At 55.5% G+C, this 130,085-nt stretch overlaps 4 protein-coding genes across 10 annotated transcripts; 1 reads left to right on the forward strand and 3 right to left on the reverse strand.

The window, feature by feature from the left end:
- Nucleotides 1–13,583: 13,583 nt before the first annotated feature.
- On the reverse strand, nucleotides 13,584–46,600 carry ARHGAP27 (Rho GTPase activating protein 27). 4 transcript variants are annotated; one of them, XM_045836246.1, is made up of 18 exons: nucleotides 46,407–46,600; nucleotides 45,378–45,508; nucleotides 43,195–43,872; nucleotides 23,160–23,567; nucleotides 22,789–22,971; nucleotides 22,488–22,568; nucleotides 22,332–22,415; nucleotides 21,934–22,001; nucleotides 21,567–21,657; nucleotides 21,016–21,120; nucleotides 17,593–17,691; nucleotides 16,535–16,640; nucleotides 16,287–16,409; nucleotides 16,107–16,205; nucleotides 15,834–15,911; nucleotides 15,613–15,747; nucleotides 15,353–15,458; nucleotides 13,584–15,212 (listed from the first exon to the last, which is right to left on the reverse strand). In XM_045836246.1, exons 3-18 carry the CDS (start codon nucleotides 43,852–43,854, stop codon nucleotides 15,035–15,037), a joined length of 2,604 nt encoding a protein of 867 aa, XP_045692202.1. In that variant the 5' UTR covers nucleotides 43,855–43,872; nucleotides 45,378–45,508; nucleotides 46,407–46,600; the 3' UTR covers nucleotides 13,584–15,034. The 4 variants fall into 4 exon arrangements, with proteins under 4 accessions (XP_045692202.1, XP_045692203.1, XP_045692205.1 ...); XM_045836247.1 differs by lacking the exon at nucleotides 46,407–46,600 and having other exon boundaries at nucleotides 45,378–45,519; XM_045836249.1 differs by lacking the exons at nucleotides 43,195–43,872; nucleotides 45,378–45,508; nucleotides 46,407–46,600 and adding an exon at nucleotides 38,376–38,514.
- LOC123816971 lies at nucleotides 40,689–42,898 on the forward strand. Its single transcript, XM_045836250.1, has 3 exons — nucleotides 40,689–41,349; nucleotides 41,577–41,905; nucleotides 42,569–42,898. The coding sequence occupies exons 1-3, from the start codon at nucleotides 41,145–41,147 to the stop codon at nucleotides 42,821–42,823; spliced, it is 789 nt and encodes a 262-aa protein (XP_045692206.1). The 5' UTR covers nucleotides 40,689–41,144; the 3' UTR covers nucleotides 42,824–42,898.
- A 1,563-nt stretch (nucleotides 46,601–48,163) lies between the features above and the next one.
- Nucleotides 48,164–92,368, reverse strand: PLEKHM1 (pleckstrin homology and RUN domain containing M1). Of its 4 annotated transcripts, none has more exons than XM_045836549.1 (13): nucleotides 92,248–92,366; nucleotides 89,427–89,645; nucleotides 85,740–85,828; nucleotides 84,096–84,343; nucleotides 81,618–82,244; nucleotides 74,431–74,842; nucleotides 65,524–65,800; nucleotides 62,466–63,386; nucleotides 59,635–59,780; nucleotides 55,723–55,916; nucleotides 51,812–51,875; nucleotides 51,154–51,311; nucleotides 48,164–50,366 (listed from the first exon to the last, which is right to left on the reverse strand). In XM_045836549.1, exons 3-13 carry the CDS (start codon nucleotides 85,785–85,787, stop codon nucleotides 50,258–50,260), a joined length of 3,204 nt encoding a protein of 1,067 aa, XP_045692505.1. In that variant the 5' UTR covers nucleotides 85,788–85,828; nucleotides 89,427–89,645; nucleotides 92,248–92,366; the 3' UTR covers nucleotides 48,164–50,257. The 4 variants fall into 4 exon arrangements, with proteins under 4 accessions (XP_045692505.1, XP_045692507.1, XP_045692508.1 ...); XM_045836551.1 differs by having other exon boundaries at nucleotides 85,740–85,831; XM_045836552.1 differs by lacking the exon at nucleotides 89,427–89,645 and having other exon boundaries at nucleotides 85,740–85,831; nucleotides 92,248–92,368.
- Nucleotides 92,369–94,835: 2,467 nt separating this feature from the next.
- LOC123817201 (leucine-rich repeat-containing protein 37A-like) lies at nucleotides 94,836–109,571 on the reverse strand. Its single transcript, XM_045836751.1, has 8 exons — nucleotides 109,529–109,571; nucleotides 103,798–103,929; nucleotides 103,190–103,332; nucleotides 102,444–102,548; nucleotides 97,585–97,634; nucleotides 95,360–95,417; nucleotides 95,152–95,288; nucleotides 94,836–95,036 (listed from the first exon to the last, which is right to left on the reverse strand). The coding sequence occupies exons 1-8, from the start codon at nucleotides 109,569–109,571 to the stop codon at nucleotides 94,982–94,984; spliced, it is 723 nt and encodes a 240-aa protein (XP_045692707.1). The 3' UTR covers nucleotides 94,836–94,981.
- Nucleotides 109,572–130,085: the final 20,514 nt, after the last annotated feature.

Below are 130,085 nucleotides of genomic sequence, written 5' to 3' on the forward strand. Positions count from 1 at the left end.
GGTGGCAGTGTCACATGGGTCCCACCTGCACGCACAGAACAGGCAGCTGCAGCTCTCTGGGGGGCACCTGCTTTTCCGCAGCAAGCATGGTAGGGAGACTGTGGGGGGGCCTGCTGGCTAGGCCAGCGCCCCCCCCGACATCTGCCCCCAACCCTCCTCGTGGTTGAAGAGTCTTTCTGTGGCATTAGGTAGCCCCTTTCTGGTGCCCACTGAGATTATCTGCAGGGCGAGGAGACGGGCCTGCCCTCCCTGGACCCCTCACGTACTTGCAAGCAAGTCTGCTGGGGCTCCGGGCCCCAGGCGGGGAGGGGCCCCTCCCTCCAGAGTGGGCTGGGTCGGGGGGCGGTTAGTGCTGCTGCCTGGAGAGACAGCCAGGTTAGAAGCCCCAGCGCTGGCAGTTTGGGGGGTGGGGTGGGGGGAGTCTGAGGCAGTTCTAGAAACTCTAGCTAACCTGTGCTAAAAGCTAGTTAATGTCTCACTGTCTCTGGGACCCTCCCCTCCCGCCACAGCGCCCTCTAAGGCCCATGGTCTCCGCCTCCTTCTCTTCCCTGCTCGTCCCACTCGTCCCTGCGGCCCGTCTGCCCCCTGCGGCTGGTTGGGAGGTCTGCCAAGTGTGGCCTCAGCTCGGCTCACCTCCCTTCCAGGCGTCTCCCTCCGCTCCTCTGCAGCCCTTCTGGAGCTCCGGGGCCCTCCGGGCTTGCCCCGCCCCCTGGCCTTGGTGGACAGTTCCCAGCAACCCTTGCAAGAAGAGGCGTCTCAGGGCCAGGAGGTGGAAGGGGCTGTCCTCCCTGTTCCCGATGCATTTTCCAGACCATTCCTTCTCCTTCAAACGCAGCACGTTTGAAACGCTCAAGGACCAGCTCTGCCACCCAAGATTGGCAGCCGCCACCTCCCAGCCGCTCCCTTCCCCATGCCGGGCGGGGCTTCGTCGCCCTCGCTCCCTGTGACTCCAGCATCTGCGGGGATGCTCCGGCAGCAGCCTGGCCTCCTTGCATCCAGACATTACTGTCTCCACTCCACCCAGCTGCCCACTCTCAGGGTCACACCCTAGCTAGACCTCGTCCTCATTGCTGACGGTCCCATCCTGAGTTTCCACCCTGACCAGCTCACTCCCTCCCAGGAAGGCTCCTTCGGAAACTCCCCCCAGTGGCTCGCCCACTTTCTCCCCCACCATCACTGCTCCCCCCATTTCCATTTCCTTTCTCTCCTTCCCACCTTGGAGTCCACTTTTGTTTATTCTCTTGCAACAGCCCTGAGACTCTTGTGCCCTGCTCCCATCGTCACCCTGTCCTGGCCGACCACAGACAGAACGGATCGGGCGAGGGGGGGAAGGGAGAGAGACCTGCGCAGGACTTAAGACATTTCTGGCCAGGGTGGTCGGGAGTGGGGGGTGAGGGGGCGCAGTGTTCTGGGATGGAGAGAAGGAGGTTTGGAGCAGAAACCGAGGCTTCCGGCAGTTGGGTCTGACAGTGTGACCCGCCCCCACGTTGGAAGTCAAGGCAGACACCGCGCCTTGGCCCCGTGGCCGTGGTAGAACACTGTTCAGAGCCCATCGGCTCACCGCCTTGAAACCTTCCCGAGCACCTCGCTGTAGAACTCCTCCGAATGCCTACTGGCTTTCCCAGTCTGGCTGCTGGCTTCCTCTTCTGCCCCGCCCCTTCCACCCCGCACTTCACCCCTGGAACCGGTCAGTTCCCCAGCTACAAGGAGCACCCCCTCTGGCCCTCCAGCGCCCCGGGCGCTGCTCCACCGCAGCGCCTTTGCGCTTGCTGCGCACCAGCCTGCCGTGCTCTTTCCACGGCTGGTGGGATGTCATCTTCTCGGGTGTCAGGTTCTCAGAGACCTTTCCCTGCCGTGCGTTCAGTGTGGCCCGTAGCTCCCCGCAGGTCGCTCCCCGTCACGTCACCCTGTTTGTCACATTGTTCACGTGACATATCATCTAAGATTACCTTGTTGGTTTGTCTGTGAGCTTCTTCTTCCCCACCCCCCAGAGAAGGGGGCCTCGTTTGTCCCGCCTGCTTTACGTCCCTGGCAGCTGGCGCACACGAAGCACGCGACACACACTTGTTCTGTGTGTGACTAAGGGAGCGGGTGGTTGGGTGGGCGGGTTCCTTTCTCTGGGGTTGCTGCGAGGATGAGCTGCCATACCGGGTGGGGAATCACTCTGCAGGCTGGCCCATGCTGCACTTGGGAGGTGTTTGGCTTCACTGCCACGCTTGGCACATAGTAGGTACTCAGTCAGTGCTGATGAAGGAACTGAGACGACAGGAGGCAGGACTCAGGGGGCGAAGGAAGTGTAGACAAAGTGCCAGGGGCGGTGGGCCTCCTTACAGGAAGGGGACGGGTCCGCTGTCCTGTCCTGCCTGCCCCACCCCTGCCAGTCCCCGCCTGTCCCGTCCCGGCTGCGTCTCCTTCTCCTCGCGTGTCCCGTCGTCTCCTACCTCCAGCCCTTTGTTCACGCAGTACCTCCCTCTCAGGAGGCCTTCTGAAGGCATCCCTCACAACTCATCCCTCACAACTTAGCTGAGCTCTGACCCCATTCCTCCACGGATGGTAACTGCACCCCTTCTCTGGGCCTGCCACTGCCCCGGATGTCTTGGTGCTGGGGAAGCAGCTGGGGACAAGGAGCAAGATTCCTGCCCTCAAGGACCTTCCATTCTGTGGGTGGGACAGAGAACACAGCATCAGCCATCAAAATGTTAACCTCCTCCAGGAAGCCTTCCCTGACCTCCCCCCTCCAAACCTGGTGCCTCTTCTCCGACTGCCTTCGGGGCCCTGTGCTCCTCCCCAGGTACACGCACTGCCCTGGACTGTGAACTCCTGTCTGCATCTGTCTCCGTGTAGGAGCTAGGAAGGCTGGGACTCCCGCCTATTCTGCCCCACCCCGACCAGCACGAGGCTGGCACTTAGTAACTGCACCTTTGGCTGAAAAGCCGAGGCACCCTATTTGGGGCTGAGGAGCTGGCAAGGGCAGAGCCCTGGCGCTGTGTAGGCCCCTGCATAATCGGGGAGACATGGGGTACAGGAGGGTGGGGTGCAGTGGCATGCTGGTTGGCACCAGATTTTGGTGCACAGGGTTCATAGGGGGCTCTACAGCACTTGCCTTGCCAAGGGAATGTGTCCCGATGTACCGAACCACCGAGGGCGCCATGGACCCAGCCACATGTGCAGTCACATCTGAACAAGTTGCCCCGCTCTCCCCACTGCCATCCCGATGACATAAAGGTTTAAGACAAAGTGTCCTTGTCACACACAGCCAATGCCTGGCTTAGGGAACCTGTTAAACTACCAAGAGGCTGAGGAGACATGGGAGGCGCTCGCATGGGTGACCTATCCATATAGGGCCCTAAAGGGAACTGGGACGACTTGGGGGCATCCCTAACCTTTGAGGCTGACGTCATGGCGCTAACCGCTGAGCCACAGCACGTCCCGTGGTGCCAGTTCTCCAGAGAGGCGAGCGAGGTCCCTCCTGCAGGGCTGCCTGTCTGAGAGTCTTACGAGCGTGGAAAAGGAACCAGCCCCCCTTCCCCAGAAACTGCTGGGAAAGTGGAACCATTTGAAGAGCTGTTCATGCCTTCCTTTGGCAGGTACATATCGAGAGCCTTCTCCTGTAAGCAAATGCCAACCCCTAAAGGAACAGCAAACCGTAGAAACCGCAACTCTTCATGGGTAAATGGCCCAGAGGAGGTGGGGTGTACCTCATGAGGGGCGGGGCACCTAATGGGAGGAGGTGCCTAAGCTGGGCATTGAAGGATGGGCAGTGTGATGGTCAAGTGGAAGGGCATTCTGGGGTGGGGGGACAACCTGCACAGACACTTGGGGTGCAAAAACGTGTGAACAGGCAGGGCTTGTCCAGGGCACAGCAGGCAGCTGAGTGTGGTGGCTTTGTTCGCCAAGTCCACCCTCTGTGCCCAGTGCCGGGCCACTTCCTTCCACGGATCAAGCCCGTGGCAAAGCTCAGGATAGAACTCAGGTTTGCACTCAGGTTCACAGGAATCCCGAATCTGGGCTCCTAACCGTCACGCTGAACTGCCCTGCAACACGGTGCCAGACCCGAGGAGCCAGGGACGGCCGTCTGGACTTGACTGTGGAGGGCAGAGTGCCCCGGACCCCTGCCGTGTGCACTCGGCCTTCAAGAGACCTGTCATGGCCCTGGCTGGTGTGGCTCAGCTGGTTGGAGCGTCACCCCACAAACCAAAAGGTCGCAGGTTTGATTCCCAGTCAGGCCACAGGCCTGGGTTGTGGGTTTGCACTGATGTTTCTCTCCTTCTCTCCCTCCCTTCCCTTCTCTCTAAAATCTATAAGTGTGACCCGGGGTGAGGATAAAAAAAGAGAGAGAGAGAGAGAGAGAGAGAGATCCACATGTTCTCAGACTCCCATTTTCTTAACACTTGTCTTTAAATGTTTTACTTTTTAAAAATTTAAATTCAAGTACTTTTTCTTGATGTGTAACATACATACGAAGAAGTACACAAATCAATTCATTTTCACTCATGCAACAAATGGTCACTTTTCAGCCAGGTCAGAAACACAATCATTAGGAGCCCCCCAGCAGCTGGCCCGGTGCCTCCTCCAGGTACAGTCCCACTTGCACCCCGTCTCTGAGTCGTGACAGCATAGGTCGGTTTTATTTGCCTCTGAACTTCATGCAAATGGAACCAGAAAAACTGTTCTTTCTTGTGTCTGGCTCGACACTTGCATGGTTTAATGTGTCCATTCCCACTTTGACACAGTGTTCCCGTCTGTGAATACACCGGGGTGTGTTTGTGCATTCTACTGCTGACGTGGGGATTGCTCTTGATGTTTGGCTCTCGGGAAGAAAGCTCCTATGGCTACGCATGTACGTAACTCCTGGTGAGCGCACGCACTCGTTTCTGCTGGAACCACACTCGGCCGTTGAACTCCTGGGTCTGGGGTGGGGCAGGTATGCTCAGCGTCGGTAGACAGGGCTGGCTTCTCAAAGCATTTCTTACAAATGACACCCTCACTACCAGTGGATCCGAGTTTCAGTTACTCCACATCCTTGTGAACCTCTGACACTGGAAGTTTTTATTCTTGATCCTGGTGGGTGTACAAGAATATCAAATGGTGGTTTCAATTCACATTTCTCTGGTAACTAATGTAATTGAGCACCTTTTATCTGTTTCCTGCCGCTTATATGTGTCCTCTTTTTGTGAACTGCTGACGTTTTTTGCTCATTTTTCTACTTGATTTTAACATTTCTTTTGATTTTTCCTAGTGATACATAAGACTTCTCTTCTATATTCTGGATGTGAGTCCTTTGACGGACATATGATTTGCAGTATCTTTTGCCAAATAAATGTACTTTATGGACCATCATTACTATAACCAAAACACCAACATCACACACCATAGATAGTGGGTGACTGGAAAATAAATAAAATAAGATGATGTTACTACGTTCTAGCTAATTCCCTTGGGGCTGACAGCAGGCCAGAGTCCTGATTCCAGCGAAGAGATGAGCCAGTGGAAAAGAAGTGTTAACATGCAACTGCAAGGGGCGTGGCTGCCATGAAGGTTTCACTCGGGGCTGACACAATGAGACTGATGCTTTAGAAAGCTCATTCAGTCGGCCGTGCGGATAAACGCAAAAGTAGAGGCGAGGAAGTCCCGTTAAGGGCAGTTGTGCAGGCCCAGGTGCTGCCTGGGGTCTAAGTCAGGGGGATGTGCCAGGGACCGGGGTGGGTGTGGGAACTGGGAGGACGGGAGGCAGAATCTGGCCAGTGTGGTGTCTGGGTGGTAATGTGAAGAGAGTAAAAGCTGATGTCTGAGTGGATGGTGGGGTTTCTGAACTGGAGGACCGAGAGGAGAGAGGCAGCCAAGCCCAGAGAAGCGAATTGTGGGGAGGGAGGAAATGACGATATGACTCGGGGATGTGTGGGATTTGAACTGTTCCCTGGACCTCAGAGGGAGAGTCTCCCGTTCGTTCATCTCATAAATATTGATGGAGGGTGGCCGGGTGCCAGGGGCGCAGCAGCCGATCGTACAGATAAAATTCCTGCTCCGATGGAGCGTGACTGGGGGAAGGTGACTAGTTGGAGAGACACATAAGGACAGGGAGGGCGTGCATGGCACTTGGGGCTTGGGGCTGTGAGGTGGCCTGGGGCCCTTTAGGGCAAGGGCAGCAGGGACAGCTGTCAGTGGGGGTGAGCCTGCCTGGGGAGAGAGCCTGGCGGGGGGGGGGGCATGGAATGCCACAGAAAACCAGCCAGGAGTAATCACGGGGCGGCGGGGGGGTGGGCGGTGGAGGGCACAAGCAGGCGCAGGAAGAGGGCTGCAAAGATCCCACAGCTGACACGTTCATTCACTTGCTCAAACTTGGGGGTAAAGCCCTAGGGAATGAGAGATGAATGAGAAGTCTCTGGCCAGGCAGATGTGCCAGCTACAAATTCCTAGGCAAGGCTGCATGAAAAAGATTCCATCGTGGAAGTTCAGACAACATATTGTGGGGGCACTGAGGACGGGAACTCCCACCTTTGAACCTATTCTGTGCTTGGCACTGGGGAAGGCCTCTGGGAGGAGTGGATATGCGGGTAGTGAATAGGCGAATAGGCTCAAGGGCCCTGGACAGAGGGGGACTGGCTTGAGCAAGGACACGGAGCTGGGAAGTCGCTGGGTGCGGTCTGGCAGAGGGGCAGCTGAGCATCCCCAAGCTCCTGGGGACCAGAAGCCCGGGAGGGGTTGAGATCAAGCCAAGAGAGTGGGTTGAATTTGGAAGGAGAGGAGGCCAGCGTGGGTTTGGAGGAGAGTGCCTGCCACGCGGCATTGTTCCCCCCAGTGGGCCCTGGGAATGCTGCAGTGGGGCGTCTCTCGCCACCCCTAAGGTTAGCAGCCGCCCGCGCCCAGCAGAGCCCACTCCGCTGGCTTCACAAACGCCAGCCCCACACAGCCCAGCGCCAGCTGGGTAAGCCCTGAATCAGTGGGCGGCCGCGTGCAGGAACGTGCGGCGGCTCAGGAGGCACGTGAGAGGGGGATACGCAGCGTGGAGACGGAGAGGTGGTTAGCACATGCTCAGAGAGGCCTTGGGAGCATTCTCTTGGGAGAAGTGGGCAAGGAACTCAAGGCTGTTCGTTATCAGAGGTGAGGAAGTTTGGAGGGGGCAGAGGTGCCAAGGCCCAGCCTGGCGGCCTGGGCTCAGAGAGACTCTCGCTGAGCGGGAGCACGGGTGTGGGGGAGGGCTGGCTGGCGGGCTCTCCCCTGCACCATGCCTGCCCACCTCCTCCCGGTCCAGGCCTCAGCTTGCCTCCTCCCCACTACCCGTCGTCAGCCTCAGCCCTCAGCCGTGGAGCTCAGGGCTGCCCTGCGACCTCTGGGGCTGGGCCCCGGAGGAGGGACAAGACTCCAGAATTCTCTTGGTTCACCCGCACCGCGGGCCCAAAACTCCCTGGAACCCTCCCAGTAGTTTGAGAATACTCCCTGGGACAAAAGACCTCTGGCGCCCTCTACTGGCAGTTCTGCGTCAACAATCCAATCGCTCCGTCCCGTGGCCAACCCGTAGTAGGGCTTGAACATCTCTGGGGTCACTCTACAGGGGTAGGGAGGTAGTGCAGAGGCCAGCCAGGACCGAGGCCTGGCTTGGGATATTTACTTGGATTCCTAATGGGTCTCCCTCCCGCCCTCCCTCCTCCACTCACATCTGGGAGAATCTCTTTAAAAGCAAGTAAGGAACTATGATACCCACATCGGCTTGAATGGAACTTAAGGGCCTTCTGCTGAGTGCAGAAAGCCAATCTCAAAAGGTACATATTTTATGATTCCATTTTTAGGACATTCTTCAAATGTCACGATTAGAGAGATGGAGCTAAGGCAAGGTTGTCAGGCATGAGGAAAGGGGAAAGAGAATGTGACTAGAAAGAGGCAGTGTAAGGGGTTTCTTTTAAGGAGGTGGAACAATTCTCTCTCTCTCTCTTTTAGATTTTATTTATTTATTTTTAGAGAAGGAAGGGAGGGAGAAAGAGAGAGAGAGGGAAACATCAATGTGCAGTTGCTGGGGGCTGTGGCCTGCAACCCCAGGTATGTGCCCTGACTGGGAATCGAACCTGCGACGCTTTGGTTCACAGCCCGAGCTCAATCCACTGAGCTACGCCAGCCAGGGCAATTCTCTCTTTTTCAAAAAAATATTTTATGTATTTATTTTTAGAGAGAGGGGAAAAAAAGAAGAGAGGGAAACATCAATATGTGGTTGCCTCTTGCACGCCCCCTACTGGGGACCTGGCCTGCAAGCCAGGCATGTGCCCTGACTGGGAATCAAATTTGTGACCCTTTGGTTCATAGGCTGGCACTCAACCCACTGAGCCACACCAGCCAGCGTCCATTCTCTATTGTAACTGTGGTGGTAGGTATATAAATCTATGCGTGCGACAAAATGCCATGGACTCAAAGGCAAAGACAGGCAAAGAATGAGTGCATGCCAAAAATGGCGAAACCAGGAAGGTCTGAAGTCTAGTTCAATGTATGGCGCCATTACTTCCCTGGTTTTCATAATGCACTACAGTTTTGTAAACTGCCACCACCAGGGAGGCTCGGTGATGGGCACACGGGCCTCTCGGTACTATTTATGCAACTTCTTTTTTAAAAGTTTTTATTAATTTTGGGGTGAAACTGGTTAATAAAATTATATAGGTCTCAGGTGTACAATTCTATAATGCATCATCTGTATAGTGTATTGTGTGTTCACCACCCCAGATCAAGTCTCCTCCCATCACCAGTGATTTCCCTTTATTCATTCCCCCAGCCTCCTTCCCCTCTGGTAACCACCACGTGGTCGTCTGTGTCTATGAGGGTTTTTTTTCTTAATCCCTTCACCTTAATCCCTTTCTTAATCCCTTTCACCTAACCACCCCCCACCCCCCCGACAGCTGTCAATCTGTTCTCTGCGTCTGTGAGTCTGTTTCTATTTTGTTTGCTAATTTATTTTGTTCATTAGATTCCACATATAGGCGAAGTCATAGGGTCTGATGGGCTTACTTCACTTAGCATAATATTCTCCAGGTCCTCCATGCTGTAGCAAAGGGTACGATTTTCTTCATTTTACAGCTGAGTAGTATTCCATGGTGTAAATGTGCCACAGGTGTTTTATCCACTCATCTACTGATGGGCACCTGGGATGCTTCCAAATCTCGGCTATTGTAAATAGCGCTGCTATGAACATAGGGGTGTACATCGTCTTTGGAATCAGTGTTTTGGGTTTCTTTGGATATGTACCCAGAAGTGGAATTGCTGGGTTATAAAGCAGTTCCATTTTTAATTTTTTGAGGAAACTCCATACCGTTTTCCACAGCGGCTGCACCAGTCTGCATTCCCACTGACAGTGCACCTGGGTTCCCTTTTCCACATCCTCACCCGCACTTGTTTGCTGATTTATTGATGATGGCCATTCTGACAGGTGCGAGGTGATATCTCATTGTGGTTTTAATTTGCATCTCTCTGATGATTAGTGATGTTGGGCATTTTTTCATATGTCTATTGCCCATGTGTATGTCCTCTTTGGAGAAGTGTCTATTCACGTCCTTTGCTCAATTTTTAATTGGATTGTTTGTTGTTTTGGTATTGAGTTGTATAAGTTCTTTATGAATTGTGGATATTAACCTTTTATCAGATGTGTCATTAGTGAAAATGTTCTCCTGTTCAGTGGGTTGTCTTTTCATTTTGTTGGTGATTTCCTTTGCTGTGCAAACATTTTGTTTAATGTAGTCCTATTTGTTTAATTTTTCTTTTATTTCCCTTGCCCCAGGAGCTATATCAGAATATTCTATGAGAAATGTCTGAGATTTTACTCCCTATGTTTTCTTCTAGGATTTTTATAATTTAGAGTTTTACATTCAAGTCTTTCACCCATTTTGAGTTTATTCTTTTTTTAATAATAATTGATTGACTTCTGTCTGAGTTTTTTTATTTTAAATAATTTTATTTATTTATTTTCAGAGAGGGAAGGGAGGGAGAAAGAGAGAGAGAGAGAAACATCAATGTGCGGTTGCTGGGGGTCATGGCCTGCAACCCAGGCATGTGCCCTGACTGGGAATCGAACCTGTGATGCTTTGGTTCAGCAGCCCGAGCTCAATCCACTGAGCTACGCCAGCCAGGGTCATTTTGAGTTTATTCTTGTGTGTGGTATAAGAAGGTGGTCTGGCTTCTTTTTCTTTTCTTTTCTGTTTTTTTTTGCATATATCTGTTCAATTTTCCCAACACCATTTATTGAATAGACTCTCTTTACCCCATTTAATGCTCTTGCCTCTTTGTCAAGAATTAATTGATCATAAAGGCGTGGGGTTAGTTCTGGGCTCTCTGTTCTGCTCCTTTGACCTGTATGTCTGTTTTTAGGCCAGAATCATGCTGTTTTGATTACTATGACCTTGTAGCATAGTTTGATACCAGGTAATATGATTCATCCAACTTTGTTTTTCTTTCTAAAGATTTCTGGGGTTATTCAGGGTCTTTTGTGGTTCCATATGCATTTTTGGAATATTTGTTTTAGTTCTGTGAAATACACCAATAATATATTGATAGTAATTGCATTGAATCTATAGATTGCTTTGGGTAGTATGAACATTTTAATGATGTTAATTCTTCCTGTGCATGAACATGGCATATACTTCCACTTATTTGCTTTTCCTTTATTTTCTTCAGTGTCTTATAATTATTTGAGTACAGACCTTTTACATTCTTGGTTAAATTTATTCCTAGGTATTTCATTTTAGATGCAATTGTAAATGGGATTGTTTTCTTATTCCCCCCCCCCGCCCTTTTTTAAGACTATTTATTTTGATCTGGCTGGCATAGCTCAGTGGATTGAGCGCAGGCTGCGAACCAAAGTGTCACAGGTTCAATTCCCAGTCAGGGCACATGCCTGGGTTGCAGGCCATGGCCCCCAGCAACCGCACATTGATGTCTCTCTCTCTCTCTCTCTTTCTCCCTCCTTTCCCTCTCTAAAAATGAATAAATAAAATCTTAAAAAAAAAGACTATTTATTTCATAGAAAGGGGAAGGGAGGAGAAAGAGAGGAAGAGAAATATTGATGTGCGAGAGAAACATCGATCGGCTGCCTCTCTGACATCCTCAGCTGGGGCCCTGGCCCGAAACACAGGCACGTGCCCTGACCGGGAATACATCTGGTGACCTTTTGCTTTGCTGGATGACACCCAGCCCACTGAGCCACACCGGTCAGGCCTCTTAGTTTCCCTTTCTGATAGTTCATTATTGGTGTCCAAAAATGCAACTGACTGCTGGATATTTATTTGGTATCCTGCTGCTTTACTGAATTCATTGATCAGTTCTAGTAGTTTTTTGGTGGAATCTTTAGGGTTCTGCAGATATAGTATCATGTCACCTGCTATGTGACTTCTTATGAGTCAATAACTCTTTCACAATAAAAAGTTGATGGAAAGGCCGTGGCTGGTGTGACTCAGTGGATTGAGTGCCGGCCTGCAAACTGAGAGTCTCTGGCTTGATTCCCAGTCAGGGCACATGCCTGGCCTGTGGCCAGGTCCCCAGTTGGGGGCCTGTGAGAGGCAACCCAATCAATGTTTCTCTCCTTCTCTTTCCCCCTTCCTTCCCCCACCCCTCTTAAAAAATATTGTGAAAATTAAGCCCTGGCTGGTGTAGCTCAGTGGATTGAGCGCGGGCTGGGAACCAAAGTGTCCCAGGTTCGATTCCCAGCCAGGGTACATTCCTGGGTTGCAGGCCATAACCCCCAGCAACTGCACATTGATGTTTCTCTCCCTCTCTCTTTCTCTCTCTCTCTCTCTCTCTCTCTCCCTCTCTCTCTCCCCCTCCCTCCTTTCCCTCCCTAAAAATAAATAAATAAAATCTTTAAAAATTTTGTGAAAATTAAAAAAAAAATAACACACCTGGCCATATCATCCACCTGCTCACCTGTACTCAGTCGCATCCCGGGGGCTGCAGAGGGTCAAGTCCGTGAACAGAAACCTGCCAGCTTCTCTCATAACCCAAACCCTCTTCTGCGGCTCCCCACAGGAGACTCCCCTGGGGGCGGGCTGGGACAGGGGCCTGGATATCACAGCCCCAATTCCTCCTGGCAGGGCCTCCTCCCTCGGTGGTCCCAGTGGGTATTGTCCTGCACTGGCCTGAGGGGGGCACTCATCCATCTCTGATGTGCTGGTGCCAAAACGGACTAAGAGCCCCACCTTTAGCATTACCCAGGCTCAGGTGAAAGTCTTGAAGACAGGCTGGTCTGGACCTCTGGGAAACAGTCCCAGGCCAGTGTGCTGCTCTGCCCACCAGGTATTCTGGCTGCACCCTGGGGGGTCCTCCAGGACACGTTGGCATCTGGCTCCCACCTGTTTCACCACAGGGGCTGTCTCACCCCAGGACCCAGGACCCAGCACTCTCCGGGCCTGAGGAACGAAGACTGGAGAGACTTTACGAACATCCCTGCCCCAGGCTCTGGGCCACGTATACTGCACACGTCTCCTTTTATCACTGTAAGAGGTCTCGGAGGTAAGTGCGCATGTCCTAACACTGAGCGGACACTTCCCAAGACATCCCTGCCCAGGGATCATCCTGCCTGCTGTCCTGACGACCCGTGGGTGCCACAGCACCCCATTTATTGTGGCACACGAGGCCCTGCACACGCTGCCCCCGTCTGGCCTTCCCTGCATCACCTCACACCCACGAGCACTGGATTTCTGGGTCCTAATCACAAGGGTCTTAGAGTTTGCTCTCCCCACAGATCTTCCTGCCTCTGAGCCTTTGCGCATTCTGTTCCCTCTGACTATACACTCTTCCCCTAATTCCTTCATTCTTCAGTGCTCGGCTCAATGTAGCTTCTGCAGAGGCATCTCAGATCCCTGGGGGACAGTCATAGCCCAGGGACACAGCTTCAGCAGTGCTTTTTCCTAGCTCTGCTCTGAATGTAATCAAGTAGTTTAGTGTTTAGTATATGTCCAGTTCTCAGCCTTAGGCCTGGATTGAGGGGGTCCCTGCCCTGTCATGGGTCCCCCTACTGGACTTCTCTGTGCCTCTCCCCACAGGAGGAGGAAACGGCAGGGGCTCTCTTAGAGTCCAGGCCCTTTCCTTTAGACCATACTCCTGATACGTGGTGTCCCAGAATCCCCTGCCCAAACGGCCCCAGGCCCATCCCCTGGAGGGGGGACCGCGTGGAGTGGCCCAGGGGAAGGAGGTTGCAGGGAGTGTGGCAGTTTGTACTCGTGGGCAGCAGTGTCCACATAGGTGCAGGACGGGTCTGCGGGGGGGAAGACACAGGGGGCAGGCTGAGAGCAGGGCCAGCTCTTCTCATGCCGCCGCGTTCAGGCTCGGAACTTGGAAGACTTGAAGTTTACATTAGAACCTGGCCTTCCAGGTCAGTATAAAAGAATAGTTGTCGCCCTGGCTGGTGTGGCTCAGTGGATTGAGTGCCAGCCTGCGAACCAAAGGGTCACTGATTCAATTCCCAGTCAGGGCACATGCCTGGGATGCTGGCCAGGCGCCCAGTAGGGGGCGCTCGAGAAGCAACCATCCATTTCCATTTCTCTCCCTCTCTCCTTCCCTTCCCCTTTCTCTAAAAATAATCTTTTTTTTTTTTAAAGAAAGTATATTCGTCAAAGTAGGAGAATGGAACATATTTTATTGAACAGTTGTTATCTTGATTTATAACTTTACAGTATTTTTCGACATACGTGGCCTCCACTTGTAACTTTGCCCAAGCCCCACTGGCATTCGGGGTGGACTTGGGCCAGCCTCACCCGCCGGGCCCTGCACCCCACCGGGGAGGCACCGTGCAGTCCCCGGGCCCCAGAGCACGGTGCCTGGCGCAGAAGAGCAGGTAATAAATATTGGCCGTGAGAGACAAACGGGATCATCCAAGTAAGACGCTTGGCGTGGCGCAAGTGTCAATAAATAGGAAGTATTATTGCTGGTTGAAGAAGTGAACAGGGTGGGCGGGCAGGGGGGCTGAGGCCCGTAAACGGAGGAGGTTTGTGTATGAGGGAAGGCGGGCTGCTGACCCCGGGGTCCACGCTTCCTTTACGGAGGTTGTGCTCCTTCCCCCCACCCTGCAGGCCCCTCCCAGCTCACATCACAAGGTAAGCACCAGGTGGGCCTACTTGACAGCAGGTACTGAGAGGGACCGGGGCTTCAGCTGGTGCAATCCCCCCCCACCAAGGAAAAACAGCTGGGTAGGTTTCCTCTTCGCCTTCGGGTACCTCCCCAGGCTCAGGGAGAACCCACCCAGCTCCGTTTCTTTTGCTTTACCCATAGGCCCATGCTGTGGTTGGGGGGAGGGGGAGCCGATAGGATCGGTTTTACCCTAACACCAGACTGTGCTCTGCTGTCAGAGGCGCTTGAGATGGGAGTCAGATCGCCTGCCGGACCCTGAACAAGTTCGTCACTCTGCCTCCGCAAGCCTCAGTTTCCTCATCTGCAAAACGGGCTTTTGTGTGGAAATGGTGCGTGTCAGGTGGTCGGTGCCGGGCCCACATTTAGTGAATGGGAAGAGCCCTTGCACGGAACGCAAGTGGGTCAAGGAGGGCGGCTTCCCAGAGCCCCAAACAGGAAAGCAAATGAAAAGGGTCCACAGGCGGCCAGGGGGAGGGCTGGGCAGGAGCTCATGCGTGGGGCCCGCGGGAAGCAGGTTCGGCGCCCGCGCGGGAGGTCTGCTGGGCACAGTGCCAGCCCACAGGGTCCCTGTTAAGGCCTCAAGCCCGAAGAAGCCAGGAAGCCCCTCACCCAAATGCCTCTTCCCAGCGTGGGGCTTGGGCCATCCCAGAGACCAGCCATCACCCCCGCATTCCCGCACACGCACAGTAGGTGGCGCTGTAATAAAGACCAGAACCCAACTAACCCCAACACAGGAGCGGTAAGGGGGGCGGTGTGGGGGGGGGGGATCACATTTTGTGAACTTCCCACCCAAGGGTCGCCCTACCCTCAGAGCCGAGGGGTGCAGAATCCCCAGCGGCCTGTGGACCGACGGGAGGTTGAAGGTCTCAGAAATGTCCAGCCGCGTGGCAGGGCTGACGTGGCTACGCCCAGTCCCAGGCCCGCAGGGCCCGCCGCGGGGTCAGTGCGGTGGGAAGATCTCTGAGCACTGCTGCAGGATGAGTTCCACCACCTGGTTCTGGAACACCATGGTCATGGGCATGCTGGTTTCCTCCGTCTCCGGCCGCAGCAACGTGGGCCCGAAGACTATGGCCACGCTCTGCACCGACATGCGGTTCTGTTCTCCGTGCTCGATCACCCTGCAGCGGGGGTGGGGGGGGTGGGGGGTGGAGCGGAGTCAGGGCTCAGAGCTGCGGGAGCCTGATAGTGGGGGGGTGGGGGGGGAGGGGTTCCCGCCAGTGCCTGCCTCCCCATTCCCGCCGCGCGCCTGCGCGCTCACCGGCACAGATGCTGGAAGAGGAGTCGCAGCGTGTCGTGGTTGGGGGCGGGCAGCGAGCGCACCAGGTCACGCACACAGCGGCTGCGCTTGGCCTGGTCCTGCAGCTCTGGGTGGGGAAGGGGAGAGTGGGCTCGGCGAGGGGCACGGATGGGGCCGACTCCCAGGGTGCGTGTGGGCCCTGCCCGAGGCAGGCCGCCGCACTCCTGCCCGCCCACCCACTCAGCCACCCAGCCACCCAGCCTGCCTTCCCCGGCACTCACTGATGGCCGCGATGAACTGGGGGAAGTGCGAGAAGGGGAAGAGGGGCTCGGGCAGCTCTCGAAAGAAGAGCTTCAGGGCGCCGGTGATAACGTGGACGTCCTCCCAGCGTCCGTCGTCCAGGTCCAGACGCTCGTCTGCGGCAAGGGGGGAGGGAGGAAGAGGAAGTCAACACCCCTTCACGCCTTCAGGGCCTGGAGCAGGGGCTGGGGACGGTCCTCACCGTGGTCCACCCTGTAACGCAGCTTCTGGATAGTCGCCAGGTTCCCGCTGATGCGGTACAGCCCGTCGATGTCCAGCCCTGAGGAAAGGGAGGCGCTGAGCCCGGCTTTGGTGGGATGGGGCCAAAGTCCGTGCTACGATTCCCACCCGGGAGCCCCCGGTCTTTTCCTCTCCCCCCTGCCCCCCACCCCGGGGTCTCCATCATGGGGCCCTGGAAGGAGGCCGTCAGGCGCCCCGAGTGCCCGCCCAGCACGCCGCCTACGTGCCTACGTACCGCGGGCCTCGACCGTGCGGATGCACTGCTGCACGAAGCGCGGCACCGGGCTCCGCTCGCGCTCACACAGCGTGGCCAGCGCGCAGCCGAACACCTGGTCTGGGGGAGAGGCTCGTCAGCCCCCGCCGCCCTCCCCAGGCCCGCCGGCGCCGCCCCGCTCTCTCCCGGCCCCTCCGGTACCTTTGATGTAGCCCTTGTCCCGCAGCGACTGCAGGGTAGGCCGCCTGAGCAGGAACTTGCGGAGCTTGTACCGGACCTTGCTCAGGTCGCTGTCTTGGCCCCCAGGGCTCAGGGCGGGCCCAGCTGCCACAGGGAATGCAGGGGTGAGTCAGTTGGGGGCTCCCCGGTGGCCCAGTAGGTCCCCTCCATGTCGTCACCCCCCCCCCAAGGTGCCCTCTGCCCTCCCACCCCTCCATCCCCGCGCACACCTGCTCCCGACCGCGCCTCATCCTCCCGCCAGCTTCCCAGGCGCTCCCTGGACCCGAAGTCCAAGCCGCTGTTCTCGCTTTCCTCCTCCGGGGGCAGGTCTGCGGACTAGAATCGCATGGCTTTAGAGGCAGAGCCTGGGGGGCCAGCCCAGGTCTTTCTGAGGTGGGGTGAGGGGCCCAAGTGCCCTCGCAGTGGGCCTGGTGACCCCCCCACCCCGCAGGGTTCACTCTTCCCTTGACGAGGGTTAACTCCCCTCGCCTCCACCAGGGAACCGCAGAGCATTCACGTTCCTTGGCTGTGCGGAGCTCTTCAGGTGCTGAGGCACAGTCTGACTCTGTTCTGCCCTTCCCATCTCCCAGGCCCTGCCCCCGTTTCCCGCATTTTCCAAGCAAACTCTGCACGCACGCACTCCACTGGGCGAGCAATGCTCAGTCCGTGGCTCCCAGTCCTGAGCTTGCAGTTCCAGCGGGGGCCTGAGCCAACGACTCCCCCATCTGGACTCCTGCCCCTACTACTGCTGCTACTACTACTACTAGGGCCACAGGTTGCGCCCAGTGTGGGTCCCAGGGCAGGCGGGGCTGGGAAGCCCCCGGGGTGGTTTCCAGGTGCACAGCTGCCAGCGTGGCCTGTCCCATCTCTCCTTATGCAATGGGAAGTGGTAGACTCGCCCACTCAACCCTTTAACATGTCATCTTCCGGTTTCAGCCTGTCATTCCCGCCTGAAGCTATTTCTCAGGTGTTTCCTTTTCCTCCCGCCTCCCTTGAAATGGGGTATTCCTCCAGGACGTGCCGCCAGCCCCACCTGGAGAGTAGGCCAACCCCGGGGGCTGGTTCACATACTTAAGAAAGGCTGTTTCCTCAGCAGCCCTCCTGCCATCCGGCCATAAGGGGCGGGGGGGTGGGGGGCGCTGCATCTGCAGGGAGGGGCATTACCCACTGGTGCCATGGAGCTCCCAGAGCCTGCGTAGAGGACCCCACCCGCTGTGGGCACAGCTGCCCTGCGTGATGGCCAGCCACCCCCTCCCCACCAGCCCTGGAGGCCCCAGGCTCCGCTCACCAGTTCCTGGATGCCCTGGGCAATGGCCTTGTGCCAGGTGCTGATGATGGCCTCCGAGTTGTGCTGGATCAGGTACTCTGAGCCGTCCCGGCTCCGCAGCTGGAGAGACACAAGTCACTCAGTCACCTCGGGTTCCCCGGGTCTGTTCCTGTCCCCAGGAACTCAGAGCTAACGCAGTAAGGGCCTCACCCCAGGCCAAGGTATTCCAGCTCATTAAAGGCAGTAGGTGACAGCGTCCCACTCTCCACCCTGGGTGACACATCCTTTTACAGCCGCTTCATCGAGAAGAGTAATTGCCAGGGGAGGGAGGGGGAGGTGGAGGGGGTATGGGGGGATACACGGTGGTGGAAGGAGGCTGGACTTGGGGTGATGAACACACAACACAGTGTACAGATGATGTGTCGTGGAATCGTGTACCTGAAACTTGTATAATTTTGTTAACCAGTGTGTCACGCCAATAAATTCAATAAAAAGAAAAAAATAAAAATAAAAAGAAGCCTGGCTGGTGTGGCTCAGTGGATTGAGTGCGGGCCTGCAAACCAAAGGGTCGCTGGTTCGATTCCCAGTCAGGGCACACGCCTGGGTTGCAGGCCAGGTCCCTGGTGGGGGGCGCACATGAGGCAACCACACATGGATGTTTCTCTCCCTCTCTTTCTTCCTTCCTTCCCCCTTCTCTAAAAATAAAATAAAATCTTAAAAAAAAAAAACAAAATAACAACAACAACAACAACAACAACATGCTTGAGGGGAAAATGTTCTGACTACTCAAAGCTCTTTCTGACCAGCAGGCTCGGGGGTGGCAACCCACTTACTCCTGCTCACTCCCAGCAAAGGCGCCCGTGGTTGGGAGGGGCCCGGGAGCTGGGGGGAGCGCGGCCCTCCCCGCGGGTCTGCTGGCTGCTCCACCCCGAGCACAGGCCACAGTCCCCCTCACGGAGCCCGAAGTCTAGATTCCCAAAGCCGCTGTCTTGTCCTGCGGAGCAGTGAGCAGGGATCGACAGCCAGGCGGTCCGCCGTTGAGTGGCCTTGTCCCCTAACAAATCTCCGAAGAACAGGGTGAGGCGGCCAGCAGCCGGACTAGGTCTCTCATCAGCCTGCGGCTCTGAGGACCCAGCGTGCGAGGCTAACGTGAAGGTTTGGTTTCGGCAGCTCACGGCAACGCTGCCCTTGGGGTCCACCGAGAGCCAGCGTCAGCAGACACCGCCTCAGACCACAGGGCGCGGCTTCCCACATCACAGAGGGCTGTGTTCTGGCTGCCCACCTTGAAAACGTAGACTTTGTGCTATTTAAATAATTTTTAAAATTAAAAAATACCCTGGCTGGCATAGCTCAGTGGATTGAGCTCGGGCTGTGAACCAAAGTGTCGCAGGTTCGATTCCCAGTCAGGGCACATGCCTGGGTTGCAGGCCACGGCCCCCAGCAACTATACATTGATGTTTCTCTCTCTCTCTCTCTCTCTCTCTCTCCCTCCCTTCCATCTCTAAAAATAAGTAAATAAAATCTTTTAAAAATCTTAAAAAATAAATTAAAAAATAATAAAGGAAAGAAGACCTGCACGCTCCGCCCCATCCCCACGCCCACACGGACTAGAGAACCCTCAGCGGGTGGCTAGCAGAGCCCCACTGTCCACGCGGACGGAACCCGGCCTGTCGCCCCGGAGAATGGTCTCACAACACTTCTAACGCAGCCAGTGTTTGGGGCAGCTGTCTCAAAACAATCAGCTCACGTTGGAGAGTTTCATACAGGAGACAGAGCTATGTAGTGACATAGCAACGCATTCCACAGAACCTTCGTCCTGTTGAATGGACAGGCAAGCTGAGCTGCCTTTGGAAGGCTGTTATTTGAGTTTTCTGTGGCCCTGGGGTGACGGAGCGGAGCTGCCCTGGAGACCTGGCCGTACTAGGGAAGGGCGGGGGGCTGTCTGTTGAGAAACGTCCCAGAGCTGCCTGCAGGCTGCCCCTGAGCAGAGGAAGGACAGCCACCCGCCCGCCAGGAAGCAGGGGGGCTCCCCGACTTCCACTCAAGACGGCCAGCCTTCCCCTCAGCTTGAGCAGCTTCCGAGAGTGCCATCTGCTTCCCGTCCTTGCCAGAGAGGACGACTCAGAAGCGTGTACTCTGGAAATGGCATCAAAACCCCTGCCGGAGAGGTGACATCTACAGAGCCCTGCTGGGAGGGTGTCTCCCTGGGTCAGAGAAGGAATGGGCCTGGCACAAGGGACGTCCTTCCTTCAGCCGGCGCCTGCGGCGGACACTGCTGGTTCACCGCAGCGCTCTGCCCTGCTGAGCCCGCGGAAGCCCCCGGACCTGCTGATCGGAGCAGCCGGGGGGAGGAAACCAGTTCTCCAGCCCTGCCCCGTGGACACCCCACACCCAACAGAGCTCTGTGAGTCATCGAAAGCTACGCCCTCGAGCTCCTTGCAGAGTTACCTTCTCGGCCGAGAAGGAAGGCCGTGATCTCGGCTTTCATCGTGCTACCTGAAGCGGACCCAAGAGTCCCGCACTAAACTAGAATGGAGCTGCACACTAAAATTTTTTTTTCAAGAGCTAAGGGTTAGAAAACAAGCTTCGATTTCCCTCAAAAGCTGGGCGGGTTCCCTCCACCCCCACCCCCAATGAGTAATAAGAGTCGCGTAACTAACCGCCATTCTCTTTTTGCTTTGGCTACCAGGAAACCTGGAGCTAAGTTTTTTCAACAGCAACAACCTTAGCACCTGTGCTTCATCTGCCCCCTAATCCCTCTCCACGTTGACCCCTTCCTCCAATGGTTCTGCCTGGCCCTGCCTTTTCAGCGGGTTTCACCAGCTCACCATATGTTCTTGTTGTGAGCTGTCTCAAAACTTTTGGGGATGGAAGTGAAAGTGAAGGGAGTATAAAAACAAGACAAGGATAAGGACACAAGGACACAAGAACAATGAAGTGTGTGACACTGTGAGGGTCCTTGCCTGGACCCCACCTGGACCCTCTCTGCTTGCTGGCAGAGACACAGAAATGTGTCCACCGCCCTGGCTTACTCAGGGAACACGGTCCAGCAAGGAGCTGAGCTCTAACCAGCCAGCGCATGCTCCCCAGCCGGTCAGAGTGAGCAGCCGGGGCACTGGAGCCCACCCCCCCGCCCCCGTCCATCCCAGGCCAGGCCAGCTGAGCTGAGGGCTCCCTACTGGCCACGACGGAGTTTCGTCCCCCAGGCACCCCTGTTTCTCATCACCTTCCGAAGCCAAGGGTGAGCTCAGCTCCTGGAGAGGAAACTGCAGAGCCCTCGGTGCCAGAGCTGCTGTGACAGATCCCTAAGGTGGGGGCGCCTTTGGCTTTGAGCCTGAGGATTCCAGCCCCGCTCTCCCCAGGTGCCCCTGCTTGGGGCTTGCCTCGTTTGAGTCCTAAGCCCTCAGCAAGCCCCCTCCCTGTCTCCCCACCCCCACGACTCACCTCCAGCACATTCTTCTTGCTGGATTTGTCTTTGGGGGCCCAGGAGAGAGAGGCCCCCTTCAGGTCCACCGTGTACTCGGGGGTAGAGACCTTAGAAGGCTGCCTCTGCGGGAGGGAAAGGAAGGGCGAGGGGGTCCTCAGCTCAGACAGAGCCGCCTCAGCACCCTGGCTCCAGCCCACCAGGCTCCCTTGGCTCCACCGACGGAATGGGGACACAGCTCTAGGGGACGTGGACCCAGGGATTCCCGTGACCCGGAGATCCTGGGACTTCCTAACCACAGAGCCTGCGGGGTGGCTGGTCCTTCGCTGCCTGCCCCCCGGGGAGAGGAAAGGACAAAGGTACGCAGCCCCCATTCCTGCGAGCAGGGCACCCAGTCCCCAGCTGCCTGCCCGCCAGGCTGGAGCCGTCCACCCTCCAGGTGGGCGGTGAATCTGCTGTTGTCCCCCCCTGCCAAAGGCCCAGCTTCCTGGACAGTCAGGCTCCGCTGTCTCAGACTTGGGGGAGTCAGGAGCAGATGGGGTGATCCCTGCCTTGGGGGCCCGGGCCTCACCAGGCCGACTGCGGTTGAGGACTTGGAGTCCTTGAAGAATGTCAGGACGCCGCCTTCCAGCACGGTCCAGGAGGTGCTCCAGTGCTTCTTCCTGGGTGGGGGCGGGGGGGGCAGGGCTTGGATTGGGCCCTGGGCCGCTGAGGCCCCCTTCCTGTCCCCAGGCGCAGGATGCAGAGCTGAAGAACACAGCTTGGGACACCCAACTCTCAGAGGCGGATTCCTTTGGTCTCTCCAGCCTCAGTGCCCACACAGGGCCCCTTGTACCGTTGCTATGAGGATTAATGGCGCCTGGCACAGGCGCAGTACTCAGCGAAGGTCTTCACCAAGGCCCACCCTGCCCTGCTGTGGGGTATGGACGGACTCTCACCGGACCCGCTTTCCCTTGTCCACCGTCTTGGTGCGGTGCAGCACGCCCGCCTTGTCCAGGGTCTTGATCTTAGAGAGAGGAGCGGAAAGAGGAGGCGGCTGAGGGGGTGAGCCCTGGGGGGCAGATGCTGGTCCCCCCCTCAGCCAGCTGTGCACCACGGGCTGGGCCCGGGTCTCCCCTGAGCCCTCTTCCCTGCCCGTGGCGGAGGGATTTCCTCCCAGCTCCCAGCCTGGCCCGACTCTGGGCCTGGGACGGCCCGGGTCCGGGTTCATTCAGCCCAGGCTGGCGCTGGGGCCCATGGGGGAGACACGCCTGGCCCAGTTCCAGACCGCGGCGCCTCCAGAACCCCCCTATTTCTTCGGTGGGGTCCTACCGGGCCTCCATGCCCCTTCCCTTACTTTCTCCTCAGGAGGGCTGGCCTGGGCTGGGGTCTCACTGTCCTGGCTAGATTTGAGGATGCTTCGAGGGGCGGGCACTGGGACCTGGGGAGAAAGACACTGTCAGATAGAACCCTCTCCTCTCCCCCTAGGACTCCCCCTTCTCCAGGCGGTTACCTGGGGCAGGTCCCACTGAACGGAGGCGTCGGTCGGGTTGTAGAAGTAGGGTTTCCCATGTTGGTCCTCCAGCTTCACCCACTTTGGGGAGAGGGAGGGTCAGGGCTGCCAGCTGGCCCCGTGGAAGGGGAGGAAAAGGTTCCCCCTAACCAGAGCCCAGCATAGACCCAAGGAGTCTGGAAGGACCGATGTAGGTGACTCAGGAGCTGCCATGTGGTGTTAAGGGGAGCTACGAGTGAGGAAGCAAGGGCTGGAGGTATGTCCCGGAGGCTCTGTGAGCCCACTCGTCTGTTGCCCCTACCTGCTCTTGGGTGAAGTGGTTGGTGTAGACCGTCTTCCCTTCCGAGTTCACGTGGCAAGACCAGCCAGGGGGCGTGGGCAAGGGAGAGGCGGGCCCGGGCTCACTTAAGGAGCCGGGAGGAGAATAGTCCTCCTCGGGGTAACTGGTCAGTAACTCAGGGTAGTCCGTCTCCGGGGTGGGAGGCTGGAGGGAGGAGAAGACCCTCAGAGAGGCAGGCCCTCAGCTCCAGCCCCACCCACCACTGGCCAGGCCCCGCCCCTCCAGACGTGGCCCCGCCCCTCCACCCCACGTTCCCCGGGCTGTGGGGAGGAGGCGGGGTCAGAGGCCTTAAGGACGAGCCCCGCCCACCCAGGTCAGGTCCCGCCCCTCACCCTCTGGTCCTTGGGGCTGCCGGGGCTCAGGCCTGGCTGCATCTTCAGCTCGTCCTGGTCCTCGTCTTCGGGCTCGTCCTCCCACACCGTGTCGCCCGTCAGCGGGTTGTAGAAGAACACCCTGCGGCTCTCCTCATCCCAGTACTGGCCCCACTCGGCCTCGAGGCTCTCGCGGCTGCCCAGCGAGGATGGGGAGGTGGCCGGGCTGGCGGCGCCTTCGGCGGCCTCGAACGGCGATTCCCAGGTCGTCACGCCCGTGTCCGGGTTGTAGTAGTAGGGCCGCCCGGTGTCCGCGTCCGTGTGCGTCTCCCACACCGGGCCGGGGCGGGGGGCCGCGGGGGCGCCGGGTGGGGTGGGCGGACGCTGCCTCTCTACGTTCGCGTACACGGGCTCTGGGGCTTCATCCACCTGTGCGGGACGGAAGGAGACGCCGGGTCAGCTCCAGGGTCACGCAGTCCGGACCAGGCCCCTTGCCCCCGGGGCGACCTTCAGCAAATCACACATTTTCCTGCCTCAGGTCCCCTGCTGCAAGATATCTGCCTGCCCTTGCGGAAATCGTAGTGGAGAGAGAATGAGGAACTGGTCTTGAAAAGTGCTTTGTAACGTGTGAAATGCCCCAGATGCGTGGGACAATGCCATGGATTATGTATCAGTAAAGTATCGATGAAGGAATTCTCCCAGCTGCGCACACGCAGGGGCGGGTCCTGGGATCCCGGGCCGGGCGGGGGGCAGAGAGGCGCCGCCTTCGAGCACAGCTTCCTGCACCGGTTTGAGTTCCAGGGCACAACTCTTTCTTTCCTGCTTCTCCACCTCAAGTTTTAATTTTATTGATTCACGAAACAATTTAAAAACTACCCGCATTCTTTGATCCAATCATTCGACTATTTATATTAGTTTAAACCTTTTTTTATATATTTTTATCCACAGGTTCATGGGTTTCACACCCCCTTTATCTGTAGTGTCCCATATTTTCGTACATTTTTATGTTCTGCTTTCTTCGCTGTTGTTTTTTACACATTTCCCAATGCGGCTGCAGTCACCTTAACTTTTTTTCCCCGTCCCCTTTCACGTGGGCCCAGCGCCCACTGCGGAGCTCTGCAACCCCTCCCCTTTCTTCCTGGCTGGGAAATCTCTGGGACCGGACTCAGTGCGGCCTCTGGATTTGGGGCTAGAACTCACCGGATGTGACGTTTTCAGGCCTCTGAATGAGTTCCAGGCAAGGGAAAGAGAGCAGAGCCAGACAGAAGGGAGGAAGGAGGGGCAAAGAGAGGTGAACCCTTCTTTTTCCAACTCCCCACCACCCTCCCTGCCTCCAGCTGCCCCCAGAAAGGACAGTGAGGTGGATTGGAGGATTCAATCACACGGAATACAAGCCTGGTTATGCTTAACACCCTCCGGGGCCCCTGCAGATGGCAGGGCAAAGTCTAAGGAGCCTTTTACAGGGCACCAGAAGCCACCCATCACCTGCCTATCTTGCACTTTATTTCCTGCCACTCCTTGCCCCTGCACTTGAACTTTAAGCTCCAGTAGCCCCGCCCCCAGGCTCTCTGCTTTGTTTCCTACAGGCCTCAGCTCTATCACAGCCTGCCCAGGCCCGTCTCCACCCCTTCCTCACCTGGCTGACTTTCCTAGTCCTTCCTTCCTTAAGACTCAGCTCAAGGGTCAGGTTTGAGACCTTTCCGGAGATTTCTCCCGTGTGCCAACCACAGCCTTGCGCCCTCGGTCCCCCAGAGGGACAGAGAGCTACACTATCAAAACTTAGGCAGCAGAATAGCGCATGATTAATACTGTTTTTTTTTAATTTATAAAATGCTACAAGGGAATAGAAGATTTCAAGATGGTAAACTCAGCCTAATTCCAATATTGTGTTTTTAGAAACCCTCCAAAATGCTGACTAATCCAGGTCGTTTATGGGCAGGGTAATGATAGGCATTGCGCTTTTTTTGTTTTGTTTTGTTTTGTTTTAAGTTTTTCTGCAGCCTCAACGTTTTGTACAATAAACTTTTTTTTTTAAGCCACAGAAGTTTCTCTGTTGCCGTGACACCTTCACTTAGCTGTGCACGCCTCAAGAGGGGAGGCCTGTCCTGCTCAAGGGGGGCTCTCCCTGAGCCTCAGACAGGCGCCTGCAAACACACGCATTTGTCCAGCAGAGATTCGCCTGCTCTGCCCCAGGCACTGGCTTGGGAATGCAGCAGCGAAGAGATGGACACGAGGCCCCGGCTGGCTAGCTTAGTCTGTTAGAGCGTCATCTCGATATGCCAAGGTTACAGGTTCGATCCCCAGTCAGGGCCCATACATGAAACGACCAATGAATGCGTGGAAAGGGGGAACAACAAAGTGACATTTCTTTCTCTAAAAATTAAATAAATATTTTTTAGAGAGGTGACGAGAGAGAGAGAGAGAGAGAGAGAGAGAAACATTGATGTGTGGTTGCCTCTCAAGTGCCCCCTTTTAGGGACCTGGCCTGCAATCCAGGCATGTGCCCTGACTGGGAATAGAACCACACTAAATAAATAAATCAATAAATAAACAGACAAATAAAGAAATAGAAATGGACATGAATCCCTGCCCTAGCGACCTGCACGTATATGCAAATGGTGGGGGGCTGGGAGGAAGCAGGGTGATAAGTAAACTGCACAGTATGTCCATGAGGATTGCTGCTAACAAAAAGCCCCAAACACCCCTGAACAGGAAGGCGTGGCAGCCTCACACGGGGATGTACGGCAGGTCCCAGGCATGTGGCGGGCAGGAAGAGCTGGGCACACCAGTCCAGCGGCTCCTCGCTCCTCTCCCTGACCGCACGAGCTCTCATGTGGCCGAGACAACCCTCCGTCCCACTTCTCCTTTCTCTCCGCCCACCACCGCAGTCCTGTGGCATCCTGTATTCCAACCACACCAGCTCCCACGCAAAGGCACTTTCCTTTTGCTCCGGCCATGCCCTCCGCCTGGAACTGCCCGCTCTCATCCCCTGCCTACCCGAACGCCGCTCCTCCCCTGGAGCTCGGCTCACGGGCCTCACCAGGCGAGGCCTGCTCCCTCCAGAGAAAAGTCTGACCCAAAAGGACAAAGCCAGCCCCACTTGCGACAGTGGCACCGTTTGCTGGGCAGGCCTATGGCTTTGTTAAACACGACTGCCATTTTACTCTTCTGAGCTTCTGTCCCCAGGACTGGACAGTACTGGAAGCAAGAACAGCACTCACAGCCACAGATGGAAGATAACGTTGGACCAAACTGCAGCCTCGTGTTCCCGCTCCCCAACAGCCTGCGGGTCCCACAACAGCAGCCCCCCCTCCGCCCCAACCTTTTTTAATCTAATTATAATCCAATAAAAGCTCAAAGACCCTACCCCTCAAGGCTGGTGTATCTTTCCACGCCATGCCCCTCTCCTTTCTTGGAGAGTGAATAAAACCTTATTCTTGACATTTTCTTCTCCTTGTGAGTGTTTTGTAAAAATTTTTATCTATTTATTTTTAGTTCGCAGGCCAGGGCTCAATCCACTATGCCACACCAGCCAGGGCCAATTCATTTATTTTTAGACAGAGGGGAAAGGAGGGAGAGAGAAAGAGAAACATCAGTGTGTGGCTGCCTCTGGCACACTCCCCACTGGGGACCTGGTCCACAACCCAGGCACGTGCCCTGACTGGGAATCAAACCAGCGACCCGTTGGTTTGCAGGCCAGTGCTCAATCCACTGAGCCACGCCAGCCAGAGCTCCTTGTGAGTTCTTTCACAGCCCGCATTACCGGCAACCTTAACATGACCTGCTGTGACTCTGGCCCGCTAGGGCCTGATGGCATTCTGCCTTGGTGGTCAGTTCACTGGTTCACTGTCCACCCACCTGCCTCCCTTCTCTGCCCCTAAAAGGCAGGAGGTTCTTGAGAGCAAGACTCAGAATGACCGAACTGACCCCAGTCACCCACAGTGGGCGGCCTGGTGCGGCTCCACCGAGAGCACTTGCTGCCTGAGTACACGAATCATCTCCATGCCCGACTCCAGGGACCAACAGACACCCCCGACATGACGGGAGAGACTGGGGTTAGCTCTGAGCAGGGTCTTCCTGGAAATGAGGGTTCGGGCACAGGGGCAGGAGACTCCCGGGGACGACAGGATGGAGGCAGTAGAGGAAGGTGGATGGCCAGACCCGCCTGCACTGCTCCCCGCTGGACCCACTGAGGCAGTCAGTGGTCTTGCCCATCCCTGAGAGAGGAGCTGGAAGGGTGCATGGGCCGTGGACTGGCTAAGGGAGGAGCCAGGCTCTTTGGAACGGGCATTTGCTCCTGGCCAGGCTGCTGGCCCTGGCCCTGAGGCCACGAGGAGCCCCAGGCTGGTCGGGCTGATGGGAGTCTCGCACAAGGAACACTCCCAGCGGGCACGGAGGAGGTTTGGAAAGCAGGAGTTCAGGCCTCCAGGGCCGCAGGCCCGTTGTGAGGAAGGGAAGAGGCAGAAGCACATTGCGGGGCACCCCAGTGCAGATCAGAGGTTAAATGGGGGCAGGACAGTGCTCCCCTCGGAGGAGGAACTTTCTCTGGGTTGCGGCTGCCCCAGGAGGTAACGAGGGGCCTTCACTGGAGGTGAGTAAGCAGAATCCCACCCCCTGTGAGGGAACTGGACTGCAGCAATGCTGATGCCCCTGCAAATTCTAGAACTCCCCCCAGAGCCCCTCATGGCTAAGACAGAGGTTCCTCTCTTTCCTGGCAGAGCCTCGGCCTGGGTGGGACTGGCTCCTGGAAGCCAGGCGGGGCCCACGCCTCACACCCTCTGCCTTCAAGGGGGAGCCTGCCCGAGACAGGGCGGGGCCTGACGCCCCTCACCCCTGACTCCGGGAGCCCCAAGGAGACCCAGGTGCAGCCCATCCAGAGGGGCTTGACTAGGGCACCAAGGGCTCCCGGGCCCAGACACAGGCGTGGTACAGACACGGGGGGTACCCAGGGGGAAAGAGGAACTGTCCTCCCGCCTCGGGCAAGAAGACAGAGCTGAGAGCGGCCGGCTCTCACCACACTCGGCTTCCCAGCCCCCAGCACTCCTCTGGTTTCCCATTCCCACCCACGAGCAGGTGGCAGGTGCCTCCCCCCGACCTCCCCACCCCGGCTGCTCGCTGCCTCTTGGCCGCCTTGTGCGGCCCCGCTCAGGCAGGCCAGGCCTCAGAGCAGGAAAGAGGGACGGAGGAGGGTTCCCAAATACTCCGGGAGACTCCCTGCTCCAAACCCCAGCTCCCCAGCTCCCGACAGGCCAGGGGACGGAGGTCCACTGCTGGCCCCTGGACCCCACAGGCCGCTCTGCTGTCCCTACCAGAGGCCAAGTTCAGCCCCGAATGCCAGCGTGCCCTACCTGCCCCCGCGGGGCTCGGCTCTGCCTCCGGGTCAGCTTGGCAATGATATCCACCATCCTGTTCCCTCTGAGCGGCGGGGATGCTGTCCTGGGAAGGCCTTGGGGGTGGAGCCACGGGGCACAAGCCCCGGCGGGCACAGGGCAACAGGGAAACAAGAAGTTGCTTCGAGATGGTGGGAGGCCGAGCCTCCAGCTCATTTCCTGTCAGGGCTGCGGAAGTGCTGCTGCCGGGGGCCGAGGCGGCCTGTGATGGGGTGCTGGGGGGTGCAGGGGTTTTGCCCAGGTCACAGGGGTTGTTATGTGCCCCGGGGGCACCACTGGCCGCCCCGCTCGGCGCTCCGATTTCCCGTGCGCTCTAAATCCCAGACCCCCAGACACGGCCCCTGAGCAGGCTCCACAGGCGGGTGGCGCTGGAGCCCTGGGCCTGGGAAGGGGGCGGCTGCACAGACGGGAACAAGCACGGGGACAGCCGGGTGCCGGGGCCTGAGCTGGCAGACAGGACAGTCAGTGGCCGTCACCTCCCCCGAGGCCCAGGGAGGGTGTGATGGGAAAGAGGAAGTTTGGGCGTCTCAAAGAGGAAGGGGTTTTGGGCAGACATGGTATCAGAAGAAACCGGTCTCTGGACCCCTCCAGCCACGTGAAGGAAGGGAAGGAGTCTGACCACATCACCATCCACCCGCCTGACCGCCCGGGCCCGCCGCCTTCAGCCTCCACTGCCCCGCCACACACACCCCACCCCCAGGGTGCCCGTGCCCCTCCCCCACCCTCCAAGGACCCAGAGAAGGGGGGACAGGACCCAGCGCCCAAACCCTACTCTGAGAGCTTCCTCCTGGCCTCTCCTCCCTTGACCCTCCCCTGCAGGTGGGCACACAGGCCCTGCTCGTGCACAGCACAGTGGACGCCGCGTGTCGTCCGTGAGAAGCTGCAGCCGTTCCTCTAACCCCCCTGGGGGCCACCTTGTCTTCACCGGTCCCCTCAGGGGTGCTCCCGCCCTAGCCCCAAGGGCCAGGCAGCACCTGCGCACCCACCTGCCAGCCCGAGGGCTCCCCCACCCTCCCACCCAGGACCCCAGACTTCTCATCTCTCACTCTCCCACTCCAGTAACCTTCCCCCCCGCCCGTGTCCCCCAGGCCTTTCCTCGCCTGCACCCACTACTACGGGCTCGGGGCAGGGACACCCAAGTAAACTAGCCATGGATTTGGGATGAGGGACACTTGGGGGACCACAACCAGAGCAAGTCTGGGGTCTATGCTCTGCTCTGCCTTCCAAAGCTCCCCTACAGTCACAGGTTCGATTCCCAGTCAGGGCACATGTGTGGGTAGTGGGGCCAGGTGCCCAGTGGGGGCGTGTGAGAAGCCATCGATCAATATTTCTCTCACACACGTTGATGCTTCTCACCCTCTGGTTCTCCCTCCCTTCACCTCTCTCTAAAAATAAATAAATAAAATCTTCAAAAAAAGGGGAAAAACCTCCCTTACAATCTCCTGTGCCCCGACTCTGAACCCCAGAAGCAGACTAATCTCTTCCACTGAGGTTTTCACACACAGAACACACCACACTGCCCCACCCCGAGGGTCAGGGAACACACACACACACACACACACACACACACACACACACACATCACCAAGGCTGAGGGAGCCAAGCCCAGGACCGGGCACAGCTGTGAATTCCGGAGCAGCCAGAAACTCTGAGCCACCAGGGAGGGACTGGGCTCGGGGAGGGGAGAGAGCAGGGCAGGAGGCGTGGGGACCCGGGGCCTTCAGCTCCGCCCTGCGAGTGGAATTGGGAAGCGGGGACCAGGAGTGACAGCGTGGGGAGGGGGGGCTGGGACCACACGAAAAGGCAGCCAGGACCCCACTGCCGCTCTTCCCCAGGAAGAGGTCTGGCGCATGTGCCCTGCGGCCTCCCGGCGAGCGCGCTCTGGGCCCCACACTGCAGGGACAGGGCCCAAACCACACAGCTCTGCTTGCTCTTGGTCACTGAGGTCGGTTCCTCGGGTCTCCTGCGCCGGCTTCCCCTACCCAGCGAGAGGAGGTAGTGACCACAGTGGCTCCCCAGTGGGGTCCTCTTCCCTCAACTGCACCCCCCCAGTCTTGAGACATACACGGTGGGGGAGGGGACAGAACAAGCCAGCTGCATGTCACCCGTCTCTCAAGCCCTCTGCCCTCACCCCTCCCTCAGAACCCTCGCAGGGGCTTTCAGGTGCAGCCAAACAATCCTCCCAGCTCCCGGGGCCCAGAGGCAGAAGAAATACCCACGGGCCCTGGCCCGCAGCCTGGGGTCTAGCTCAGGGACCCGGGGAGGAGACAGGACCTCCTTGGCTGACCCTGAGCCTGCTGGGCACCCTCCGGGCTGGGCCAGGATGAGGGAGAGGGAGAACGGACGGCGACCTTTGCCTCCAGGAGCTCGGCGAGCACACGGGACTGATGGGGCACCCGCCCCTCCCCTGAGCAGAGTCCAGGCCTCACTGCGAATCCGCCCCAGCTCTAGTGACTGACGTGTCCACCTACACGGTGTGGTGGGGGGGCTGGGGGCCACCCGCAGGCCCTGGATCCTCAAGCCTCGGAACACTAGGGGAGCCGCACAAGCCCGAGAGCCTGATGTCCCCGGTCCCGGCCGGGGCCTGGGCAACGCATGTTGTGTCTGGCAAGGCCACCGTGGCTCAGGGTGATCTTATCACGGGCGAAGCGTGAGATTCCAAACACAACGGCCTGTGGCGAGCCTTTTCTCTCGGGTTAGGGCAGACGCTTTATGCAATTAGAAGGAAAAAAGGACGGAGCAGGAGTCCAGAGACCTGCAGTCCAGAGACCTGGCTTCTTGCGTGCACTGCCTCCGCTTCCCTCTGGACACCCCCTTGCAGCTCCTGGCCTCGGTGTCTTTGTCCGCGCAATGGGCTGTCACGCTCTCCTCCCTCACAGGGCCCGTCTCTGTGAAAGAGCCGAGCTGGCAGGCACCTGCGTTCCCACACCCGCCGGGAGGACTTGGGGAGGAGGGCCGGCCGGCTGCACTTCTGCTTTCCTGGCTCTGGGTTTGGGTGCCCTTGACCGTGCTGCAGCCTTTCGGTGACTTCATGGGGCTGCCTGTTCGGCCTGCTCCTCCGGGGTGGGCGGACCCTGGGGTGGAGCCCCTTCAAGGCCCCCGGCGCTCTGAGTAAGGCGAGCAGACACGGGGAGCCTCCCGCTGCTGGGCCGGGAGGAGTCAGAAACGCCCGTCAAGGAAACCGCCTTCCAGCAGAGGCTGTGGTTCTGAGCCAGCCTCGGGGGGTGGGAGGGTGTGATGGTGGCGGTCGCCTAATGCCCACTCCCTCAAACATATCTGCACCCACGCCCCCCGCCCCCCGCCCAGCCGTGTCCCCTCCCTCCCTTCACGGAGGGCCCGGGGTGCTCCTGTCCCAGCCCACCTCCTGGGCCTGGGGCACCTCATTGCCTCTCGCTTGCCCAAAAGCTTGCCTCACCTCTGATCTGTCCCTCTGGCATTGCAACCAATGCAAGGTCTCTCCATCTCGAGAAGGGAAAGTGTACCCCGGGACCCAGCTTTCCCTTCCTCCTTCTCAAACCCGCCTTCTTGAAGGAGCGTGTGTGTGCTCCGCTGTCGCGCTGGCCACTCGCTCAACGCCCCCCCCACCCCCAGCCGGCTGCTCTGGTCTGCCACAACTTCCTCGAGGCCAAATTTGGTCCTGGTGCGGCCTGGCTGGCTCCTCTCCGGTCCTTGTGCTCATTACAACCCTCTCCCTGCCACACAGCCTCAGACGCGGCCCCGTGCTCGGTCCGCTTTCTCTTCCCCTGTCCGCTGCTTCTCCGCTCTTCTCTTCGGGCCTGGGGTCCTCGCTCCTCGGCACCCCCCCCCCGCCCCACCTCCCCGTGCGCTGGTGTCGCTCATCTTTGCTTCTCACCCCACCGCCCCGGGGAAGCTGCTCAACCAACCTCATTAGGTCGACGACTCTCAACCTCACCTCCAGGTTCCGAAATCCAACGGCCCGCCCGACGTCAGCGCGGCACTGAAAAGCCGTCTCAGACTGAGTCTGTTCCCGGGCCCCGCTTTCCCCCATCCCGGCATCCCCTCTGGGGTGCGAACAGAGACCCGGAGTCGTCCTTGACTCCTGCGTGCCCCTGAGCCCTGGTGACCTGACCTGCCCCAGCCTCTCTGACACACCTGTCCCCAGGTGACGAGGGCTGGAGGAACGTGGGCACACTGCCAGGAGGAAGCAAACATTCCAATCCAAAACAGACGTTTCTGCAGCGGGCTGGCCCGGGGCTCTTTCACAGGCCGCTGTCAGGGCAGCAGGACAGGGAGGAGCCGTCGAGCGAGATTTGAGAGACAAAGAAATGCGCTGCCCGGCCCTTCACCGGCCCCCCCCCCCGCCCCCCGCCAGAAGAACCAGCCGCAAGGGGCTTGTTTTAGGGCAAGCGAGGAAATCTGACTACAGCCTGAATCTTAGAAAGGAGTTAATGTTAATGTTAGTTAGATGTAACAATGGTATTGTGGCTGTGGAGAAAAGTGTCATTTTTAAGAAATGCATGCCGCCCTGGCTGGTGTGGCTCAGTGGATTGAGCGTGGGCTGCAAACCAAAGGGTCGCCGGTTCGATTCCCAGCCAGGGCACATGCCTGGGTTGCAGGCCACGGCCCCCAGCAACCGCACATTGATGTTTCTCTCTCTCTCTCTCTTTCTCCCTCCCTTCCCTCTCTAAAAATAAATAAATAAAATCTTTAAAAAATAAGAGAAAAAAAACTCTTAAACTTTTTTTTATTTTGCAATGATTCCCTATCCTCAGCATTACTGCTCTACGAGTAGTAACATTATTCACTAATGATTTCTTTTCTGGAACAGACTGGCCCTCCCAGTCCGGCCCTACCCCCCACCTGCCACAGACAGAGTGCTTTCTCTCCTCTCACCAATGGGGCCCGGAGTTCCAGGAATACGGCCGCTTGAGCAGGTCCTGTTTCCCCTCCCCTCCCCTCCCCCTCCCTCCCCCTCCCCTCCCCTCCCTCCCCTCCCCTCCCTCCCTCCCCTCCCTCCCCTCCCCTCACCTCCCCCCCCCTCCCAACTGCTATGCTCCACTGCCCGAGTCCAGCACGGTGGGCAGGCCTGGCCGGGAGAGGTCCGAGTGCCCGAGACTTGGAAGGCCCCAGGGCAGACCGGTCCGCCGTGGGACGTTAGGGGGAAGGCAGGGTACCCCTCGTGCCCGACCCCCTTCCCCTGGGAGCGGACGGGGAGCCAGGCAGCGGGCTAAACACTCTCTACCCTTCGGGCTGGGGCCACCAAGGAGGTGGACACGGGCAGAATCCCTGCTGGCGTCTCAGACTGCGGGGGTGGCAGAGCACGACAGACCCATCAGTGGGGGCCATCGCCCCTTCTCTGCCCCAGGGCCCCTCTCCAGGCGAGAGCTCCAGCAACTCAACCCCAGTCCCCGTGAGCAGACACACGCAAAGTCCACGCCTCGCGCAGCCCAGGGGCCGAGGGAGGCGAACAGAACCACCTGACCAGCCACGGCTGTCAGGCCCCGATAAGGCTGGGGCCCGGGACGGGCTAGAGATGCCATCACTGGTCACGGCCGAAAGAGGAACTTGTCCATAAGGGCTGACGGGACAACTGGGGGGCCGTCCGGAAACAAATCATTAAAAGTGGGTGTCCGTCTCACTCTGCCCGCTCAGCTCTACTGCACCCCCACCAAAGGACCGACGAGTCAGGTTCGGAGAGTGAAGCCATAAAAATACTCAAAGAAGGAAACATGAAGAAAATTCTATATATATCTATATTTTTAAAAGGCCTTTATGACTATGGCTCAAAATCTAAAAGCCATGAAATAAGTGGTTCACACAGTCCATTATATAAATCATTTCAGGAGAACGAGTGTGGCTGAAACACACTGTTAGCAAAGTCAGATGACAAACTTGGCAGGGGGGTGACAACTCCTGTCATAGACAAAGGTGCATTTCGCCAGCACAGACACACTTCCTGAGAAAACCGGTAAGGGAAAGACGGATAACTCCATAGAAAAATAGGCAAAGGATATGAACGGATCATTTGCAGAGAAAGTCCTTAAATACACGAAAATACATATCCAAGCTCCCTTAAGATAATATATTTTCAGCATTACTCGTAAGAGCCAAAGACTGGATACAGACCGAGGGTCCAGGAGCGGCAGCCCTGTTGAATGAAGTGTGATACATTTCAACAATGGAAAACCTCCTGGCCATCAGGAAGGAGACAGATACACTGTATCCACAATCTCCAAGCTACATTGTTAATCCCAAAAAGCAAAAAACAAACAAACAAACAAACAAACAAAATGTAGGACCATGCCTACTGCCTACTACCCTTGTGTAAGACAAACAGAAAATCAAGAAAACACACACTCACACTAGTTTGTATCTGTATAGAGAAAACCAGGGAGAATAGAGACAGAATTAGCAAAAGCGGTGACTCCGGAGCTGACGGAGAACCGGGCATGGAGGCAGGGGAGTGTGTGAGAATGTTTACCACGTATTTGAAGAGATTGCTTTGGTTTTTAAAAACCATGTTAAGTATACAGTTTGACAAAATGTGAGACTATTAGCAGGAGAGAGAGGCTACAAAATACAATTACAACTTGAACAAATAAGAACTCGTAAGAAGATTCAAGTGAAGTACCGAAGGGGGGGAAGGACTACAGTATTTTGCCGTGTATACTCTGCACTTTTTTGCCCAAATTTCTGAGGGAAGAGTAAGGGTGCGTATTATACATGGGTAGGACTAATTCCATATCTACGCGTTTTCAATTCTTCTATTATTGCTTATGCATTAAAAGCATAACTCTAAAAAGCAATATCTGTATGTAATATAACACCCTGGAATATGATACTCCGTTTTGTTTCTAAGTGTAAATAAATAAAAATTGAATTAAAAAATTAAAATGAAAGATTTTCTTCCTGAAAGTCTGAGCCAAAAATTTGGGTGCTTATTATATATGGGAGTGTATACGTGGCAAAATACAGCACTTTAGAACTTAAAATATATCACATCCTACTAATGGAAGGGAAAGCTGGGCACTCCTGAGGTTCAAATCTGTGCCCTGGAAGATCAAGCAGAAGAAATATCTTAGGCCTCTGGGCAAAAGTACATAGAGAAAAAAATAAAGAGGGAAAAGATAAGAAATTGGGAGGATCCAGTCAAGAGAATGAACATGCAAATAATTTTAAAAAACGGAAAGAAAAAATAATCAGCCCTGGCTGGTGTGGCTCAGTGGATGGAACGCCGGCCTGCGAACCAACAGGTCGCTGGTTCGATTCCCAGTCAGGGCACGTGCCTGGCTCACAGGCCAGGTCCCCCATTGGGGGCGTGCAAGAAGCAGCCAATCCACACCGATATTTCTCTCCCTCTCCTTCTCTTCATCTAAAATTAATTAATTAATTAACAGAAACAATAATCATGCAGCAAAGAGATTTCTCTGAACTGAAAAGAAGAAGTCTATAGGCTGACTGGTTTTGTGACTTTCAGACAGGAGTGCCAAGAAAAAGAATCCCCATCCCCGCACGTCCTTGCTTCCTGAGGATCCCCAGGGAAACGCAGAAGCGGAGAATGGAGTGGGAAGGGTAGCAGGACAACAGACCAACAGGGGGAGAAACAGAGAGGCGACAGCAGCCGCACTGAGGGAAAAAGGAAAACTACAGGTCACGTACAGCGCGTGTCAGTTGCTGAACTAAATGTGAACAAATTGAACTAGACCCTGCATATAAAAAATACACTTTACCTGGCTGGCGTAGCTCAGTGGATTGAGCACGGGCTTTGAACCAAAGCATCGCAGGTTCGATTCCCAGTCAGGGCACATGCCTGGGTTGCAGGCCACGGACCCCAGCGACCGCTCATTGATGTTTCTCTCTCTCTCTCTTTCTCCCTCCCTTCCCTCTCTAAAAATGAATAAATAAAATATTTGAAAAAAAGAATGCAGGCTTAAAACACACACACACACACACACACACACACACACACACACAACATCGATTCCCGTCGATGAGAAAAAAATGTCTGCCACTGAAAAAGCACCAGGTCCAGAGGGTTCCACAGTGGGGGCTGCACTCACCTCTGACCTCACGGCCCTGGCCAGGGGGCGATCTCAGGTTTCCCTTTGGCTAGTGAGATCCTGGGGGGGGGGTGCTCCTCCCAAGCACCCCCACCCCCACGCACACGCAGTACTTTGTAGATGCAGAAGCCAGCCCAGATCGTAACTGTTAGTTTGCTTGCCAGTACCTCCTCCTGGACAGAGAGCTACCCGAGGGCAGGGGCCGTGCCTTATTCTTTATGGCCTCCCGGTGCCCAGGGCGGCGCCTGCCATTTACCAAATCAGTGAGAACGGTGACTGAAAAATTACGGCGTAATTATCGGCACGCCACCGCGTCCCTGTATCTGTAAAACTCCCTACACATGGGAAAGCAGAACAGAAAAAAAACCCCAAACCCAAAATGCTGACAGTCATTAGACTATAATTTCCCCCCATTAGCCAAATATTTGTCATGGGATTAAACTCTTTTTGCAGAGGGAACAGCTATTTACAAATTCAGACCAGGCCAGGGGCCCTCCACGGGTGCAGAGGGGGAGGGGTGACGGCTGGGGGCATCTCCTGGGCCGAAGCCCCGCCCCCGACAGACACGGAGCGCAGGACAGGGACCCCCGCCCCGCTCCCCGGCGGGCCTCCTGGCGGACCAGCGCCCCCAGGACCCCAGAGCCGGGCCTGCACAGAAGCGGCCCGCGGGCCTCACCAGGCCTCTGCAGCCGCTCTGGAAATCCCCTCAACCCCACGGTCCTTTCTCAATTTGGAAACAGCCTCCAAAGTTTAGCAGGATGTCCCTGGGACCCAGCCTTGGCGGCCCCATTTCTCTGTACACCAACCAACATCAACTGTCCCCTTGTTCTCCACACCCCAGTGTGGGGCCCTGACCACACCTGACCACCAGCCACCACAGTCGTGATGACGGTCTCCTCTGCCCCGGCCCCGGGCTCTGGGCCCGGGCCACGACCAGCCATTGGGGCTGCCCGGCCCCTCCCAGTGCTGGTCTCAGCTCCAGGAAGGGCAGGGAGAGCGAGCTTAGGCTGGGGCAGCTGCCGAGGCTCAGGAAGCGGGGAGGCAGGTGGACTTGGACTGGGTGCAGCCTCAGGAGGCCCGGACCCGAAGGGAACCAGAGGCTGAGAAGGTGCAGCTGCGGCCCAGGCGTGGGGGAGACCACCCGGAGGACACGGGGGCTGCCCTCGGCCCGCAGGGTGAGAGGTGCTTCTTTCTCGCCTTGCGAGCTGTGGGTGGGGAGGGCTCTTCCTGGTCCTGGCCAGGAATGTGGGGTGAGGATGGGAGGGGACTCCCCGACAACCTGCTCTTTCAGGAGCCAGGACCCAGGCTGGGCAGTGGAGATCCCTGGTCAGCCTGGGGCGGCACATGAGTCACGGGGCAAATGGTCAGGCCAGCTGTGAACAAACCAGTTGGGCAGCCGCCCTGGAGGTGGGCTGCCCTGGGTGGAGAGAGCCGTTGCGAGGAGCGGGGCACACAAGGGGACTCACTGGACCCTCCTCCTGGGCTCAGCCCCCTGCTCTCACCAGCCCCCCTCCCTTAAATGAAGGCTGCCCGGCTGCCCCCAAAGGAGGATCCAGGAGGACCTGTCCAAGGCCAGTTCTTCTGTGTCAAGAGCTGCCCGGGGAGTTTGCTCCGGGGAGGGAGGGGGGATGCTAGGCAGGCCTGGGACCCGGAGGGGAGGGGAGGGCTGGGCGGCTCCCAGGAAGTCCCTGGGTGGGTTTTAGCCTGGGGCAGGGAAAGCCCAGTGCGGTGCGAGCCAGGGAGGGTGGCGGGGCAGGGGGAGAGAGTGGGGAAACTGTCCTCTCCCCCGGGGTCCCAGCTCCACTTGAAGGTGAGGGGTCACTCACAGTTCCCGGCAGAGGAGACAGAAGCCAGGGCCCTGGGGCTCCTTCCAGTCCAGGCCGCCTCCTCAGGTGAGGTGCCTCCTGGGCGGTTTGCATAAGAAGCCTCGGAGGCCAGGGCCGTAACTCTTTCCTCCCTGCGGCCAATGCCCAGGCGGCGGGGGCGGGCTGCAGTCCAGATGGCAGGCCTGGGCGGGGACGGTGACCTCACCCTGAAATGCCCCAGTCAGGAGGGCCCCTTGGCCAGGGCTGGGCCCCGAGCCACAGAGGAGGAGTCTCGGGCCCCCTCCTCCCCAGGTTTCCCTGGGCTCCTGGAGCACCTCCTTGCAGGGGGGCGGGGGTGGGGGAGGGGGCAGCTTGCTGGGGCTTACCTCCCCGGTCTTCCACCTCTCCCTCCTCAGAAGCAGGGGCTTCTGCCCTCCCCTGGGACCTCTCACTGCCCCCCAGCCCCCTCGGGTGCAGAAAGCGAGGTGAGGATTTAGAATGCATGCCCCTTTCCCTGCAGCCCATGCCAGGGCTGGGCACGCACACGCACAGAACATTCAGAAAACGGAACGCCTCTCTGCCCACGGCTTGTACTGTCCTTGCTGAGGGGAACAGGGTGGCCAGTCCTGAAGGCCACCCGCTGAGACAGAGCCTGGTGGCCAGAGTGGGGTTTGGGGCCAGGAGGGCTGAAACTGACCTGAGTGCTGCCACCTCCTGGCTGTGTGGCTTCCAGCCAGTCACTGAACCTCTCTGAACTTCCATTTGTACGGGGGCAAAAGGGGTGGCACCTGTGCCTGCCTTCCGAAGTGCTGGGCAGAGGAGCCTTGGAGCGAGGGCCCACAGGACCACGTGGCGTCTCACTCTGCTTTGTGTCCCCAGTGTCCAGCACAGTGCCCAGCACACGCCAGGGGTTCGTCATGCGCTAGCTGAGACTGTCAAATGCTGTTTGCTGCCGTGGCTCCGTTCTTCTGGGGGTGGGGGGCATGGCGGGGGGATCCCTGCCTCTGACAACTGTCCCGCCCTCCACACCTCCCTCATTCTTTGCTCAGTGGTCCACCGACTGGACGCTGACTCCCACCCTCTGCAACAACCCTGTGTCACCTCCTCTTAACACGCTTGTCCTCCCCACCCTCTCCGCTCGGTGGCCCCTGCCTCTCTCCTTTCTCCCGGGACCCACATCATCCACTACCTCCCCACCCCCCTCAGCCACCCCCTCCCAGCTCCTGCCCATTGTCTTAGGTTCGGGGGAGTCTCCACCCCTGACCTCCACCGGCCTCTGGCTGCGCGGTGTCTGTGCTCTCCCTGCCAAGCTTCTGAGAGCCGTCCGCACTCTCAGTCCACATCCTCGCCTTCGTTCCTCAGCCTCCTCGCCTTCAGCAACTCCCTGGACTAGCTCCTGATAAGGAGGCCACCAACTTCTGGTGGCCTCTTCCGATAAACGTTTAATGGCTTTTATCTAACTTCCCCTTTCTTCGGCCTCAGCGTCTGGGCCGGCTCCCTCCTGGTTTTCCTCCTCGTTCCCTGCCGGTTTCTTCCTCTCAGGCTCCTCCCGCCTCCCTTTGTCACCCAGAGTGGTGGCTGCCCCAGGCACCCCTGCTCCCCTGCCCACACCGCCTCCACACCCTTGGCTTCACCGTCACACACCGAACACCTTCCCTCGGCCAGCCGGCTGCCTCCTGACCCAGCCCAGCGGGGCCAGAGTGGTTGCTTCAGCCTCACTACCCACTCCTCTCCTCCCCATCGTCCCCCTGCGCCCCCCACAGTATGTCAGCCGGGAGACTGGAGCTCATCTTGATGTCCCTCACACCCTCCCCAGCCTGGGGGCTACCCGGTCCTGCGGAGTCTGCCTCCTAAATCTCCTGTCATCTCCGAGCATCCAGGACACCACAGAGGTCCTCCTCCATTCTCAAAGCCCCTGCGACACGGGTCTTTTCCCAGCCCCTCTCCCTTTTCTGCTGAGAGCCTCCCAAGGCCTTCAGGATAAAGCCCACACTCCTGGCCAGGCACTCCCCATGCCCATCTGAGCCTCCATTCCTGACCCCAGCTGCACAGGGTGGGGGGGCTTGCAAGGCCCCCCCCCCCCAAAGTGCCACCTCTCACACCTCCACCTCTGCCCATGCACTTGAGCGTAGCTGGATCCCAGATGGCCTGTGCCATGCCGGACTGAGGCATCTGTCCCCTCCTGACATCCTCCTGTCCCAGATGGTGGGCCCCCCTGGCCCCGGGCCGGGGCTATGCCTCAGTCACCTTTAGATCTAAAGGCTCACCTGGTGTTTGGTAGGTGTTCAGTCAATTCACGATGAGTGAACAAGCGAATGAAGGAAAAGGAGAAAACCTGCTTCTCCTGTCTCCTCCAAGAAGAAAAGGGGCAGCCCTGCCCTGACCAGTGTGGCTCAGCTGGGTGGGCCTTGTCCCGCAAAGCGAAAGGTCACGGTTTGATTCCTGGTCAGGGCACGTGCCCGGGTTGCAGGTGTGGTCCCCAGTCGGGGAGCAGACAGGAAGCAACTGAACGAGAGGCGACCTACCGACACTTCTCTCCCTCTCTTTCTCCCTCTCTTCCCCTCTCTCTAAAAGTAAGTAAGTAAATATCTTAGAAAGAAAGAAAACAGGCAAGCTCACCTTTCAGCAAATCCCTTCTTTAAATGCTGCCTGGAACAACTACAGGCAGAGTGGAACTTCCTTCCCAGGGGGAAAACAAACTCCCCGCCCCTGGACTTTGCTGGGGATGGGGTGTGCGGTCACAGGGGGTGTGATTTACACCCATCACACAAGGAGGAAACGGAACCAGAGATGCTAAACCGCTTGCTGAGGTCACACAGTGAACTAGGGCCAGAAGTGGGACCAGACAGAGCCTCTTCGCCAGTACCTGGGTCTCTGGCAGGTGCTCACCCCTGCCCTCCCTCAACATACCCCTGCGGCTGCGCGGAGCCTGCGGAAGGAGGGGCAGAGACACCGCCGCACAGTGACTGTGGCTGCTGGGGCGATTTCTCAGGAGGTACCCGGATTTGGGGTCTTCTCCCCCTCCTTCTGCCACCCTGGTCCTGGGCGCTGGGATGAGCAGAGTCCCGGCTCGCGGGGAAGGGAGCTCGGCAGCTCCTCTGCCCTAGTCAACAACACACTCCCGCACACGCTCTGGGCGGGACGCGGGGGTGCAGAGGGGCAGGGAGTCCTCCACCTCGAAGGGGGCGCAACTCAGAGAAACGGATGCCCCGCCATCAGCAGGGCAGAGAACGTGGAGGCTCAGGAGGGCGCCGCCAGGAGTCTGCCCAGAAAACGGAGGGGCGCCGGGAGAAAAAGCGCTGGCATTCAGCTATCTAGCCCAGAGAAGCTGTCTGGAGGGCGTCAAGGGCGCAGGCAACAGGACCCTCCTTCCCCCACCCCCACTCGCATCCCGCAGCCCGGTCGCCACCCGCCAGGTGCTGTTCCGCAAGCTGGCCACAAGGGGGCGGGCTGCCCCCTGCAGAAAGCGGGGCGAAGGCGGCGCAGACCCAGAGGAAAGGATGCTAAGCGGGACCCCAGCCGCTCTTGGCGGACCGCCCACTACGTGCCAGGTGCGTCCACGCCTCGCGACATAGAAGGCTGTCAACAGCTTTAATCCTTAGGTATTCTCTTATGTTTACACACAATGACACTGGGGCTGAGGGGTGATGACTCGCCGGCCGGTGACTCAGCAGAGTCAAATTAGCATTCCTGCAGCCTCAACTCCTGAGCTCTGTGCGCTGCAGCCGGATGGGTGGAAGGCAGGCCCAGGGGCGTGCGGACGGTGCCTCCTTCCTCTGGGCGTCCCAGACTCAGTCCTGGCACTCGGAGGACCCGATGTTTATTGAAATGACACCAAATACCAAGGAAGAAACCATAGCCTCACAAGCATTAAGGGTCACTCAGCCATCTCCCCCGCCCCTCTCTGGGCTAAAGGAAAAACTGAGACCCCGAGAGAGGAAGCGAATGGACCATCGTCCACACAGCTGGTGGCAGATGTCTGTGTATTCCCCTCCGCTCCCCTCCCTGCAAAAGTCCCCAAGTTCAAGATGCCAGCGCCGCCCGCACAATCGTGAGGGATGTCACAGTTTTTAAAACGTGCTGTTTTCGAGTTCCCAAATGAACCTAACTGGATTCTGACGCGGAGGGGGGGAAAAGAAAACCCCAGTATGACTGGACTTCTTTCCGAAACAAGCCCGTCAGCCTCAAGCTTTCTGTTTGTTTGTTTTTTAAAGAGGGAACTGAAATGTGAGAGGCAGCCAAAAAAGGGAAGCAGAATCCTGACTTCCATATCCATGATCTCGTCCGACACCCCCTCGCCTGCAAGCTCCTGCGAGGAAGGCGATGCACGGAGCTCCGGCTACAAGTCCGCAACCCGCTGTTTCATGCCCGCTGCGTTTCGGAATGGTGCGGATCTTAGAATGGCAACACGGCGCACGCAAGGTGGCGCGACGCTCCCGGCAAGGCCTGCCTGGGTCAGCGCCCTATAATCAAGCTCATTTGTAGCAAACCCTGAACACTCCCACTAAATGGAATAAATAAAGACCCCCAATGGCCTCCCATGAGTTCAAGTCAAATTTTGCCATCAATTTTGTCATGGAGATACCTTTGGGCTTCGGGAAACTTTGGGGGGATTTTGGAATTTCTGATAAGAGATTGTGAGCCTTGTACCCCTCGTTTCGTGGTTGAGGAAAGCGAGGCTCGGTGTGAGGGAGTTCGGCCAAAGCCCGCGCGGACCCTGCTGAGGCTGGGTCTGTCCGGACGCTAAGCCACGTGGGTCTCCTCGCGCACCCGCTCAGAGCTGGCGCAGCCCCCTCCCGCGCTCCCCCCACCACCCCGCCTCCGGCTCCCCGCGACCAACCTGCTCCGGGCGCTCCTCCCGCGGCGGTGCGCGCACGTCGTCGATGGCCTCGTACAAGTTCTCAGAGTCGCTGCGCGCCAGGGGTCGCGGGCACACCCAGGAGCCCGCCACGCTGCAGGCCTTGAAGCGGCCGGCGCTCCCGAGGAGGCCGGCAGGGGGCGCGGCGCCGGCACGCGCCAGGTCGTCCAGGGACTGCGCGGGCCGCACGCGCGCCGCGGGCCGTGTGTACAGGCAGGTGGGCTGGCCGGGCGCCAGGCTCTTGCGCTGGGTCCCGGCGCCGCGCTGCGCAGGGCCGCACAGGGAGCCCGCACGGCCCCGGGGCTCGGCGGGCACGCCGTCGCGGGCTCCGGGCACCGGCGCGCTCACGAAGCGGTAGTCATAAACCAGCGGTTCCGGGGCTGCCGGGCCTGGGTGGGCCGCGGGCGGCGCCGGGGCGGTGGCAGGGTCGCCGATCGCCGGCAGCTCGCGCACGTACTGCGCGGGCAGGTAGAAGGGGCGTCCGTCGGGCTCGCGCCGCACGTGCCACCAGTGCTCCGTGCTGCGGCGCAGCAGCTTGTAGCGCTCGTTGGGTTGGATGGCGACGCGGCCCCCGTCCTTGCCGGTGTACTCGAAGGGGTGCTCCACCAGCACGTACACATCCCCCTCGACGTCCGCCGCCATCGCCGCCGCAGCCTTTCCCTGTGGACAGCAAGGAGGAGGGGCACGGAGGTCAAGGCCACGAAGCCAGGAAGTGCACACACTTCGGGGGACGGAAGACCTGGGTTCGAGCGTCCTTGCTGCGCTCGTCGTGCGCGTTCTGGCCTCAGTTTTCCTATCTCGGAAACGGGAGACTCCGATAAACTCTCTTAGGCTCTCGTTCTCACTCCCAGTGATAGAATTAGGGCAAGCCTTTCCTTCTGCAGTGCTGATTTTAAGATTTGAGCCTGGATTCAACTCCTTGATGGGGAGACGGAGAGGCTAATACTGGGACTTGGTTCAGAGATAGAGTAATGATGTTCAACCTTTTTCATCTCATGGCACACATAAACTAATCACTAAAATTCTACAGCACAACAAAAATATATTTTTTGGCCGGTCTGCAAACAATTTGCTCTAGTTTTGATTTATTCACATCGGATGGCTATTGTTGTGTTGGCTGTTGTCATTTTTTTTTTAATCTGACAGACTAAGGGAAAAGAGGTCAGTGCCCCTGACTATAAACAGTCAGGTATTGCATATTTTAAAAATTCGTGCAGCACACCAGGGGGCCTCTTGGGCCGCACTAGTTGAAAATCGCTGAGATAAAGTGATTGCCCGAGGTCAAGCCGACGCCACAGTTTGCCGGAGAGTTTTTGGACCGGGCCTCAGTTTCTCCGTCTGTGAAGGGGGAAGAACAGCTCATTCCCTACACCCCGCCCGGTCCTGCCGCCTCCAGAGCTCAGGGAATGCGCGTCCGCAGCGCCACTCTGGCCGCTCAACCCCTGGGAGTGTCCCTGCTCCGCTTAGTCCCAGAGCCTTGCCCGGGACGGCCTAGACTGCCAAGGCCGCGGAACCGGTTCTCTCGGTTTCTCTTTCCTTCTCCAGCGGCTGTGCCGCGGACGTGAACCCGGCGTCTGGCCCGCCCAGACCGGCCCGCACCGCCCCTGCCCTCCGGCTCCCAGCTCCCACCTCCACCTCCGGAGAAAGGCGTGGCCCTCGCCGCCAGTCGGCCCTGCCTGCGCTGAGATCTGTACGTCTCCCCCACGAGAGCGGCCCCTAGAATATGCACTTTGTGGCGGTGACTACTCGCGCGTGGTCTCCAGGGGTCCCCACAGCTCTCCTGGAGGGATCACCACAGTCCCCACCCACCCTGAGCTGGTTCAGCCTGGCCTCCGAGCCTGCCTGTGTCCTTTCATCAGTGCGATGAGTCGGGGACCTGCTCGGGAGGCGGCTGGTCCCTCCAAGCCTTCCACACTGACCACACCTCCGGCCCCACCAAGGTGGCCCCCCCGGGACCAGCAGCCGGGAGCCTGGCTGCTTGCTGAGGGTGAGGGAACCCCACAGAGGGGGGCCGCAGGGCCCTCCTTTACTTTGTCAAGGGTTCCTCGAAGGGGCCAGCGGCGTACAGTGAGTCACAGGCACTCTGGGCCTCGGAGGCGGGGTCAGAGAGCTGCCCAGGACACCCCTTCTGGCCACCTTCCCCTGACCTTCCGCGGCTCACTCACGTTGGCAGGCGGGACTTCGGGAGCCCATGGGCTGGATGGGCCGAGCCGGCAGATGGGTGCAGGTTAGGCTCCTGCCATCTCGTCGGGCCGGTGTTCAAGGGCCAGGCCGCGGAGGGTGCGGGTGGCAGGAGCTGGCGGAGGGGACAAAGAGGCAGAGGTGTGCTTTGCAGGGCCGTCCCCAAGCCCCGAAGCAGCGGCGTCTCGGAGAGAACCGAGGGGGAGCGTGAGTCTGTCGGTGCCGGCGGGGACGCTGGAAGCCGGGCCCGGCGCTAGGGAAAGCGCGAGGGAGGAACGGGGGCGCGGAGGGCAGCGACCGAAGGGGCGCTGGCGGGTCCCGAGCAGAAAAGGTGGAGTCCCGCCCCCGCCCCGCCCCGCCCCCACCCTCTCAGGCCCGGGTCAGTCGTCCACGAGCCTCTGCGCGTCCCACGGACAGCAGGTCCCGGGCGCGTCCTCCGGCCGGGGCGTTCCCAGGCGTAGCGAGGCCACTTGCGCTCTGAATCACCAACTACGAGCCCTTTCCAGCCCGATTGCCGGCACTACCCGCGCCGGGCCCAGCCCCCGCCCTCCCCAGACGCTTTTTCGGCGCAGCTCGGCGGGGCCGGGAACGACTCGCAGCGAAGTTACCCCCAGGGACGCCCACCAGGACGCAGGGGCCTGGGCTGCGTGGGGAGGGGCCCGGGCCTGGGCTCCTTTCCCGACTGCCAGGGGGGAATGCGGGCAGCCGGGAGGACCTCTGGAGCGCGGGGACGGACCTGTCGCCAGGAGGTGCCCCGCTGCCACTGCCCCGGCGACGCGAGCCGCAGCGGCGCCAACGCCTGCTTCGGCGCTGGGCCCCTCCATTCCCCGGGCACAGGGCCACCCTTTTTTCCCCGGTCCTCCGTGGGGAGGAGACCGTCCCGCGCGGCATCCTCCCGGGCCCGCGCAGCTCCGGTACGGAGAGGAGCGGGAGCGCGATGGTCCCGGGGGAAGGACCCGCCGCCTGCGGCGCCCCACTCCTACCCCCCACCAGGTCCGGCCCGGCTTTGGCACCTCGGGGTGTCCACTCGCTAGCCTGGCCTCCACTTGTCCCGGCAGGGCGCGCGTGGGCTCGGCGTCCGGCGCTCCCTCCTCCACCGCCCGGCTACCGCGCTGCCGGGTTTCCTGTTCAACAATACAGCGAGGGAGGCACCAGCCGAGAGCACCAGGCTGAACTTCCTCCCGGGCTGGGGCTGGGGCTGGGCTGCGGCCGCCGGAGACAATCCCCGGAGTCCTGGCTTCCTGTCCCCTCTGGGCTGGGCCAGCGCCGCAGGAGCCCGGACGCCGCCCCCTCCCCCTGCACGTCCCCGGGAGGTCGGGCCGCACCTGGCTGTCTCCTGGGAGCTGGAGGTGGCAGGACCAGGGTGGCGGGATGAAGGGCAAGGGAGCCTCCTCACCAGCTTCGGCCCAGATTTCCCTCCCACTGCTTGACACCCCCCCCCCCCCGCCCGCCAGGACCCCCTCCCCCCAACACACACACTTCCTCCTTGATCCTGGTCACAGAGGAGGGCCACCCTCCAACCTGTCTGCAGGGCAAGATCCGAGCTAGCTCCTGGGGCTAGGCTCCAGATCCTCATCTTATCTCGGCATCTGTTTTCTTTCCTGTAAACTGGGGACGGTAACACCTACTTCACAGGATTGTCGGGAAGATTAAATGAGATGCACTAAGAATCATGTGTGACTGTTATCACATTGTCATGATCAGAACACACAATGTATTGAGTTACGATGATCACTACTTTTGAAATGAGATGGGCCATCCTCCTCCTTGGGGTTGGATGGAGGTCTCCGAACCCCCCTCCCCCAAACCGCCCTCCTTTCGGCTGGGCGGGGAGGGGAGAAACAAGCGACCCTTGGCTGAGGGGGAAGATGCTGTGTCCAGAGGTAAGGCCGGGCCTCTTGCCCCTGGTCCCCTGGTGGGCCTGCCTCCCCCCAGCCCTCCACCCAGGTTTCTCGGGTGTCTCCCGAGCCGGCCCTGGAGGGAGGTGAGGCCCCTGAAGGCAGCTGGGCTCCTTGGGATGGGGAGCCGGTGCCTCCACGCGAGCTGGAAGGACAGAAAACTGCAGTCCTAAATGTTGTCTCCCCAGCCCCTTTCTCCTGCAGCCCCATGTTCCTGCAAATGAGTGTTTCCTTCGTCTGTCCTCACAGTGGGGGCAGTGGTGGGCTTCACCCTGCGGGGGGCGGGGGGGGGCACCCTCAGGCTTCTCCTGGACCTTCGGAGGAAGGTCTGCACCCAAGCGAAAGCCACCGTGAGCCCTCACGCCACGAGCCCCGGCCCCGAATGGTGGGGGGGGGCAAGGGGCTGCTCAAACAGCCTGTCCTTCCTGAGCCCCTTCTCTCTCAGTCCAGTGGGAAGCACGGGCCTGAGGCTCCAGGTGTTCCAGCGTCTGGGGCCTGGGCTCTGACATTTACGGCGCAGGAAAGAGGCGATGGTGGTAGAATTTCAGGCATCCGTGGTGGTGGAATTTCAGGCATCAGCCGCAGTTGTTACCTGTGCCTGTACGTGGAGTAAACCTCCCGAAGGCCCTGAACTCTGACCCCACGGGGGCTCTGCCTCCTCAGAGCGAGGGCGGGGTCTGTACCGAGCCTGGTACTGCCCCTCTCCTCCTCGCCCCCTGCCCCCTGCCAGCACACACGCCCCCTGCTTACCAATGTTTGCCCCTCCCCCCAGAGACGTACAGGAGAGTGGAGGCCCTGTCTGAGTGGCCGTGGATGGCCCAGGGTCTCCCCCCATCAGCAGCAGCATTAGGATTCAGAAGCCAAACCAGAGATTAGAAATATCAGGTCTTTACTGCAAAATCATTCAAAAAAATCACACAGCAGCAGTTCCTTCAGTACATTGCAAAGCACTTCTCAGGGCTGGGGCCCCGCGCTGCAGAGAGTTTATTGCATAAAATGACATGTTAAAAAGAGTGAGGTTCACGTCAGCTTTCCATTGGAAGTGAGGGGGGAAAGGTCAGCTCGTTGGAAAGCATCGGCGGCTTTGGGCGATGGCAGGGGGTCCGTGCTAATGCTACTGATCTCTGGGAGGGTGCGGGTGGCGTGGGGCTGAAGTGAGTGGCTCCCAGGCCTCACGGCTGCCGCCTCCCAGGGCACGCTCTGGAGCACGGAATATCCTCGCGGGCCCCAGGAGACAGGGCCAGGCACAGGCGGCGCCGCCCACCCGGGGCCTGAGGCGATCCGGGCTCCGGCCAGGCTGGGTCCGCAGGGGAGCATTAATGCCACTGTGAGTGGGTGGGACGAGGAGAGGGGACCCGCCTTCCGGTTCTGGAGGCTTTGGTGCCCTGGGTACAGGTGTGCGCCTGCTTCCGAGAGGGGACAGAGGCTCTGCGGCGGCAGCCCCGCCCCCAGCTGCCGAGCACTTCCTCTGCCCTATTGCACAATTCATCCCGCTCCTCAGAGCTGGGCAGGTGACTCAGCAGCTGCACCACCCCAAGCGAGAGGTGGGAGTAGGTTCATCCCTTGGCGGTGGCAGGCGGGTCTCCACCTGAGGCCTCCAGTCTCAGGCTGTGCGTGCCAGGTGGCCAGAGGACCCCAGGCCTGAGGGGAGCCTACTGGGCTCCGGAGAGGTGGGGCAGAGGGAGGCAGCAGAGAAATCACACCCAGATTCCCCCGAGCCCCGAGGGTTTAAGTATCACTTGGAAACAATTCCAGACTCCCACCTGCCCCGACCTCTTCAGTGGTGACCGCGCTACAGCCCAACGCTCCAGTCTCCAGCAGCACAGCCCCAGCCCCGCCTGGGCCAGTCCAGCGAGGCTGGGGGAACTCATGGCTTTGTAAACCGAGGTGCGGCGCCCTTCTTCCTCGGACCTTCTCCCGCAGGTCCCTGCGCGTCCCGGGCGCAGGGCTGGCACTCTTCGGGGGAGGACGGGTCGCTGCTCCACCGCGTGCGTGAGGCTCGTCCTCAGCCTGAGCTCACGGCCTTCTCTGTGGGTGCAGCCTGCCTCCGTCCCGGCAGGGGCCAGCAGGTGGGGGTGGGTCCCTGGGGTGTCTGCAGCAGCACCCTGAGGTGCGTGTGCAGGGTAGGAGTGAGGAGGGCAGGCACGGGGCTGAGGGGCAGGTGAGATGACGACCCTTCCCCACACCGAGGAAGGGAGGCGCAAAGTGCTGACAGTGCTGGTCCTGAGTCCCCCCTCCCCCTGCAGGGACCCAAGTCCAGGGCACAGAGGAAGACGCTGGGCTCCTCGGGTGGGCAGGGTGGGGGTGGGGAGTAGAGAGGGAGAGCACGAGGGGGGTCATCAGGTCTGACCCCGCCCGCCTGGCCCGTTTGGCACGTTGCATTGCAGCTCTGGCGGCCAGCGGCTGGGGAGGGTGAAGGAAAGGCACCCGGTCCGGCTGGCCCAGGTGTGGCTGGCTGGCCAGGCCACACACCTGTCCGCAGACCAGGCCTGAGCGGCACCTGCGCGTTTGCTTAAGGTGAGGATGCCTGGATTTCCTGGGTGACTGGTGAAGGTTAAGAATAAAAAAATATTTTCTGTTGAAATATGAAGGGGGGGAAAAAACCCACCTTAAAAAACTAGACCTTTTTAATCAGGAATGTGAATTTGAAGATGTGTCCCAAGTCTCGTCCCCCTCGTGTGAATGGCCCTGACGGATGCGCCACCTCAGTGCGGTCAGCCGGAGCCTGGTTAGTGCAAAGCCCCCGGCCCAGCACCCCAGACACGGGGGTTCTGCTGGCGCCCCCACCTCCCAGAGCAGGAGAGCAAGCGTCATCCAGGGCTCCCTCCAGCAGGCTCGTGCTCTGGTCGCACCTGAGTCTCCCTGACAAGGGAGGCAGCTGTGACACCTGGAGGGAGCGCCCAGGCCTGGGACGGCTGAGCTGAGGCCTCCCCGAGGCCTCTGGGGGTGGCGGGCAGGAGACTGGGTTAGGCGAGAGTGTCCTGCTCCTGGTACTTGCGCCGGCGGGCACAGCGCGGGCAGCCCTTCACCACGGCCTGGCACGTCTGGTGGAAGACGGTCTTGCACTCGCCGCACCTGGGAGAAAGGGGCAAGTGTGGCCTGTCACGGTGGGTGGGCGGTAGGCTGGCCAGTGCCCCCGGACAGGGTCCCACCCCCCGGCCCTCGGGCGCTGCCTCTCCGCCCAGTGACAGAGGATCCTGCAGTCAAGCTTCCCCAAGGTCACGGATGGAAGCCCGCTGGCGCCCTCCGTTTCATTTCTAAATACATGCAGCGGAGACTCACTGAGTGACTCCTCGCCTGCGTCTGAGCCACCGCAGTGAGGAGGACTCAGCCCCACTCTGTTCGGGGCTGAGTCTGGGCCGGGGGACACCTACTGGAAAGGAATTAACGTGCCCGCCAGTTCAGCTTTCCACCCCCGCGTGGGCCGGAATGGAGGTTTTGCTGGATGGATGTGTCCATCTGGAGGCTTCTGATAACGAGTGGTGACCGGGGACAAGAATGACCACGATGGGAGCAGAGGCAGCACCAGGGGTCGCCCACGGGGCCTGCTCCATGCCAGGCCGTGTCCACCACGGCAGGGCAGTAACTCCTTTGGTGCCTCAACCCATTCACAGATGACAAAACTGAGGCCCAGGAAGGCACCCTTGCCCCTGGCAAGCCAACAGTGTCCTGTGAGGGCTGGACTTGTGCCCAAGCTGGATGGGGGCTGGCTGTGCCTGCCCCGGGCATCAGCCGCTCTGGACGAGCCACCACCGTGCGGCGCTGGCCCGGAGAGGGTGTTAAGTGTGTTCGAGCACAGTGGAATGCTGGGGTGAGCGGCGGGTAGGAAGGGGGTGGGGAGGCCGCCGAGTGTCCTCCATACCTGACCGTGGTGTCGAACTCGAAGGGGAAGATGATGTCATGGTGGCGGCAGATCTGGCAGATGAAGCCGCGCTGGGTGCAGAGGTCGCAGTGGTAGACGTGCTGGGAGGCGAACTCGATCAGGGCCTTGAGGAACCCTTCGTACGTCCCTTCCGAGACCTGTCAGGGCACATGCGGGCCGCCGGGCCTTTCAGGGAGCTGCACGGAGGCCAAGGTCACCTGCAGAGCGTGGCTGCTGCGGCTCCTGGCGCCCCGCCCACAACACTCCTACCCCGACAGCGGCGTCACTCCGCGTGGGCACGATGCCCTCCCCAGATGGAGGTGAGCAACCCGGGCATCCAGCGCTGGTGCCCACGGGGGCAGCAGGACTGACAGACAAAACCCCAATCCGCTCCTCCCCTCCTCGAGGACGGGGGTGACTCAAACTCTCGCCCCTGTGACTTTGGCCTTCGCCGCAGTGCCTGCTTGTTGCAGGGGGCTGGGGGCCCGCTCGCTGCCCCGGGACACAGGGATGGCAGGCCGCCCGCCCCGAGGCTCTGAGAAGCCGAGGGCGGCTGCCTGGGTGCAGGGAACGCAGGCCACGCCGCCCCCTCTCCGTTTTGGATTTCTCCAGGTTCGGGGTCCCACTAGAGAGGTCTGGTGGGGGACAACTCTCTCACCTGCTGTAGGTCAGCGACACTGTACTTGTGGGGAGACTCCAGGAGGTAATTCCTGTGGCTGAGCCTGCAAAGAAAACACAGGGGTCCTTGAGAGGGGTTCCCGAGCCCGGCCGACCTGCGTTTGTTTTCGTCCCCGGCATTGACGACCAGACCAGCCGGGCACCCACACCTGCCGCCTGGGCGGGGCGGTGGCCACGAGCACAGCCCGCCAGCCAGGGCTGGACCAACTCGCCGCTGAGACCTCAGGCTGGTTCCTCACCTGCCCCTGAGCCTCAGGTTTCCTCACCTGAGAAATGGAGCTGTTCTGAGGATTAAATAATTTATTTCGAGTGCCTGGCACAGTGCCTAGCCCACAGTAAACAAAGAGTAATCACCTACTACAGTTGGTAAACTTCTGCCGCGTAATTGAGATTTGCCAAGAGAACTTAAATGTTCTCACCAAAAAAGTATTTATGAATAGCTCTGGCTAGTGTGGCTCAGTGGAGTGAGCGCCGACCTGCAAACCAAAAGGTCGCTGGTTCACTTCCCAGTCGGGGCACATGCCTGGGTTGCGGGCCGGGTCCCCAGTGGGGGGTGTGCGAGAGGCAACCGATCCATGTTTCTCTCCCTCCCTGCACCCCTCTGAAAATAAATAAATAAAATCTTTTAAAAACATTTTTAAAACATTTATGCATAAATAAATAAGTAAATAAGGTGATGAAAGTGCTCATTAACCAGACCGGAGGATCCCTTCGCGATGCGTCCATACAGCTAATCATCGCGCTGCACGCTTCAAATACCCGACCCTTTTATTTGTCAGTTATATCCCGGCAAGGCTACAATTATGTTTTAAAATGGAACGGCACAGAACAAATAAAGCAAACATCTATGAAAATGATGGTACGGAAGAGGCCGAGGGACGCTGGCGGCTGGTCCCGGGACCCAGGCTGAGGCTCGCGCGTGTTCACACGCATGCGCACTCGCTCGGTCCTCGCAGTGGCTCCTGGGGCCAGCGCTGCGAGAACCAGCGCCCCCTATGGGACGGCGAGGACGCGGGGAGCACAGAGATCAGATGCCGGCCGGGGAGGGGTGGGGCGGGCATCCGAACGCAGGAGTTTGCCCGCAGAGCCCGCGTCCACCCGGGGAGTGCCTGTCCATCTGTGGTCATTGCTGCCACCACCGCTCGTCAGGGGCGGAAATGCACCAGCCGTGGCTCCTGCCCTCCTCCTGCAGCCCCTGGCCTCGCCGAGGGACAGGCATTCAAGCATCTGGTTTCAGTGCTAGTGAGAGGCACCGAGGCCTGCCCCAAGCACCGCAGCAGATCCCATTTCGGAGGCGGGGCGGGGAGACAGAGGGTGAGGTTCAGCCACCAGCTGGGCTCTGGTTTCTGCCCGGAGAGCGCATGGCAGAGATCCCGAGAGTTACATCCTGCAGGACGGGGAGGAAACACCTGCAGGCGGCACCCCCCACCCCACCCCTGTACAAAGCTGGCCCGGCCCCCTGTGTGTGTGCTGCTGGGGCTCTGGGGACAAGGCTCCAAGTCTGAGGAAGCTTGGAAACCTGCCCCAGGGGGCTCTGAACACCCAGGGTCAGGATGGGGCCAGGCCCTGGGGTGTCTGCAGTGGGAGCTCGGCCTCAGTGACGGTCCAGGGGGAGCCCACTCCAGGCCGGAGACGGCAGGTCCCGCCAGGCGGCCAGGCAGGCTACGTGGTGTTCTGGGGGGCGAGGTCGCTGCCGGCCGGACGCTCGGCTCGCTATGCTGGTCTCCCCAGGAAAACCCCGGCTTTCTGGGAACAGGAAGCCCCCATTTATCACCAGGAAGGCCAGGGGGGCGGGGACCGCACAGCCTGTCCCTGAGCTGGCAGGAAAGGTGGGGCTGATTTGGCTGGAGAGTCACGTCTGTCATCCGCCCTCTGCTCACGGTCGTGGAGGCCCGGGGGCCAGGTCCGGGCCGCGCCTGTGAGCTGCTGCATCCGGGCCCGTCACACTCAGAGGCCTGACAACTGAGGCAGGAGGAGCTCCCTTTGCCGGTGGGAGCCCCGGGCTGGGCCCTCGGAGAGAACAGGGGTCCCACGTCCAAGACCCGCCTGTTCTCCCTCTGCCTTGCATGACTCCGTCCAGGCCACCTCGCCTCTCGGGCTGGTGGCTGCTGCTGCTGCAAACTGTCTTTTCTAAACGCCTGACGGGAATGCGACAGTCCCTTGCTCAAAACCCTCCGGCAGCTCCCCAGTGTGGGTGGGATAAACCCCAAACGCCTCTGGTCGGCACACAGGGCCGTCCAGGCCTGGCCGCGCACCCGCAGTCCGGCGGCACGAAGCCCCTTGCGGGCCCCGGTGAGCCACACTCCCATCCCCCGCCACGCCGCAGGCCACCTTAGCTACAAAAGCTGGGCCTCCCGTCCCCCTCTTCTCCCGAGCCCCAGTTCACGATACACGGGATGCCCCGCGTGCTGCGGCATCGCTGGTCCCCTGCGTGTGAGGCCAGAGTGAGGGCTGGAAGCGTGCCCACCGGCACCAGAGGCGCTGAGACGGGGAGGGGAGAGTGTCCCAACCTCCTGCCCAATGCTCTTTCCTACCGCTTGAATGCTGTCTTTGCAAAGGAGAAGAGCATTCTTTTGTTCCTTCGTGAAAAGAAGTAACTCCACAAACCCTCAGCTCGGATGCCATTTCCTGCGGGAGCTGCTCCTGCCCTCAGGGCCCTGCCCAGGTCAGGGGCCCTCTCTCACGACACAGGCCACGCGGACCCAGGGCCCTCGGTCCCCATCTGTGTCCCCTCCCAGACTCCAAGCCCCCTTGCGGCCTGCACCACAACTCGGGACCACAACTCAGGAAGGCCACAGGAATGCAGGGATGGCTCGCCCAATTTATAGACAAGTGAGCTGAGGCTCGGAGAAGGGAAGCACCTTTCCAGAGTCGCACGGCGGGTCTGAGCCCAGGCAGAGGCCCCCCTCGCTCTTCCTCCTGCCGCGCTGCTTCTGCAGCGGGACTCCCACCATCGTGGTGGGGAGGAGTGGCCACAGGGGAAACGTGGAGGAGTTGGTGAGCCGCCCCAGGTCCCCAGAGCAGAGCAGTGAAGCCCAGCTGGGCAGCAGGTACCACTTCCTCCGCCTGAGGCCTGTCTGTCCTCCTCAGGCTCTGAGAACAGTCCAGTCCCACCGAGGGCCACAGCCTGGGCTGCGACCTGGGGGCTGGGAGGTGACCGTGACAGGCACGGAAAGAGCCTCTAAGTCCAAGCCCAGCATCACCTTCCACCCCTGGGCCGGCCCCCCTGAAGCTTCTTAAAGGGCAGCCTGAGGGTCCCGCCCCAATCTCGGCCTCTCCCGAGGACTGTGGGAGGGCGGCCGCCCTGGGCAGCAGAGCAGCCAAGGGCTGGCGGGCTGGCCGGCGAAGGGAGAGGCCGGGGCCACCAGCCCTCTGTGGCCTGGCCCTCACCTGTCTTCCTGTTACCGCACACCCCATGTCCCCCCCTTGCTCCCTCCGAAAATCTCCCTGCGCTCCCCACAAATGGGGCCTCACGTCCGCCATCGCTTCCCTCTCACTCTTTCCTGCTCTTCTTCTCCTTTGTAACTTATTCTTCAGGTCACACCTTAGATGTCAGGTCCCCCGGGAAGTCTTCTCGCTCCCTGTCCTCCTCCTCCAGGTAGAGGTGGGTGCCTTCCCCCTCTCCCACGCGGCCTCAGCCCCAGCAGCGGCCTTCCCTGCGAGAGGGTGGGGCCAGGCCTGCCTCCTTCTGCATTGTATCCCGTACACCTAGCCCAGTGCCGGGCACTTAGTAGGTTCCCAATGAATATTTGTTGGATGAATGATTGAATGAATGACCGTGTGAGCCCATGAGAGCCGCTCCTCAAGCACGTGGCAATCCCACCGGGCCCCGGCGTTTCTCCCGAGAGGGTGCCCCGTGTGCCTGCGGGCGCCCGCGTCCAGGCCGCTCACCTTTTGCTCAGCTCCTTCAGGGCCCCGCTGCGGCACAGGCCCAGGTAGTCGCCCAGCAGCTTCAGCTGCTCCCGGCTCTGCCCGATGAGACGCATCCGCTCCTCATGCTCGTACAGCGAGGGGTTCACCAGCTGCAGGTTGATGAGCGGGTGGGCCCGGATCTGCGTCAGGAACTTCAGGGCCTGCCGGCAGACCTGCGGGCGGCCACCACCAAGCGGGCAGTGGGGGCGGGAGAGAAAGGCCGCTCAGTGAACAGCTCCGGCCCGGGCACTGAGTCACCCTCGCGCTCCCTCACTCACCCCCCACCTGGGCCTTCTTCATTCTACGGATGAAGAGACTGAGGTTCAGAGAGAGAGGCAGGGACCTGGGCGGAGTCCACAGCTCATCGCCGCCAAGATCTGAACCCGGTTGATCCGAGAAGGTGCAACCCTCACACCTTCTTGCCCGCCCGCCCTCCGTGGCACCAGCTGCTGCCCCGCCCCCAGACCTACTGCGCTGGTGGGGATGCAGGAAGGACCCCTCTCCCTGGGGGGCCTCCCGGACTTTTTTCCCCACTACTTCCTCTCCGCCCAGCCCCCATTTTCCTACCCAAAGGAAACAGGCACTGTCCCCTGAGCCGACGCAGGAGCAGGTGACTTGATCTGGGTCAGGGTCCAACCACAGGAAGCCACAGACCAGACACAGCTCAGGGAGAGGCTTCCCCACTTCCCTCCGCTCTTGCCGGCAGCACCACCCGGGCTCCCCGAGCCTCCCCGGACTTCGGCGACCAGTCTCTGACTCTCCCACCTGACAGGGCGGAGAGGCTCCACCCTCAGGCCCCACCCCCACGCCAAAGCCAATTATTGAGCTCCTACTGTTTGCCAGACACTGGGCTGAAGGCCTTGACCACATCTTTTCTCCATCCTCGTAACAACCCGAAGGGGAAGGCGCCATCGTCCCTACTTTACTGAGGAGGAAACTGAGGCTCGGAGAAGCTACAGACGCTCGCCTGGCCCACCGGCAGGAGGCGGAGCCCGGGCCTCAACTGACGCCAGGACCCCCTCCACGCACCAGGCTGCCGCGCTGGCTGGCAGGGCCCTTTCTCCCCCGAGGTGCCCCCTCGCCGTGACAAGAACAGGAGAGAGGAGGCACTCTCCACTGTTAGCTACTGGGCGGTGGTTAGGACCCTGGCTTTCAAGTCAGACTGGGTCTTGAACCCCAGCTTTACTGCTTCCCAGCTGTGTGACCTTGTGAACCTGCCTTAATCTCTCTGTGACTCAGTGTCCTCCTGTGCATAATGGAATAAATAAAGCACTTGTCTCCTGGGATTATTGTGAGTTTAGAGTAAAGAGTGATCCGGTGAGCTCCTGGCGCAGTGGCAGCAGAGTATCCTCGTAAAGGGGACTGCCACCAGACTCTGAGCGTGCGCTGTGGGCCGGCTGCCCCCGGGGGGTTGGGGACGTCACAGGGAGCTCAGGAGACTAGCTGCCCACACTTGGGAGATGGGCCGGGGGCTGGGGAGGCTTGTGGCCTCCGGTCCACCAGCTCCACGGGCATCTCTCGCCTCCCCCAGGATGGGCAACTCCTTCTGTCCCGTTTCCCAGAGGCACCGGCCCCCAGGCCAGTGGGCAGCCCCGTGGCAAAGCCCCGGTGACCTGGATCAAGCTGCTGTGCCCCAGCCCCAGCCCGGCCCCGCCCACGACCCAGCCTCAGGCCTGGGGTGAGGCTCAGATGGAATAACACGAGGAATGTGCGTCGGAAACTGCCAAGCGCCGCAGACAGGCAGGGCTTTGTGCTCCCCGGGGACCGTCTCTGCCCCGTGGGCACAGAGCAGACAAAGAGAGCAGCCCCGCCCCGGCCGCACGTCCTGCCAGGTGCCCGGCAGGCCTCAGCCGAGTGGGTCAGCCGGAGTGGTCACGGCGAGCAATACGGCCCCTAACCTGAGCCGGTCACTGTCTGGTTTGCATTTCCCAACCGCAGATATGCCGAGAAGCGCGCTGCAATTTTCTGGCTGGGAGAAGGAAGTGGCACAAGAATTACAGCAATGAGCCCTGGCTGGTGTGGCTCAGTGGATTGAGCGCGGGCTGCGAACCAAAGGGTCGCCAGTTCGATTCCCAGTCAGGGCACATGCCTGGGTTGTGGGCCAGGTCCCCAGTGGGGGCCACGTGAGAGGCAACCACACATTGATGTTTCTCTCTCTCTTTCTCCCTCCCTTCTCCTCTCTCTAAAAAGAAATAAAATCTTTAAAAACAAAACAAACAAACAAACAAAAAAGAATTACAGCAACGAGTGAGGAGGCGGCTCAGTGGAAGTGTCCGCGTGCTGTGAATGCCGGGCGCTTTGCGGCCAAAGGGTCCTTTGCATTTGTGGTGATTCTGAGGTTTGATTTTCTCCACATTGTTAGTCAGATACTTAACGCTGAGGGTAGGGGTGGGGACAACATGACCAACAGAAAAAGGCCACAGGGAACAGTGAGGCTGACGTCTTCGGGGTTCCCGTCCCCAGGGGCGCAGAGGCCGGGGTGGCTCGGACTCTGAGGGTCACCTTCCCTGCACTTGGGTGAGAGGATGAGGGGCAGGGGGTGGGACCTGCCCCAGGAGAGGGGACAGGCACGGATGTCAGGTGCCGTCAAAGAGCCTGGGGGGTACTGTCCCCCCTTCAGTCCCCACACAAGCCTGAAACAGGCAGTTGTTAACCCCCCTCTCCAGATGAGAAAGCGGAAATTAAATCATTCGCTCCCGGTAACACGGCCAGAAAAGTGGGTAAGGTCAGCTGGAGAAGAGGAAACGCACATGATCTTAGGATGCGTCTCAGCCAGAAGCGTGTGGTGGACGCAAGTACCAAAGACGTAACACTAAGCAAACACAGCGTGTTATAAAGCAGCACGAGTCTGGCGTACCCCAAGTTCATGGAAGCAGACGTGCACGCAACTGCAAACGTGCACAGTGGGGACAAAAAGGGGCGCTGACTCTGACGGGAAGCAACCTCACGAGGCGACCTGATCCTAAGTGACTGTCCAGGCAGGTCACGCGGGGAGTCACGCCCCAGGCCTGTAACTTCTTTAGCGAAAGGCTTACCCTTGCCCTAAGCGAGCCCTGCCCCCTGGGCCTGTGCATCCGGGTTAACCTACTTTGGGAAGGCCTCTCTTCACCAGCCCCCTCCTCCCACGCAGGGTCCACCCTCCAGAGCGCGCCGTCTCGTCAGCTGTCCTGTTGTCCGAGGCCTGCCTTGCTTTCTCCCACCTTCGCGTCATCTTCATTCCGGTCCCTCTTTGGTTCTGGTGCACAAGAGAAAGCGCAACCCTGCCCTCCTCCAGAGCATCTGAGGTCTTGCTTCCCGGTCACTGCCATTCGTTTGTTGCGTCAGCGGAAAAGGCCGACCGCTCCCAGGGCAAGTGCAACCGGCTGGTCGGCCCATCCGCCCACCTACCCATACATCTGTCCATCCGTGTCTGCCCACCCACCCACCCATCCATTCATACTTTCATACACCCATCCACCCATCCATATCCACCTACCCATCTGCCCATCTATTAATCAATATCTATCCACCCACCCACCCACCCATATCCACTCATCCATCTGTATTCACCCACCCCCATCCATACCCACCCACCCACCCCTCCATCCACCCATCCAGTTGCTGGTGCCGGAAACACTTTTGTCTGTGGCCATGGGAAGAGCACCCTCAGACTTCCACCGGAGGACCAGGGCGGGCCCTGACAGAGCTCCGCGCAGGGGCCGCAGAAAAGCTCCGAGCTTTCTCTTGGTCAGCTGCCCCACCTCCGGGGCCCGGACCAGCGACCCTGCTGCCCGGGAGTCGAACTCCTCCTCCCAGCAGATGCACAGCAGCGGCAAAGAGGAGGGGCCATTTCTCCGCCACTCAACAGCCCCACATTCAGTGCGGCCGCCGCGGGCTGGGGTCGAGACCTACCGGGCGCTTGGTGAGGTCCCAGTTGTGGATGATCCTGGCTGGAATCACTGAGGCATCGTCTTGGTGGCAGATGTCACAGTAGTAGAGGCCAGAGAAGGCACAGAGCTTGGGTCGGACGAACGAGAAGCCGATCTGCCGGGAGCAGCCTGGGGAGAAGGATGGTGGGAGGGTGAGCGGCGGCTCCCGAGGAACGCGGAGGAAGCTGCTAGGGTGGAGGGGCCTGCTATTTAAGGAAAGTATAAAGGTTAAAAAAAAAATAAGTGTACGAGAGTGAGATCCGCTGCCACGCAGAATCAACCCCATTAATCAATCTTCACGAGAGTTCAAAGTCGGGTTTTGTTGGTTCTGGAGCCCGCGCTCCGCGTCCCCGCCGCTTGCTGACCATCGCCGACCCCCTCCTGGCCTGTCCCTCCGCTGGGGCCCGGAAGAGGAAGCAACCGAGGCAGGACCTTGGGCAGCAGGGCGGGAGCTGGGGACATGGGGCAGTCCGGACGCTGCCGGGTGCCAGCCGGAAGCCAGCCCTGCTGGAGACCTCAGGGCAGCGGCAGCCCCTCGGCGGGGGGCGCCCCCCAGCGGGGAGCAGCGGGAGCGGGAGCCGGTGTGCCCCGGGCAAAGCAAAGGCCCGGCTCCAGTCCAGAGCAGTGCGCAGCCCCTCCCCCACGGGGCCAGGGGAAAGCGTCCCCTCCGGCCTCAGGACCAGAAAGGCCGGCTCCTCTGCTTACCAGTTACCTCACCCTGACCTTCACCGAACTTTTGCCGGGTTTCATTCCGGTGTCTGCACAATTCGGCTACTACTGGCTATTCTGCGGGGTTATGACAAAGTTTAAAGGAGACCGGTTTTGAAAGTGCCCCACAAACTATGAAACGCAAGCCGAACGGCAGTGACTGGTGCCTGCCTGGCCCCTGGGCTGTGCCCACGGGCGGAGAGGAAGCCCCGGCTCCCCAGCTCCAGTCTCGCCCGCAGGTGGGCGGCGGGGACAGTGCGAGCCGCCCCTCCTACCCCGGCGGGCATTCACTCACACCCACGAGTGCAAACTACCTCGAAGGGTGTGAGGGTTGGTAGGGGAGCTGAGGCTTGAAGAAGTGTTCTGCCGGAAGCTCTGCCCTGTCTAGCTTCTCCCACCCTCCAGGGGTACTGACCACAGACCACTTCCTCCCAGACACCTGAAGCAGGCCTTCCCTGCCAGTCCCCCGGGGCTCCGCCCCATGGGACAGCTCCTACATCTCTCGCAGCCCAGGCCTGTTGCACGGACACTCTGCAGCACGCAAGCTTCGCACAGCTCGCCAGGAGGGCCGGGGGCGGTGGGAGTGGCTGGTTCCACTGAGGGGGAGGAGCTAAGGATGGAACTTGAGCAGCGGAATCGCAGGCAGCCTTGAAGACAGGGGAGAGCAGGGCCGCCAGGGACCTGTGAAGAGCGCAGGCTCTGGGACCAACGCGGTCCTCACCTGGCTCCACCACTTACTACCTGTGTGGACTGGGGACAGGTCCTTACCGGCCCTGTGACTCAGTTTCCTCAGCTACGCACAGAGATAATGGTAGCTGCTCTCCCTACAGGGTGGTTGTGAGGATCAGATGAAACGATCCAAACAGACTTGAGAAGCACCTGGCCCAGCCCCCCGCACAAAAGTGGACTGGATGATGGCAATGAACTAGCAGATGCACTGACTCGGAATAATGTCCACGATGTATTTTTAACTAGAAAAAATCCAAGTTGCAGAACAATATATATACTGCTATGCCGTCCAACATGGTGGTCACGAGACACGTGACCTTTTAAATTTATTTATTTATAATTTTTAAAAAATTTATTTTTAGAAAGAGGAGAAGGGAAGGAGAAAGAGAGGAAGAGAAACAATGTGTGGTTGCCTCTCACATGGCTCCTACTAGGGACCTGGCCTGCAACCTAGGAATGTGCCCTGACTGGGAATCAAACCAGTGACCCTTTGGTTTGCAGCCCACACTCAATCCACTGAGCTATACCAGCCAGGGTAGCCTTTTAAATTTAAATCAACATCAGCTCTGGCTGGTGTGGCTCAGTGGGTTGAGTGCTGGCCTGCAAACCGAAAGGTCTCCAGTTCTATTCCCTGTCAGGGCACATGGCTGATTTGCGGGCCAGGTCCTCAGTAGGGGGTGTGTGAGAGGCAATCACACATTGATGTTTCTCTCCCTCTCTTTTCTCCCTCCCTTCCCCTTTCTAAAAATAAATAAATAAATATTTTAATCAGCTTCAATTAAATACAAAATTCAGCTTGTTAGTCACATCTTAGGGACCTGTGGCCACATGTGGCTTGTAGCCAGTGAACTGGACAGCAGAAATCTATGACCTTTCCGTCCACATAGAAAGTTGTATTGGACAGTGCTGAGTAGTATGAGACTGTTTTTGTAATTAAAAAAAAAATTGTGTGCACTTGCAAGAGCATGCAAAAACTCGTGAGAGGGTACCACGTCCCTACTCCCAAATAATACGATCACGCGGTACTACGGTGATGAAGGGGGTGGAGCGCTCTGAGCCCCATAATTCCCTAAGCAGAGAGGGTCAGGCACACAGTAGGGCCGCCACCCGCGGGTTGCACTGCAGAGCGGCACGGAGGGAGGCTCCCGCAAGCAGGGGCACCGGCCCTCCTGGGTGCTGGGAGGAGCAGATGCTCTTCGCTGCAACCGCTGCAAACAGCTGCAAACAGCCTCATTTGCTGCAACACCCCAGGAGTGGGATGGGGCCACTCTCGGAGGGACAGGAAGGGGTGCAGAGCCTCAAACAGGAACCCCACCGGAGACGGAGGGAGGCTGGGGAGCTGGAGGAGCTGGGGGTGGCGGGAGGGCGCGGCGGCACCTGCACAGAAGCAGCCCTGGGAGTCGAGGCCCTTCTCCGTGGGGATGGCCACCAGGTACTGCAGCAGGAAGCCGTTCTCCCCGGTGGCGAACTTCAGCACCTCCTGACAGTTCTGGTCCAGGCTCCCGCCCAGCGTCACCGCCTCCTCGGCCGTCTCCAAGTAGGATGCCAGCACCTTGCGCACCAGGTCCCTCCAGGAGGCGGCCTCCTCCGCAGAGCTGGCCTGCAGCTTCAGGACGGCCTTGGCCGTGATGATTTTGAAGAAGGACGGCCCCCCGAGGCTCGTGTCTGGCAGGATGTCTCGTATGGTCTCAACGCCATGGCTGTCGCTCAGCACCTTCTCGTCGTTTCTCACGCGGAAGCATTTCAAGGACTCCAAGGACAGGGAAAAAACGTAGGGCGTCCAGGTCCTGTCCGCGTACAAGTACAGGAGGGATTCTTTGATCGCGTCTGGCTCGGGCACTTGGGCAGAGGACCAATCGAGCTGCGTGCCCTGGAGGGCTTCGGGCTCCGTGAGCGAGTCCGAGTGGGAGGGGGGGCCGCCCTGGGGGCCGTCGGGGAGGTCGTCGGGCAGCTCTGGGTACTGGATGTTCACCCACTCGTCCTCCTGCTGGGGCCGGCACTTCTGCAGGGCCTCCCGCACCCGGTCCAGCCAGTCCTCGGCCTCGTCCTGGGAGGAGGCCCGCAGGGTCAGCTTCTTGCCGGAGAAGACCAGCTCGAAGCGGCCGTCGCTGTGGGCCGGCCCCACGGACTCACAGCGCAGCAGCGAGCAGTTCTCCACGCAGGTGCGCTCCTCGCCGTTCAGGTAGAGGCGGAACTCCAGCGGGGACAGCTCGCAGAAGAGCTCCTTCCAGATGCCCATCGCTCCCCGCCGCTCCACGGTGCCCAGCTTCATGAGACCCCGGAACGGGTTGGACAGTCCTGGGGGCGGAGAGAGGCACTTTAGACAATGGGCCTGTCCTTTCACCACCTAAGGAAAAAACCCCCGGAGCCCGCTGTCCTGTGGGTACAGACAGAGTGTCACCAGGACACAAGCCAGCCACTGCAGGGTTTCAGGCAGAGGGACGTGATCTGACATATTCTACACGAGGGAGTCACCCTGGGTCAAGGTTGAAGGACGACAGGGGGACAAAGACCAGTTAGGAGACTATCGTCATAACCCAGGCCAGGGCCCTGCCTGGGGTGGCTCAAGTGGATTGAGTACCAGCCTGTGAACCAATGGGTTGCTGGTTCGATTCCCAGGCAGGGCACATGCTTGGGTTGTGGGCCAAGTTCACACAACCCAAGTGCTTGACAGGCAACCATACACTGCTGTTTCTCTTCCTCTCTTTCTCTCCCCCTTCCCCTCACTAAAAATAAATAACATCTAAAATTAAAAAAACAACAACAACAACAATAAAAAACCAGGCCAGGGATGTCAGTGAACCCTGAGGCGGTGGCCGTGGTGACTAGTGGAAGGTTCTGCATGTGCAACAAGATCTGCTGGTGGATTTGAGGTGCGGAGCGACACAAGGAAAATCAAGGATGACTCCAAGGCCAGCATCTGGGAGGAGCAGGCTGGCCATTTCATGACACGAGCCGAGAAGCAGGTTTGGAGTGGGAGGATTGGGACGTCCTTTTTGGACACGTCACCTTCGAGAAGCCCACTGGGCGTGCGTGGAGCAGATGGAGATCTGAATGCGAAGTTCACGGTCAAGGTTCACAGATCAAAACTGGGGGGTTGTTGGCATAAAGCCCTTGCGAGTGGGTGAGACCGGCTGGGAAGTGGGTGTCAGTAGAGAAGGGGACCAGCACTGAGTGCTGAAATGCAACAATTGAACCGCAGAGCTCACCTCATGCTTCCTCCCTCCCTCCCTGTGTCCTCAAATGTCGCCCGAAGTGCCAGGCTCGCTCGGCCATCCTACATGAAACACCGCACTCTGACCCAGCGCTCCCCGACCTGCTGTTCTCCACAGCAGTTATGATCGCCCACCCACACCGTAGGTCTGCTGGCTGATTTTCTAACTTCCTGTCTCTCGCACCAGAACGTAAGCCCCACGAAGCCAGGGACCTTGCCTTCTCCCCTGCTGTGTCCCTAGTACCCAGGTCAGTGCCTGACACATCCCGGGTGCTCAGTTAATATTTGCTGAATGAATGAGTATGTGCCCATGTGCCACACACTGCGCAGTGCCCCCTGCTCCAGGGGGTCTGCCACCAGAGGGCACACGATTCCCCCTCCCAGCCTGGACCACTGCAGAGGGTCCGCCCACTCCTCGGGGAACCTGATGCCCCAGGCACAGAGCACGCCTTCTCCAGCACGGGTACCACCACGTCAGCTGGCCGGCAGAAAACCCTAAGAGCAGCCAGCACAGAGACCAGGGCTGTACCCACACTCCCCAGGCCAGGGCCCCAGGAACCTGGCCAGAGTTCTCGGCTGGGCCACGGCAGACAGAAGATGAGAGAAAGAGCCTGGCTCTAGGGCGCACTTGTCTGCTTGACTGAAAGAGGAAGTTCATTTGTGAGGGTTACGGAAAATCAGGTTATGGTTGCTGGGTGCATTCTGGACTTCACGGGGCAGGGCGGGAGCGGGGAGGCCAAGCTGGCCTCAGCACAAGCAGCGCACGGAGGCCACTGAACCGATCTGATGAAGCCCCCAGAACTGTTAAATAAGCCATCCGAGTCAGAGGCCATGGGAGGGAGCAGCTGAAACTCGGGGGCCTTTGAGAGGCCGGGTTTGCTCCGGGCTCCAGACAGAATCCAGGGTTCTGTATAATGAGATCTACGGGGTGGTTTCAGGGAGGGTATTTTCCACTTAGATATAAGAAACAGCATTTTTGCACTCTGTAGGCAATGTGGGACACCACTTTTCAAGGTCGTGTAACAAAACATAGCACCTTCCCTGCGATGCTTTCTTGAATGGCTCAGGAAGGGGTGGCTCCTTTTTACATTTTGGGATGAGGGTTTTCCGTCGAGAAGACAGCCCCCTGAGTGGTAAGGGAGGAGAGGACTTCAGAGTTCAGAGCTGCTTTCCGAGAGGCGGACCCCGTGGGGAGGCTGCCAGGGACCCCCGACCACCTACCCATCTGCCTGCGGTGCACAACCCGGAAGTTCTTGTGCTCCTGCGCCGCGGCCGCCTTGCAGCCCCTGCTTCCCACGGAAGGCACACACGCTTCGTCCAAGGCCCCCATGGAGGAGCTCTTCCGTGGCCCTTGAGAAAAATGCCTGAGGAACCCGGGCCTGGACTCCGGAGTCCCCCCGGAGGAAGCCACGGAGCGATCGGAAGGACTGGGAGGGCTCTCTGGGGGTTGCTCCCGGGGCCGGTAGAAGTCATCTTCTGAGATCCAGCTCTTGCCTTTCTATTAGGAGAGAAGCAAAGACATGGGCTGTTTTTAAAGTCGTGGGGTTTTTTTTTTGTTTTTTTTTTTTTAACATCTTCATTGAGATAGTCACAGAGTTGGGCAACCGTTACCACCAAGCGGGGAACATCCTCATTACTTGCAAAGCAACTGCATTCCCGTTACCCGTCACTGCTCGTTTCCCCTCAGCCACTGCCGTTCTGGGCAGCCAATCGTACACTTTCTGTTTCCACCGATTTCCCCATTTTGGGCATTTTTGTGTAGATAAAATGTCACAACATGCGGTCACTGTTAACTGGCTTCTTTCCCCTTAGCATCATGTTCTCGAGGTTCATCCACGTTGTAGCACGCGTGTGCTCCGTCCCTTTTCATCGCCAAGTAACATTCCAACGCACGAACGGACCGCGTTTCGTCTACCCACTCGCCAGCTGACGGCCATTTGGGCTTTTCCTGCTCTTTGGCAACTACCAATAACGCTGCCGTGAATGTTCACGCGCCAATTTTTGTGTGGAGATGTGTTTTCCACTCTCTTGGGAGTGAAAGGGATGGGAGCCGGGTCTAACTTTCTGAGGCGCTTCCAAACCGTTTTCCTAAGTGGCTGCGCCATCTTACACCCCCACCGGCCACGTACGAGGGTTCCAGTTGCTCCAAGTCCTCTCTATCACTTGTTATTATCATCTGTTTGTTCGTCTCTCTGACTACAGTCCTCCTGAGGGGCATGAAGCGCAATCCTGAGGTTTTGATTCGCACGTCTCTCATGCCTAACGACCCTGAGCATCTTTTCGTGGGTTTCCCGGTCCCCTGAACGTCTGTCTTCTTTGGAGAAGAGGGTGGAGCAGATTCTTCCCTGAACCGCAGAAGTAATCGACCCTGCCAACTCCTGGGTTTTGGACTTCTAGCGGAGAATGCACTCCTGTCGTTCTAGGCCAACCTGTTTACAGTACTCTGCTACAGACGCCCTAGAAGACAAATACAATTTGCAAATAATTTCTCCAATTCTATGGGCTGTCTTCTCACTTGCCTGATCGCACCCCTTGAGGCACAAAATTTTTAAGTTTTGATGATGTCCAATTCATCTGTTTTTCTTTTTCCTCTGTGCTTTTGGTATTATAGCTAAGAAACTATTAGAAACTATCTAACCCAAGGCCACATCAAGATTAATTCACTCCTGTGTTTTCTGCTAAGAGCTTTGTAGTTTTAGCTCTCAGAACTAGGTCTATAATCTATTTTGAGTTAATTCTGTGTGTGGTGTGAGGAAGGGGTCAACCTTTCCTCTTTTCTATGTGGATATCCAGTTCCCCGCATCGTTTGTCTACGGGATGCAGAGGTTTTTGGTCCTGCTTATCGGGTTTGAGACAAGGTGAGCAGGACCCAGAGTCCTGGCTGGCCACCCCGCCTCTGCTCCCCGCTGCAGAGCAGGCGCCCGAGGCCCCGGCAGCCAGGCCCTTCCCCTCTGCTGCTCTCTCTCTGAGTCTGAAAGCGCTCACTGGCTACGGGATGCAGAGCAGGTCTGGAGCCAGGGGCTCGTGGGAAGGGATTCTACCTTCTTCCCCCCTGCTAGTTCAAGCACTCCTGGTCTATCTGTGCCCAAGTGTGTAAGAGCAGAGGCCAGGAAGCTGGCCAGGGGCCACCGGACACGGCTGTCTACACAGAGGAAATGAGTCACACGAGGGGCGGGACCAGCCCTCGTGTGATTCAACCTGATGCTATTTCCAACCCTTAAATCAGGACTGCCCCCCCCCGTCCCCCCTCCCCCTGCCACAGAGAGGGAAGGGGAGCGGGACTGGGGCTTCCCCAGAAGACTCGGTTTAGACGCTTTAATTCATTCAGACGCTGTAAGACTCCTCCGGCCAACAGGGAGAACTCGGAGTCAGGCACCTGGCAGAGGGGCTGGTGGAGCGCGGCCTCCAGGACTTCCTCTGGGAACCCGCAGCCCCGGCAGCTGCTTCCTTCTGCCGGTGACAGGGCGACGTCAGCGAGGGTGGCCGCAGGGAGCAACCGACACCACGGGACTCTGGACAAAGCCCGACGAGGTCGTCTGGACGCGGGGCGGTGGGGGGGGACTCCCCGAGGAAGACGGGCAGCAGCAACCTCCTGGCGGTCTGGGCTGCCTCACGCAGCCTGGCGCACACACCTGGGGGTCTGGGGCCTCCCAGCCCCTGCTAATGGCCCTAATGGGACCACTGTGCACTGAGACTCAGCTCAGGGGTCATCTACGTACAGTGGCTGCCAACATTTTTGTCACCAGGGACCGGTTTCATGGGAGACAGTTCTTCCATGGAGGCAGGAGGGGTGTGGAAGAGGGGAAACGGAAGGTGGAGCTCAGGCCGTGATGCGAGCAGAGCTTTGCAGGCCCCCCACCACTCACCTGTGGCTCCGCAGCCCCATCCCTAACAGGGCACGGCCTGGTACCAGTCCGCCGCCTGGGGACTGGGGACCCCTGATCTACTACCTCCTCCTGGAGACTTTCCTTCTCCGCCCCCAGCCCGCCCTCCTCCCACTGCCCAGCTGGGCTCCCGGGGCAGCCTAGCCTGACTCCCATCCCAGGACCTGCGACGCTGTTTGGCGCAGAGTCAGAGCAGATGAAAGCATGGGTCTTGGCTTTCCAAACATCTTTCACGTGAAATGACAAGGGCGGGGCGAGGGAGCCGGAAGGAAGGAAGGAGGCGCATGTGCATTCTGAGATGGTGCCCAGTCCCCGGGGAGGGAGCCTCTGTCCATGGCGGCGGGGGAGGCTACTGGGGAATGGGCAGACGCGCTCCAAGGACCACAGGTCAGCCACCAGGGAACGGCACTCTAAGGAAAACCTTCTGTTCCCTTAAGCAGGGGAGAAACATGGTGGGGACACTGGGTCCTTAGAGCTTCTGCACACGGGCCTGGACGGAGCCCTGTGGCTGTGCCCCACGCCTGGGCCCCTGGTTACGAAGCAGAGAGGGAGGCGGGGAAAGAGGAGTGAAGAGCACCATGACCTCCCTTCTCCCGCCCCTTTCACACCGCCTTCCTGCTACCTCCTGCTTTCCCGGGGGCCCACATCTGGCCGGTTCCCTGCCCCTTTAACAGTTGGGGGGGAATCACCATTGGCCAAGGATCTCAGCCAGAGCAGCACCTGATGCCGGGGACCCAAGACAGAGGAATGACACCTGGAGTTACTAAAGGCACTGGGACGCTTTACACAACGGCTAACCCGAGAGGAGTCTGGCCCAGGAGCGAGACACCAGGTCTCTGACCGACAAGGGAAAAGCGTGTTTTGCCCTGCCTGGAGGAGGGAAGCGTGTGCTGTAGGAGGGTGGCCCGTGGGGGCAGTGGCCGCGGCCAGCTCTCAAGCTTCAGGCTGCCTCCTGCAAATGAGGCTGAGCAGCCGGCCCCCACCCGCCCACCCCGGTCCCACAGGCACAGTCCCACTGGGGAGCTCCCCACGCCCCGCACCCGTCCCTCCCAGCACCTCCCACGGTGCAGTTACAGTATCTAATCTGGGGTCTGCGCCCAAAGAGCAGGGCCCTTGTCTGTCTGTCCCATCCCTGTACCGAGCATGGTGCTTCGAACTGAATGAATTTTTTAAAAAGAATTTTAAAGGAAGACTGAATGGCGTTTGGAATCAGAAAACACGGCAGTGAACTCCCCTCCCAATGTGGTAAACAGGCAGCAGTGACTCAGCGACAGGAGCACAGGAAGCTGAGGACCATGGAGGCAGCGCCCAGGGCGCAGCCCCAACCTGCACGAAGGCACGGAGCCCACCCAGTGGCGCCCGCTCGGAGACCACCCAGCGGAGCAATGAACGGCCCGCAACTCCCCTGGGGATGTGGGCTCCGGAAGGGGCCAGCGTCCGAGGAGCTCACGCTGGACTCAGCGGCGGGGACTGCGAGTCCACGTTACAGGAGGCGGAGTCTGCCCTGGCCAGGCCGACCCGCCCACCCCTGCACTCGGCCGTGCGCTTCTCAGTGTACACTTACGAGCTGGCATTTCAAGAGTCTCCGGAGAGTTCGGGAACTATTCATGGATACCCACTGCCTCCCAGGCACAGTGCTCGGAGCTCACAGTACAGGAGTGAACGGACACGGCCTTTCACGTCACGGAGCCAATATTCCAGTCAGGAAGACAGAACAGAAGCAAGCAGACGAGTAAAGACACACTATAATTTCACGCAGGGACGAGAGTCACCAAGTGAAGCAGGTGAATGGGAAAGAGTTGTTCCTGCCGTGAGGTCGGGTGGCGGGGGGACTGGGGCGACAGTGCGGAGGCGGGGACAGAGACGCATGAGTCAGAAGGGGGCCCAGGCACAGGGCACGGACAGTGGAAATGCCTGCGGCTGGAAGGAACTTGCTCTGTCTCGAGTGGCATGAAGGCCAGGGGGTCGAAAGCTGGTGAGCAAGAGGAGGAGCTCCGCTGACGTGGGAAGCTGCCTTGCCCAGATGCCGCCGGTGAGGGGAGAACGGGCAACGCTGACGTATCACTGATGTGAGGACAGCTTAGCACGAGCACCGTCAGAAAACCTTTTGGCGGTGCGTGCGAAAGCTAAAACATATGCCTACCCAATGACCTAGCAATTCCGCCGCTAAATATATACCCACAGAAATGGGACACAGGGCCCTGGCCGGGTAGCCCAGTTGGTTAGAGCATCGTCCCGATATGCCAAGGTTGCAGGTTCGATCCCCAGTCAGGGGAGGTACAAGGATCAACCAGTCAATGCATCCATAAGTGGAACAGAAAGTCAATGTTTCTCTCTCTAAAAATCAATAGATAAAAGTCACGGTTAAAAAAAACGAGTTAACAGGTTCACGGAAAGGCTAGTCCCAAAAATGTGCACAGCAGCTTTCTCCATGAGAGCCCCAAAGCTGGACACAACCCAAATGTCTGTGAGTGGGAGCGTGGAGAAACACACTCCGATACGTTCTCACTGTAATAAAATACTGTAGAGCAATGGGAAGGACCAGGCTACAGCCCCATGCTGTGTGTACAGTTCGTGAATCTCAGATACAATTGTCAGTGAAAGAAGCAAATGAGTAGATATTCTATGACTGCACTTATATCAAGTTAAATGACAGGAAAAACGGATCTCTGGTTTCCTTTGATGGGCTGGAGACACTCGACATCGCGATGCGGATGGCGGTCACAGAGTGCACATCACACATGATTACTCACGGAGGCACACCCTCGGGGCTCGGTACTTTAAATACATCACATCTCAGAACTTTTTAGAAGGGGGAAGTCAGAGTCTTTTCGACAAATTGTGCTGCTACAACTGGATATGCAAATGAATGCAGTGGGACGTCACCCTTATACCATATATAAAAATTCACTCAAAATGGGTCCCAGATCTAAATGTATGAACTAAGAACAACAATAAAAAAAAACACAAAAAAGAACTAAAACTATAAAAATGTTAGAGTAACACATAGGAGTAAATCTTCATGACGTGACTAGGAAATGGGTACTTAGAAGCAACATCAAAGCACAAACAACAAAGAAAAAAATAGATAAACTAGACTACATCAAAATTTAAAACTTTTATGCTGCAAATGATACGATCAAGAAAGTGAGAAGAGCCCTGGCTGGTGTAGCTCAGTGGATTGAGCGCGGGCTGAGAACCAAAGTGTCGCAGGTTCGATTCCCAGGCAGGGTACATGCCTGGGTTGCAGGCCATGACCCCCAGCAACCGCACACTGATGTTTCTCTCTCTCTCTCCCCTTCCCTTCTCTCTTTAAAAATAAATAAATAAAATCTTTAAAAAAAAAGTGAGAAGAGCCCTGGCCGGGTGGCTCAGTTGGCTGGAGCACTGTCCCATACTCCAAAAGGTTGCCGGTTCGATCCCTGGTTGGGGCACGTACTTAGATTGCAGGTTTGATCCTTGGTCGGGGCGCGTATGGGAGGTAACTGATCCGTATTTCTCTCACATTGATGTCTCTCTGTCTCTCCCCCCCTCTCCTTCTCTCTCTCTCTTCTTCCTCTCTCTCTAAAATCAATACAAATATCCTCAGGTGAAGATTTAAAAAGTTAATTAAAAAAAAAAGCAAAAAACCAACTCACAGAATGGGAGAAAATATCAGCAAATTACATATCTAAGAAGGGTCTAGGATCCAGAATATATAAAAAACTATTATAACTCTTTATTAACCAATGTCACCCCAATACATTCAATAGGAAGTAAAAAAAAACCCTTATTATAACTCAAGAATCAAAAGACAGATAACCCTGGGCAAAGGTTCTGATTGCATTTCTCTAAAGAAGATACAGAAAGGACAACAAGCACACGAAAAGATGCCCCACATCACGGACCATCAGGGAAACGCAAATCCAAACCGTGATGAGACGCCCCTTCTCACCCACTAGAGTGGCGGCCACAACAACAACGACGGTGACAGTGAGGACGATAAGGACCGCCGGCGAGGACGCAGAGGGACTCCCTGCTGGTGAGAACATGAAGTGGGGCGGCTACCTCGGAAAATGGGCTGCCAGTTCCTCAGAAGGGCAACCAGAGTTATGATCCAAAGGTTTCACTCCTAGGTACGCACCCAAGAGGTTTAAAAACACGTCCACCCAAAATCCTGTACATGAATGTGTACTGCAGCATTATTCCTAATAGCCAAGAAGCGGGGAGAGGGGGAACACCCCCCAAATGTCTATCAACTAACAAAGGATAACTAAAATGTGACAGATTCATACAACTGGATCTACAACAAAATACTGCTCAGCAGTAAAAAGGAATGAAGCAGGGATGCATGTGACAAATGGATGAACCTTAAAACACTGTGCTAATTGAAAGAAACCAACTTCGAAAGGCTCCGTATTGTAAGATTCTATTACGTGATACGTCTAGGAGAGCAAATCTACGGCCCGAGCAGATCAGTGCTTGCCGGGGCTGCGGGGAATAAGGTAGGGGGAGGGGCGAGGGTTGGAGAGTGCCTGCTAATGGGCAGGGATTTCTCTGATGGGAGATCAAAAGGTTTTAAAATTGGGTATCAGTGATGGTTGCAAATCCCTGTGAATATACTAAAAAAAAACAAACAAACGAATTCTGTACTTTAGTTAGGTGAATTGTATGGTATGTGAGTTTATCGCCATAAAGTTGTTTTGAAAGGGCGCGTGTATGCACATGCCCTTTTAGCCTGCTTCATGGCCCCGGTCCCATCCTGGGTTATATAGGATCTGGAAGCTACCGGCCGAAGGGCAGACGTGCGCGGACGGAGCTGAAGAGCGAGACCACGCACCAGTGCCGACAGGCGCCCCAGGCAGCGGCAGGGGCAAATTCTGCGCTTTGCATGTCCACGCGCACACGTGCGCGCTGTCCCTACCCCTGCATTCCCGGACACAGAAACACACGTCAAATGGCCGGACAGCCTGTGTGCACGGGCTTGACCGCTGCTCCACGGGGCCAGCGGCGCTCGGCCTCACTGCCCAGGTCCAGTCCCAGGACCGACCTGCCCCCAGTGATCTACAAACTGCACGGCTTACCGCGGGGTGGCGCTGTTCTACAAAGTACACTGGCTTACCGCGGGGCAGCGCTGTTCACCAGAAGCACAACGTGAGTCACACGTGTCATTTTAAATGTCCCGGCAGCCAGCCCCAGCTAGTGTGTGTGGCTCAGTGGATAGAGCGCCAGTCTGTGAACCAAAGGGTCACCGGTTTGATTCCCAGTCAGGGCACATGCCTGGGTTGCGGGCCAGGTCCCTAGTAGGGGGCGTGCAACAGGCAACCACACATTGATGTTTCTCTCCCTCTCTTTCTCCCTCCTTCCCCCTCTCTAAAGATAAATATAATCTTTAAAAAAAAAATGCTCTAGTAGCCACATTTTAAAAAATGTAAAAGTAGGTGATATGTAAATAATTAATGAGAAATCTTACATTCTTTTCCCCATACTAAGTCTTCAAAATCCACTGTGTGTTTTACATGGGTCATCTGAATTTGGACAGCCACAATTTTGGGCGTTCAACAGCCTCATGTGGCTGGTAGCTGCCAAACTGGATAGTACAATTCTTTTTTTCCTTTCTTTTTAAAAGATTTTGTTTGTTTGTTTGTTTGTTTGTTTATGGGGGGAGGCGGAGACAAAGAGAGGGAGAGAAGCATCCAACATGTGGTTGCCTTTCATATGCCCCAACCGGGGACCCAGCTGGCAAACCAGGCATGTGCCCTGACTGGGAATCGAACTGGTGACCCTTCGGTTTGCAGGCTGGCACTCAACCCACTGAGCCACACCAGCCAGGGCTGGGTAGCACAGCTCTAAATCTGGATCGTGTTGCAAAGTGAGTATTTTCAAAGGTATTATATAACAATATTGCTGAATTAATAACAAGTGCGGAGGAGGGGACCCAGGCTCAGGGAGATGGCGAGCCTCTCGCCCAAGGCCCGCAGGCGTTAAGGGGCAGCGGTTGAGAGTGGAGAGTCTGTGGTGGACGAGAACTATCTTCTCCCAGAGTGATGTGAAGATAACAGAAGGTACCCCTGGGAACTGAAAAGCACGGCACCCTCTACTCACACACCGAGGAACAGTAGCTCCATCATCACGATGCTGTCCACACTAACACCACACAGGCAGACGGGGTAAGTGGGGAGAAGGCAGAGCCCACTCGGGGCAACCCCGGCCAGAGCAGACACATTTCACCAGCACCACCCCCAGAACGGCCTGTCCCACTCACCGGACTGGTGGGTGAGGAGACCACGGGGCTCAGTCCAGCTCCGCCACCCACCGACGGCTTCTGCTGGCCAATGCCTTGGCCGAGTGCTCTCATAGGATGGGAAGGCTGCTGGTCTGACGTGCTTCCCAAAGTGACAGCGTGGTCCGTGCCCAGGTGCTGCAAGGCCCGGGAGCCAGGTGCCTGGGGAAGTGGCTCCTGCGTGGGGCCACCATCCCAAGCCCCAGGGGCTGCTTGGGGAGGGACGGGCCCTGCAGGCGCATCAAAGTGCAGGCGTGTGCTGGTGTCGAGGCGGGCACTGTGGAGGGCGCCACGGAGGGACAGCGAGGCCTCCAGCGTGGGGATCCCCGGTTCTTGGCTCAGTCCGTTGGTTGGCACAGAGTTTACCTGGGCTTTGCTGAACTCCGACAACACCCTGGAAGGTTTTAAACAAAGAGACCCGTGTGACAGGTTGTCAGCTAGAATGCCCAAGGCCCCGGGGACAGTGGTAGGAGTGGAAAACTGCTGTTTTGGGATTTAAGAAACAAACACTCTGGTCATCACCCACTGCCCTCCTCTGGCCCTCCCCACAGTCTGTCCCCAGCTGGGACCCAGGCACAGAGGGTGGGCAGGGCAGCTGTGCAGCCCAGGATCTCAGGGGAAAAGCCCAGAGAGCAGAGAGACAGGACTTGATGTGAATGGGAATGGGAACCGATTGCCTCTACCTTCTGCAGAGGCTAACTGGAGAGTTTGCTCGGCCATATGAATGGTTACGGGGGCAATCATTTCCCCAAACCGACTGCAGCATGGGCCCGTGAACCGTGTACCAGAGCTGGGCTCCCCAAGAGCACTGAGGCATCAGGACTCCACCCATGAGACACAGACTTAGTGGCAGTGAGGACCGACTTTGTTCCCAGAACAGTAACTGGGCAGCAGGGTTGGGGTGAGGTGCAAGGGCTGGTCCACCCTAGAGCTGGACTGGCCACAGAGTCAGAGAAGGCTCCCATGCCCAGACATTGCTGCTGGGAATCCGTGAACACAGGTGTGCAGGTGTGTACACAAGTATGCATGAGGTGTGCCCCTGCTCACTCCTCCACAGGGACTGGCTCTTTCTGCCCCTAAGTGGTGCTTCTGGGGCCTCAGGGAGCCAGTGCTGCTGCCTTTGCGTGCACACACACACACACACACACACACACACACGTCTGGGCCTTCTGGAATGTGCACGGGCTAGTGGCTGCTCCGCCCTCCCTCTCCTGAGGCTTCTGAGGACCCAAGTTCCATTTCTGAAGTACACCTATTAGCCAGCTCCACTTCTGCTTATGAACCCAGTTGACTCCGTCGTGGACCAATGCAGGCTCGGATCCAACAACGCTGCCTGGAGCTCCTGCCCTCACGGCTTAGCCTGGGTCCAGGAGACACATCACATTCCCCTCGGTTAATGTGGTCACTATTTGACCTGACTCGGAGATGACAAGAGACTCTGCCCCACCCAAATTACTAGTAGTCACAGCCAACCCTTGTAGCTGACTGGCCTGGGTAAACAGCGTCCCCCCCCCCCAATGATCTGCCAACAGCAACCAAGGCTCAACTACAAGAGGAGGGTGTACTCAGACCATATGAAGGGCACACCTTGAGTATCCAGCTTGGGTGATAGGGGAAGCTGTGCCACTGGACCCTACAAGACACCTACTACATTAGGCCTTGGTACCAAGACAGCGAGTCATAGCAGCTCTACCTAATACACAGAAACAATCACAGGGAGGCTGCCAAAACGAGGAGACAAAAAAAACATGGCCCAAATGAAAGAACAGATCAAAACTCCAGAAGACGAGCTAAATGAAATGGAGACAAGCAATCTATCAGATACAGAGTTCAAAACACTGGTTGTAAGGATGGTTGAGGAGCCTAGTGAGGACCTCAGCAGCATGAAGGAGATCAGTCAGAAACGAAGGATACACTAATTGAAATAAAGAACAATTTATAGGGAAACAGCAATACAGTGGATGAAGCCAAGAATCAAATCAATGTTCTGGAATATAAGGAAGCAAAAACAACCAATCAGAACGACAAGAAGAAAAAAGAATCCAAAAAAATGAGGGTAGTGTGAACAGTCATTGGGACACCTTCAAGAGGTCCAACATTTGTATCACAGGGGTGCCAGAAGACAATGAGAAAGAGAAAGGAATTGGAAATCTCTTTGAAAAGATAATAAAAGAAAAATTCCTTAATTTGGTGAAGGAAATAGACATGCAAGTCCCGGAAGCACAGAGTCCCAAACAAGATGGATGCCAAGAGGCCCACTCCAAGAAACAACATAATTAAAATGCCAAAGGTTAACAATAAAGAGAGACTCTTAAAAGCAGAAAGAGAAAAGCAGTTAGTTACCTACAGAGGAGTTCCCATAAGACTGTCAACTGAGTTCTCAAAAGAAACTTTGCAGGCCAGAAGGGATTGGCAAGAAATATTCAAAGTCATCAAAAGCAGGGACCTACAGCCAAGATTGCTCTATCCAGCAGAGATATCATTTAGAATCAAAGGGCAGATAAAGAGCTTCCCAGACAAGAAAAAAACTAAAGGAGTTCATCATCACCAAACCATTATTATATGAAATGTTAAAGACACTTATTTAAGAAAAAGAAGATCAAAACTATGAACAATAAAATGGCAAAAATACATATCTATCAACAATTAAATCTAAAAAGCAAACTAAGCGAACAAGAAGAACAGAGACAGAATCATGGATACACAGAGTGTTTTCATGGTTGCCAGGTGGGAGGGAGTGTGGGGGAATGGGTGTCCCCTTTCATGGGTGAGGGGACTAAGAAGTACAAATTGGTAGTTACAGGATAGCCATGGGGATGTAAAGTACAGTACAGGAAATGGAGTAGCCAAAGAACTTACACACATGACCCGTGGACATGAACAATGGTGGGGGAATGGCCTGAGGGAGTGGGCGGTGCTGGGTGGAGGGGGGGCAAAGTCAGAACAACTCTAGTAGCATAATTAATAAAATATAGTAAAATAAATAAATAAAAACAGCAATAAAAATTCAGGAGTGCCACTTGCAGGCAACAACAGGCAACGATGAGTTCTGGAAGCAAAGGGCTAGTTTACACAGGCAAAGGAGGGAGGGGCATTTGCTGACCAGTTGTATGTGTCCAAACTACTGCGACTGAATGGGGCCACGTTCCAAAAAGAACTAGGGGGACAGATTTTTGACAAATATCCCCTGGGAGCTCCTCGTGGGCTCCTGGGAGGTGGTGTTGTGAGTAGAGGCAGGGACCCATAGTTCTGGCCTTGGTTAGCACATTGCTAAGCCGCCCACAGCAGGTCCCTAAAGTTCAAAGATTTAATTCCCTTATCTGTAAACAGGTGTGGTAACAAAACCCACCTTTATGGCTGCGACAAAGATCAAATGAGATAATACAGGTAAAATACTTAGTAGAGTGTCTGGCCCCAGTGAAACACTCAATAAATGTTAACCCCAATTTGTTACTGTAGCTGTTTTTATTATTATTGATAAGACTGCTCCGCCTCCGTGTCTACAAATATAAAACCGGAAGGAAAGGAGCAGAATTATGGAAACACTCACTAGTGTTACTACCAAAGTGGTGACCAGTTGTAAATGAGTCCTAACCTGTAAGAAAGATTTTAATGAGAGAATAGATTGGGTGTTAGAATAAGTGAGTGATGATGCCTAAAGAAATGCCACAAAAAAGCAAGAAGCTACCCTGGCTGGTGTGGCTCAGTGGATTGAGCTCGGGCTGCGAACCAAAGCATCGCAGGTTCGATTCCCAGTCAGGGCACATGCCTGGGTTGCAGGCCACGGCCCCCAGCAACCGCACATTGATGTTTCTCTCTCTCTCTCTTTCTCCCTCTCTTTCCTCTCTAAAAATAAATAAATAAAATCTTTTAAAAAATAAAAAAGTATATAATCTTTATTATATATAAAAAAAGCAAGAAGCATGTGCAATAAATTAGAGCTTCCACCAAACCAAAACCAAGGTCAAGGTGAAATCAAGTTCACGGAACTTGACCAGAATCAGTGCTGGTCTTCTGGACCCAATGAGAATAAGGGAGAAGGTGCCTCAACTGGAAAAAGTGCCAGAGATCAGATTTTGAAGGAAAGGCAAAAGACAGAAAACTTTGAAAACCTTTGAAGGAAATGAAACAGAAATTAAACAGTGAAATTGCTACTGCCTACCCACTTCTGTCTGGCTCAGGGCAGTGGTTTTTGAAAACATTTTGTTCCCAAACTCTGCAACTCTATGCACTGAGAAAACCATCTGAAAAGTGTATGTGTTCTAAGCGCATGTATCTACTACACATATGGAGGAGAAATAAATAAGAAACGTGGCCTGGAGACCCCAGGTGGCTGCCATATAAAGAACCCCCGCCAAGAGGTTCTGAGCCTGTGGTTTTCCTGAACGTGCAGACTCTCGTCCTGGCGGTGCGTGGCAGTCACCAGCAAATGCGCAGAGGCGGGCTGAGCACGCTAAGAATCATTTCCTCCAAGGGAAGGCCTCGCGATAACATCTGACGAATGTTAAAACCAGCCCTTTGCAGCAGTGTTTATAGAGGCAAGGAGTGGCGGAGCTGAGGTTACTGGCTCTCAGAGTACTCGGCAGAAAATGACGATCACACCACCTATTGGGCACTCGCCATGCGCCAGGCACTGCTCTGAGCACTGTCTCAACTCATTTCATCTTCCCGGCATTCCTTCAAACGTTGCTGTTCCCGTTTTACAGGTGAGGACATCAAGGTCGGACAGACCGAGGAACCTGTCCTGGGTCCAAAAGCAGGTTAAGGGAGACTCAGGCGGTCTGGCTCCCCGGAGTCCACACTCTTTACCAACAGAACGCACCCGCGCTTCTCAGGGGTCATTATAATTCAGGCCCAACACGCACAGAAGAGGCTACGCTGGCAGTCAGTTCTCTGTTCATCAGACCAACTGCAATTTGGTTTTAGTGAAATATTACATCAGTACATTTCATTTTGAATGTTAGTGTTTTATATTTTTATGTTTAATTTGTAGATGTTTTGATTTTATAGTTATAAGCACACAGCATTTACACTTAATTTTTAAGTTACACTTAAGTACTATAATAAAAGTAGCCGAAGTGACCTCGTAAGTGTTGGTGAGAACCTCTACTCCTGAAACACGCACCCCACGACAGGCCGGTCCCTGCGGCTGCTCCGAGACTAACCTCACCCCCGGCGCTAAGAAGGCTGGGTGTGTGTTTGTGCATCTGTGCGCCCAGTGTGTGCTGGTTCCTTACACACTGCCCCGTGCTGGCCTGTCCATCCTGGCCTTCTCCCCTCGAGTTCCCCATAACCACCAGACAGAGTGGTCGGTCACTGCCTTAACAACCTCAAGCTGGAATTTTCCCATCACAAGACCGATGCAAGATAAAGGCAAAACACATGACGAAGGGAAGGCCGGCCAGTCCGTGGGAGGAGGGAGGGGCCACCGAGGACTGAGGCTCACAAAACGAGCCTATGTTCTGCGCAGGCGCAGCCATACCGGGCCGGGACTGCCCCATTCCAGCAAGTGCTGCCCGGCTCCTCCCACTCGGCACTGGAAAGTTCTGTCTACTGTGCGCAGGACTCGGAAGCCGGTTCCGGTGCCTACCAGACATTCTTTCGTGCGCAACTCACTCACAGGCCTCTGACTTGATCCTCGAACTACCGCGGGAGAGCACCTCCGTTTCATAAAGATAAGAAGAACAGAACCTCAAAAAGAGCCTGCTATTTGCCTGACAGTACTGGGCTTGTAAGGGGCAGAGCAGGGCTCGAAACTCGACCTGCTCCAAGTCGGTCCAGTACGCCTCCCCAAACTGGTGGTGTTCCCACACCGGGCAGGAGCCCTGTAAGGACCTGAGCCAAAGGTGGGAGGTGGTGGGGGGCAGCAGGAGTGAAAAAGCAGGTCCCAAACGGGGGCTGCTGAAATGGGGATAGGTGGCAGGAAATGCTCAGTAGAAGGTTACCATTTTTTTACCCATGAGCTGAGCAAATATCCAGTGTGATAATGCCTTCTGTTGGCAAGGCTGAGGGGACATTCCTGATGGGGTGTAAAAGGCCGTATCTGTGAAAATTATAAATTAATCTACCCTTTGGCTCAGCAGTTCTGCTCCTGGGAGTTCACTGAACAGAGGTAACTGCACAGAACTAGAAGACCACACACGCAGGGTTACTCACAGAACACTGACCCCCGAAGTCCATTAAATGTAGGGCTGATTCAATAAACCAAAGTACGTTCACAGAATGGAAAAACATGTCACAGGGGGAGAAGGAAAGAAACTCTGATATGAAAAGATCTCTAAAAGTAGGTGTAGAACAGTGTGTTTATTACTAGCTTTTGTGGAAAGAGGTGGGAGAATAAGAAGTAAAATTTTAAAGTAGGCATGTGCATATTATCAGATGCATTTAAAAACGTTTGAAGAATATGCAAGAAAAGAATTACGGTTATGGGGTGGAAAGATTTTATACTAGACACATGTTAGATTTTTGTAATTCTTTTTTTAAACTATAGTTTATTTTTTATTTTTTCCCATTACCATTTATATTTATCTATCCCTGCCGTGCCGTACCCTCCCACCTCCACCTGCTTCCCTCCCCCTACACGTTATCTATTTTTAACCATAAATATACATTAGCTATTCAAAAATGAATGTTAAAAAGCCAGAAGAGGGAAGGCTCTGCCCAGGCTCCCTTCCCCAGCCAGTGTCCCAGCTGCGCCCACACCTGGGCTGGGTCCCACGGCTCCGCCCCCTCCTCCGGGCCTCTAGGAGGTCTTCCGTGAGGTCGCAGAAGATCACCCTTAGGCATCAGGCTCTACTGTATTTTTTGGAAGACGTACATATAGCTTTGAACTGTTAGTTTCCTTCTCTCTCGGTAAAGAAGAAAATTAATATTTTACACCGAGTCCCAGTGAGATTAAACAACTTGTCGAACGTCCCCCAGGACGGAGTCGGAGCTCAAACCAGCCCTGAGCCCCGTGGGAACCCACATTCTGCCCCCAGTTACAGGCCCCAGCGACTCCCATCCCTGAGGAAGGGGGACGGTGTTCCCTGTGCCCTTCCTCCCGCCCTGACAGAGCTCAGGGTGGTGACGGGCGGTCACATGCTGCAGAAAGGAAGGGAAGGAGGGTGGGAAAGGGGGAGGAGGAGGAGGAAGAAGAAAGAGGGAGGGGGCGGAGGAGAGGTACTCACTCCTGCAGAGACGGGTCTGAGTCATCCGCGTTGGCTGTCCCCGGGTCCGAGTCGTAGGACATGGGCTCCTCGGAGTGATCGGGACTCTTGGAGCCGTTCTCCTGGAGCGGGAGGCTGTCCGAGTTCAGGCTGCAGGACAGCTGGGACGAGCTGGCCGTGTCCAGGCTGAGGGAGGAGGCGGTGAGCTGCCTGCTCCGTTGGAGCCTGTGGCCCGAGTGCTGGACCTCGATGTCCTCGGAGCCCGAGGAATGCGAGATGGAATCCAGAGACTCCTTCCGCTGCAGCTCGGGAGCAGGGGCGGGCACGGGGTCCAGCTCGGAGAGGGGGCAGAGCCCGGAGAGGGCCAGCGGGGTGAGCGTCCACTCGTTCAGGATGGCCGACTTGTAGGAGAGTTCGAAGGACAGGGACGTGAGCCCCTGCAGGAAGCTGAGGAGGAACTCGCTCTCCTCCGCGTCGCGGAGCAGGGCGGTGGGCTGGTAGTACTCGCGCAGCTGCGCCTGCTCCTGCAGGAGCAGCTTCAGGTAGCACTCCATCAGGCCGTCGTTGAGCGCCAGGCGCAGCCAGGCCCGGCAGCGGCCCACGTCCGTGCTCACGAACACCAGGTGCTCCAGCTCCGAGATGATGTGCCTGGGGGCGGGGAGGGGGCGGGGCGCTTTCAGCCAGGGGCTTGGCACCCCCAAGGTGACGCTGTACGCGCGGGCCGGCAGGGGCCAGTAATAACGGCTGCACATACAGGTAGGCACGGAAAATACTTGGATAATAGTGTTCTAAGGTGGGGCTGAGAAATACTAGGCAATAACCCCCAACTTTTTGAGGTTGTTGCCATACAGGTTAATTGCCATTTTCATTACAACTACCGCGGGGTCCCTGATACTGTCTGCCTGCGTCTAGGACGTGTTTGCTGCGTCCTTAAGTGCAAGGTCCTCAAGCTGTGAAGACACAGGGTGGAGACGTGGCCCCTGCCCTCCGTCCAGGTAACTGCCTCTCGAGGGCACACCTGCTGTTAGTGGAAAACGCCACCGAAGGGGCAGCATCGAGCTGGGCCTTGTGGTGTTTCAAGAGGCAAAGACAGGGTGACTCCCTGGGAACATGGGGCTAACCCGAGAAGAGACGTCAAGGGGAGGAAAGCAACAGACCTGTGACAGAGTGGGGAGCACTCCAATTACAACAGGGGGGAGCAGTGGGGGGCTCGGGGGCAGAGCCAGGTAATGCGGGGTTCTGAGTATCAAACTGGTGAGGCAAAGCGGGGCGGTGGCCCCCACACCGAGCTGTGCCTCAGAGTCACCCGGGGAACTTGGTCAGGATACAGATTCTGGGGCCCCGACCGAGTGAACCAGACCCGAGGCTGGCACTGGGGAGCCGGTGGGTTGCAGGTTTTTGCGTAGGAAAGTGATTTGCCCTCAGCCATGCGGACCTCAGGGTGGGTGGCTGTGGGTAGGATCAGACCCCGGGTGCACCAAACTCAGTGTCTGAACGCCTCTGATGGGACACCCCCCTGCGACTCCCACAGTCCCCCGCTCACGTCTCCGCGTGGGAGGACGGACTGTGCTCCGTGGGGCCCCGAGACTGGCTCCAGTGAGCTTAAGCTCAATAAATGTTAAGAAAAGACAGAATGAGATAAGGGGGACAATTAGGCTGCCACTGTCACCCAGGAGTGAGGTAAGAACCTGAGACAGGGCGGTGGCAGGAGGCATGGAAAGAAGATTAGAGACTGACAAGGCACCTGTGGGCTGAGGGTGGCATCCAATAGCCCTTCGAGGCACAGTGCCAGCTACTCGCTCCAGGCCCAGGCGGTGAGGGGCGGGGCCACAAAGACAAGTGTCTCAGGACGAATATTCAGATGCTCTATTTGGATTTCACTCTTCCTACTTCGTTATAATACTTAGCATAGAGATATTCAAACATTCTAAGGCAGGGTCAGCAAGCTTCTTCTGCAAAGGGCCGGACAGTAAAGATTTTAGGCTTTGCAGACCACATAACCTCTGATGCAACTACTGAACTCTGCCAGCATGTGGCAAAAAGTCGGAACTTCCTGGCTGGTGCGGCTCAGTGGACTGAGTGCCGGCAGGCGAACCACAGGGTCGCCGGTTCAATTCCCAGTCAGGGCACATGCCTGGGTTGTGGGCCAGGTCCCCAGTAGGGGGTGCATGAGAGGCAACCACACACTGATGTTTCTCTCTCTCTTTCTCCCTCCCTTCCCCTCTCTCTAAAAATAAATAAAATTTTTAAAAAATAAAAATAAAAAGATGGCACCTGCTGAAGGGACTGGCCCAGAGGCTGGAAGCAGTCCCAGACTGTTCCGTGAGGCAAGAAGGGCTGGCTGAAGAGGCTCGGTCTAACGACAACCCCTACCTCAGCCATCTCTGTTCTAAAACACAGTGTGCCTGTGGCTCTCCCACACAGCGGGAGATGAAGAGCCCCCCATGTCCCACACTCCAAAGCTCTCCCCCAAAGCGAAAGCTCCCCAGCTGATCTCACTTGTGGGTGACGGCCTTCAGGAGGGACCAGAAGACAGGCTGGGGCAGAGGCTTCTGGTAGGCACTCTTCTTCCTCTTCCCCCCGGCCTCGGCGCGGATGTGCTTGGCGTGCAGGCCGTGGATGAACACGGCCTCCAGGGCGCTGCACATGGAGTTGGCGTCTCCGTCCTCGCTGGTGACCGCTGCGTCTGAGGACACGTACTGCTTCTGCAGCGCCTTCATGGACCCCACTAGCTTCTTCTTGATGACCTGGGCAGGGCCAGACACAGTAACACAGGCCTTCAGAAGATCCTACGGCGACCCTCGGGATATAACTCTGCCCGTCGCAAAATACATGCACAACTATGCATGCACACACGTGTCTGTGTGTATCTGTGTGTGCCTTCTGCAAAACTAGCACGTGCTAATTATAGAAAATGAAGACAAAGCACACAGAAGAGGCCCTGGGCTGGGCAGCACGGTTGGTTACAGCACCGACCCACTATGTCAAGGCTGTGGGTCTGATCTCTGCTGAGGGCGCATGCGAGCAGCAGCCGATGAAAGCATAAACATGCGGAACAACAAATCAGTGTTTCTCTTTCTCTCCCTCTCTCTAAAAATTTTTTTAAAAACTTAAAAATAAAGTATACAGTTCAATGGTTTTTGGTGTAATCACAGAATTGTGTAACTGCGGCCATTATCTAATTTTAGAACATTCGTTGCCCTAAAAAGAAATACTGTACCCTATTCCCTTCCCCCCAAAGCACTGCCAACCACTAACCTGCTTCGTCTCTCGGGGTCCGCCTGTTCTAACAGTACATACGAATGGGGTCGTGCAATAGGCAGCCCTTGGAGCCTGGCTGCTTTTGTTTTAGCATGTTTTCTAACTTCCTCTATGATTCAGCATTCTTCCTGTAGCAGTACTTCATTACTTCTTATCACAAATAACATTCCACTCATGGATATTCCACTTTTATTTGTCCATTCATAGGAATATCCATTCGTATTTATCAAATGCTAATAAACATTTGGGTTGTTCCCACTTTTTCGCCATAATGTGGCTGTGAGCACTCACGCACAAGTTTTTGTGTGGAAACATGTCATATGTTTTCCGTTCACATGCGTAGGCACCGGGGAGCGGAATTGCTGGGTCACATGTAACACCGCGTTTAACTTTTTGAGGAACCATCAAACTGCTTCCCACAACGGCTGCACCATCTGACATACCCACCATCAATGTACGAGGGTTTCGCTTTCTCCACGACCCCGCCAACACTTATTACTGTCTGCCGTTTTGGTTACAGCCGTTGTCGAGGGTGTGAAGAACTGTCTCCTTACGGTTTTGATTAGCGTTTGTCTAATGTCTAATGATGGTGAGCATCTTTTCGTGTATTTACTGAACTTGTATATCTTCTTTGGAGAAATCCTTAGTCTTCAGGTAACCCCTGTTCATTTCCAACTGTTCTTTTGACAATTCTCATTTTATCACCAATAAGATGATCTAGGAAGGGTAGGACCTCCTCGGGGCTTGCTTCCGCTAGAACTTTTTCTCAGCCCGAGGCCCCTCTTACCAGGCGGTGTCCATACATTTCAAAGTGAGAGAAGCCAATGACACGGCCGTGCTGTGCTCCCCCGGCCCCACCCCTGATCCTCCCTGGACACCTACCGGGATAGCAGCCTGGGGGTCCAGTCCATTCTCCACCACTGAGAGCATTTCCACTCATACGGCAGCTCCCGAGGAGAATCACATGACACCTGCTGAGACAGGAGGCGGCCAGATGAGCGGGCTCCCAGCTCAGCTCCTCGACACCCCCGCACCACCCCTCACCCCCTCCAGGGGGGCAGCATGAGGCCAGCCCATTTTACTCAAACTGCAACGGAAAGAAAGGCCTTTGAATTCAAAAGTAAAACTGAGAGTGGATTTTCTGGAAGGAAGCAGGGACGGAAAACAGTCTGAGGTTCAGGATCCTGGGAGGGGCGGAGCCCTGTGGAGTGCCAAGGGTGGACCGGCACCAAGGAGGGGGCGGCAAGGGCTCCTCACTGCAACGCCGGGCGCTGGCACTAAATGCAGGGAACGACAGGCTGATGGTCTCGCGACACAGCTGAGGGCGCCCGGGGGCGCTGCGGCTGGCTGCAGGTGCAGGGAACCCTCGGGCACCAGGAAGCAGGCCTGGTCTATCACAGCCAGGGCCGGGCCTTGCACCTGCCCGCTCTGGCTCCGTCCTGTCCGGCGTCTGCCGCTCAGCAGAGAAAAGGACAAGTGAAACAGCTGCAAAAGGGAGGCTCTCCCGCTACACTGCCGCTTCTCCTCTGGGCTGCGAGGATCAAGCCTGGGTAGCGCAAGGACACGAGGGAAGGGGCACATGGGGTCTAACCTCAATTTGCAGTTAACCAGCAAGGCACTCGGGGCCACTGTGTCAGACTGCTCACAAGGAGATGACTGTGCAGATGCCTAGGACAGGGGCTAGTAGGTACCAAGGACAAATGGCACCTATAATCGCAGTGGATGTGGCCACTTAACATTTACAGGCAAAGAATCCCACTGCCTGAATCTAGTTGCCCAGGCAGGTGGAGTCAGCGCACAGGAAAACCCCTCAGGCAGCTGGCTTCCTCCCAGGAGTGGCTGAGGGCGAAGTGGGGGAGGGGCTAGGGGCTTGGGTCTTGTTTGAGTCCCACCCCAGCAGCTTGCACTGGGCAGGGCCAGGCGGACACATTCACATCTACACAAACGCCTAGTGACCCCACAGCTGACCATGAGGGGACACCAAAGATAACAGGTTATTGCTGTCTCTGCTCCCCCAAAACTGTCCTGGCTGGTGTGGCTCAGTGGATTGTGTGCCAGCCTCTGAACCAAAGGGTTGCTGGTTCAATTCCCAGTCAGGGCACACAAGCCTGGGTTAGGGGCCAGTGGGGGTTCCCAGTGGGGGCAGCGTGAGACACAACCACACATTGATGTTTCTCTCCCTCTCTTTCCCCTCTCTCCAAAAATAAATAAATGAAATCTTTAAAAAAAAAGTCTTAATATTTCACAACACACTAAAAAAAAAAAGTTAATACAACCAAGGCCTGCTAAATGGGTTTTACACCCTTCACATCTATTGCCTCATTCCATTTCTTCTAACAACCCTGGGAGGGCTCTTTTGTTACTCCAATCCGACTCATAGGAAGTAGAAACTGACGCAGGTCAAGGACCTTCCCAAGATCCCAGAGCTGATGCGGTCGGTTCCCCAGCCTCGGCCAGGACAAGGCCCACCGCAGCTCAAGGGGAGCCCCAGACCCCTGGATGAGTGCAACCGCCTTCCTGCTGGGAGAGACAGGTGTGAGCGAGGGCTGAGGAGCGGCGGGGAAGGGAGCCGGCAGGGAAAGGGGGCAGCAGGGGTTGGGGGAGGGCCCTTCCGCCGAGAGCCCTGGCGGGACAAGACTCTGATTCCATCCCTGGCCTCTGGAGTGGGCAGAGGGGAAACGGGACCCAGAACCGACCTCCCCGAGTGAGGACACGCAGGGGAGGGAGCTGTGCACGCGGCACAGCCCCTGCGGAGCCAGCGCTAGTCAGAGCGCGGAGACCCCCAGGGAGGACACGCGGCCCTGGCTGCAGCCCCCCGTCCGACTGCGTCTCCCTTCAACCACCTTCCTGCTCCCACCTACCCGGGATCCTCAGGCCCCTCCTTGGAGACCGGCTCCACAGTCTGGCCGTGCAGGGTGACAGGGAAAGAGGTATGTACTGTGGATAGAGTCCCCCTAAAAAACAGGCCTGATCTGGGTTCCTTCTAGGCTGCCTTGCGCAGCCCAGCCAGCCAAGGCCCGGTTCTCTGGCTCCGAGACCCTGAGCTCTAACCCCATTCAGGGATTCCAGCAGCCGGCCTACGGCCACCCTCGGGCCTGCCCTTCCACACAGAGCCTCAAGCTGTGAGACTGCCCTTCCCTCAGCCAGCCCCAAGGCCAGGCCCTTGGGGGCCTAGACCTGAACGACCTGAATCATAGCCCGGGTCCATTAAGGCCCATTAGGGGAGGAGGCTTATCAACAAGTGGGTGCTCTGGCCCAGAGAAAAAAACTGAGGCAAACTGACGCTGAGAGGTCAGACTCAGATAAGAGACAAACAGCTGTTGCCTAAAACGTCAGAAAAGCCACAAAATGACAATAGGGGAGATAAATCGAGGAGAAAAGCCGCCGGACAATTCAGAAATAGGACTGGGACCCTGGGGTTCAGGCCACAATTCGGGGCATGGCTTTGGTCTCCAGCAGGAAGGCAGAGCCCCTGACCTGCGGTGTGTGTTTCATGTGCCTCGCAGGGGCCAGACACTGGCTGCCAGGCAGGAGTCCCACAGCCCCTGACCGTGAACTTGCTGGTGGAAGCAGACGGGGCTTCGGGTCTCCTGACTGCTGCTGAGTCAGTGCTGAGTCACGCTCCCCGTGGCCCAGGCCCCGACCTACCACCCTGTGGGGCTGGCTTCGCTCCCGGTCCCCAGAACAGCCTTCACGGACACCAAGAACCAAACCAAAGAGAGGTGTGGCTTCAGGGAGACTCGGCTGAAGGGACTAAGGAACACACTTGAGCACCAGTGGAGTTGAGCAGAAGAGGTGAATTTGCTTTTTAGGAAACTCCAAACCCCATTAAGCCTGCCTCTCCCCCTAAGTCCTGACTCATCCTGACACAGCTTTTCAGGCTTCTCTCGTCGCGTCAACTCCTACAGCAGTCCCAGGAGAGGACTTCCTAGAGAAGACCGGCACTCAGCACAAACAGGCCCCGGGGAAGGGACAGAATCCTCTGGTGTCTTCACCCCACGTCCTGTGCCTCTGACCAGACGCCACTGCCTCAGGTCTTTGGTTCTAAGTGTTTCAGGAACATTTAATACTTGCTGACTCTTGGCCCTGGCTGGTGTAGCTCAGTGGATTGAATGCGGGCTGCAAACCAAATTGTCGCTTCGCAGGTTCGATTCCCAGTCAGGGTACATGCCTGGGTTGCAGGCCGTGACCCCCAGCAACCGCACATTGATGTTTCTCTCTCTATCTCCCTCCCTTCACTCTCTAAAAATAAAATAAAATCTTTAAAAAAAATACTTGCTGACTCTTATGGAGCACTCAGAAACTCCATTTATCAAATATGGCTGAAGATCAGGAAGAAACCGTCTTCCCGGCCAGATCTGCAGTCCCAAGCCGCTGGGGCCAGGTTCCTACCCTGGTACCCAAGTTTCGGGGCCGTCCTTTCTTATACGTTCTAGCACACACTTAGGGAGGAATCGTCCTGGCTCTTTTTCTTCGCTAGACTGCCTGGCCCTCTGAGCACGTGCAATATTACTTCCTCCAGAAACCGAGGAAGAGAGAAAAGGGAAAAATGGCTTACAGGAGACTTACATTAAAAGAAGAAATGGATGAGCCGACCTCACGGCTTTGGAAGCATTCCATCCAGCAGTAAACAGCAACCTCCTCTCCTCGGAGGCTGCTCCGCCATTCCCAACAGTCTCCTCCCTGCAGACTGAATCTAATCCCGTAGTACCTGGCTGTTTGGAACAACAGCCTGGCGTTTAAGCCGTCCAGCTACTCTAGTACCGATCGATGAGTCATGGTTTTCAACTGGAAAACAAAACGACAAAGTTATCTTCTGATTCAGAAAGGCAGCTGATCTTTCAGCCCTGTGAGTGATGAATGAGTAAACGGCACCTGCTTCCACCTGAAGACAATTGGATTTCTGGTCCAGTGTTCCCTAGCAGGTGCACTGGGGGAACCGGGCCTTTGAAGCAACTGAATGCCAGCTGGAGGGTGAGAAACTTCTAGCGTGTGATTCCCAGACCACGGGCTGGTGGGTGAGGCCAGTGAACACTGGCTATCTTTTTTTTCCTTCCTCTTTCTTTCCATCCAGTAACAGCCATCTCCCCCAGTTTCTTGTCCCAGATCCCCTAGGGTTCTAGCAAGGGCCAGTCTCTGAATGAATACAAACAGGTACTTTCCGAGGCTCAGTCACTGTTGTATTTCCAGTGTCCAGAACAGTGCACGGCACACAGTGGTGCTCAAAAAGCACCTGAATGAACGGGTGAATCCAACGAAAATAAGGCTCAGGGCAGGTATCTCCCCCTCATAAACTGCGGGAAGCTGAAGTATAGAACTCTTCAGCGATAAGAACTCCTTCCACTAAGCCCAGCTGCCAATAGGCTGAAAACCATTCCGACCTATCACACGTTACTGGGGACTTACTAGAGGTAGAAGAGCATTCAGTTTTCACAGGAGCAAGACTGTAACAGGCAAGCAAAGACAATGGTCCTGCTTGGGGCCCTTTACAATTGCTGTCATTGGGCCAACCCCCTGAAACCAGGTCACCAGAATTTGGAGGGAACACGTACTCAAACAGCCCAAATGATGAATGCTGAGAATGGGGCCTGAGGGCCTCAGGATGCCCTGTGCCTCAGCTCCTCTCAGATAACTCCGCTCCCTGTCCATCAGCAACGGTGGTGGCCAGCAGTCGGTGATGCAGCCCCCGCAAAAAGAGGAAGCAGCTCAGCAGCCTCCAGACCCACCTAGTCCTCAGCCTCCTGGGGACCCACTCACTGACACGCTTCACAACACGCGACACCACCTCTGGCACCCACAGCGTTCCCTGTGGTCAGTGCTGGGACCGATCTGCTACCAGATGCGGCGCAGAGGAGCCCTCTGTGAGGGTTTTTTCCAAGGTCTAGGACAACACACGCTGGAATGGCTCCGTAACCATGGCCAATCCCACACACTGGTACTTCCTGAGTTTCCTCAAGGCCAGGAGCCCAGCCCAAAGGAAGTGATGGCTACTGTTGCCTCAGCCTGAGTGAGCTGGATGAGTGGCCATTCCTCACCTTCCAGGCATGTGGAGGATACCTGCCATTCCACAGCAGCAGTAACTTAATATGATTGCTGGAATCATAATCCCTGGGGACAGAAAGAGGGGACCGGACACCTGGGGAAAGCCCCTGACCCAGAGGGGTATCTCTACTCCTCCACACTTACTAGCATGGGAGGCCCTGCACGCGCTGGTCAAGCTGTTCAATCTCTAACTGCCCAGCTCTGAGTAAGCCCCTAGATTTGCCGTTGAGGGAGGGCTGGTGGGGCTGGCAGGGCACTCTAAACTGAGATCTCAGACTGAATGGGGACTGGGTCAAGGGAAGAATGGGTGCAGAGTTGGAGTGAAGAGTTGAGGTTCGGACAGCAGAGGATACGCCATTAAAGGGAGGGAGAAAGGGAGGGAAAGAAACATCAAGGTGTGGTTGCCTCTTGCGTGCCCCCTACCAGGGACCTGGCCTGCAACCCAGGCATGTGCCCCGACTGGGAATTGAACCAGTAACTCTTTGGTTTGCAGGCCCACGCTCAATCCACTCTGGCCATTGAGCCTGGGCTGGAGACCCCATTTTCAAGAAGATGGGTTGAGAGCTGTAGGAGCTGGTGCAGCAAGAGTCAGGGGCAGTTTAGCAAAGACTTAGGGATGGAGGATGTCCTGAGGATGACTGGAGATGGAAAGGAAGTATATGATAGGCTAGAAGTTAGGGGCTGAGTCTATGAGGACAAGAAGATACATAATTACAAGACCTGGGACAGGACTGTGATGAGAGTTATCAAGAAGAAAGACGTGAGCTCAAAGCGCACTCACTTTGGTGTTCGGTCTTAAATGAGACTGGGTCAGAGGTGGGCTGTTTAGGATGAGCAGACCTTGGGGAGCTGAGCAGGGGCATGTGGGAGATTGGGATAAGAAAGCTGATTCAGAAAAACAAACCAGAAGAGTGGTTCTCAAAGAGATTTGCGTGGAGCATTAAGAGCGCCAAAAGGGCTGAGGACTGAGGGCTAAGGATGAGCTGTGTGAAAGAGGGAGGCGGAGGAATGTGGCTGAGATCGGGTTGGAATTGGGCTAGAGTAGGGTCAAGGGTGAGGCTGCATTTATGCAAGACCGGTGGTGAAGGGGTGGGGGTAAGGGCTGGAGTCAGGTCACGGGTGTATGAAGAAAGAGGGGACGGGCCAGCAGTGGCAGTGCCAGCCGGAGGCTTGGATCGGAGTGGGAAGTTGGAGCACGGGATTTGGGTAGGGAAGGGTGCGGGCTCTGAAGCAGGGCAGTCTCGAGGCAAGCGGGGGTTTGTGATCTCGGCGAAAGCTGGCCCATCGCCCGTACGCGTCTCGGTCCGCCGCCCCTCCGCTGCCCTCCACGCCCCAACCCCTAACTCACCAAAGGGAGCGGGGAGCGGGGCGTGAGGTTCTCCCAGCCGCAGCAGCCCCAAAAGATCCGACCTGACCCAGCGGCCTCCGGGTTACCGACAACATCAAGCTGCGCCCAGGGCGCCTGACGCCATCACGTAGGCTCAGGATCAGGCCCCGCCCCCTGCCCGCGGAGCCTATCGCGGAGCCGGAAGGAGTCACGGGGCGGGGCGGGGACCGAGGGGGCGGGGCCAGCGCTTTGGGGCGCCTAACTGTACCCAGCCCCCGAGGGGCTTTCGGAGGCTCCGGGTCCGTTACCCTAATAGGTTGCGGAGAGCGGAGGCCTGGCGTCGGGGCGGAGCGCGTCCTTATTGCCCGTTTCCCGCAAAGTCTGCATCAAGTACACTCTGTCGGCCCGGGTCATGGCCTCGTCTGGCTTCAGCTCTATCTGCGTAGCTTTGGGGCTGTCGTTTGGCCTCGGTCAGAGGAGGTTGTCCACTTGTAAAATGGGACCAATAACGCCGACTCTATATTTGCCTCTGACACGGTGTCAGCGTAGCCCGGCAGGCAGAGCTCAGGCCCAAGTTGTAGTCCCAGGGATGGAGGCTCTCTGGAAAAACATTCGTGTTTTGGCCACACCTTGCTCCAAAAGGAAGCACCTAGAGACCCCTTGGGCATTCTCCCATAACCCAACCCGCCCATCAGCAAAGCTCAACTAGCCATGCAGCTAAATGTGTTTTGTTTGATTTCCTTCGTAAAAGTGACATTTCTCTTCCAAATGGACTCAAACCTCAGCAGCTCTGGAGGTGGGGGTGGATTGCGGGGTTGAGGAATCAAGCAAAAATGAAAAAAAAATTCATGGACGTGGACAACAGTGGGGCAGGGGGTGGATGGAGGTGGAAGAGATATAAGGGGATAAAAGGTAATGGAAAAAAATTTTTTTTGAATGAAATAGACCTGGCTGGTGTAGCTCGTGGATTGAGTGAGGGCCTGTGAACCAAAGTGTCTCTGGTTCTATTCCCAGTCAAGGCACATGCTTGGGTTGCAGGCCATGTCCTCAGCAGGGGGTGCGCTAGAGGCAACCACACATTGATGTTTCACTCTCCCTCTTCCTCCCTCCCTTCCCCTCTCTCTAAAAATAAATACATAAAATCTTTAAAAAAATGAAATAGCCACATTGTTGCTTCCTAATGTCATTTCCCCTGATTTACTCTACTTTGATCCCGAGACTGGTTTTTGACTGAAATGTAATTTTATCAGATTAAATTGCTTCATAATTTTTTTAAAAAGTAGCAGGGGGTGTATTGCGGTGCTTCAGACACCTCACAGACATAATCATTGGTTAGTTGGCACCGAGCGTGAGCAGGGAGGGACTCGGGGGAGTGGCTGGATGAGGTGCAGGTGGGTACAGGGCTGGCTGAGGAGCAGGCCCGTTCTTGGAAGCAAGCTGCACTGATCTCCACCGGGGCTCCTGGGCTGCATCTGCCTTTCCGGGAAGGAAGGTGTCCTTCATACCTCCAAGAAGGTCAAGGTCCCAGTGCCAGTTTCCACTTGTAAAACCAGTCATTGGGGTGTGGCCCTCTGCGGTGTAATTCTTTCTCCAGGAGTGAAAACCTGCCCCCCCACCCCAGGTTTTAGGATAGATGAGTCAGTGCTATAAGGGCCTTCACTGCGGTTATGGGTTGAGCAGGAAGATTAAAAAGAAAAACAGTAAAATCTGAGAATCTCTGCCCTAACCTAGGAGATAAGGGGTCAGGGATTTAACATTCATGGAGAGCTGTGATTTGTCCTTACCGACCACCTGGCAGGGGGTGCCTCTGTTCCCCCATTGTACAGATAAGAAAACAGGCTGGAGGGAAGCAACTTGGGGCCCAAGGCTGCACCCCTAATAAAAGGGAAGAAGGAGGATTCTCACCCAGCTCTTTCTGATCCTAGTTGGAGAAGTAGCATAGTTCCCTCAGTAACAGAACAAGTGGGCTTTAGAGCCAGAAATGCTTAGGTTCGAATCCCAGCTCTACCCCATGCTGTTTTCTGGGCCTCCCCTAAACAGGGGCCTGGAGCCACCTAGTAAGTGTGGGGCTAAGACATGTGCCACTGTGTATTTTTTTCATAGGTCCCTTGACACAGCATTGAAGACAGAAACTTCTCAACTGAATTTAATGTTCAGAAAAAGAGAAGTCAGGTCACGCCGCCCATGGCCCTTTAACCTCAGGAAGAGGGATCAGGATGTGTGAATTCATAGACATTTCAAACACTCTCTGAGCCTCAGTTCCTCATCTGCAGATTGGGGAAGATGTCCGTTGATATGAACACTAAACAACGTCCTCGGGACAATGTTTGGTCTGTAGAGAGCACTTGAAGCTGAGCAGTTATTATTCTTACGGGTCTAGCAGTTGTCACCTCTTTAAGCCAGTCACAGCTCTACAACTGCTATTCTGAGCAGTGGAGTGAGGTCCTTCCTCGGACCGGAGCCATCACACTAGTCTCAGTGCAACCGCTTCCCTCGATACTGGAACAGCTGGTGTTCCTGGTCCTGCTGTGGGAAGCTGGTTCTTCCCATACTCTTTTTAAAAAATGGATTTTTAAGTGTTCATTCTTTGTCAATGATGCCTCCGTCAATCTAGAAAAATGATCACAAGACGATGAACTAAAAAAACAAAAACAAACACAATTTATTGTACACACAGTTCACTAAGATTTGCAGGTCGCCTGAGGATGGGGGTCGCTCGGTGGCAGCCTCCTATGCCGTGGTTCACACGGGTCTGTCACGCAGCCGAGTCTGTGGCAGCGACCCTTAACACCGCGAACTCACCACGCAACCTGGGGTAAGAGGAAGAAGGCCAAGGCTTTTGTTCTTGAACGGAACAATCGCGCTACTCCTCATGTCCTCAGTCTAGCCGGGAAATGCTATTCTAAACTGCTCCCCATCATTTACATCTGGTAGTACAGCTCGTCCTCAGCCGAGGACTCCTTGTCGTGCAGCTTCTGCGCCATGTCCTCTATGCACCTCGCACTGCGCGGTCGGTACAGGTCCCTGAGCCAGAGCGGCTGCCTTCGGGCAGAAACGTGCTCCTGGGAAACACACGGGGAAATATTAGTTCTTGTTTCCTCTGCTGTGTTCCACCACAGAGTGCTTCATTTACCTTTGTCGTGGGAGCAGCCGGTGAGCATCTCATAGGCCAGAGAATTGAGAAAAAGCCCCTTGGAGGAAAATGCAAAGCGACAATTAGTGGTTCGTGCCCTTCCCCATGTCTCTCTCTCACAATGTATAGCTCTGGTCTTATTAGGAGCAAATGGGTACCTGGGTCCATGCACACAAGCAAAATCACCACTCCCCTTCTTGGCCAAGTGCCCTCATGCAGTTAAAACAACAACAGCAACAACAACAAGCCCTGGCTGGTGTAGCTCAGTGGACTGAACATGAGTCTACGAATCAGAGGGTCACTGGTTTGATTCCCAGTCAGGACACATGCCTGGGTTGCTGGCTGCATCCCCAGCTGGGGGTGCACGAGAGGCGGCCACCCATTGATGTTTCTCTCCCTCAATTCCCCTCTCTCTAAAAATAAGTAAATAAACTCTTAAAAATATATATATACAGATATATATTTTTAAAAAGCACCACCACTTGGGCAGAAGCAGTTTACGCTCCCCAAAAGCATTTGACATGGTTTGCTTGAGAGGAGGGAGAAGGTGCTTTTCTTTTCCTCGCTGCTTTATCCTATAAGCTAAATCACAGCAAGTGAATGCCCGAGTCCGAACAGCAGAGTTAGCTGGCTTGCTGCCTTCCGTTTGACGGGAGGTCTCTGCTGAGTGACTGAGTTGTGCAATCAGCTTAAAGGTCACAACCAGCAGGAAAATACACAACACTCCTTTTGAATGCAAACAGCATAGAAACACATTCAGAGTGCATGATGATTTCGTTTGGAGAGACTCGTGTCTGTGCGGCGTGCGTGCACTGAGTTGGGACATAAAATGCAGCTCACAGACCAAGCACGTGAATCAGTGCAGAAGTCCCCAGCTGGAAAGGTGCCGTCTTCTTTCCGACACGCACTAGCCGTGTGACCGTGGGGCAGGACGTTTTCCCTTTCCTCTTCTCCACTTCCTCATCGTTAGAGGAAAAGACACACTACCAGCTAAGGTCTCCTCCGGTTAAAATTCCATGGGGTTTGGATAAAGCGATTGGAGAGAACAGTGGCTTGAACACCGGTAGGATGGGAGGGGGACCTTTCCCTGCTACTTCCCTGGAAGGGTTTACATACCCCACCTTTCCTCAGCCTTGAAGGAGACCAGCGCCCCTCCCATAAGACCTTGTGGCCTCCGCACCCCTTCCCCAGAGCCTCCACTACCAGCAGGAACAGCTACAACGGAGACCTGTCCCCCTGCACCTGTCTCCCTCCAGGCCTAGTGCCAGCAGACGCCTCTGTGCCGGTCCCATTCTATCTCGGCGGGGGCTAGGCAGCTGGTTTGCAAACTCTAGGCAAAGCATCAGGGTACATAAATGTATTCTTTCCAAATTTGGTGGTTTCCTCACTGTAAAATGAGGAGATTGAAATAGACGGGTTCTAAGTTCTCCTCTAGTTCCCTTCTGGGAGATCTGTTTTTCCATGCAGCCTCCTCTTCTGGTTTAGGAACAATCTGCTCTCTCTCGGCACGAATCATCCCCGTGTGGCAGGGAGAGCTCACGGATGAGTTAAGCCGCCCATGAGCTCTGGGAGTCCCGCTCTGGGTCTCGGGAGCTTCGTCCATCTGGATGTGCTCCATGACCAGAGAGTCTATATGTAAACCCGTCAGTGCTGCATTGCTTTCTGCATTTTTAGGCACACACACCAAAAATTCAGCACTTTTTGGGGGTCCACGGACCCTGCGTCCACCCCATTCTTTGGTCTGGACACACCTACCAACTCTTCCTTTGTAACAGCTCCACCAGTAACATCCTTCAGATACTTTAAGACAGGCATACCCTCGATGGCCTGGGCCATCCCGAGTGTGCTTCAAATGAGCGTGAAAATTTGAACCTCTTTTAAATTTTTTTAAAGATTGTATTCACTTATGTTTAGAGAGGGGGGAGGGAGAGAAACATCAATGTGTGGTTGCTTCTCACATGCCCCCCTACTGGGACCTGGCCTACAACCCAGGCACGTGCCCTGACTGGGAATCGAACCGGCAACCCTTTGGTTTGCAGTCTGGTGCCCAGTCCACTGAGTCACACCAGCCACAGCTGAAACTCTTGATTTGGGTGCTTTTGTGGAATTTTCTGAGTCAAGTGACTAGTGAACCATTTTTAGAGGTCACCTCAGGCCGCTTAGAGGAAGAAGCAGCTCCTCTAGGTCTAAAATTCTACTTAGAAAAATGCCAGACTAGTATTTACCTTGAGCTTCCTTCTTCACCTTCCTCTGATGATGTTCTGTGGCAATAAATCTGTTTTGGAAGAAAGCAACATCGTGATTATTCATCACAATGACCACTGCCTCTAAGTCTTTATTCGTCCTCTTTTAAGTGAGATGGTAACTTTTTTGAGGACAGGAATTCTGTTTATAATCCTTCAATTCTTTTTCATAGCCCCTGACTTAGGATCTTGCACGCAGCTGGCAATGCCTTTTATTGGTTGTTTTAGGTAATATTCAGCAGATAATTCCTAAGAAATACTCTTAGAAAAAAAGGAAATAAAAACATCTACCAGAAACCTACATGGCAGCTTTGTTTTAAGGTCAAGAACAAGGGTAGGATACCTACTATCACTGTTACTATTCATCGTCCTTGAGGATGTCTTAATCAATTTGATAAGAAAAACGAAGCAGTGGAAGGAAAGAGACAAAACATATTTGCATATGAGATGATGCAAAACTTCAGAAGCCCAAGAGCATCGACTAAAATTTTATTGGCAGTAATATGACAATTCAGTAAGATGGCTAAGTCCAAAATCAAGAGACCAACATGCAAACCTCAAAAGCTTTCCCACATACCACAAATAACTAATTAAAAAAATGAAAGCAAGAGCCCTGGTTGGTGTGGCTCAGTGGACTGAGCACTGGCCTGTGAACTGGAAGGCTGCTGGTTCGATTCCCAGTCAGGGCACATGCCTGGGTTGCAGGCCGGGTCCCCAGTGGGGGGCCTCATGAGAAGCAACCAATATCTCTCACACACTGATGTTTCTCTCTCTCTTTCTCTCTCCCTGACCCTCTCTCCAAAAGTAAATAAATAAAATCTTTAAAAAAAATGAAAGCAAGAGCTTATTTACAATATCAATAAAAATGGATAAAGTACCTAGGAATAAACTTAACAAAACATGCATTAAGACCTAGGTGATGAAAAGATTAAAACTCTTCTGAAGGACAATAGGAAGAATACATGACATGAGATACCGTACTCTTAGAATGTTCTAAAGATGTCAGTTCTCTGAAATTTACCTACAAATACCATGCAATCTTCTTCAAATCCCAAGATAGTTTTAACTAAAAACTGGACAGCTGACATTTAGTAGAGAATATACGCAAGAATAGCTATGAAATGTATGGAAAAGAAGATCAAAGAACAGGAGCTTACCCTACCAGATATCAAAATGTATCATAAAGGAATTGGAATTACATAGTGATATTGCCACTGGACCAGAAAAAGATAACTGGTTTGCAGACTACATAGCATTTTAGGTCAGTAAAGAAAGAATAAGCCATTCTATAGAAGATTTTGAAATGATCGCATGTTCACATAGGGGAAAAACAGTCAACCACACTACAAACAAATAAAACCGATGGTAGACAAACTTTAAAAATCATAAATAATAAGATGTCATATAAAGGACTGGAATATCAGAGACTACTTCCATTCCTTGAGGTTACAGAGGCTTTGTTGTCAAAACCTACGAGCCATAAGCCGTGAGAAGACCGGCAGACAGGGTGCGGCAGGCTGCATCCACACACCCTGCTCTTCACGGCCCTTGTCTTCCTCCTGATGGTCTGGCCTTCACTGAATTTCAATATTCAAATAGACCCCGGCGTTTTTGTGTTTAAAGAGACAGAACAGTAGATAAGAAGCACAGGCTTCGCAGTCAGGCAAAACTGTGTTCTGCTGTTGGCTTTGCCCCTGGGGCCTTAGGGTGATCTCTTTCACCTGTAGAAGAGGGTGGTAATATTGTCCTCACAGGAGGGTAGAGATTGAGTAAGACGACATATGGAAAACTTTAGCCTATGCTTGGCATAAACCAGTGCTAAGTTTGCTCACGGTATAGCAGACAAGGAAGTCAAATCTATCAAAGGGTTCCACCTGGCCCTGGCCGGGCAGCTCAGTTGGTTAGAGCGTTGTCCCAATACGCCAAGGTTGTGGGTTTGATCCCCGGTTAGGGCACACACTAGAATTGACCAATGAATGCAAAAATAAATGGAACAACAGATTAGTGTTTCTCTTTCTCACCCCCTTCCTCTTTCTCCCTAGCATCAACACATTGAAAAATTTTTAAAAAGGGTTCTCCCTGTGGTATCAGTGTCAGAAAGCGCTTTACCACAACTAAACTACAAAAATATTGCTTCTATTTCTTCTAGTACTTTTATGGGTTTTTTTACATTTATGTAAATTCATTTCTTTAAGGCGAGAAACAGACATCTGATGTTACTTCCCCCTCAAATAGTTGGGTTGCTATTCTGTTACCATTTATTCACTTTCTTCCACTGATCAGAATATTGAGAGGTGACTTTTGAAAATCTTAGGAGCACCCGGGGGTGTCTGGTGCTGCACTCTGTACGCTGCTTCAAATACACGCCAGGCTGCACCCCTCCTCACTGTGGAACTGACAAAGCGCCTCATCTTTGTTCCTTTGAGCACCAGTACTGTCCACTACGAAACAAAACACAGCATGGTCCGTGTCCTCAAAAAGCTTATTATCTAAGTGGGAAGAGGAAATAGTGAAACCACACGAAGAAATATACCGTAAGTGCAAGGTTAAGCTACATAGAAATTAAATGCAGTATAGGAGTTTATAAAACTCCAAAAAGCAAAAGGCCATATAGGCCAGCTGGAGACGAAGAGGGTACCGTGTCGGTGATGGCCCATAACCGTCTTCCCAGAGGCCTCGGCCAGCTGGCCCCATGCTGGTCCCCAGGCTCCTGGGCTCAGAAATCAGATCCTCTTCACCACTTCTGAATGCAATGGTCTCCCCTTGTCAATACCGCAGGGTTAATAACAAACCAGAATGCCAGCTTACGGTCTGACAATGAACGTGACATCTGTCCCACAGACACTGCCTGTGTTTGCACATTCTGGGGTCTGAGTCAGGGAAACATGTTCTGTTGAGCCAGGCCTCGTGGCACACTCAGGCACAATCAGAAGGCTACTTGGTGGGAACAGAACTAGAGCAAAAGCAGCCAGCTGGATTCAGTGCCCAGGAGGAAGGACTGAGCTGGCCAGACCCCTCCAGCTCCCTGGCAGGCACGGCCTGGCTAGTGCGCCTGGCTCTCCACCTCTGCTGCCTGAGCTGCCACCCTACTCTCAGGCACTGCTGGGGCAGTCAGTGCCCTGGTCAGTCCCCCACCTTTTCCCTGCTTCACTACTGACCAGCCCTCCTGCAGACGGACACGCTCCTCTTTAGCAGGCACGACATCCAGTCAGGTTTTACCCAAGTCTGGTGGCCAGGAAGCCATTTATTTGGTCCTCGCACACCTTTGCTCTGCCCCGTGATATGCTGACCTTGGTATTTTTCTCTTAGGGGGCCACCTTTTAAAAAATTATCTACCATACTTTTAAGTTCTCAGGGGAGGGGAATGCCTCACGATCCGCCCTCCACCCCCGACATGGTGACAGATCTCACAGGAGGACTAGGGCCACAGGGCTGGCGCACTCGGGGAAGGCTTTACAAGGAAAGGTGAGCTTGAGCTGGCTTCTGAGAGCTCCACAGGCCGAGCACAGTAAGGGCATTCTAGATGGGCAAAGACACACACAGAGGTGGGACTCGGCAGAGTGCAGCTACGGTACAGTGAGAGCTGCTTTGGCTGGAACCACCGTTGCAAAGATAAGTAAGGTTGAATTAGTAGGGTAGAGTCAAGATCGTCAGCTTATTAAATGGCCCTTTTAATGTTAGCACCTGCCTGTTAGCACCTGCCAGCATGTAATGGAACGAAAGTGACACAGGCGAGCTCCAGGAACAGAGGGCTATACGGACGGCATGCTTTGGAGAAGCCTGAAGTCGGATTCAAGGTGGCAGTGTTTCAGCTGAATTTACCCACACATGGCCCAGGATGGTGATGAAGGCGGCCCAACCTAAAACCTTTTTTTGCTCATCAGTTAGTGTTGGTGTGTTTAATGTGTGGCCCAAAGCAACTCTTCTTCTTCCAGTGTGGCCCAGAGACTCCAAAAGTCTGGACACCCCTCCCCCGCTAGAGAAGAAAGCTGGTCAGTACATCTAATGAACTGACAAGATCACGCTTTTATCTTCGAGCCGTATCCTCTGTGCCAGGGAGACACAGCTCCTTGCAGGTAGAGCTTCTCTTCCTCTCCTCATTTCAGCCGACAAGGAGAGAAATCAGTGGTAGAAGGAGAGTAACTGGTGAGTATACCAAAGCGACATCGTTATTTTGAGTTGAAGAAATTTTGCTATTGTGTCCACTCTGGCCTATTAAACTTAGTGTCTCAAAATACGTCTAGCAGGTTGCTATCTAGAGTTCAACTCTGCAGAGATCTCTGGGAGGGGGCTTCCTTTAAAACTCCCTGGAATATCATTTTTTAAATTATAAATTTCCATGTTTATTTTTTTTAATTTTATGTTAATCATTGTTCAAGTACAGTTTTCTCCCTTTCACTCCCAATCGAGCCCACCCTCCCAACCCTCCCCACTTCCCTCCCATTACCACCCTCCCCTTAGTTTTTGTCCATGTGTCCTTTAAATTTGTTCCCGTGAACCCTTCCCATTGTCCCCTGAAATTCCCTCTTCTCTCCCCTCTGGTCACCGTCAGCCTGTCCTCTATTTCAGTGTCTTTGGTTATATTTTGTTTGTTTCTTTGTTTTGTTGTTTAGATTCCTGTTAAAGGTGAGATCATGTGGCATTTGTCTCTCACTGCCTGGCTGGAATGTCATTTGTAGTAAAAGAACAGAGCATACCTCAGTGCTTGTGACCAAAGAGGAGTGTCAGGGCGGCGGCAGTGGGAAAGCGGCTGGTTTTCAGTGTGTGGAAATCTGATGACATTCTGAATCTATCCTACAGACAGAACATACTTTGGGAACCTGAAAGAACTGTGGTCTTACCGCCATGAAACAGAAAACCACAATGGAGATGATCGCCCCTACGATCACAGGTATCGCCACGACGAGTTTGCCGTGATACCCGTATTCTGGCAACTCTGCAGCGAGCTAAAAAAGAAAACAAACAAAGAACAATGTTTAAAAAAAAAAACTCAAAGAGATGGAAAGGATAAAAATGAACTATTCTCTAGCCTATTCTAACTATTCTTTTTTTTTCAAGATTTTATTTATTTATTTTTAGAGAGGGAAGGGAGGGAGAAAGAGAGAGAGAGAGAAACATCAACGTGTGGTTGCTGGGGACCTGGCCTGCAACCCAGGCATGTGCCCTGACTGGGAATCGAACCTGCAATGCTTTAGTTCGCAGCCCGAGCTCAATCCACTGAGTTGCGCCAGCCAGGACGATTCTAACTATTCTTAACCACCGCTTTAAAACCCCATTCCTTCAGGCAAAGTGCTAATGCATTCTTAAAGAACAGACCAGACCTATGTGTTATGTGCTCTGAGTGTCAGTATTTTCTTGTGTAATTTATTTGTCTTGTGTGTTAGGCCCGCCCTGTGTCTATCCCAGGAACAGCGGCACGGATCTCTAAACCAGCAAAGTGGGATGGGAGATCGCTGTCTCAGCCAAAGTCACGTGGCCAAGATGAGATTCAGACCAGGCGCCCCTGGCGGTCCGCCCTGGATGCTTCCAAGGCAGGTGCCGACCGACCGGCCACCCAGCCCCCGGGAGCGTGGGGAGCTGTCCTCACCTCCCTGGCCTCCTGCGCTGCCTGTTCCCCTCCGGCTTCTCTCTTCTCGGCCTTAGAGCTCTCATTCCTCCACTGATTCGTATCTTGCTCTCCCTTGGAAACCTTAACTTCTCGCTGCTCGCTGAGAAGCTTTATCAGGAGGCCTGTTCCAGAAAATAGTTTCCTCCATTACTTTAAAAAAAATGGTTTATGTTTTATATTTTAAAAGATTTTATGTATTTATTTTTAGAGAGAAGGGAAGGGAGGAAAAAAGAGAGGGAGAGAAACATTGACCGTTTGCTTCTTGAGCACACCCGCCAACCGGGGACCGAGCCCGCAGCCCAGGCATGTGTCCTGACTGGGAATCGAACCGGTGACCTTTGCTTTGTGGGAGGATGCCCAACCAACTGAGCCACACTGACCAGGGCCCTCCATTTCTTTGGAAAGGTTCCTTCTGTTGTTTTTTTCCAGTGACTCAGGGGCATACCTCTGTCTGGTACATTTGAACACGGGAGTTTAATGAATGGTGACAACATTGATTCCATATCTTCTATATTTTCCCCCAGGATAAGGCAATATGCGGTTTAGTGCACAAATGTCCCTTCTCCCGTGACAGTCCAGCTGCTTACTCAGGAAGGCGGACAAGCTGTGCACCTTTCTGCCGGAGAACGCCCTCTCCAGCTCAGCTGTCAACTTAGCGCTGGCGTCCTTCTCCCGGCCTTGCAGTGCTTTTTTGAACAATTCTTCTACGAATTCTTTATCTGTCAAAAAGAAAGAAGAGGCCACTTTTGGTAAGGAAGGACTCATGGGACAGCTTTTCGTCAGCCAACGGCCACCCAGCCCAGTGAAAACACTGGGAGCCAGCAGATATTTGAGTGCTGTCTGGAGGGGAGACCACGTGAACCTGGGATTGTCGACAGAGCAAAGGGGAAAAGGCATCTTCTTCTTTTATAATTAATTTTTCTAGTTTTTTTTTAAAAAGGTTTTATTTATTTATTTTTAGAGAGGGAAGGGAGGGAGAAAGAGAGAGAGAGAGAAACATCAATGTGCAGTTGCTGGGGGTTATGGCCTACAACCCAGGCATGTGCCCTGACTGGAAATCGAACCTGTGACACTTTGGTTCGCAGCCCGCGCTCAGTGCACTGAGCTACGCCAGCCAGGTCCGGAAAAGGCATCTTCTTGAACGGGTGGTTTTTCACCCAGAGCATCCCACAGTGTGCACTGTAGTAACTTGATTGAGGAAGGATCCATTGGTTCCCCAAGGGCCAATTGCACGGGACTGAAGAAAACCTGAGGCTGCAGGATTGTATTCGGTTCGACTCCCGGTGGGTCTGCTGCGACTCCCCACACTCGTGGGCCCCACCTGCCCCGCTTGGACGTGGAGGGAGCGTGAGGCTTCCTCCCTGCACCTCTTCGGAGTGCTCGTGCTCTTGCTATCACCACAGATGACCACGCCCAACACCCACGGCGAACAGGCCTGCATCTGGACACGCCCTTCCCCATTTGCCCACTGATGCCTTAGCGTGGTCCCTATCCCAGCCCCCATAACAGAAGACTCTATACAGAACAAACCACCATGACCACACGCGCTGTTTGCTTAAATTCAGGCAGGCCTCTGGGGCGTAGGTTGAGATCCGGCAGGTCGTGCACCAATGTGGAACGATCGATAAATCCATGCCATCATGCTTGGGGTCCTCAGGACAGAAGGGAAAAGGTGACGTTTGCCAGCGGCCTACTCTTTCATTTCAGTCGTTGTTTATATTTTCAGCTTTACTTGGGGAACCGTCTAAAGCTTCTGTCTGCGTGAAGGTCGAGGGTGCAATTGTGCAGCTGGGTTTCGTTTCTGGAAGAATTAAAAGTACCGCTGCTGGTGGTGAGGGTCAAAAACGGGAGGAAGGGTCCTGAGAAAGGAGAGACTCGGGGGGCTTGCGGAGAGCCCCCTACCTGGATGATAGGCCTCCACGCTTTCCAGTCTTGTTTTCACACACCTGCCGAAGGAGATGAAAATGCCTGTTCTGCCCACCTTTGGGGTAGAAGGGGGTAACAGCATGGGTCAAAACATTGTTTTGAAAACTAAGCAACGCTATCTTTATGTGACTATCACCGTGTGATTACTTATGACACGCTCCAGATCACTGTCAGAAAGCTGTATTCAAGCTACCGGGGCATGAAAGCACATTCTGGAAGTTACCCTGTGGGTGCCAATCAGCCTACTATGTAGAAAAATACTTAGAAGCACCTGAGTGTTTGTTGGGTAGAAAACCTTGAGCTTCAGAGCAAGCTCAGAGGTGGACCGTGGAAGAAGACAGGAGCCCTCCCACCCGCCGGAAGGGCCTGGGAGCAGCTTCCGGGGAAGGGACCAGGAATCCTCAGGGTGTAAATAGAACTTGCACACAACAGCATCATTGGTGCTGTTTTTATAAAACTGCAGAAACAAATGAAATAAACATGTATCTCTACCTGTCCTAGGAGGCAAAGGGCAATCGACACTAATGCTTACAAAACCGGTGCACAATCTGTGACACACGAACGGACAAGTTCTCACTTGGGAGGGAAGCGCGGAGCAGAGAGCGCAGCACACACCAGGCGGCCACTACTGTGCATTCCCGTCCCCCTTCCACTCCTTTCTCCCCTTCCTTAATCTGACTTACAGGGTTCTTAGAAATGTAGGGGGTTGAGCTCTGAATGAACGAATAAAGACAATGCAGTTCCACTATTTGTTTAAAGATTTACCATCCTCGATTGAAAATGGAAATGAAAACGTCAGTAAAATTAAAAGCACGGGGTGATTCAGACTCACCACAATGTGTGTGTGAGAGACATTCAGAGTCTCAATACAAGCTGACTGTCTGGCCGGCAGCCTCAATATTACTGTTAAATTGGCAGAAGCAGCAGGCCAAAGGGCTAAGTAAGATCCTATAAATGGAAACAGAATTAAATTAGCGGCAAGGAGTTAGGTGTGGAGGTCGAGGAGGTAGGCCCTGGCTCCACCGGATGTGCAGAAGAGTCGTTGGGGCACATCGCCGGGGCCGTTTCATAGGGGTCCGGGCGCATGTTGCTCCTGAACAGTGGAAATAAACAGAGGGTGGAAGTGCCCTCCAGAAGGGCAAGAATGGCCGTGGGTGCAGCTTGCCTAGACTGGAGGGGACAGGGGATAGAGCTGGGTGACAGGGATCTGTAGTTTAATTCCGAAGTGTTTCCATCTCCCAACCTGAAAGTCTCACTTTGGGTTGAGAGTGCACAGAAACAGGAAGACTTCTTTTTTTTTTTTTTAAGAAATTTTCTTTTTTTTTTTTAAAGTTTTAATTTCTTTTTAGATTTTATTTATTTATTTTTTAGAGAGAGGGGAAGGGAAGGAGAAAGAGAAGGAGAGAAACATTAATGTGTGGTTGCTTCTCACACGCTCCCCACTGGGGACCTGGCCCACAACCCAGGCATGTGCGGTGACTGGGAATTGAACCAGCGACCCTTTGGTTTGCAGGCCGCCACTCAGTCCACTGAGCCACACCAGCCAGGGCTAGGGAAGACTTCTAGGAGGACTCTGGATAACTCCCCAACTCATGGAGTCCCTTTTTCAATTCCTCATTGTGAGTAGTAAATATATTAGAAATTACTCTGGGCATAACAAACATTATATGGTTAAATAATTACAGATTGCATTGGCCAAATCTGGGGAATTCGAACATTCAAAAGAATGATGCTAATAAGGCATACCATGATTAACTTAAAGGAGAGCCCATGAGTTCATGATGATACCCAAAAAGAAAAAGAGGGGGAGCTATTATTAAAAGAATAAATTGGTCATTACATAACAACGAATGTAGTAATAGATTGAGACAAGGATTATCACTGAGGCACAGTTGGATAAAAAACTGAGAGTAGAATCTTCACTGATCCCAAAGCATCATCCCAAAGATTATTTATTAATTACCCAGGGAAAAATGACTTTACAATGGAAAGATACGGAAGACACCACCTTCACCAAGTGACCAAACTCAGCATTATGGGTCACTTAAAACGGCGAAGCAGGGAGAATACCTCACCTACGTAGTATTCTTGCTAAACAGTTTACCTTGAAGCCAATCATGAGCAAACAGACAAGTCCAGGCGGTGGGACAGTTTACAGGACAACCCTCTTAGACACACCAAAAACGCCACTGTCATAAAATACCAAAAAAAAAAAAAGAAGAAAGAAAATGTTTTAGACTAAAGGAAACAAAGATAGGACATGTGATGCCAGATCCTTCATTGGATCCTGGATTAAAACAAAACAGATTTAAAGAATATTATTGGCAGCCCCCACCCTTGCAAAAAAAAAAAAAAAGAATATTACTTGCTTTTGGCCAAGATGGAGTAACCAGAGCCAATTTAACCTCCTGTTTGAAAACAATTTAAAAACCAAACAAAATATATGTAACAACAGTTTTCAAGAACTTGGACCTCAGGCAATGAAGGACAGGGATCCCCAAGAGGCAGGAAATGAAAGAAGCGAGCCCTGTGGTTAGCTGACTGCTGAGATTTCGGGTCACGATGCAGAGGAGAAAGACCCCACAAAAAGACTGGTGAACTTCCTACGAAAGCGGATATGAGAGTTGGGGGAACCAAGGAGACTCAAATTGACAAAGCAGAATTCTAGCGGGGAAAGGGCTGAACAGACAAGGACTCTGGGGACACGCACAGGGGTCTCTTGAGTACTGAACACAGTGCTGGCCAGTGCACGTGCATGAAGAATTGCTTGAGGCCTGGAAGAGAACCACCTGTCACACCCCACCTGTCTCACTGCCACCCTTCCCCTCATCATCCAGGACCACACGTCACAGGGCCACATGCAACCTCTCTTTTTCCTGTACACCCCACCCCCCAGCTCCAGGCAACTACCGAGTCTCGTAAGTTCTTCCTTCACGGTGTTTCCAGGATTTTCTTTCTACTCCCCCACAACCACTCGGACTTGGTGCCTTTTCATTTTACTCCTCGGTTTTGCTAGGACATTCGATTTGGTCTTCCTGAATCAAGCTTTTCCTCTAGATCGCTCTACGCAGGGAGTCTAAAACAATCCTCTTATTTTAATCATCTGTCTCTCTCTCACCTGAAAGCTCCAGGGGCTCTCCCTATCTCAGTGGGGCTTTAAGCCCCTATGGCTGACAGCCATGGTTTCTCAGGAGCGCAGTTCTGAAAAACTGCTTCCTAAACCAATTCTTTACAGCCAGGCTGGTCTGTTAAATCCTGGTCATTCCCACGGTCATGGCTTTGCCTACACTGTACTCGCTGTTTTTCCCCTAACAAATCACAGCCACCCTTTAAGTCCCAGCTGAATATCCTCATGGATAATCTAGTTTACCCATGAGGCTTCCCGACGTCCACATCATCCCAGTGACTGCAGGTTCTGCTGGATTCTATAGCATCCTTGGCCTGTGACTCTTTTAGTGCTTACCGTATTTTGTTCTGTATAATGCGCCCCAACGTTTTTGCCCAAACTTCCACAAAAAAAGTCTTTTGTTTTAATTTTTAATTCAACTGTTTATTTACTGATGTCTAGAAACAACACTGGTCATCGTATTCCAGGGTATTATTTTGCATACAAATATCGTTATTGCTTTCTAGAGTTGCACTTTGAACGCATAAGCATAAATAAAAGAATTAAAAAGTCTATATAGATATGGAATTAGCATGACCCATGTATAATGTGTATCCTTATTTTTCCATCAGAAATTTGGGCAAAAAAGTGAGCATTATACACAGCAACATACGGTAATTAGATATCACCTCCCTTTTGTGCATATTTTGTTTCTTCCCATCTATCGTCGTCACGTACTGTGGACAGTGTCACACATCTGTGGCTCCCACGGTTACTTAGGCACAACATGGGTGACATAGACAGAAAGCCAGGGGGCACGATGAGCTCTGCACGTAACTGAGGAATCAAGTAATGATGGCAGGTGACACACATGCATACATGCTGGGCGCTGGTGTGAGTACTGTATGTACATTAGCTCATGTAACCCCCACCCCGGTCCTCTGGGGGAGTAACCACCACGGTCTCCATTTTACAGATGAGGAAACTGAGTCCCAGCGCTGACCCATGGCCTACCAGGGTGCGAGCCCAGTCACTCGGCTCCAGAGTCTCTACTCCTAGCCACTTTGTCGTGTCACCACCAACAGGATGGGGAGAGGGCCGCGTCCCTGTGGAGAGGACGGAGCAACAGTGGGAGGAGAGTTGAGGGAGGGAATGAAATTCCCTCCAGTGGAATGATGGGGCTGAAAACACGGATATGGGAAAACAATGTGGGCAATTACGAGCGAGAGACTGGTGAGGGCGCCAGCGAGAGTAAGAAGACAGAAGACAAGGAATGGGTGACAAACCGAAGATGACGCCCAGGGAGACCCCCGGAGCGGAGGCCGCCATTGTCAAGCAGGATGCAAAGAGCCAACGAAAAAAGGCGATTCTTACAACACGGTGAAGGCGCCGTGGTAGGAGGCGGCTCGGGCACAGGCACTCCGCGGAGCCTCTGCCGTGAGCCCAGGCCGCACGCGACAGCGTCTCATCATTGCAGGCGGAGCCCTCGTAGGCTCATGGCGGGTTCTCTTCGGTCGCTGGAGGGCCCATCTTGGACGACTCGGCCTGCTGGGGGCTGATCGCTGCTTCCAGGTCCGATGGTTGTTGCACGGCAACTTCAGTCCAGGCTGGCTGCGGAGCCCAGCAGGCTCTGGGCGTGGAAGCGTCAGCTGGGGGCGCTGTGGAGGAGCTGGGTCTGCTGCAGGGCTGCAGTGCCAGCCCCTGCGGCAGGCTGAGCTGGGGTCTCCTGCTGGGGTGGAGAGGATTCTATCTCCTCAAGGGGCTGCGGAAGGAACCCCCGTTGGGTGGCGAGGACGGCCTGAGATGTCCCAGCCGATACAGGTGTTTGCGTCTCCCCTGAGGGCTCTGCGGCCCTTCAGGCCCCGGCTCCCCATCTGTAACATTCACGGGAGGTGCCACTGAACGCCGAGCTTCCGCCAAACCCAGAGGGGAGACGGTCCCCTCACGGTGCCCTGAAGGTTGAGCTTCAACATCCACGGGGGATTCTGGAGGCTGAGTTGGACCTCTGCTGGAGCGGAGAAGGTTCCACATCCGCGAGAGGCACTTGAGGCAGAGCTGAGCTCCCCTGCTGGGTTGAAGATTCAGCATTTTTACAGGGGGCTGGATGACCACTGGGACCTCCTCGGTGGACTAACAAAGATTTCAATGGCTCACAAGGCATTGTAGACGGAGCTGAGGCCTCTTGTTGGGGTGGAAGCTGAGCTGAAGCCTCCTCCTGGGCTGAAGGGGCTTCTGCTTGCTGCGCTGGGGCCCCCTGAGGGGTTAGAGAAGGTCCCACTTCCTCAGGGGCCCATGGGTGGGCCGAGCTGAGCCCTCTTGTTGGAGTGACGCGGGGGGTGGGGGGGGGCGGAGGTATTTGAAGGTTCCGGTGGGGGGTTGCTGATTCAAAAGCCAGGGCTCCGTTGGCCCCACGGGGGTGATGGAGGTGAGCAGGACCGGGTCCAGGGCCAACTCCAGAGGCTCAGCTGCCTGGGCCCGCAACCACAGCAACTGCCATGTGAACAGGAGCTGTGGGGCCCCGAGGTGCAGCGGGGCCCCGAGGTGCAGCCGAGACACGGCAGGAAGAGGTTTGGGGCACAGCGAGTCACCCAGGCGAGTGGTGTGCATGTACCACATGCTGAGCGGGAGCAGAACCATTGGCAACCCAGCCATGCATGCACCCCCAGCAACCCAGCACCACCCCCCGCCCCGCCTCAGGCTCCAACCTTTATTTAGGCAACTTTTATTTGTCTTGGGCCGAAAGCAACTGCAGAAAAGGGGGCCTGTCCTCCAGAATCTTCAGGGACCCAGTGGTCCTTTTCCTCCTGCAGAGGGGACAACTACCTTCTGCTGGGCCTCCCCTCCCCACCTCACAGTGAGGCAGGATTCAGGCTGCACGCTGGGGTGGTCCCAGGCTCCGGCAGCCTAGGGATGCTGGGGAGTGGATTAAAGGAGGCTGGAGTTGGGGGGCTGTAGAGCTGTCCAAGGAAGCCACAGGGCCTGCCGTCCCGGGAGACCTGCTCATCCAGTTCTGGTGATCTGCACTCCTCTTCAAAGCTGAAGTCTGAGAGATGTTCTTCCTCCTCTTGGCCCTACTGCTTCCTACTTTCCGAGGAAAGCAGCTGACCTACCAAGTGAATGCCAGCAGGGTGGTGGCGGGGGGAGGGGGACGCACTCTACAGTTCTGCAGTGTTGCCATTCCCTCCGTGTTCTCGGGATCCATGTCTGACTCTTCATTCGCTACTCGACGAGACAGAGCTACCCCCGGATCAGTAATGACTCCCAGATTTCTGTAGATGGGGTTTGGACGGCGAGCGATTCATTCTGGGCGAGAGGGTCTGAAACCGAGTGCTGATGGGAGAAAGCGTCTCCCCCCCCAATTTCGGCTCAGCGCAGCCATTGATCTAGGAGGGTAACAGCGGCACTTGTCCGAGGGCTACCCTGGGCGTGCACATGGAGAAGACACTTACGGTGTTAAAGCCGCACGTTAAGTAATTTTCTCGAAATGCTGTAACCAGCACCCAATTTGCTTCCTTCGCAGCTTTTTTTTTCCATTCTGTTTTATTTCACTCCTGTTTATCATCTGGCACAGCCCCCAGGAGGTAAACTCCACGAGAGAGAAGGGGCTGCATCGTATTTCCAGTGTCTAGCCCATAGTGACGGTTTCTAAATGGAACTGATTCCAAGACTGGGCTCATACGAGCGGTGGGTCTCTTGTTACATTCGGGTTTCTGAAATCCTCGGCGTCAACACCCAGCCCCTTCCTCACAGAGTTCACGGGAAGCCAGACTTCGCGCAGCCCAGGACAGCGGCAGACCTTCTGCCCTCTGTGGTCATCCGAGGCTCCCAAGGTCAAGATTGCAGCTAGTGTTCTCAGAAGTCCCATGCAAGTGAAGTGCGAGAACCATTCTATTTCAACTAGGATTTAAAATGTTAAAGCTAGCAAGTGCTGGATTTCAAGGTGCTGTCCGAACTTTCCCAAGTGCCTGCTCAAAATGGATGTTCTATACAATCCTTCTCAAGGTATTGGCAAAGTAGGTCATAAACCTATAGGCTGAACTATCTTTGAATTTTAACAATAAAAATAAATAAAAGCCTCATTCCGCCAAATACCTCTCGCCTAAGCAAAACTAGATGATTTCAGTTTTGTACCATAGTAACAAGTTGCCATCCCCTACGTGGAGGTAAGGTACTCACATGTCATTTAAATGTTTTCTCCATAAAAGGAAAACACTCAGCCTCCAGGGAATAAATCTTTTAAAATCTATAATTTTAGAAAATTATGCTAATAACAGCAACCACTGTCTTCGCACCATCCACATTTATATTTACCTGCAAAATACTCAGCAGGAACTTAATATCAGCACCGAAGCCAACATTCTAGTCTACAAAAATCAGTCTAAATTACCAGTAAAGTCTGTTTCACATTTAGCCTCGACAGCACAGCAGGATTCAAACCCACCAATCACTGTGTGCTTTGGGGAGAATGTCTTAAACCAGCCCTAGAATGTTCTACTTCCAAATAACACACACACACACGCATGTGATTAGCCCGATACCCTTCTCCCCGGCCTTTACTGTCTGGAAGCGCAGACAAAACCATGAATGAAAACAGTGCTTAGGCTACACAGCCCACCATCATGCGCTGCTACTCATTCTGGGCAAGGGGACTTGTGCTAAAAGTTTAGAACACAAAAGGTACTGTCCCTGTTGCCATAATCTTGCGAAATAACGTTTCAAAAAGTAAAGCATCTAACAAGTTAACACCCTATCCAATCAGGAAAGGGAAATGCCTGGCAAGCGATACGAAACGGCAGCTCAAAACACACCGACTGCTGCTAAAACCAGTCACCGGTCGCACTGCGTGCCAGAGTCTAATCGGGCTGGTTTGAGTCCCCCACACGCAAAACGCTTAGTTATGGAACCCCCTGAAGAATGATCAAAACTTCGTCCCTTCCTAGTCCTCCCCTATGCACAATCAGTACCTAACCGATCTCTGATGAGCGCCTGCGTCTGCCGTCTGCCAGACACTAGGCCAGGAAATGACGGGGATACAAGATTAACAGAGAGATACAGAACCCTTAATTTCGGATAAATGTAGGACAAGTATACACAAGGCAGACTGTCATTAGGAAAAACACGATGTCACATAAGTATGCAAATAATCCAGTTTTTCTTAAAGGAAACCCAACCACAACTTGTAATTTAACTCAGCACACACACTGCGATCAGTCCCGGGTATGATTCGCTAGGTCTTCAAAGAGGATTAACGTTCGTTGAACTGCCCCACCAAAACCGCCATGGGGTAGGGTCATTCCGTCTCTGCGGGTCTTTCGATTCTGGTGTCTCAGTCGAGAGGACCACACGTGATTTCTTACAGTAAAAACTGTCACTATGAAAGATATACTGAAACCAAGTTGGCAAGAGGTGGCAAAGTCCTCTCTCCATACAAAACATGAAACTTGGTGACTCACTCCCTTCGTTCTCCAGCCAGCAACTCCCTTCCCGCCCCCGCAAAAGGCAGGTTTTTTTACCTTTGGGCAAAAGAAGTTACTCTTTCTATTCCCAGTCTGGATGCTCTAAATGGGATTACACCTGGTTTGTTTCTTCACTTCTCCAGTAAGTATTCAAGCATTTTAAAAAACAGAAACATTTACATTTATTTAACCACTTCTATTGCCCTCATCTCCTTAAAAAAAAAAGTGACACACCTTACTTTTTAAAGATCCTATTTCCTCATAAACTTTACTTGGTAAATGCTCTTAAAACTGGATTCGAATTGAGTCAATCCAGATGAACAAACATACACATAAAAAATCTTGTAGGTTATTGCTACAAGTCATGCTTTTTTTTTTTTTTTACAATTTAGTAACATGCAACTACGTATTTAATACAAAGCAGCAATTGTGCAGTTAAAAAAAAATTCATCTCAGCACCAGCCTAGAGAAACTTTCCCTGAGAAAACTGGAGAGGAGTCTCCATGGAGAAATTCACTACAGATGCAAGAAGGACTTTTATCCTTCCCAAGGGGATAAAAAGAAAAAATCATTTTCTAACAAGTCCCTGTAGACTCTTGCTGTGTGATTTAGAAGTTGATCCCAAAGTTCACCCTCGGCAACTGTGTCTGCACGATCAACTTTGTACATCGCCTGCAGCAGGAGACTCGAAACCGCGTTTAGTAAAACCCGTGTCCCTACAATGTCTTACTTTGATTTTGAATTTTACCAAAATGACTTTGAGTCGGGTGAATTACCACGTTTGCTTTGGTTTTGTCTGGTTTTCTACGTTGCTTTTTAATCAGCCATTCACCAGCAACTGCTGCAGGAGCCCATTGGCACGCAAGGATAAAGACACACACAGAACTAGCTAGGGCTCGCGTGCAAATGCAAACCGATCTGTTTCCTCAACACATTTTAAAACCACGGGTCTAGGGGTGTGCAGAGAAGCCTGGCGTGTGTGCGCGTGTGTGCGAACCTGTCTAGTGCTGGGGAAGACTGGGCGTCTGGGGCGTCATCTCACCTGAGCGGCCCACCTGCCCCGGCTACTGCCGCGGTGCCGCGAACCGAGCCCCCAGTGGGTCGGGTTCGGCCCGGGAGCGCGGTCACGTGAGCTGCGCCTCCGAGAGTCCTGGGGACCGAGCGAGGCCCCGCGGCGGCCGCTAGGGGGAGCGCGGGAGCACCGGGTCGCGGGCGAGAAGCCCGGGGAGCCCGCGCATGGCGCGGCTGGACCACAGACCCAGGTGGCGTGGACCAGAAAGCCGCTGACCCTTGCGACGTGCCCCGCATCAAAAGCCGCTGGAGACGATTCTATCGGGGGCTCCCATGCTGAAGACGAGCTCAGCAGGGCCTCCTTCGGTGTCTCCCCTCTTCCGGCTCAGAGAAGAGGGCATGGGAGTCCCCAAATGTATAACGCCCCCTGCCCCCTTGACGCTGAAAGAGCCAGAGGGTGCCGCGGAGTGGGGAGCTGAAGAGAAATTAACTGGGAGGGGCGGGGAGACGAGCCCCCGGAAATGTGAAACTCATGACTTGGCTCTCAACAGCCCTGAAACTGCTCCCAATGACACCTGTGTGGGGGCCGTGCCAGCAACCACGCCCTGGACTGCCCGACCTGAAGGGTCACTCTGGGACTCCTGGCTACAGCATCCCCACCCGAAGGGCCTCGTATAAACTGCGGAACGCAGCTGCGTGCCGGCCTCCCCTCACTTTTCTTAGTATCCCAGCTAGAACCCCGACCACCTCAGCAAGAACTTCCACCCATCCAGATGAAACTTTAGGCATCCCCAGACTAAACCAGGGGGCCTCACACACAGCGGTCAAGGCCAACACCAGGGATAAGAGGAAGGAACAAGACCTGAGAGGCTAGAGGGGGCTAGCAGGCTAGAAACGACCCCTTGCTTCTCCTCTCCCCTTAAATCCCCCCCCCCCCAGTGCAATCATTCATCTGTCTATCCATGCTTCTGGCACTTACTAATCACCTACTGTGTGCCAGGAACAGTGCTGAGCCCAGTGAGGGACATTTAGCTGGGTCTAATGCTCATGCTACCTTCAAAGGGCCTATGGTACAAGGGAGATATGCACCCCAAAACCCCACAAAACAAGGTAAAAGGAGAAAGTGTTGTAAGATAGCTGTGCACAAATTCTGGGCAAAATGGAGATTTCCCCAACATGCAATAGGATATATACCCTTTTGCACTGGCTGTTCCCTCTGTCTGGAATGCTCTTCCCCTAGAATTTGGGTGACCGGGTCCTTCATTCAGTACTGTTCAATGTCACCTCCTCAGAGATGCCTTCCTTGACTTCTCCTTCTAGAACGGTATCACACATCACTTCCCCTGCCTTATTCTTCTGCATAGCACTTATCACCATCAGGAAGTGCTTTGTAAATATTTTTGTGTGTTTGTAAATCACTTGTCTTTCCCCCAGAATGGGAACACTGTGAGGAAGGGGCTTTGTGTACATCCCCGGCACCTACAATAGTTCCTGGCACTTAATAAGTGCTCATTTAATGATTGTTGAATGAATACGGACTGTTGGGAGAGGTTTCTTGCAGAGGGCTGCTTTCTGAACTTGGCTTTCAAAGGTGAACGACAGAGAGAAAGATGGCCACTCAGGGCACGACCAGGAGAGGAGAAATGGGGTGGGGGTGTGGGGAAGGGGCACTCACAGTCTCTCAGGGAGCAGCCCTCAAACCCATGCATGCCTTTCCGGGGCGGCACCTTGGACAAGTCACAGCGGTTGATGAGGCCGGCCTGATTTATGGCAGCGAGGCAGCTGACCAAGGAGATGAGCAAGGCCCGCGTCATCCTCGGAGGGGAGCAGGTGCGGCGGAGGTTTCCGCTGGTCTTCTCCGAGAGGCTGAGGAATCTGGAGAGAGCAGCCAAATGTCCTCGCTCACTCACTCGCTGCTGCCCGCCTGGCTGCTTCCAGTCTCTTCTCATTCGTTCTGTGGTGTTCTGGCTAGGGACGCGCAACCTCTGTCTAATCCCGAGGAAACACCGGACAAAGCCAAACAGAGGGAATGTCCATACAATAATTGGCCTGTATTCTTCAGAAACAGGCAATGCCGTGCAAACAGAGGGCGGGGCTGTTTCTGGCCCTAGTGGGGGTGGGGTTGTGTATCTTTCCCCTTAAAGTGTTCCTGAGGGCAAGGGTTCGGCTTCTCCATCCATCGGCTCGATGAGTCAGGCATGAAGCAGCTTCTGTCTGGACTAGGAGGCTACCCCGAAGGCCTTGCCTTCCCCCACGTCTTTTGTTCTGTCTCCTGAGACTCCCTCCGTACCATCCTGAGCTTGCCACCGTCCTTCCGTGTCTCTCCCCCACCCTACAGTTGCCAGATGTAGCCAACAGAATCATAGGATGCCCAGTTACTTTAGAAGTTCAGACAATTGACAAATACATTTTTTAGTGTTAAGTATGTCTCATGCAGCCCTACCCTGCCCTAGACTTGGGGGTGCTCCTTCAGACACAGGTGTCACCGAGCCTTGGGAGGCAACGAAGTCCCCTCTTGGGGTCCCCTGGGGGTCCCCAAGTGTTTCTGGCAGGTGTGTTTCTCCCTCCCCTTCTGCAGCTTACCTCTCTCCTACCCCCTGGTGACCCCAGGTCCCAGGTGGCTCAGGGGTGTCTGTGCGAGTCTGTAGAATGAAACTGTTTGGTGGGAGTCTCCTCTTTTCCATGAACTGTACTCTGGTCTGTGTTCTAAAGAAGGTGGGAGTGCTGCCCCCCACCCCCCGCCTTCTGGAACCCCTGCTCTGTGACGTCATCACCTTCCTGGAAATACTCTGGTCTTAACCGTAAGACGCCCGCAAACTGGGGCGTCTGGAGGCCTATTGCAGCTTCGGTCTGATGGCAGATGGGCCTCGAAGGATAAGTGACAACTTTGTGAAGACCACTGGGTGGATCGGGATGCGCAGCACGGGTGGTTCTGCCCGCCTTCTTCTCCTGGGAGCGGCCCTGCCTTTGAGGTTCCGCCCACCCCGGCGACAGTGCAGTTTGAGTCCAAACTGAGCGCAGCGGCCCAGCCCAGCTCGCAGGAAGGAAGCCCACAGCAGCCGACGGTTTGGACTCCTGTAGATATCGCCCACCGAGAGGAGGAGCCTCCGGAGGAGGAAGCCGAGCCCAGACCGGCTGCCAGCCCCGGCGTCCACCTTCCCCGGACACACCCTGGCCTTTCCTTCCCGCGGCCCTGCAACGCAGTGCACCCCATTCCTGTGAAAACAAGTCCGGGTTGGGTTTCTGACCCCTGCACCCGAAAGAGCGCCCCCTGGCAGGTCGGCGTGGGGTTAGCCATCTATGGAATGACGACCTGACCACCTGTCACCTCCCCGCGAAGGCCACACGTCTCAGTACCATTAGTCACCACGGGAGATACTGCCACCCACTGGAGCAACAAGGAGGCAGAAGAGTTTTGTTACCGGTGGCCACTCTGGCCTCTGCAACGGGATGGCGGGGCCTGACGGACAGAAAGTGGGGAGCGCTTCTGAGTGGGCAGCGCTGCCCACGCCCTCTGCCCGCAGGCGTCTCCCAGCGGGGCAGCCGCGCACTGCAGGTTGGGATGTGAGGCTGGGGGGGGGGCTGGGGTGGAGGTGGAGCGCTGGGAGGAGGGCATTCTTGGGGTACCACTGTATGAGCTAGCCCCCCCCAAATCTAACGGTGTCTCGGATGACCCAGATAAACTCTGATCTGTACAGGATTAGAGCCCCGGGCGGGAGGGAGGCTCCCCCAGCCCAGGACCCCATGCATGCTGGGGATTTGACCAGAGGAGGGTCTTCCTGCAGCTTACAGCCTTGGAGGGGATGGTGTCAGCCCTCAGAAGGGGCCCGGGAGGACTCTCTACCCCCACTCCCTCCGACGGGACAGACACGGACCCCGCAGCGGGTGCCCCTCCACCCATGGAACTGGAAAACCCAATCTAGGGTCCAAGAAGAAATTGTCGCTGTCGCAGCCCGGGGGCAGGAAGGCAGCTAAAGGCAACAGATCATCCGCCTGAATATGTACAAGTTGTGAATCAACGAACAAGCTGTTAAATGTGTTCTGTCCTCAGATTCTGACCGATATGCCTTTCAAAGGATAAACATTTGAAATGTATACAAACCTTTGGTTTATATGTGACTGAGAGGTAGCAAAACGTCAAAGACGACCGAATTGAATTTTCACTGAGCATGTCTGGGTTGACGGGCTGACCATGTTCAGATGAGTCATAAGTCCATATATAACTCATAAATGATTATAACAATTACATGAAATTTATTTTTTCTTATCTTCCTTTCAGCAAAATCTCTAATCATGTTATTGTCCAGATTTTAAAATATATTTAAGGATTAAAGACATAATTATATTCAAAGTACAAAACTTTAAATATATTTTTATAAAAATATAAATTTACATAAAATTTTTAATTTATTTTTTCCAAAAGTTACCTTTTTTAAAATATTGGAAAGTATTTAGTGATTTAAAAGGCAAAAATACATATTAAAATTAATACATAACACATTTTATATCAAAATTATTTATATAAGTCCAAACATTTAATTTCGCTCTTTGAAAGCTTAATTCAATTTTAAGGGTTAGGGTTAGGGTTAGGAACTTTCAATTTGAAAGTTTAGTTTAAAATAGACATAACTTTTAAAGCAAAAAATGTTAACATTCACAATCCTAGCATCAATGCCCATCTAGTTGCCAGTGTAAAGAATCATGTTATTCCGCCCTGGCTGGTGTAGCTCAGTGGATTGAGCTTGGGCTGCGAACCAAAGTGTCGCAGGTTCGATTCCCAGTCAGGGCACATTCCTGGGTTGCAGGCCATGACCCCCAGCAAATGCACATTGATGTTTCTCTCTCTCTCTCTCTCTATCTCCCTCTCTAAAAATAAATTTTAAAAATCTTAAAAAAAAAGAATCATGTTATTCCAAACTCTAGACATATAGACACTTTTAAAACTAATGTGTAATGTGAATTATATAATATTGCAAAAATGTCCTCCGTTTCCATTTACAACTGAGGGAAATACTGCACAAGCTCATGTGTGCCTCTGGAACCCCGCACAGGAGCAGACAAACACGAAGAAACTGGACACTCAGTGTTACTAGAAAATGCTACTTCATGGCACTCACATCGAGTGCCATCTGAGAGAAAAGCCCTGACGAAGTCGTTCATGTGTCCCCTTCCCTAAGAACACCCCCAGACAGCACCGACCGAGCAGGGGCCCCGTTGAGCTTTCACTGAACCTGTAAAGGCAGCTGCATTCCCCCCCAGGGACGCGGGGTTAGAGGTGGAGAAGCCCCTCCCGGGGCTCAAACCCTCTTCAACAGAGCGGGTGCACAGGCAGCGGCGCTGAAGGAGGTGAGGGTGCAGATCTGACAGGTGCCCTGAACCCCAGGGAAACACACGGGCACACAGTGACGCTTCAGACACACTCGCACCATGTGTTAATGAGACCGTGAATTTTTGGCTTTATTATCAGGCTCATACTTTGCCCCACAGAATGTATACCTTCTCACATACCTCCGGGGGTGTCCAAGCCTTTGGCGTCTCTGCGGCACGCTGGAAGAAGAAGAGTTGTCTTGGGCCACACGTGAAATACAGTGTAACATGTCATCACAAAATAATCTCATAATGTTCTAAGTAAACTTACGATTTTGTGTTGGGCCACCTTCACAGCCACCCTGGGACACATCGATGATAAACTAGGCTACAAATAATACCTCAGCTTCCCCCAAAGGAAGAATTATGTAGGCTCTGTACTCTGGCTGCCATTAAAAAAAAAAACAATTTCTTATGATTATAAACAAAACACATACACACACACTGCGCCCCGCCCCCACCGGGAGTAATTATTGGCCAAAGGCAAATTTAAATCTGGAGTAGCAGGTTTCTCAAACCATGAAAATGACATTAACATGTCAAGTTCATGAAATCATAAAGTTGATAACAGTTTATGAACAGGGGAGCAAGGGTCTGTCAAGGCTGAGAATTCCGGCGTCAGGCAGATTCAGAAGTGGGGGGAAACTGGCGCCCCCATCCTCCCCTTCCGTCCAACTCGCTGTGCAATTTACCCAGTGGCCACTAGAGGACAGCAGCGGCCCAGGTACAGCAAGTGGGAGCGGCAGGGCACAAGTACAAAAAAGAATTGCCTCCTCTCCTCTCTCTAGCCTGGGAGGTGGGAATCAGTGTCTCCATTTACACCGACCATCCTGTGCTACAATGTCTTTTAGCAGGGTGTCCTGCCCCCAGTGGGGCAGCCACCGTAGCCCCAGCCTGTCACCCGCAGGCCTGATGTGGAGTGGCTGCAGAGGGCACCCAAGAGGTGTGATTCTCCAGGAGCCCCTGGAGGCCCTCCCAGGCTGGGAGTACTCTCGGTACGGACCTTCCACCTTGCCCGAAACTCCGCCGTTTTAAAACAAAGCAAGGTTCCACTATCGGACATTGCAGCGTCACAGGCTTAGCCGGCCAGCCTGCAGAAGGAAACACGGCAAAGATCCTGTGTGTAAGGGAGAGGGAAGGGGGAGAGGTTTAACTGGGGGTGGGGAGGGGATGGTGGGGCGCTTACAAGATGCCAGATGGAGGCCTCTGGGTAGAAACGGTTGCTGACCATACCGAGCCCTCCCAGCGTGTGGGGTGGGGCAGAGAACGGAGGCCGAGGTCAGTGGGGGACCCACAGCTTAGGCCCAGGCGCCAGGCTGTAGCTGCGTACACCTCGACCGCCCTAGGTCCTGGGGCTTGGCTGTGGGGAGGGAGGAGCCACAGGGCCTCACCGCAGGGCCTGACTTTGGTGAGCACCTGCTGCCGCAGCCACGGTGGGCATTTTGTAGCTAACCAGGGCATCAGCCCAGGAAGAAGCATCAGGGAGAGAGAGCAGGTGCGCCACCTGCTGCCTGGTGCTGCAAAAAGCGTCCCCAAGATGATGCATCCAGGGCTGGGCTGCCTTTTCCCAGGAGGCAGCGAAGTGGCTGACAGCAACCGCCTTTCTCCTTCGCTTCAAAAAGTTATTTTTAAAAATGTTACTATGGAATCACATGCACACAGAAAAGTACAGAAATCGTAAACATACACTTCAGTGACTTTCACATAAATACACCCAAATAGCCAGCACCCAGATGGAGAAATAGGACATGGTCACAACGCCTGAAGGCCTGGAGTGTCCCCTTCCAGCTGCTGCTCAGCCACCCTCCTTGGAACTCGTCTCTTCGCACCTGCGACCCCCACAATGCACACCCTCACCCCCAACAATGTGCACCCTCACCCTCAGCATTTAAAAGTTCTTCCCAGGGGATTTCAAGTGTGATTCTTCCCAGTGTGATTCTCACACTGATTTCAAGGTCAGTGTGAGAATCAGTACTTTTATAGCAACGGTTGTCGAACTTGGCTGTCAATTCAAGCATTAGGATCACCTGGGGAAGCGCCGCCTTTTGAAGCAGGCGATGGAGTGGAGACAGCTAAGACGGGGCGGTGAGGTAGAGAAACGTGGGAACCAGAGAGGCTGCCACCTACCGACATGTGACCTTGACTGAGTCCCTCCACCTCTCTGAGCCTCACCTGTGACGTGGGCATACTGTCACATGCCCTGAAGGGTTGAGGCTGAGAGGCAGAGGGTGTAAGCCCAGGCACAGGTAGGGCTGCTATACGGCAGCCACTACTGTCCCTTTTATGAAAGGGGAGCAGCCCCGGAAGCCTGCAAGCCCTTCTTCATGTAGAAGGGACCCCACCTGGGGACAGTGGGGCCTGCTGTGTCAACAAGAGTGGCAACAGGTTGTGTTGATGAGAAGCCAGGGTCTTTGTAGGGAGCACAGGAAAACTCTAGGGGCAGCAGAGACTCCAAGCCAAAGCAGGTCAGGGGTGGCCGCCAGCTAGACGGCTGCAGCAGCTCCGGGGACCAGCAACTGTGAACCAACCCGGGCAGGCCCAGCTTGGACAAGGCCAGCCCTTCGCCTTGCACACGGACAGCAGGAAGCTGCCCTGCTGCGGGCTGACCGAGAGCTGCCGATGGAGAAAGATGCAACCTCGGTTGAGCACCTGCTTGGTGCCAGACGCTGAGCACCCGTTCATGCCCGTGAGCCTGTGGGGTGGCCACACGCCTTCCACTGAACCCTAGTGGGGTCTGAGGCTCAGAGGCCGCAGGGCCTGCCTAAGGCACAGAGCCCTGGTGTCTCCCTGAGGCTGGGACCTGCCTCGTGGTGGGGCTAAAGTGCCAGCACGGGACGGTGGGAAGGGGATGCTGACCCGCACAGGATGCTGTTGGGTTCTTCTGCTTGACCCTGAAGCAGCCCCGAACCTACCTCTCACCTCTGCACAGTCTCAAACACTCCCCACAGCATCTGACCTAAGCAGGGAACCGCCGAATCCCCCGAGCCTTGTTGTTAGGGGGTGCACCTTGCGACATCTCCCCCTTGTGAGAACTGGCAGCGATCCCGCTGCATAAATGGCCCAGAACACTTCTCCTCTGTCCTTGTCCTTCTCTGTCCAGTCCTGTTCTTCTGACTCGAGAAGCTCTGGAGCTGAATTACGTGCTGTAGATGGAAGCATAGCCTGTCAGAGCTGGAAAGGAAACACCTTGTTATAAATAATCGCTGCCAGCCCTCAGTGAGCACTTACCTTGCGCCAGACACGGTGCCAGGTGCATTTGCAGGCGTCGCCTCTTTTAACCTTCTCAACACTTCTCGGCGGCAGGCGCCCTACGGGGGCTGCAGGGAGGTCGAGGGGCATTTCCCAAACTGTGCTGAGTGGGACATGGTGGCAAAAATGCACTAGTTGGTGCTAGGAAAATAGAGTCCCATTGTTCGGTGGTGCATCCTGCAGCCCCCCGGGAGGCTCACAGTGCACCCCAGCACACTAGAGGCCTGAGGATCATGTCGTGAAGGCACCTGGGCGGGCCAGGGTGGCTCCTGCGGCAGGCGGAACCCCACTACGGCTCCTGAAAGCACAGTCTGGGGACCGCAGGTATTGCCCACGCTCCTTATTCTGTAGATGGGGCGAGGGGGGTCCCGGCAGTGAGGCAGGTGCAGACCGGGTGCAGGTCGGGCCCCATGCCCTCTGCGCCGTCCCACAGGACACAGACAGCCTGTATGGCCCACCTGACCCACGACCTGTTGTTTGTAAGCCAAGTTTTATTAAAGATTATTAAAGATCTTTATTTTAAAGATCTTTGCAGATGAGTCACCCAGAGAGGATGGCTAACTTGTCCAAGGTCACACGGCCAATTAGGGGCAGTGGCAGAACTATATCCCAGATCGCTAAAATCCAGGCATTCTCCAACACACAAATCAGACAGGGGGCAGGAGGTGGGGTGTGAAGCTCCACGGTGCCTGTGACATCTGCCGGAGACAGATGTCCTGCTGCTCTGGGTGAGGCCCCTTTGGCCTGAGCTGCCTGGGGTGGGGCCTCCTCCGATGTTTATCACACTGCGCCCCCTAGAGGGCAATGGCTGAATAGCGCAATCCGTGTTTATTTAAAATCTGCACCAGTTGCAGGAAAATGTGATTAATTCCCCCTCTGCCCATGTGAAACCTGGAGAAAAACCCGGCGGAAGGAAACCTTTTTCCGTTCCAGGAAGAGTTTTCCAAACAAACACGAGTAGCATAAACACGAGCTTAAGGGACTGTTTGAAAGCACTTCAGAAACTAAGTTGCGTTCAAGGGCTCTTGAGCCTCCCTGAAGTACGCCGCCAAGATATAACCATCTGTTTACATTTCCCCCGTGTATACAGCTGAAGATGCAGATAAGATCATTCTTACGTCGCCATCCGAATGGCTCACGCATACAGCATTTTATTATCTTTGTTTGAAAGATGAACAATTGAAAATATTTGCGGAGTTAAACATTTTGGTTCAGATGGTTCCATCCAGCAAGGGGTAATCATTTGGGAATTAAAAAGAAATTAATTTCTGAATCTAGGGGAGGAGGCATCTTGCCGACCACGGCAAGCCAGGGAGCTGAAGGTCCATCTCGACGCAGCTGTGGGGACAGCGGGGCAGACACGGAGGCCTCTGGGTAAAGGCTCTTCTGGGCCCCCCGACAGCCGGGATGGCCTTTGCAGAGCTGCGGGGTGCAGGCTTGTCCGGAGATGGAGGGTAGAGACAGTCCTGCGTGGGTGGCGGCTGGGCCAGGAGGCAGGCACTGGCTTGCTTCTCTCCAGAGGGGAAAGCAGCTCAGTGGACAGGCAGCTGCTTAGGCTCCGGAGGCCCCTCTCAGCGCTGGCGGATCTTTCCCTAAGAAAGGAGGCACCTCACGCATGCGCATGCAAAGTGCCCGAAAGGGCTTGGGTTACTGTTAGGAGGTAGTTAAGGGCTTAACTCCTGGCTCTGGCAGTTACTGGCTCTATGACCTTGGGCAAGGCCTTTTCTCTGGAGCCTCCCCTTTCTCGTCTGTCAAACTAGGCTAATGATTGCCCTCTGGAAGGCTTGCTGTAGAAATTTAAAAACAGTGGTAGCTAACCCATTTCACTCTGCAGCCTAACTCTCTGTTCCTCTTCCTTCCAGCAGTTGCTCACCTTCCAGCACATTCTTCAAGGGTGGCTCCGGGGCAGGCCAGCTGCCACATCACGAGGACACTCATGCAGCCCCATGGGAAGGCCTACACGGATGGCCGGGAACTGAGGCCTTGAGACAACAGCTGTGTCAGGGGTCGTGCTGGAAATGGGTCTCCCACCGCTGTTAGCGGCGGGGAAAAGGGTACCAAGTGCTCATCAGGGATGAGTTAGGCCGGACCTTGGTTCAGCACCCTCTGTACTTGAGTCCGGCTTGAAAGAATTCAGAACCGAGGAACTCACATTCTAGGGGAAAGTTTATTTAGAAAGTTACAAAGGTGGTACAAGGGCCCTTGCAGCTCAGGAGAAAGGAGAGAGAGATACACGCTTTGGGGGGTGAAAGGTGGAGGAGAGGTGCGGGCGAGTTCCAGGGGAAAGAGAGTTCCAACAGGACATTCCTCAGCTCTCCAGGTGTGCCCCCTCGTGGTTTCTACTGACGGGAGAGGGGGGATGCCAGGGGGTCGTCAGTCAACGCAGCTGGTCCTGATGTCAGCCACGGCGTCACTTCTCTGGGCCCGGAGCTGCAACAGAGCTGAAGCCGTCCTCCAGGGGTTAATGCCCGAGGGAGCGGCTGTGCAAGCCTCTATAGCCTTGCCCTTTGCTAGGCCCCCGGGGCTCTCCGCCCTGGCAACCAGCCCTCTGCACCTGGCCTGGTGTTCCCACTACAGCCAGCACCCTGACTACAACCTCCGGTGGATTTCCTGGGGGAGATGCAGGGTGCAGTGTTGAGCGGTGGAACTCCAGCAAAGTTATCAACCACGAATCATCTCTAGGAGTTTCTGAGGGCCAGGATTCAGGAAGCCGCTGAGCTGGGTGCGGCCATGAATGGCTAATGCTCTTGCCTTCCTGGGTGCTTATGAGAATCAGGAGTTTATGCACATCCAACAGCAACCAGCCGTGCTGGGACCGGCGGCTGGAGGAAGGGCGGAAGGGAGAGGCAGGAGGAGGGAGCGCTGGATTGGGAGCACCTGGCTGGGTCCAGGCCAGGCAGGTCCCCGCTCCTAACCTCTGGGGACGGGCAGGAGAGACTGGATATATAAACAATAGCCAGGCCATACATAAGATAAAACTCTGGCCCACGAACTGCAGCAAAGCCCAGGACGCCGAACTGCCAATCCCCGTGGCGATCAGCCCAGAGAGGCCAGGACTTGATGAATTACTGACAGTTTCCCTACTTTTGCCCTCACCTCCAATACAGGACAAGCCGAGAAAGTCAAATACGCCCCGTAACCAATGCCGTGGGATGGCCCCATTCAGGTCAGCACACCTCCCGAGTCCCCCTGCCAGCAGCCTGCAATCCACGCTCACCCGGAGCCTTCCCTTTGCACGGCAGAGCTTCCCACCTGCCTGGAGCGTCTGCTGAACTCAGGTGCCGGTAGCGGGCTCTGCTCCCTCACTCCGAACAAACAGCCTTTGCGTGGTGTGTGTCTATTTCCACAAGCCTCTCTCTCTCTCTCTCTCCCTTCCTGCTCCCAGGCCACAGACAACACCTTCCTCTCCCCACCAGGTTTCCAGGGAAACCAGCTCAGAGGTGGGGGAAGGGGTGTGACATGAAGAGTCAGAGCATGGCTTTGGAGCAGGACAGACCTGGGCTCCCATTCTGGTTCTGACGCCGAACCAGCTGTGCAGTCTTAGTGAGTCAATTGCCCACTCTGGGCCTGTGTTCTCCTAGGCCAAGGACACGGGGCAGTGGGACGGGAGGCCTGGGGTAGGAGTTCAGTGGGGTAGTATACTTCATGCACTGAACACACAGTAGGTGCTTAATAAAGGAAAGGCCAAACCTCGGCCTCCTCACGGCCTCTGGCAGGGGTAGGGAGGCCCCGTGCCCCACCTGGACTCACGCCTTCCGTTTCCGTGCAGCGGACAGTCTGACTTCAGCTGGGTGGGCTCAAGGGCATGGAGTCCAAGTGCAGGGTATAGTAAAGATCAGAGTTCGGTCTCAGGAAAGGGGTGGACAAAGGATGTGGCCGAGCATTTCTGTAAAGGAAACTGGTGGAAAAATGTCCGGGAAAGCAGAGGAAAAATGTCCGGGCTGACACCTGATGTCGTTCTGCCCTGTCCTGGCTCTGAGGGGGACTCAGGTGGCGGGGGCTGCTGCCCAGAAAACTCCGAGCGCCCTTGGGCCGGGCTGACTCCCCAGGCCTTAGGGGGTGAGCTGAGCTCTCTCTGTGTGTTTGTGTGTGTGTCTGTCTATACACATGTCAGTTTGTCCATCCTTAAAATAAGAACTCTAACAGCTTCCCAGGACACACACACACACACACACACACACACACACAAGTGTTCTGCTAATGGTGGGGGGTGGCTCTGAGATGCCCGGATGCTGGGGGCCTCCTGAACTCCAATTTGCCACGCCCCTTCCATCCACTTGCCCTCCACCCCCGCCACCACGATGGGAGCCCAGGCCTCCAGCCAGCGCCTCCTGCCTGGCTGCCACCAAGGCCCCTGACCGATGCCGAGGAGATACTGACCTGGCGTGTTTGCTCTGCCACGAGCTGCCTTACAGAACTTCTGTTAGTTCTGAGCTGAGTTTCTGCAAATAATGATTTGTGAATCCAGTCTCGCAGACCAGTGTTCTACAGATAATAATTTGGAAACTCTCTTTGAAAAATGTTTTTGAAAAACTGTACTTTTGATCTCATCACATTGGCCATCCGATCTTATTCAACGTTAGCCAATAGTAACCTCAGGCTTACTTGTCTTAGTGCTGGTTCTGACTTTTTAAATGGAAATCATTATTAGATAGATACAGTGTATGTCAATAAAATACCTCTTAAAATTCCTGTTTAAGAATAATCTTGATAAAAAAGGAGACTTGAGTTTTGTCAAACGTTCTTCCAGCATCCAACAACAACAACCATTTGGCATTTCTTACTGGATCAGTTAAAATGACGACAATCTGTAAACAGAACCTCTCATCCGAAAAGTGCCTGCATCTCCACAGTGAGTCCCGGTTAGTCCTGGAGTAGGTTGTGGAGTAGTAACTCGCAAGGAAGCGCCTTTGCAATGGACGCAGGCTGCTCCAGTTTTGAATTACGGCCCCACCTCCCTCCCAGCCCCGCTAGGCCACTGGGCAGCTGGTACCGGGGGTGGTGCTGTAGCCCCCCGCGAGTTCGGCAGAAAAGGCGAGTGAACGCTCAGTATTTGGGATGTCGGCCCCAGCACTGATGCTATAAGGCCCTTGTCTGCCACAGCAGAGGATCCCTCTCTGCGCTAGAAGCAGGCAGGGGCTCCTTCCCCGAGATCCCACTCCAGCGATCTTACTCCACTGAGGGCACGGGCCTTCCAGCCCAGGCAGGACAGAAAGACAGGTGTAAGAAAGGCGCCATTTGTCCCTGCGCACCTGCTGTGGGCCGGCTCTGAGCCAGAGGCCTTACACATATCACGTGACCTTCTCCCGAAACCCTGCGAGGTATCCGTCCCCATTTCACAGAGAAGAGGTCAAGTCGCTTGCCCAGGGACACAGTTACTCAGGGCCTTTAAAAACCAGGCCTCATCCCAAAGCGTGTTGAAACTGGACCTCTGACCCCTGAAGACAGGCCCTCAGGATGGGTCATAGGGCAGACCCAGGAGAGTGGTGACTGCTCCCCGCTGAGCAAGCGGCCTCTGCTGTTTCTGGTCCTTTCCGTCGCCTGCGCATGGCACGCTAAGCCATCCTGGGGCGGTCCCCCCCGCCCCCACTCCTGGACCCGGCCCCTGAGGCGTCCAGACCAACATCTCACCTAAAGGGGCAGTGGGAAGGACCCAGCTGTTTGTCATCAAGGAACACTGTATCGTCAGTATTTCTGCCTAGTGTTCTGAAAATTCAAGGCAAATGAATATGTAACATTTGCTATCAGAAGCTGTCTTAAGAACTTTCCACGTATTAAGTTGAATCGTTGTAACATCCTTAGGAGGTAGGCACTGCTGCCCCCATTTTACAGATGAGAAAACTAGGGCACTGGAGGGGTTAAGTGACGTCCACACGGGGGCAGCCTCGGCTCTCCTCCGCGTGCCTCTGCGGCACCGGCACCGTGCCAACGGAGGCTGAGCGAGCCAGGGTGCGTCACTCACTGCGCTCCTGGAGGGATGGTGAGGTTCTGCCCCCAGTCTGGAGGGACTCACGACCCGTATCGAAATCACGGGAGCCTTGCTCAGGTGCTCTGTGGGACGCTTCCGTCTGCCCTGCAGGGACAGCCCCGGCACGCATGCGTCACCACCGCTGCCGCAAGGGAGGCTGCAGCGCGCGCGCCCTTCTCGAGCTCCGGAGGCGAGCGGCGTTTCCCAATGCTGCGCTCTCGCGGAACTGGCCCCCGTGCCCGAGTGACTGTCCTCCAAACTCTCCTTCGAAATTCAAAAGGAAGCAGGAATTGGGCATTCTGAATTAGGATTCTGACCCAGGTCCAGGCTTTTTACTGTTTCTCATCAAGTAAGGTCTAATTGTTTATGCCCTGCGTGGCTTCCTTCTACAGCGGCAGCAGGGCCGAGGCACCGGCCCAGTGCCCAGTGTCCAGGCGGAGGCCTGCCCCTGGGGCACGCCCGCGTGTGCACCGAGGAGATGCTCGCCCCGCCGCCATTGGGACAGAGCCCCCGCTGCAGACCGGGGAGCCCGTGCGGGGATTCCTACCAGGGCGTGCCCTGGGTCTTTCCCTGCGTACGGACAGAAACGTCTGTTTTCAGAGACCTGGAAACCTTCACAGAAGCAAAAGGTTTAAAAAGAAAAAAGTTAGGTTTTATTCAAGATAAGCAGAAGATAAGTAGGAGTAATTCATTAAATGGAACCATCCAAAGCCATTTCACAATATTTTGTCAAGAAACCTGCCAGTAAAAGCCCGAAGAACTAGGAACAGGGCATCTGTGCCACGCTCTGAC

This window comes from Phyllostomus hastatus, unplaced genomic scaffold (genome assembly GCF_019186645.2).
Source record: "Phyllostomus hastatus isolate PE091 unplaced genomic scaffold, TTU_PhHast_1.1 phas_contig_210, whole genome shotgun sequence".
Taxonomy (NCBI): domain Eukaryota; kingdom Metazoa; phylum Chordata; class Mammalia; order Chiroptera; family Phyllostomidae; genus Phyllostomus; species Phyllostomus hastatus.

Coding starts and splice junctions, on each gene's coding strand:
- LOC123816971 (XM_045836250.1), top strand. CDS start 41,145: ATGCTAAACCGCTTGCTGAGGTCACACAGTGAACTAGGGCCAGAAGTG. Junction 41,350..41,576: donor CTGGGGCGATTTCTCAGGAG/GTACCCGGATTT, acceptor CGCCATCAGCAG/GGCAGAGAACGTGGAGGCTC. Junction 41,906..42,568: donor GACCGCCCACTACGTGCCAG/GTGCGTCCACGC, acceptor TGTTTTTTAAAG/AGGGAACTGAAATGTGAGAG.
- ARHGAP27 (XM_045836246.1), bottom strand. CDS start 43,854: ATGGCGGCGGACGTCGAGGGGGATGTGTACGTGCTGGTGGAGCACCCC. Junction 16,410..16,534: donor TGAGGCGCGGTCGGGAGCAG/GTGTGCGCGGGG, acceptor TCCCTGTGGCAG/CTGGGCCCGCCCTGAGCCCT. Junction 15,213..15,352: donor CTCTTCCAGCATCTGTGCCG/GTGAGCGCGCAG, acceptor CCCCCGCTGCAG/GGTGATCGAGCACGGAGAAC.
- PLEKHM1 (XM_045836552.1), bottom strand. CDS start 85,787: ATGCTCTCAGTGGTGGAGAATGGACTGGACCCCCAGGCTGCTATCCCG. Junction 82,245..84,095: donor CTGAAGGCCGTCACCCACAA/GTGAGATCAGCT, acceptor CCCCGCCCCCAG/GCACATCATCTCGGAGCTGG. Junction 55,917..59,634: donor GGGACCTCACCAAGCGCCCG/GTAGGTCTCGAC, acceptor GGCCGCCCGCAG/GTCTGCCGGCAGGCCCTGAA.
- LOC123817201 (XM_045836751.1), bottom strand. CDS start 109,571: ATGGCGGCCTCCGCTCCGGGGGTCTCCCTGGGCGTCATCTTCG. Junction 103,930..109,528: donor CTCCCTGGGCGTCATCTTCG/GTTTGTCACCCA, acceptor TCTTTTTGACAG/ATAAAGAATTCGTAGAAGAA. Junction 102,549..103,189: donor CAGCGCAGGAGGCCAGGGAG/GTGAGGACAGCT, acceptor TTTCTTTTTTAG/CTCGCTGCAGAGTTGCCAGA.